The sequence below is a fragment of the Macrosteles quadrilineatus genome, unplaced genomic scaffold (genome assembly GCF_028750875.1).
Source record: "Macrosteles quadrilineatus isolate MER2022 unplaced genomic scaffold, UCM_ALF_1.0 Scaffold_57__1_contigs__length_777910, whole genome shotgun sequence".
Classification (NCBI taxonomy): Eukaryota; Metazoa; Arthropoda; class Insecta; order Hemiptera; family Cicadellidae; genus Macrosteles; species Macrosteles quadrilineatus.
In genome coordinates, this window is record NW_026542650.1 from 570831 (window position 1) to 715009 (window position 144179).

Consider the following 144179-nt stretch of genomic DNA (forward strand, 5'->3'; position numbering starts at 1 on the left):
TCGTTTACGTATAATCCGCGTGGGATTATAGATACATCTATGCCGATGCTTGATGGCAAATCTGTGCGTGCATAACTTCAATTTGAGACCTCAATCATGAAAATCGGTCGGGTAGAAGAGCCAATCGAACTCGGCAAAGATAAACCAAATTTAACTCCCATAAGAATAACATGGGGAGGAAATTTCTTTTACTTATAAGCCGAGTAGGATTATAGATAAATATATCCCGACGCTTGATGGCAAATCTGTGCGTGCATACCTTCAATTTGAGACCTCAATCATGAAAATCGGTCAGGTAGAAGAGCCAATCGAACTCGGCAAAGATAAACCAAATTTAACACCCATAAGAATAACATGGGGAGGAAATTTCTTTTACGTATAAGCCGAGTAGTATTATAGATAACTATATTCCGATGCTTGATGGCAAATCTGTGCGTGCATAACTTCAATTTGAGACCTCAATCATGAAAATCGGTCGGGTAGAAGAGCCAATCGAACTCGGCAAAGATAAACCAAATTTAACTCCCATAAGAATAACATGGGGAGCAAATTTCTTTTACTTATAAGCCGAGTAGGATTATAGATAAATATATCCCGATGCTTGATGGCAAATCTGTGCGTTCATACCTTCAATTTGAGACCTCAATCATGAAAATCGGTCGGGTAGAAGAGCCGATCGAACTCGGCAAAGATAAACCAAATTTAACTCCCATAAGAATAACATGGGGAGCAAATTTCTTTTACGTATAAGCCGAGTAGGATTATAGATAAATATATGCCGATGCTTGATGGCAAATCTGAGCGTGCATACCTTCAATTTGAGACCTCAATCATGAAAATCGGTCGGGTAGAAGAGCCAAACGAACTCGGAAAAGAAAAACCAATTTTTTTTAATATATAAGATTTACAAAGCGATCTTTGGCAATTATGGATGTCGGGCATTATTACAATAGCGTAAAGATTACAGAGGTAACATCCAAGCGTAAACGGATGGGTGTCTACAATCGTAGTTATCAGCTTGGCCGCTAGGTTGCAGCGGTTTCTTCTCGCAAATATCCTACCCTTTTTGTTTTTAAAACAAGTTCAATTATAAGCTTCTACATAACGTCTCTGCACTTATTACATTTTATTGCAGCTATATAAATATTTTCGTTGTAGGTTAAATAATCTGAATGGATAAAAATTGTGTTTTACAGTAAATATTTGAGTAAATCATACTTCAAACAACGTTGTAAATTATTAGTTTCAAAGTATAAGGAAGTCATTTTTAATCTGGGAGGTTCGAATCTAATCAGTTGTTCTTTAAGAAAAGGACCCAGTATTAGACATACATTTATAATGGTAACCGGTAATCAGTTGGTATCATATTCAGAAATTCTGTTGTCCCTTGTGAGACGAAATATATTCAACAGTCTTGCGAAAACGAAACGTAAACAGAATGAATATCTTCTGGGATGTTGTGTTGAAATAAGGTCTATGCGTCCAGGACATGGTTGAGGTAGGCGATGTAGCAAATAGCGAGGCGCAGGATTTCGATTTTGGACAGTTTCTTGTCCGGTGGCAGGGTCGGGAGCAGCTTCCTCAGTTCACAAAAAGCCACGTTGAACGCTTCAACTCGCACTCGCTCTCTGTAACATAATAGGGCCTTCAGTAAAAATATTTCCACTATGGCTAGTAATAATTATCAAAGAAACTATTTCATTGGGTTACATGTTCCATTCTTAAGTCTAATTTGTGAAAGTGGCATGAAAGATCCCTAGGAAATACGTTAGTGGTTGAATTGATATTAAACATGTATTTAAGTGTAGGAGTATTCTGGGAGATGTTAAAATATCTCTGATTCTTATGTTCTACGTTCGACCTTAGGAGCTATCCCAGTGACTGTACTGAGCGGCTCCCAGGCATCGTCCTTCTTGTAGGGGATGTTTCCAATGTTACACCCCCTCGAAACCTACTCTGCAAGTTCTCGTCATTATCAGGCGCAAGAAGATACATATATGATACAAGACATCATCCTGAAAAGTTATGACAATGTCCTGATGGACGGTGAGCAAAATGTAGTAGCCGAGTCTGCGGGTTAAAATACCTCAAACCAGCGATGGATTTAGCTGTGTGATCATGCTTAACTATGTAATAACCAATGGTGAGCTGTTAGGTGTAGCCTGAAGTAATGTGTAAAACTGTTCCAGACTAGAGCACAGTCCTAGGAAGTATAGTGAGGATAAAATAGTACTGTATCTACCTGGTAGCATGGGCAGTCCTGTACTTCTGAGTAGCTCTTCGTCTTCTTCTCCGTTCTTCTCTACTGAGAACAGACTGTACCTCACACCGATCTCTGTCCCTGTGGCAGTAACATTTGTGTAAATTGAATAAGAAACACCGAGACTAGTAACAAAATGGTGGGCAAATACTATTACTGCCGTAAATTACTTCAAAGTAAAACAGGAACTTGATGTAGAGGATGTATCTTTGTATTGTAAAATGCTCTAGATCCAGTTCTAAGTAAAACTTGTCTAAGTAAGGATTTTTATATTTGGAATACGATCGTAAAATAGTTTGAAATAATTAATCTTTTGACACGTAAGTGTTTAAAGTCAGGGTTGTGATTATTTTAAAGATCGACAACGATTGAAACGTTCGAATTGAAGCCAAGTTTAAGGTTAAGGTATTGAATTTAAATGTTCTTAATACAAACATGTCAGGAATGGATATGACATTGAAGACTTGTTTAGATTTTTTTACAAATACAGTATGCTTAATTGAAATCATCCCGGATTGGCTCACGAATAAACTAGGAATATAATATTTGTTGACGAAATTCTTCTCGATTATACAGAAACTTAATGGTACAACATTAAAATGATGAACCGAATATTTAATAAAACAAAAATTAATATAGAAATTATAAATTTAAATCAGAGCAACGTCGAACCAACGAACAAATGTGACACATCTTCAAAACCTTTTACGACTTTTAAAATCATTGTCAAACTTTTACAACCCACAATTCCAAAATGCCTGATCAGTATTTAAACTCAATGTAAACACAGAATAGTTGTTAACTCAGTGTATTAGTTAAGTGAAATCGATACTATCCGAGACTCGTGCCGCTTAAGAAAGGACTTTATGGTTGTTAGGCCGTGGGCCGGAGACCTACATTTTGAGCACGCACGGTGGCTTCAAGTTATTGCCCCTTGAATAATATAACATCGGGGCGATGGGATTTTGAAATACGGCTACGACATACGCCAATCTCAATATTGACTGTTGCGGAGAGGAGGAACGATGTCGGAATCGGAACTTTTCAACAAGATTGGTCCATCAACCGTAATCTTGCGTGTGGCATGGACAAATATTTTTTGTTATTTTAAAATATATATTTTTATTTATATCCTAAATATAAAGTACTTGTCTTATACTGATTAACTGAAGAATTTCTATTCTGTATCAGTTTGATACGTGTTATCGCTATTACAGATTTATTCATTAATTTATAAGTGTATTGCTTGTTTGTGTAATTGTTGGTTTCGTATGTTCGTTTGTTTGTTTATTTATTTATTAGTCAACGGTAAGCACTATAATGTACATAAAATAAAACTGCATTACAAAAATTCAAAACTAACTTTAAGATATGCTTATGACATACCAATATAAATCAGCTAAACTAAGATGTATCTTGACAGATGGCAAACATGCTCGTTTAACTCTCTAATAAATACGTAACAATAAACAATAGTTTTTATAATCTAAAAATCGTTCCATGCAAAAAACCCAATTAGGTATAAATCATTTGAGATGAATTCAAAACTTCATAAAATTATATAGAACTGCAAAACAATATTAAAACTTGGGTTAAAGACTTCAATAAAATACACAGGGTGATCGTAATTTATTTTTACAACAATTATTTCTTCCTTATTATTTTAATTAATAGTCAAAGTTATAATATATTTAATTTATTTTAATTATTATTTTGAAAATATATAACAAACCTTTTCCTTTGGAGCAGCATATGACTGAGATCTTGTCTTGAGGAATCAATATTTGTAAACATTTCCTCCATACAGTCCATTTCCTCCTCCCTCCTGAAAAACGAGCATATGTTTAGGTGCAGTGGTAGAACATATGGCTATGGTAGATGTGTCATACTATATCATACCGTAAATTTAAAGAACCAGACCTTAAAACCATTTTAAGCTTCTGTCAATTCCACTTTTTTATATTCGAGAGCTTGTAAGACCATCCAGTTACAAATGATCACAGAGCATATCCCTGAATCACATCGAATCTCACCAGAACATACAACATAACATCCGTACATAACATAACATACATATTAATCCGTCGATTTGCCGTCCAGCGTGATGGAGTGTTTATGTTATCATTAGCCCCCGGCTGGGGGGGGTCGCCGCCCCCTGGGGGGGGGTTGTAGTCCCCCGGAGACCAGTCGCGCGCCGCCCCCCCTCGGTCGTCGTTCACACTAGCTGTAATTCAATCAGTATTATACGCCACCTGCGTCGACGAGCCACTTAGTCAGTGGCAAGCCTAGGAGTTTTGAATTATTAAAATATTCTAAACAGGATTTGTTTGTTATCGGCAATTGTTAGATTTTTTTGCTGTAAGTATGTTTGAAATTCTAGTGCAGTATGCAGTTTACACATTTTAGTTTTTTTAAGTTTTAGAATTGCTTTAGCAGTACAGTATGCACATTTTGAGTTTTTACAGAGTATCTTGGAAATTTGATCCATAGTTATTTTAATTACCGATTGCGTTATGCGAAGAAACAGACGGCCTTCATCAGGGCTTTATCTATACTACGTGAAATTGCACCTTGGCTGCTTCCCAATCCTTCAACACTCAACAGTAATACCTACATAAAATAAATTGCGCTTGGTTACGCATACAGTGAATCAACAAAAAGCAAATTTATTCAGTTGTCACACGAATCCAAAACAACATCCTAAAAGATTTATGCGCGAAAATGATTAGTTTGTACACTAGTTTTACTTAATAATGATCAGCGATATACCTTACAATATTGATTAACTTTCTTTTTAATAAATAATTTTTAAATTTTCTGATTAAAAAATTCACAAAACAAAGCACTAAAATCTAGGAAATATATTTTTTTTTATATCAGTCTTAGAAAGGAGTAAGTTCGAGAGTGGTAATAAAATATTCACGTTCATAATAACATAACAGCACCAATCACATCTATTTATAGTTATAATAAAATTGAAATAGGTTATTATGCGTTTAATCTTTTAGCGAAACAAGTAAATATAAAATAATCCTACGATGAAAACTTAAAAAATAAATAACTTAAAAAAGCTAAAAAAAATAAATCCCGATCATGCCACCATAACAATAATACTGTACCCAACAATCATAATCTGTAAGGGCATATTTGATGGCTATGACATTATTTACTTGTATAACTAGCTACGTAATTCAAAACAACTTCTGATGAGCAGAAAACTAATAATTTGTCCATGTAAATTAACTCCTCCCTCCCCCCCACCCCCCAAAAAAGTGTAGGTACAATCCTTAGTTTATCTCCAATCACTTTTATCGATATGATAATGCCTTGACCAATTGGTTTAGGCACACTTAATATAACTTAACTTAATAAGAAGGCCCACTAATACAAAAAAAAACGAAGAAATATAGGCCACTAATACTAGCCGATCTCCCTCTCATCATCGGAGAATTATCTCCGCAACTCTTTCATGTGATAAAAATATTCAACGTAGTTTTTAATATAAAGTATAATCTAAGTTAATAATTTCCATTATGCCTAGTATTTCCGTAGAGGTTAAATATGAAACAATCAGCAAACTAGTTTGTAAAATTAACCTAACTACTGTGAATAAAATGAAAAGATCTGAACTATTTCCTAAAAATTTGTGGATCGCGAGTTGTAAAAATACATTTACTAAACCAACCAAACCATTGGCATATTTCACCAAAACAAAGACAGTATAAAGTAATTCAGTTAGACCCGTTTATTGGCCAACAAGTCTCTAGTATGCATGGAAATAATTCAGCAGAAGCGTCCAATATTTCCCGGCACGCGATGCTAGGCTGGCTTGCACGGCGAAATGCGCAATGCCATTACTATAATGTATACTTTGGCGACTCGAATAACTTCGGCCGTAAATCAAAACGAGTTTATGACGACGTCTAGATCATGTAGCGAGTTAAAAACATTTCAACTTTACGTTTCGTGACCTGTTATCACTGAGCTGTTATATCAGGAAGTGGTTACAACTAGTTATAATACAAAGGTGGATTTGTGTGATTTTCAGCTAACTTGTGAGAATAAGTTGAATTGGGTTTATTTTATTGCAATTTCAAACTGATAGGATCTCTAAACACCAGATATATATCCCATTATATAAAAGTCTAAGCGTCTTCTAAAGTTACTAACTAGGAACAACTTTAACATGAGAACAGAGTGTGCAATTCTTAAGCTTATGTATAATGAGTGAATAACTCTGTAAACCACCCTCATCTACTGTGAAGAAACGGTTTCCAAATGTTGATATCAAAACTCTGATTTTGTTACCAACTGACATTGTTTCTGTTAGATTGCATCATAAATTGATAGCCCAATACAAAATGACATCTAGGTACAGAATATACTTGACACCTTTCTATATTAAACCAGCAACCCTGAAGGTATTTTTTATTGTCTACGCCAAAGAGTCGGTGCTTATAACCAATTAATTGGCTCTCCAGACAATCATACAGTAAACCAGTAAATCGTAGAAAATATTAACTAAAACCATTAATTTGACAATGAGGTAGGCCTAACTTATTGAAAGATCGTTTACAGTTTCTAAACTACATATTTGACAATTATCGAGCAAATCCAACTGTATACTTAATTACGTAGGCCACGAACACATCAGTAATTTGAAGCCAATTGTTTCTCACGGATCATCGGCGAGATGAATATCTAATCGCCTGGAAGCCACGACAGGGGGTGTGGGAAGGGGAGGGGAGGGGGATGAACTGTATGAGAGATTTGTCACCACACGGTGATTATGTAGTCATACGTCAGCCACGTGCCTCGGTGGTTGTTGCTTGGAACGGCCTCAGACCACGGGGTGTAAGGGAATAGACACCTGAGTCAAAACTGGTGATTTGGTGACTGTATCGGTAGCACGGCGGACAGTGATATCGTTGATAAAATCGTTTAATTTATAGCCTACTGTTGTCAATGATTTAGTGGAGAAACCAAGGCGATGTTTTGCTTGCTCGTATCGGCGCTACAACTCAAAATTGTCAACGTTGGTCCATTCTTGGTCTGCGCCGGCTCACCCTTTGTAATATATCTCCAAACATAATAAATAAAGTTTTTGTCGTATAGGTGAATTGACTATTAGGTGATTTGTCGTATTAGGTGTCGAACTGATCTATTTATAAATCATAATTTACAATATATAGTCTTTTTAAGCTAAATTGTACTAACTAATTTATAGGATTAAACGTTATGCTAATATATTCAACTAGTGGCTTGTAGGGGCAATAGCCCCTATATTCTAGTAATTATTTTGTACAAATTATTAGTCTCATGGGTTACCCTACCTTGAATTATCATTTAACATTTTTGTATATTATGATATGTATAATAGTTATTACATAGTACCTGCATAATGCATTTTGATTTCTGCTCTGTTTAAAATAAAAATTCCAAAGGACATGCGGTGTGTTTTATAATATAAACTTTCTAATCATAATACAGCTAAGAAACATTTTCCATTAACAATCTTTATGACTATTAATTAAATATATATAGATTTCTTTAAATATAGACAAATTCTCTTGGAAAAACGCTTAGAGATAATGTCATCATCCAAATTGTAAAAGCTAATTATATAACAAAATTCTCTCTGAAACAACACTTGTTGTATGGTATCCATTTTGGTCGATTCCTTGGTCTTTATTTGGTTCTAGTACTATTTTAAGATCATCTGGCCTCTTTACATATCTAAAAGCAACATAAAGTTGACCATGGTTAAAACTGGGTTTTTCAAATGAATGCCAACTTTTGTGAAGGTTCGGTTGTGTTCCTTGCGCCATAATTTCACCAAATTAAATTGCGCAATATACCACAATGAATGCGCCCATCGTTCATTGGTCCTACGCTGTGTAATGCAATCTCATTTAAAAGTGGTAATCTATAAACAGGAATAAATTAATGTTCATCCGATTCTCATTTAATCTTCTTCCATTAATATCGTGCCAAATCAGGTGCCTGTTGTTCTCATTTCGAGGAACAATACCTATGCGTGGTAGCATTGAGTATACCCTGGTGGTAGTCTTCCGACATTATACAAAAACATTACCGTGCAAAAGAACAATCCATTGTAAAGTATTTAGTTTAAAAGTATCAAATTGTATGTTCAAAAGATTTTATCTAAGTTCCACTTTGTCTTGTTTACTACTTCACTAACAATTTTACAATAACAAAATAATGCACATTCAGGTGTGGTTATAATTGCTTAAATTTATATAATCACAGCTGTGTTTCCACTAAATAAAAATACATAAAATTAGATTCCCATGCTATTTAAATGTGAATTATTTTATTCTGTAACAACCTTTTGGTGAATAATTAAGAAAAATGAATAATTTTCCCCAAAATTTCATGCCCAGACCTTTAAAATGAGACCTCTCCCAGCTTTCTACGGCCTCCCGTTCGCTCACAATTTCATTGTAAAATTTTGGGCTTACGGAATTAGATATTTAGATACTGCGTGAAAATATGTCACGTGTTTACATCACATTAGGCAGGGTAGACCTCGCATATATTTGCATATAGTTAACTCATTCTGCAAGATCTATATATTAATAGGTAAGCATGTTTCTTTAAAGCCTAATTTCTTAACTCGTGTGCATCGCAGGGAAAATCTACGCATACTGAGAAAGTTATTTGCGCCTGTAGATGTGCAGAATTTCTTTATAAATTAAAATAGGCTCACAAATAAACCTTAAAAAATAATTTAAAATATAAAAAAGTTACATATGGAATTTATGGGATGCCATGCTGATGAAAAAATAACAACAAATTACTAATAGAAAAAAAAGAAATTCCAATCGCATGGTTATTTAGAGTCTAGGATGAAAATAGAGAAGTTTGGACAATACTTATTTTTTGTCGAGTTTTTTTTACCACGGGACGACTTATAGTTTTTATTAAATCCTCAATATGGTGTATGCTTGTTGGAATAATTTACAACAATACAGTGGCTATTTACACAGAACTTGATAAGTTAAAGTCCATAATATCGTCAATACTTCGAGTACGGTAGTTTTATTACGAATATTATGAAAATAACTCGGGGATTTCAGACACGATGTATTTTCTGAGATTATTCTAAGTGTGTCTCTCCTCCGCAGACGCCACCCCAGGGACCAATGTACCAGAAGTGGCTCGCTCCGGCCTCGCTGTATCAAATATTGACAACAGTATTGATCAAATATTTACCTAAACTGTCGGCATTTCCATGTTTTCGATTGACGATGCAGGGACAGAGTTTGAATTTATGGTTGATAAGTTGCAGCTGCGGGGTTTTAAACTAAAACCCCATTTTAAACTCAGAACTTGAAAGGTTTAACGCAAAAAACAACTTAAATGTTTGAAATCGTTTTCTTATGATGGCGGTCCCATAGTATGCATAATAAAGGCTAATAATTGTAACTGCTTAGTGAGAATTGTTTTATTTTATTGTATAGCTTCTTCAGCCTAGAGGATGATTCGAGTTGCAAGACCATTCAGCACAATATACTTTTATTTATAAAAACTAAATATTGGGGTAAACGATGTTTACAATGATTAGGTCAGATGTTTAATCTAGTTTCATGTATTGTATTATGACACATATTTAAACAAATAATACGAACTAGTGGTTGTCCTGTGGTCGAAACTCGACCAAAAATAATTAATGTACTGACTTCTCTATTTTCTCCCCACACTGTAAATAAAACATGCGATTGGAATTTCTTCCATTTGTTTTGATTTTCTGTTTACTTTTTGTTGTTATTTCGCCACCATCATAGCAACCCATATGGTCCATGTTAATTTTTTGAAGTTTTCAAATTAATTTTTTGTGCTTATTTGTTAGCCTATTTTAATTTTTAGAGGCATTCTGCACATCTACAGGTAAATATCTTTCCAACAGTATGCGTAGATTTTCCCTGCGATGCACACAACCTGAGAAAAAAGGTTTTAAAGAAACATGCTTGCCTATTAATATATAGATAGATAGATGCTAATATAAATTTATAAGTCATTATAAATATAAAATAGGAAAATGGCGAGATATACAGATCAATAAACAGAAAGCCAATTAATAATTTATTCAAATATCAATATTATTTAGTATTTTAAACTCAATGTTTAACGCAAAACATACTAGTTTTCTAATTGTTTGACTTTAAAATTTTTGGATAACTGTTCTTTAATAATACTGGAACATGATTTTAGTTCTATCGGACGCTGACTGTACTTGCTTTTTTAACCTTCTAATAATACACTTGCGTCCGAGAAATAATTCGTAGAAATGATTAATATTTGAATATTCAACTTTGAACAATTCTATTCTATTTTCTCAGCTTCTGTGCATCGCAAGAAATCTACGCATAATTTAGAAAGATATATTCATGTAGATGTGCAGAACCCCTTTTAAAATCAAAATAGGCTCGAAAATAAGCACAAAAAATGAATTATAAATTTCAAAAAATTAACATGGGCCTAATGGTTGCCATGCTGGTGATGAAATAACAACGAATCTATAAGTATAAAAGAGGATGTTTGTATATCTATTTGTTTGTTTGTTTGTTTGGCAGTGATAAACTTAGACACCGCTGAACCGATGGCCACGAAACTTGGTACAGTACATACGTGGAGAATGTCATGGAATAGTTTTATACACCATCAATTTCGTGATCCGTCCAATCGGCTCCGCCCCAGTGCCTCTGGAGTTTCCCATGTTAACCTTATGAGAAATGGAATTAATGAATCTTAACAGCTGTTTCAATTAAACTAGTTGGTTCTGTTCTATGATGTTCAATAGCATTAAAGTTACAAGGATTACCAACAGGGCGCAGCACTATTATTTCTTTTACATTTATGACAACAGCTAATTTGCAACCAACAGGTGAGTGAGCGTAGCGAACGAACTTTAACCTGGAGGCAAGTTAGCGTAGCGAACGAGCTAACCTGAAGGCAAGTGAGCGTAGCGAACGAGCTAACCTGAAGGCAAGTGAGCGCAGCGAACGAGCTCCAACCTAAAGGTGAGTGAGCGTAGCGAACGAGCTCCAACCTAAAGGTGAGTGAGCGTAGCGAACGAGCTCCAACCTAAAGGTGAGTGAGCGTAGCGAACGAACTTCAACCAGGACGTGATTGAGCCATACGAACGAGATCATCTTGAAAATTAAGAAGTTAAACGGGGCAAAGCCCGCGGGATTGTAAATAGTCAAAGGCAAGACAACGTCTGCCGGGTTCAGCTAGTATAAACTAAAAATAAAAACAATTAAATGGAAGAAATTCCAATCACATGTTTTATTTACAGCGTGGGGTGAAAATAGAGAAATCTGCACATTATTTTCATTTGATTGTTCGACCACTAAGCGACCACTATAGGTCGGCCGTTTAGAAAACGACCTGCGCGAAATTTTTAGCGCATGTAGGGGAGGTAACAGGGAGGGAGGGTACGTTCCCCCTCTCCGCCAATGGCCGTTTTCACATAATGTGTGCATAGTGACGTCACGTGCTAGCTGAACGTGTTTTATTTTACCAAATCATATGTTTTCTTGTAATTTTCCAAAGACTTTCGAATGACAATCATTACGAATTAGCATTGAATATGTAACACTATTTAGCGTTTTATATCCAATATAGTGTTGTATTCAATATTGAATATAGTCATAGTGTTATAAAGTACAGGGTGCGGCAAAAAACCGATCCATTTTCTGCAGAGCACTGTTCAGCGACAGGTTGTCTGAAAGTGGTGGGAGTAAGCTCGTTGGAAAGTCTACACAATGCCATTTTTTCTAGACACAGAGCAGTGGTCGGCCTGAGCTACGTGAGGTTGTTATGGAGTTGTTTTTAAAAAGTATTGAATTCATTCATTGCAACTCAGCAGCATAAGCAGTTTCGTGCGTTCTTTCAATTAACACTTTAGCTACCAACTATACTCATCCCTCAGTAACAGAGTAGTGAGACGGTCGGTAGGGAACGTGTTAAGGCGACATGGAGAAATTCCGTTGCGTATAACAATAATGCGGTGGGTTACTAACTTTAGAACAACGGCTTCTGCCTTGAAAAGGAAGCTGAAAGGCCGAACAAAGTCAGATCGGATGCCAGACAACGAACATTCGACCGAGTTCGTACTGCTGTGGAAAACAGTCCCTCGCAGGCCCACCCGAAAACAAGAGGCTTGCCGAAAATGTCTGACTGCTCAGTTACACGAATGTTAAGGTTAATTTTCATCCCTACATATTAGTTAGAAAAATAATCTGTTTAATGGTGTTATCCATACAGATAATCACGACGGAACCTTTTTTGTAGCTCCTACTTATGTTTTATATAATTGAAAATCTCTAATTTAAGTAGCCTTAGTGGAAAATAAATAGTTACAAATAAATTGACAAGATTCTTTTTACATATATTTAACATAAACAGCACAAAACGACATATAGCGTAAGTTGTCGAGATTTTATTACACTCAAATGACATACACTAAACCCAAGCACTAAACCAGTAGGATCCCCTCGGACTATGGTTTTTCTTAATAACTTCAAAAATTTACTAGACGCTTACCGAATGGCCTCTCTCGTTTTAAGAAGTGGAAAATCATGACCACAGCAAACAATCCCGAATACAGGACCCACCGCAATGGCTGTTGCCGCGATAGGGACACTCATCACGAATCTCGCCGCGATTAAGATATGGCCGCAATCACAACGAGTCATGAAAGCTGAGATAATCGCAGGAAATTATCGCGGATGTTGCCACGATTGTGTAAGACGCATATAACGTGATTGCAATTATAATGGCGTTGCCACCATCGCAAGTAACGATCACACATCTTAGTGACGGCCTTTTAGTGAATTTCCTATAGGGTACTCATGGTAATACCTCTGGACCCGGGATGGCAAGGCGTATAAAAGAAGGTGTGTGCACGCACATCCCCCACTCCTCCAATCAGCCAATCAAGTATTTACTGCTTTACTGTTTTTTGGTTAAATAGTACCATATAACTGTACAATATAACTAGCTGTAGTAGTTTTATATATAACACTACTACAGTATATTCATTCAATGTTGAATACAACGCTATATTGGATATATAAAACTAAATAGTGTTATATATTCAATGCTGATTCCTAATGATTGTCATTCGAAAGTCTTTGGAAAATTACAAGAAAACATATGATTTGGTAAAATAAAAGGTAAAATAAAATAATGGGTGGGGGTGGGGTGGCAGCGGAGTGGGAGAAGAGCAATATTCTGTCTCACTCCCACAGCTCGGTATCTCTCTCTCGCACCAATGCTACGAGGAGGACGCTTTCTAAGCGGCCGACCTATAGCATTCATTCAAGAACAGCTTTTACAAAAGCTCATTACATAGAACATTAGATTAAATTAATGACGTGTAAACCACTTATGTCAACGAATGTTTTTCACGGGTACGAATTTTCCAACACAGTAATCTGCTAAATAAGTGTTTGTCTTTTTTCAATCGAAATTTAGTCGTAATGAAAAGTTTAAAAAGCAAACATTTAATTCAATGCCATAGGCATAAAAATGTATAACACTTTTTCAAACCTTATCTTTAAAAAATCAGTACCGGTAATTGAAGACATGATTAATGTAAGAAATGGCGACTACTACAGGCAAATCCCTCCGATCGTGGATTATACGTTTATACATCCAACATGGCTGCCTTGGACGCCATTTTGGTTACCCATATACAAGGTTTTCTCCTTTACTTTTATTCAAAATCCACACAAAACATGGGGTGAGAAAATAACGCGGTTGGATTTTTACTGTTTTATTACGATTAAAAATATATAAACAAGTGTAAATAAAGCTAATCTTCCAATGAAAAAATCATAGGTACCCGACAATTTCTCTCTTACAATTTCCTACAATTAATCTTTCAGAACATTTGAAAATATACAGTTATTTCGGTATGCACAATAAGTTACCTCTGAATATTATATATTTCTGTCTGATTAATTGTCATTTAATATTGTATCAAATTTAAAATCCCCAATACAGCATAGGCTACTCATAAAAGCGCAAATGGGTATTTTAATATATATTGTAAAGGCACTGATCCTTGCCAAATTGGGTTCTTTGTGAAACTATATCAAACCATTCGAGTTACATTTTGCCAACAATCAAGATCAGTGTTGAACTTCGAAACTAAATGCATATTAGAAACAGTGTCAAAACCTCAGCTATGATATTTTATAGTAATTAGTGATAAAAATATAAGGTAATATCTACATTTTCCCTTCAAAGCAAACATGATGCTTATTATTAGAAAATTGCTAACATAAACTATTGAAAATAAACCTACTTGATCCAACAGCAATAGGTTCCAGACGTGTCCAGGGTCTGGGGTTGTGTAGATGTAGCCTGGCAGAGAGTCCTGAGGGATGTAAGGGAAGATGGGGATGGTCCAGAATCACATAGGGATGCTGGGTCCAGCCCATCCCTGCGCGGCCCAATAGCAGCATCCCTAGATCGATACTTACATCTTGGGCGGGGCCAGTTGCTAGGGAACCACCATAGGTTCAATATGAGATATAAAATGGAATGGAATAAATTCTGAAACTGCATTGCTATAAATTAATTGAATTGTGCTTAATCGTAAACTGTGTTTTTAAAAACTCGTTGTTGTAGAATAAATTTCACTCATAAAAGTCTGATGATGTAATTTTGTTTAAGAAAAAAATGTTTGTTAAGTATTTATAGATCCTGGTTACTAGTATAAATAAATGTTGTTAAACAATATGTACCAAAATACCTTGCACACAAACACTAACTCAACCCAACTTCATTACAAAACAATCATATGTTTTACAAAGAATAAACCATAAGTTATGCATAAAAATCAAAGCCTTTATATTGCAAAATGTCAATACAAATTCTGAGTTTTTTTTTCACAAAGGCTATTTTTTATATACACTTGTTGGATTGTAATAAACTGACTAAATGCGTATTACAGTACCACTACTACACCACCACCACAACTCTAGCTAGGGATATTACAATTTGAGGCCCTTTTAAATATCGTGAAATATCTAAAACAGTTTCACTTCTTTCATTCATTTACTTCCTTTATTTATATTTGTTTCTTACAGTTCATAAAAAAATGCTATTTCTAAAATCAAAAAGTAATTTAAATACAAAAAGTAGCATACATTCTTTATATAGCATAATAGTTACCTATATAATTGCAACAATATACCAGATTTTAAAGGGGATTAAGAAAAAAGAAGGAAAAGTTACTTTTATAGTCTATATAATACAAAACCAAAAGAAGGCGATTTATGTATGCTACCTCAATTTGTTAGTATTTAATTGCTAAATTAATAACATAAAATACTCATCGACATTTTAAACTATTCTAATAAGCATTAAATTCCAAAGTATATTAAGACGAGTCATAAACCTAGTTTATTGGAGTGGTTTTTTTGCCCTTGAAGCCATTTAAACGCGAGGATAATTTATTATGTTTACTATAAAGTTTGTTATTGTACTTGTTTACCTGTATATTTTGCCATTTCTGCTACGACCAACCTCATGAGATGCTGTTTGTGATACAAACTCTACTAACTGGACCAATAACATTAGGTATAATTCGACCCATGTTTACACTCAATATTTCTACAACAAACTTCATGGGTCATTCCCTCAACCCTTGTGGATAGGATTGTATAGGATGGTAAATTACATAAAAACATAGTTATAGCTTGTATGAAATATTTTAATAGGTAGTGTTAACGAACATTTCAAACACACTGTATATTATTAGGTAACCAAACACGAAACACACACTTTAACAATTGATAGATCTTAAGGTAAGATGCAAAGGCTTTTTAGTACTGATTTAATGATTGTATGTTAAAAGCTATGGGATTCATAGAAGTTATTGGATTTTGACAGTATATTATTTTTCTTCGTCTTTTAATTTAGTTACATTGGCAGTGGTCTTGTCATTTTCAACTCTATGTCATTGATAAAATATTGTTTTCATAAAAAATCATAAGTTGTTTCTATTTATTATTTTAATTCAACGATTGTTTTTAATAATTGTTTTTTTACTTCAACGACAGTCAAGAGGTTATAAAAGTAGGTTTAATATTTCATTAACGATTCATATTTACAAAACTAATCGAATCCCACGTTGATTTTATTTTGATAACTCTTCCCTCTTAGTAAAATAGTACCGTGCAAAACGCACATCTAAAACAGACAGAATATTTTCAAACAAACGTAAAAATGATTTCCAAACGAGAACGTTGACCCGGAATCGGAAGAGAATTAGAATTCTGTTTCATAAACAAATCGATTCGCTTTTTATTAAATTTATTCAAATCGAGAATAAAAGCACTCGGCATGCGAGGAGGCTAACATTGACAAAACACAGAGCAATGGTTGCCGTGGAGACCTCATTGTTAGATGCCTCAGATCGCTTCTGTATACTCTATGGATCGATTTGAACAGCCGAGATGACTTTATGACCGAAGTGATGACATGATTGTTGGTAAACATCGGCAGATAGGTGATTACGTTGTGTGGTTGAATTTCGCGACTTTTCTGAAGTTTTCCAAGAATGTCTCGCAACTTTTACGCCAACCAGGTAACTTAGAGAGGTTAAGTGTAGAGAGTTTCGAATATTGCTGTTTATGTATGATTATGCGTGAAGTTACGGTTGTGTGTGAGTAATAAGTGCTTGTAGCCTAACTGATTTACTATGATTGAATCAATGATAGCACAGCGAAGAACATTTGGGTGCACGTTTTAAGCTGAATTTGCCGGGTGAGGGTAAAATAGAAAAATAGTAAGATGACTTTAAGTTTCATATAGTTATTGACGTTATTGTTGTTAGTGTGAGAGTATTATGGGTGAATGTGAACAATGAGTAAAATGTAACCTAACAAAATAACACCTGTCAAGCCTTCATTCAATACTTATTGACAACGACGCGTTTTGAGCAAAATGCAGGATAGGTGTAAAATGTAGTGAGATTACATTAAGTCTTATTTTCTGTTAGCAATTAGCTAGCTTATTGTGTCACAAATAGTTTAATCGATGGCCCATTTTTTTAAGCTGAATATTAATGGATTGAGATGATCTGTGTGGATTTGTTACTGAATAAGAATATCGGATTTCCTATTAAACTTTAGAAAATTTATTAAAAGAGCCCTATTTTTATAATTTATAATTATTTTTTAATGAATTACTAGCACCTGCGGATATTGAAGTTGGATTTGAAGAAGTAAGTTTAAACGAAAATTAATCATTCTTTCTCCTGTCAGTAGGCTACCCTAAGTCAACAATGATTAGGCCTATCACCAAAGTATTTTAACAACTACATAACCCCGATTGATTGTATATAAACGTTAATTAATTGCATGGTAATTTTTACGCATAATGTATGTACAACATAAGATGGACAAAATATGGTTAAAATACTGATTCAGACTATACATATTCTTTGTTATATGAATTGTAATACGCATTTGTCATGACCAACTAGTATAATGATTTAGGGATAATAATTCAAAATCAACCTCCAAATTTTTATTTTTTGTTGGTTTTTATGCCCGATATAACACAAAAATCACAAACAAGCTCAAATTAAAATTATTGCGACAAAAGTAAGTGAGTGCGGCAATTAGCTACTTTGCGTGCTATAATCAGTGCAAAAAAGTCCGCTTTGTTAGGTAGGTAACTGTAGGAAAAGTAGCCTACTTTAGCTGTCTGGGAAATTCATTTCTGTAGGTGTTGTAACATTGTGTTTCGGTCCTTCTACATTCGTTTACCAGCAAAATACAATATATACACAATATACAATTGTACATTACAATACTTTAATACTTTTCAATGAAATGGCGACCATACAAAGTAGGTATTTTAAGCCAAGTATGAATGGTAATGAGTGTATGATGAGTGGCGTGATCTTGAAGTCTGTTAAGTGACTAAGGCCGACTTATTCCTTAGACACAGCTGTTAATTAATAGCCCATACAGCTAATGGCACCTAAGGGACCTACAGTTTACAGTGGAATCCGAACCATATTTTGCCTTTATATACGAATTGGTCTAATTTTCAGGATAGTACTGCGGATAGTCGTAGTACTCACTCGTGCGGACGTTAATCCACACCAGGGAGTATCGCATCCACAGAGCATGCCTATAAATATCCACAATTCGTACCTCCTATAGTAGCTGGATTACAGGACGACGCCACCCGTCCCAGTTTTGTATACACAATACAATATACACACTCAATATACAATGATAAAACTGTTAAGTCTTTTGGTAGGAATTCAAAATCTAAACTACTCATCGGTTTTAGTTAATGAACGAAAACATATATTTATGGAAAATATATCAAACCTCAACACATTATTATACGGGTATAGAAAATGTCGCTTACAATCGTCCTAAAACGAAACGAATGCGAATGATTAATAAATATTACCATTTTTACCATTATCTCCGTGTATTGCACCATACAAACTAAGCCATTGTGTTTCGCACTTTTTAAAATGACTAACCAAGTCAACATCTTGGAAGCCCAACTCTTTAATGAGGCAAATCGTTCAGTGCACGCAACTTTGCAGTTCGCGTCAACAGGTCAATGTTAGCTTTGCAACATCACATCACTTTTAATCCCTCGATATATCGATTGTTTATAGGACAGGAAGGCTGCATGACAGTGCGTGCCTGCCTATAGATGGGCTGTTGGGTTTGCCCTCCTCCTATCCATATAACATGCACGCAGGGTAGACATAGTCAATGGTTCCACACTCATACTCTGTGTGTTGTTAGTTTATAATTCATGTTAAAATTAACTTGTGGATTACTGGGTAGCCAAGTGGATATAGAGTTCGCCTTCAAGGCTAAAGGTTGCTGGTTCGATCCTCTACTCTGGAACCAACAATGATTTACAATAAATAACGTTATGTAAGCCTACTGTGCTCGCACAACTTTACATAACACCCTTGTCAAAAACAAATGAAACGAAAGTTCCTAATAAATCGAAAAGTTATTGTATATTACACTTAGCTAAAAATACAAAAAACATTACACAGTCACAGTACATATATAATATTCACATATAATATTCTACAGTAAGAGGTGGAGCATGATTATTTTGATTGAAAATGCATTTTTCAATATTCAAGACCCTATCTAGATCGCTTCAATTGTAATTTGTAAGGGTCTCTGACGTAGGTAGTTGAGGCATTGTTGAAATGGCCCCGGTGCATTGTGGGACTAGACAGATTAATATTGGAAAACAAACAAGCATGGCGAGAGGCGTGCAGTGGCAAGAAAGGGGATAATATTAAACATTAAAGTACCTGCCTGCACTATCGAACTGACTGTGAGTTTACACGTGAATATTAGGGCTACAAGCCACACAATGTGTGTAAATTGTGCATTTTGTAGCTTTGTTCATGAAACATGATAATTTTTTTGTATTTTTACTACTACAGCATTCTTATTATTTTGATTATTTTACAATTTGGGAAATATATGTCGTACTCAGGGTTAGTTCCTCATTGACGGTTTCTCGTGAGGACCATCAACTATCAAATACATTTTAGTTTTAAAACCATAGTCATTGATGCCATGATGTGCTCAATCATGCAGGATGTTCTGTTACTATTTGTTGTAAGTTTTTGTTGTTGATTCAATTACATGATTTATCTTTGTTATTTCTGTTCAGTTTGCCTCTCATTTATTGTTAGTCGTCGTTGATTATTTTCATTGTTCTGTTTATAAGTCACTTTAATTGCAATAGTTTGTTTTTATTTAATTTTTGCAATCAACATTGTAGTTCTTGAATTTTCAACACGTGTGTTTCTTATGGATTAAGTATATCGTTTTCTAGACTATCACAGAAATTGAATTCATACTCGTAAATTGAAATTGAACTGATAGTTGAATTGGATATTTTTGTATTTTTTGTAATTATTGTGAAATCTATACATGACCATTAAACCATCAAAACAATTTTGTTTCCACTTAAAGTCATGAATGTATTGACTAAATACAGTAGATATAAACAAAGCATTGGTCCGGAAAAGAAAACGGCAAAGGTCATCTAATTTAATAGGGAGAAGGAAAACGTTTTTGCAAACACAGTAAACGGTGGCCGACCTAAATTATCAGACCCATTCTAAGCAGAATTCTAAAAAGAAATCCACTTCTATGTTCAACACAATGTTGAACTGTTACACCTCCGAAGTTTATACACATATATTAATATTGACAATAATAAAAAACACCTAGAAAAATCAATGGCAATATAACAAACGTTTTTCAGTGTTCACAACATGAATTTGGTTTTCCACACGAAGTCGACAACTGATCATAGAGTATTATTACATTTGAGATCAACACTTGTTGACAATAGATAGTCAAAACCACGTTTACACCGGTGGTTAGAAAAAACCTAATCTCCTGTGTAAAAGGGGCAAATATCGTCTTCTGCTGGTCCATATGGTTGCCAAATCGACAAGGAAGTATGTTTAATCAATGCTACCAACATTGACTTGTATCTCGCCACAGCTGGCAGATTATTTTCACCACAATCAGCTGGGACGTCATACATCACTTATGATGGAATGATGAACCCTTCCAGGACACGTCACGTGACACGCCGCTATAGCACGTGATCGTCGCACGGCGTTGACAGCTGCACGTGGCACTGTTGATTTGGTTATTCAGCTACTGTTTGTTTGAATAATGGTGGCATTTATTCGATTTTAGAAAAAAGGTAATCATTCCGACATTACAAATAAGTGAATGTCAGTAAGTGGGACTCCAATAATTCGGAATAAACACAATTTTAAGATAGCAGATTAAGTAGAGAAGAATACATCAATTATCAACTATCAACTAAGTGGTACTTGGGCCATATAACTGCAAAACAAGAACACAAAAAACTTAAAAAATTCAACTAGATGACGTGTGCATTATCAAAAATACATTTTAAACATCTGATGCTGCGCAATGTGCCGAAACACAATAATTATAAAGGAGGAGGCATGAATATTAGAACAGAAACGGTATATGAATCTTAAACACAAACAAACGACTAACTGGCCCGAATCCTGTACTAATAACATTCAAAATATAGTTTGAACAGTTCCAATATAGTATATTTCGTACCTAGGGCCGAAAATGAGGTTTTGCCGGCTCGAGATAGTTTTAAGTTCGAGACGAAGTCGAGAACTTAAATCGATCGAGAGCTGCAAAACCATTTCGGTCCGTGGTACGAACGCTATTTTTCACCACACTATACCCTATTACCACTATTCACCACTATAATAATGCACACTGATAGTCAACACAACTACAACTTTAAGGTTATGTGAAGAAATAATTTGAGGAATCAGCAAAAATAAAATAAATAGTTGCTAGGCAACGGTGACAATAACACAATTCTATTGCAATGCTATGGATTTTGATTGTGTATTTAAAATGCATTCATAAGCGGACAGCTGATTTTGCGGCCCCGGCCTGTAAAAACCTGCTCGGTCCCCAAATTACGATGACAGCTGGCATGGCCAGCAAAACGTAACTTTCAGCCACCAATTAATGTATGTAATACAGCCAAAAACATCATAGTGTGGTGAAATAGTATATTTCGTACCTAGGGCCGAAAATGAGGTTTTGCCGGCTCGAGATAGTTTTTAAGTTCGAGACGAAGTCGAGAACTTAAATCGATCGAGAGCCGCAAAACCATTTCGGTCCGTGGTACGAACGCTATTTTTCACCACACTATACCCTATTACCACTATTCACCACAATAATAATGCACACTGATAGTCAACACAACTACAACTTTAAGGTTATGTGAAGAAATAATTTGAGGAATCAGCAAAAATATAAATATATAGTTGCTAGGCAACGGTGACAATAACACAATTCTATTGAAATGCTATGGATTTTGATTATGTATTTAAAATGCATTCATGTTTTAAGTAAGTAAGCGGACAGCTGATTTTGCGGCCCCGGCCTGTAAAAACCTGCTCGGTCCCCAAATTATGGACAGCTGGCATCGCCAGCAAAACGTAACTTTCGGCCACCAATTAACGTATGTAATACAGCCAAAAACATGATAGTGTGGTGAAAAAGTAATTTACTGTCAGTCCAATGACATAGCTTGTTTATATTATGATCCATACCGTTTCTGTTCTAATATTCGGGGGAAGTGGTGTTAACATATTATCTTATGCTTTCATGTGTTATCATTTTATTAAGTTTAATTGGGTAATTTGTGTTGTCTACGTAGGGAATTATGAACTCACAATCCTCCTTTCTGTTTCTCTTTATTAAATGTGTACTTTTATTAGTGAAATCAACATTTCTCATCCTCCTGTAAAATATATAGAGTCTGATGTGTTTTATGTTTGGCAACGATTGAGTGTTCTAATGTTTGTTATATTATTTTAGGATTGATTTTTAAGTTGTGATCTGCTCTTTGGCATCTCGTAACAATAAGGACGAGTAAAATTAAACGATAAAACACTTATTACTGATATAATATTGACTTTGGACGGTGCGATTCGAATTATCGTCATATTGTAAAATTCTATGTGTTGTTTTGTTTGTATTTCTTGTTATAGCGTTTAGCAACATCATTAAGCATTAATATTTTTCAATTTATGACTTAATAACTGTTGTACGCTATTACCCGGTATTAAAAAAAAATGTTAATCTTGAATCGACTAAACTGTTAAGACCAGTTCTACTGTCAACAACATACTATTTTTTAGTCGAATAGTTGATTATTTTGCCTCTCTTTGGTGGGTGGGTGACAACAGAGTAAGTTGAAATTCGCTGACGTCACAACTGCATGCAATCGCATGTGTATAATCTGCAAAAATAGCTGAGAAAGTATAAAAATATACCGCCGAACAGAAATAGCCATGACGTAATCTTATCATTGCTCAGTTCAGCAAACAACTAAGATAAATAATAGTAAATCTGTTTATATTGATATCTCTTTATGTTTTGATTACCGAGTATATATCTTTGATTCAGTGCAATTATTGTGCTTTGGGACAATGTTTTCGTGTAATCAAATGGAAAGCACTAATTGTTTAAAAATTATAATTGCCGATAATTACTTGTAAAACCAAAAGGTGATCTGTCATCTCTAGAGAGTAGGCTATATGTGGCTAGTTGAGCTAATGACATTAATTTAGCTTAGTAGATTTTCTTGTTTAACAGTAAAAACAGGATATATTTCAACTTTGCTTTCATGTTCGAGCAATATTGTTTTATTGGAAAATAATGTTCGCTAGTTTCCACAAGAAGTAACTGAAGTCACCAAAACCAAATTCAGTAGATTTTAACCATGTGTTCTGTACTATTATGAATGTCTGATATAAATTTAAAATTAAAACCAGTAAATAGGTATTTGAGAAAACACACACACCCCTTTGTAGAGAATGTATTAAAACTGTCCAATTTATTAGATTTTTATGTTAAATCACGTTTAATTTTACCCTAACGGTACTTTCCTGTTAAAGGGAACATTCATTATTATCGATGATTTTTTTCTCGATATATCACACTCGTTTTAATCACTGGAATATTGTTTTATCATTGTTCAGATTTTTGTTTTCCGATCCATTACAAATTGACAACTGATCTTGTTTAGACTAAAATAGACTATTATATGGATTAAGAAATGAAACTGTTCTAAGCTAACCTAACATAACCAACCAAACTTGTTGTACTATTTAAGAATTCCTTTTGATATAAAAAAAGACAAGGTAAACACGGAATTTTTAAATGTTACACAGCAAGTTTGGTTGTTATGTTAGGTTATTTTTTTTAGAAAGCTTCATTTTATCATTGTTTGTTGATACTGAACAATATTTACCATAGTTGTCAGCTGATATGTTTCAATTTGTTAATATCGATATATCGAGAAAAAAACATCTGAATGTTCCCTTTAACAGGAAAGTACCAACCTAACTTATACCAATTTAAAATTTCTTCCACCTTGAGTTTATACAGAACGTGCAAAGAATCTTGCACGATATGAGTATCGTACGAGAATGCGCATGGTTTTGGTATATTTACGTACATTTTACTGTAGCAAATTTAATTCTCTTCTACTACAAAACAGAATGCATACTGCACACATGGCTCCGGACGCATCTCAAATTTATTTCACGAGAGGTTACTGTTGTCATTGATCCCTTACAAAACACACCCCCGTCGAGCCCTTGTTTACTCAACAAATCCGCCCATCCAACCCCGTCTATGATATATCACCGTGTCAGGTGCCGCGCCAATTTTTCAACCAGGATCATCTTGGATGTTTGGTAACAATTAAGCTTCGCATTTCCATGAGCGGCTCGTTAAAACCCCCTAACGCCTCTGAGACCATCTGCCCAATGGCTCTCGCCCCTCCAAAACAACTTTACCCGTGTAATTGGCGCGGAATCGATTCCCGCCAATTCGGATCGCTTTTTACGCGGATGTGTTTGATTGAATTAGCAGTTGTAAGTGGAGCTGCAAGTGGCTAGGGGGATGAGCGCTGCGCCCCGCGGACGTGTTATGGGATTTGTGTAAGGAGATTATGAACCTGTTAACCTCGAAGAAGTGGTGCCAGTAATTATTATTTTAGCTTATGTGTTCTCTCTTTAAGATGCAATACTTTATCGTTATCGTTTTATATGAAAAAAGTTTCAAAATATACTTTGCATTACTATTGTAGCATTGAAAGCCAATGTTAACATGTTTATATCCAAACCCCCATTATGGGTTCAAATTATTGGTTGGAATTGGACTTAGCACCTAAAGGTGGGTTTATTGCTAGTTATTGCTCACAGGCAACAGTCAATTAAATTGTACTGTAGTTTTTTGCTGCAACATCTGACACGTTGGTCAGTATTTTCACCAGTATGATAACCTCCCGAATACCAGATTCAACAAATAAAATCTTATCTGTGAGAGCGCAGAGCCTACCTTCTAAGCTAGACGAATAGCAATAGTTTCAGTGGAGTTCTTCACTTGAATTATTTCAAAATTTATAGTAACAGAACTACCCAGGTCACGGGCACTCGGACACTCAACCCTTCAGCGTTCTATAAGAAACAAGTGGCAATGTTTGGAAGGGGCTGTTTTGTGTTTAGGGGGATTTCAGGGGCTGGTGGGCGGGTTAATTAGGCCAAGTTTAGTGGCAAAGGCTTAACAATTAGGGGCGGCGCGCATTAATCAACAAGGGATTACATTTTACACGCTGTCGCCTCCCCTTGATAGATGCACCCTTCCACTATCATAGACTCTGTATGGTCTATTGAATCAGGGGCTCGCTGGTAAAAAAATCAATTTATTCAGAATCTGTGCATTACATTAACGCTTCACGGCTATTAGTTTTGAGGGGTTTTATTTACTTCGTATACATACTTAATGCATGCTGTTATCAATTTTTAAATGATAAAAATTGAATAAAATTGGCATAAACTGTTTATTTAGAAATATATTAAAGTTATTTTTAGTAAAATTATTTATAATAGGAACGAGCTGGTGGCCCGTCCTACGTACGGGAATCGAGTTGTCATCTAAAACGGAATACTGTAATTCAGAACATCTAGTTTACACGCATAGACACAAATTCTGGCACTTTTAATGGGGAAGATCACCTTATAAACAAATGTTACGTGACCACCTATTTATTCCATTCGAATATAGACCTAAAATATATGGCGATATGCATTTTAAATCCGATAATTTTACCATAAAAGAGCATTTGTGTCGATTTGAAAAATCTTGAAGTGAGATTGGCGACCGATTCACACTGGTTTTGAGTAGAGTAGCTACATGCCACCTCTAATTGCATACTGTACTACTTATGTACTTACCGTACCTTATCTTACCTCCGTGACCACTGAAACTTTTATGAGGATTCTCTTCTATCACCTGCCTCTTCAAAATTTAGATCCCAGCCTGAATATGCATTTCATAACTTGACATTTCCCGTCTATCGTGTGGTACTCCTTGGAATATACTTTTTAAAAGTTTATGCAAAGCCTTTCCATCCAAGCTTTACCTACTCCTGGAAAGCATCCCTATATTTGGGTGTTAACACATTTCTCTTAGCTCTCTGTTCTTTTTTATTTCGACCTCCGGGCCGTTATCTTGAACTGGTCTGTATATTTTCTCTGCACTTTATTATCTAACCCAGCATTAAGGTTTTTCGGTTCTTTGATCAGTGCCCAAGTTTCTGAATCATCAGTACTACGGGGATAGTTGGTATGGTATGAGTCGACTTTGGTTTCTGCTGCAGTTTATTTGACAGCTTTTTAGAGACCTACTACACCGATTGACGCTTTCATTACTAACCAAAATTTTAGTATGCCGACATACTCACATTCAAACATATAGAAAAAGAAGTATCAACACGTAAACCACTTATATATTAAACAATTAAGCGATAAACTGCTGAAAAAATATTTCCCAAATATGAGTTGAAATTTGCAATGCATAAACTAAATACTTACACAGATTGCATTTACGACAAAACTTGAGTAAACACAAGTGTATGAGATGTTTAGTTCAAAATAACACATTTCCTGATAACGGAGATCCTTCACGGTAGGGGAAAACTACCTACATTTTAAAGTGAAATAGAATGTAGGCAAACACTAACGAACAATATTTTTGTAAACAAACAACTCGTAACATAAACATTTCAATGACAGTTATAAACCAGCTGTTAGTGAAGCCAGCATTGAAAATACTTTAAATTGCTAGCGTCGGCTGCTAGACTTTTTAAAAATTTAAAACTTAATTTCTAAAAAACTGAAACCCTAAACTAAAATTATGGCTTCGACATTCCCTAGTTCTCAAAATGATCTTTCTTTCAACACAAAAATCATGAATATCCGCCAAGTGGTTGATTCAGGATCGTGAAATAAAAAACCCTGTTTCGTTTGAATAGATGGTAATCATATGATATTACAACATTCTAAATCGACCTCTTGACGGAACGGATTCTTAGCTATATAGGCCTAATATAACAAAAGTTTTGTTAAAGTCGGCTGCTTCACTTAGGATAATTTAAATAAGAACCTTATTTTATCATGTAAGAAATATATGATAAGGTTATTAAATTATTCTTTTATCAAAATGCTGAATATAGGCCTATGTGTGTCACATGCTGAATAGTTTCAGCTATTCGACCACACTGCATCATAGTAAAAACTTGAAAAAAATGTTAGGGGCAGCTGCGGAGCTAAAATCCAATATTAAAATAATGACATCAACATAAAATTTCCCAAACTTCATTTTCCGGCCAAAAGAATAATCAAAAAATCCGTCAAGTATGTCATTCAGAATCTCAGGGCAGAAATACTCATCCACGTGTATTATAGGAATGTTTAGACATAGGAATCCTGGTGGTCTCAATCAACAACTTGACGGATTTTCTTGATTATTCTTTCGACTGAAAGATAATTTTGATAGGATCAAGGTAATGTCAAATTCAAAAATTTTAGGTTTCAGTTCAGCAGCCGCCACTAACGTTAAGAGTGTACCTTTCATAGTATCAACAACTAGTAGAGGATAGAGGATTTTTGACAATAGCTCAAATAAATATGACTCAGCTAGCAAACTATGTTTTATTTTTTATTTTGAACAAACTTAAACAACTGATCCAATATGTATGATGTACATGTCAGTATGTCCACCATGATTTCTTGAAGTGAATTGTAGAACCAAACATTAAAAAAACAATAATTCGCAGTGATAGTGATAGTCTTGATGTTTTATCGACCAAACTAAATTAATTGTATCAACTCTGAGCATGAAACTTCCGTTGGTAGACCGAGGGAATGATCGGCAGTCGGCATTGTGGGTCAATGTTTACGCAACTGGTTATACAAATCACAACAGACTGACGGCACAAATCGCAACGGCAGTTCCAAACCGGGGATATCGGTTGTAATTGAATAATAGGTTGTATCTGAAACTGTTCCTGGTCATGAAACGTTCCGTGATCGTCGAGCCATCGTGGCTGTCATCCCTGCCTCGTCATAGGCCTGGCCTACTGAGTACTCACTGTTCTAGCTTATTGTTATGTTCAAATATGCAATTAAATTACTACTAATATTGCCTGATTGCCTCTTTTATCTTTTAGGCATATACTAGGACGGTTATAAATTGATTCTGTTACAAAATACTTTTAGACGCACATAATAAAACTACACGATATTGAAAGCATGTAAAAAATGAAACTTATTTGGTATTGTATTTTTATTCTGGCGATGATGAAACTATCTCTACCGCACCAACGGTATGCAGATTAAATCATTTTGTTATCTGATCAAAATGGTGGTTTCAGTTTAGTCCATTTGTTAAACGAATCCAAAAAGCTTTACACGAAGTAAAGAAAGATAGGGTGGGGACAGAAATATGTGTCCAAGTTGACTAGGTGGAATGCTTTGCCTTTGTATATAGCTTTGTTAAGATCAGCCGTTTCTTAGGTCAGCACCATGTATTACAATTTCAACGATAAACCTAACATCACGAAGGATGCATCCTTTTGATGGAGACCTGTTTAACAACTAACACGAAGGATGGATTTTGTTTTATCAACTTCAGTTTACCATCTGTCCACAGCTAGAGCGAGAGTTCCGACCGACTCGCCTCGGCAACTGGGAGGTACCGTCGTGGTTGCCTCAGAGACCTCGCGCACGCAAGACCACCACAAAGATCATCGTCAACGACCGCGGACATCTACTGCCTGGTGTACAAAGACCTCCTCAGAACCCTTGGGGATCCTTCCGCGGCACCTGGCAGCTGCCGAACAAGATATCTAGGAAATTCGGTAAGTAGTGTTTTCTATTCCTTTATAAAAGTGTGCAACAATTGCTTTAATCAACATCTATGGACAGGTTTTTGGGGAAGCTGGTAACAGTAACAGTTTGCATTGGTATAAATAATTTATAAATAAAAAACTTTTTTAAACAAAACGTTTTAAAACGCCCTAAAAAGTAGAAAATAATTTATAAATATGTTGAGAGAGTATAAATACTTGTACGATTTAAAACGAAAAACGTGGGTGCATGCAATAGATAGTTTACAATTACCTTCACCTACTGAACTAATGTATTATTATCAATAATTAATTGCATGCACCCAACGTTTTTCGTTTTAAATCGTACAAGTATTTATACTCTCTCAACATATTTATAAATTATTTTCTACTTTTTAGGGCGTTTTAAAACGTTTTGTTTAAAAAAGTTTTTTATTTATAAATTATTTTATACTTTTTAGTTTTAATGTGTGTGCATACACGATCTGGTGAAATGGTATAATCTCTGGATACATTAAGGTTCTCCAGAGTTTCACTCACTAAAACAATTCCTGTATCTGTGCTCGACCGAGGAAGCATTTCAGGCAGCTTTTCACTGACTTCAAAGATATCAAGAGCAAATAAAGTTGCATGCCCTTTGAAAACCATATTGACCAAACCTGCCGGGAAATTTTATCACTTTGAGGTACGGAATGATGCGCTGAAGCAAACGTTGTTCTGGTTCAGTTAGTACCAAAATTTCAGTCGGGATATCACCTGGAAGTAAGTTATTCCAATACGCCTTGGATGGAGCATCTCTTTGAGCTCCTCAAGTGCGTATTGCATCTATGGCAGACAAGCAACTAATTTTTAGAGGAAAGTTCCGGTGGCAGGTATGGCTTCGGTGAAATGGAACAAAATTTTACGACCTGATTAGGGTAGCACTTTTTCTGGCAGATATCACAGCACTTGTCGCAAAAAGTGTTTATGGTTAGATGGAAATCAACTTCCCGTTGAGCGTAGGCCTGACGCTGACGTAGTAGTCTTGCTTCACGTTCCTGACTTGTCTCTCTAGCTCTTGATTCAGAATGTCTCAAACGATCCGATTCTAGTCGAGTAATATGCGCTTCGGTATTCTCAACCGATCTCGCTTGGACCAATAGTTCATTGGCATTCTCGCGTCCGACATTAGCATGTTTGGGTAGGTACTTGTGCAGTTCGCTTACGCCATTTTGCTAATCTTGCAGATTTACAAGTCTTCGATTCATGTTGAAGCTTAACTTCTCTTTTTTTCTTCTCCTTCTCTAGCCGTCGCTTGCGTTGGGTGGCTTTCTCCTTCCAATAAGCCGTGGATGGCATTGAGCTCCTCAAGTGCGTATTGCATCGATGGCAGGCAAGCAACACTTTTTTAGCAGAAAGTTCCGGTGGCAAGTATGTCTCCGGTGAAATAGGACATTGTTTCATAACCTGATTAGGGTAGCACTTTTTCTTCCAGATACCACAACACTTGTCACAAAAAGTGTTTTTGGTTAGACGGAAATCAATTTCCCGTTGAGCATAGGCCTGACGCTGACGTAGTAGTCTTGCCGATTTACAAACCTGCGTAGTTGGCGTACGCCATTTGGCTAATCTTGCCGATTTACAAGTCTTCGATTCATGTTGAAGCTTAACTTGTCTTTTTTTCTTCTCCTTCTCTAGCCGTAGCTTGCGTTGGGAGGCTGTCTCCTTCCAATAAGCCGTGGATTGAGCATAGGCCTGACGCTGACATAGTAGTCTTGCCGATTTACAAACCTCCGATTCCTGTTGAAGCTTAACTAGTCTTTTTTTCTTTTCCTTCTCTAGGCGTCGCTTGCGTTGGGTGACTGTCTCCTTGACCATAATATGAGTTATCATGCAATATTCACAAATAATTGATATTATTACATGTTTATAGTTTGTTAATCCGAAAACTCACAATATATAATAATTTAACTATAGTTTGTAATGGAATTTCTCTGCAATGCATTCACTCGAAATATTTATTGTTTACTTTATAGAATAAAACAAAAATTGACATTATTTACCAACACCTTGATACCTGCAATCAGATTGTTTATCTTTATTTTGAAATGTTTGTTTGTATAAAGAATCTCTTGGGAGCATAACCTGTACCTCTTAACCTCTGCTCTTCGAACTGTCAAATTTAAGTATTTACAGCTGACTTAAATTAGTTGATATATTTACATCCTTTCAAAATATAAACATGAACAATTTGGAAGCCCAGCCCATGGGGCGTAGCCCAAGGGAAACATTAAAATTAAATGATATAATACTAGATGACCCGTGCTGCTCCGCAGCATTGAAATTAATAATACAAAATAAAATACTAAACTTAATAAGGGCGGTACAACTTTAATTAAACTCTTATAGGGCTGCTGGATTAATTTCGCCTTATGACCAAATTAAAGTATAACACATTCCATATAACACAGAGAAAATCGTCCCGATGTATTTTTTCCGTTTTGAAAATCAATTAATCCAGAACAATATCCACACACTTACTAAAAGCACATACAGAGAAAGCACGTACATTTGTTAACTCATATGTAACACAGCGTGAATGAGGCTTTATTAAGAATGTTTTATTAACAACAATATTTCTTGTAAAATAGACATCTCTGTCGGTAGAATTGCATGTACGCATATTCTCAGGAGTAGTTCCCTCCATCTGGTAATCTTTATTAATATTACGACTTTTATAATACTTCCTTCCAAACAATGTTTGCTGTTCGTCCACCTTTTGATTTAGTTTCTACTTTTACAGTATCGAAAGATTTCCCTCTCGATAAGGCGACGTACAACTGACCGTGACTAAATACTGGTTCAGGCAAGTACACACCAACTCGATCAATCGTTTGGCCCTGCGCCTTGTTGATGGTCATGCAGAACGCAACCTTTATGGGGAATTGTCTTCGTTTGAAAGAAAATGGTACTGTAGAATCTGATGGAGAGAGATCAATGCGGGGTAATAGTGCACGTTGTCCAATATTTGTGCCAGTTATGATTTCTAAGTCTAAACTGTTTTCATACATTTTCTTGACAATAAGTCTTGTTCCGTTTAGAAGACCTGCTGTATAGTTTAAATTTTTTAATAACATCACAATGGCACCTTCCTTTAAGACTAATTTGTGAGAAGGCAAACCAGTCATCTCAAGGCTGTTGAGGAATTCAATAGGAAATTGCAATAGTTCACTGTCATCATCTGTAATTAGTTTATTCACACTTATATACGTTTTGCTTGAGCCTGGGATGAGGTCTAAAACTCTTTTATTGATTTCCTCACAATGCTCATTCTTTGGTGCTAATGTAGGTTTTTTCCATAAATTTCTGAAACTATGTCTGAATCAGAGATAAGTGGTGGGGGTAAGTCCACAGATTTGTCATCAATTGTTGGGTATTCCCCATTGCCAATTTCGAGCAAAAAGTTAGCAAAATCTAACTCATTAGTTTTAGCCCTCATATTTTTTGTTAATTTAAAAATTTTGAATAGTGGCCATAGGTATGAAAACTTAATTGAATTCTGAACAGTAGAGGCTCTAGATGAATGAGGCACAACCGGCAACACTTGCCGGAAATCTCCACCTAAGATAATGATTTTCCCACCAAATGGCACATCGTTATCCATTATATCTTTCAGTAGCCGGTTGACACACATTAGAGCATTTTTTGTATTTTGTATATTGTATCTTAAACCGATGCTTGTTGTGAAATCTGGACATGCATAACTTCAATTTGAAAATTCAACCATGAAAATTGGTCGAGTAGAAGAGCCAAACGAACTGGGAAATGAAAAACTAAATTTAACTACCAATAGAGCAAATTTATTTTACGTATGATTCGGGTTTGGACTGTAGCTACATATATTCCAATGCTTGATGGGACATCTGTGCGTACATACCCTCAATTTGAGACCTCAATCTTGAAAATCGGTCGGTTAGAAGAAAAAAACGAACTCGGAAAAGAGAAACAAAATTTAACTTCTATAAGAAATACATGGAGAGGAAATTTTTTTTACGTATAAACCAAGTGGGGTTATAGATAAATATTTGCCGATGCTTGATGGAAAATCTGTGCGTGCATACCTTCAATTCGAGACCTCAATCATGAAAATCGGTCGGGTAAATGAGCCAAACGAACTCGGCAAAGAGAAACAAAATTTAACTCCCATAAGAAATACATGGGGAGCAAATTTCGTTTACGTAGAAATCGCGTGGAATTATAGATACATTTATGCCGATGCTTGATGGCAAATCTGTACGTGCATACCTTCAATTCGAGACCTCAATCATGAAAATCGGTCGGGTAGAAGAGCCAAACGAACTCGGCAAAGAAACCCCAAATTTAACTCCCATAAGAAATACATGGGGAACAAATTTCGTTTACGTATAATCCGCGTGGGATTATAGATACATTTATGCCGATGCTTGATGGCAAATCTGTGCGTGCATACCTTCAATTTGAGACCTCAATCATGAAAATCGGTCGGGTAGAAGAGCCAATCGAACTCGGCAAAGATAAACCAAATTTAACACCCATAAGAATAACATGGGGAGCAAATTTCTTTTACGTATAAGCCGAGTAGGATTATAGATAACTATATTCCGATGCTTGATGGCAAATCTGTGCGTGCATACCTTCAATTTGAGACCTCAATCATGAAAATCGGTCGGGTAGAAGAGCCAATCGAACTCGGAAAAGTAAAACCAAATTTTTTTAATATATAAGATTGCATTGTCATGCATTTGTGAGCTATGTTTCAAATTTCAAGTCTCTAGCTTATCGGGAACATCGTTTAAAATTGATATCAAAATTTGTAGGAAAGCGAGCTAATAAAAACAAGCCCATGGGGCGTAGCCCGAAAGGAAATATGAAAATTAAATGATATAATATTGCAATGTCATCCATTTGTGAGCTACCTATGTTTCAAGTTTCTAGCTCATCGGGAAGTATCAAAATTTGCAAGAAATCGATTTAATAAAAACAAGCCCATGGGGCGTAGCCCAAGGGAAATATGAAAATTAAATTGTATAATCTTGCATTGTCTTCCATTTGTGAGATATGTTTCAAGTTTCAAGTCCCTAGCTCATCGGGAAGTTAGTATAAAATCGGTTGCAAAATTTGTAGCGGACAAGAAAGCGACCTAATAAAAACGTTTTAATTAATAATAAAAACATTAGGATAAAAAACAATAATATAATGGAACAAAAACCATTGATAATTTTCTTTCGTTGTTTACGATGGCTCTCTGATTTGCTTTACTAAATTTTGGAAGAATAGTGAGGAAAAACAAGCTGTACCAATATTAGTGTGTCCTTTATCCCTTTTGTATAATTATTTTACTGAACCTTATTGACCCTTTGAGGCATTAGTCAGAGAAATATAGGATAAGACCTTAAACAAATTGCAAGAAAACTTTTTATGGTTTTATTTTGTAGTGTTGGGTTTGAAGAATGACATACTAAAAATTGCCAAAAATCGGTGCATGAGAAAACCACTAAAAACACAATTTAAAATGGCGGCTTTTCCCAACATTGGACAAATAAAAAAAACACATTTCACATGCATTTGTTATGCACATTTTTCGGGATATTGACTTGGGACCGCCACCTGTATTTATTGGGTGGTTAGTACTTCATTTTAATAGGGATCTCGATTTTGGTCGCCATCTTGGATACGCCATATTGGACATAGATAATTTTGTCAATGTAATGATAGTGTTGTGACACATCATTACAAACCAAATTTTAACACTGATTTCAATGCCGAAATCCATTTTCAAAATCTTTTTTCATTTAGAAGACGAAAAATCTCCCCAATACATTTCTTATGGACGTTTTGTAGTTTGATAATTTAAAAAAAATATATATCTTATATCTCCAGTTCTTATTAACGCTTGTAGTTCGTTCTAGGCTTAAAATATTCAGCAATGTAAGGGCTTTCATTTGAGCTCTTGAAGATTAAAATCAGACTAGTTAAAGACCAGCTACGAACTTCAGAACAATATTAAATTTAACTTTTTAGAAATACATTTTTATTAAAAGATTTATAACTCAGGTTGTTAATACGTCACCAAGTTCTTTCTGGTCTCAAATTACTCAATAAATGTTTGGCTTTGATTTTATTAAGCATTAACCAAAATCTGACAATTTTAAAATGAGTCATGGACCTTAATTTAACATTAAAATGTATTTATTTCGAAATTTGTCTTTAGTTAAAGACGTATATCCCCAATTCTAAATAACTCCCAAAACTCTTATAGTCTTAAAATAATTCGCCAACATATCGACTTTAATTTTAGCTAAAGATTACTTATTGGTAGTTATGTATACTTAGGGATATATGTCTTAAACCAAAGACAAATTTTGAAATAAATACATTTTAGTGTTAAATTAAGGCCCATGACTCATTCAAAGAAAATTAATCTTAAAAAAATTATCAAACTACAAAACGTCCTTGAAATGTATGGTGGAGAGATTTCGTTTGAATATATCTTCTAAATGAAAAAAATATTGAAAAACGAATTTCGGCATTGAAATTAGTGTTAAAATGTAGTTTGTAATGATGTGTCACAACACTATCATTACATTGAAAAAAATTATCTATGTCCAATATGGTGGATCCAAGATGGCGGCCAAAACCGTGATCCCTATTAAAATGAAGTACTAACCACCAAATAAATACAGTTGGTGGTCCCAAGTCAATATCTCGAAAAATGTGCATAACAAATGTATGTGAAACATATTTTTTTATTTGTCCAATGTTGGAGAAAGTTGCCATTTTAAATTGTGATTTTAGTGGTTTTCTCGTGCACCGATTTTTGGCAAAATTAGTATGTCATTCTGCAAACCCAACACTACAAAATAACACAATAAAACGTTTTCTTGCAATTATTTTAACGATCCTTGTGTAAGTTTTTTTAGTTTGATTTGACTACTTACATAAATCCTTTGAAACTAGGTCAAATCTTGAATCCACTCGAGGGGAGTGGCTTGTTCTGATCTGTTTCATAAAACCAACCTTTACTCATGTAGCCAGTCTTATTGTTTAACAATAGGAGCGTAAGGAGTTAGGCTTGCACAATTGAAATGGTATCAAATTAAAATGTCAAGACAGACTTAGTGGAACTGCTTATGCCTCTGATTCCTTATATCTGCCACATGGTATGAATTTTCACCTTAAAAATAGCAAACAAAATGTTATAAAAGGTGAGGGGCAATGTTAAACTAAAATCACAATGTCATTGCAACAATAACATTTTAGTATTTGAATTATTTACTTGTTTTTCAGCCTCGGAACTTACAAGACCAAGTGGAGCACTTTCATCCTGGGAGAAACGCTCGGCTCATGTACCTATTATAGAGTCTTCCAAACTACCACCAAGCAGACCAAAGGTGGGTTACACATCATTGACACTAACAGGGTCTAAAATCATGGGTCACAACCCTACCTTCATGTTCATTTTTTTCATATCCAAAATGGCGGATCCAACATGGCTGTTGAAAATTTTAACCCTTTTAAAATGAAGTACCGGTACTATTAATTAAACTATGTTACTTGGTAGTAGGCTGTTGATATCTAGACCAGCTCGCTCCCAATATCACCTGTGTGACACCTGGTCCTGGTAGTGAATGTGTTAATGATAGTCTTCTCTAGGAATCAGCTGATCTCGGGAGCCAGCTTTATCCATCCATTCTAGCCTCCATAATTAAGTCATCTATACTTTTAACTGCACTACACAGTGTGTTATTCCTAGTGCAATAATTTAGTGAAATTAAACAGAAATATTTTGGAAACTTTTTTAATTTTCCATATCTTAAAATTATTTTAATTTTGTACTACTGTCAGTAGTTTACATTTATTTTAACTGTGGCTTTTTATTTCAGAGCGCTCCGTCATCAACAGAAATGAAAGTGACAAAAGACTTGTATCCTCCTTGTTATTTGGGAGTATAAATCGGGAAAAATGTGAATCTATTTTTGATACAATTTTATCTATGAAATTTTTTGTAAACCGAAAACAAAAACAGCTTTAAAAGAGCAGAAAATGTGACAATACAGTATTGTAATAATTAAATAAAATCATTACAACATAAATAACAATAATAGATTTGTAAAGTTTTTTTATAGTTTTTTTATCATTTACCAGTACATTGTGATCTTAGATTTTTACCTCAGGAAAAACCTTGACTTTCTATCTTAGAAAATTATGACAACTAGATGATAAGTAAAACTACATCTCATTTAACAATTGTTTAATGCTGCTCAGAAGTCGTCAAATAAGGATCAATCGGAGCATCAGTTAAGGCCACAAGACAGTTTACGACGCCTGAGTCCTCTACCTGTCAATGATCGACAACCTTACGACAAGCATCATGAACTTGACTACTCGCGCTCTCTGGCTCGCGAAAGGTCTCCAGAGGTGAATTATTTCAGAATCTGCATGATTATTGTTACAATGTGCATGATTGACAGCACAGAGGAGTGCAAAATGTACCACTTTTGGTCAAGATGGCCTGTCTTCGATGATGAACTTCTTTGATTGCAATCTCATCATATTTTTTTGTTTTCATGAGATGTCTTTGTCTATCATCCAAATCAATAAACAAAATGGTCAATCGTTTAAATTAGCTTGTCCAGAACTATTAGGTGTTGGGTTTATTGTTGGAGCAGTAAACCATTAGGTGTTCAATGGTTAAGCGATCTCCTTGGGAGGAGACAACCCTGCAGAGCAAGTGTTAGAATCCTGTCTCAGGTCAGGTCTGATGTGCCATTTCTGAGGAGTTCACCTATGGAAAAGGTAACTAAACTATATCAGAGCAGGACTCAGGAAGTGTTGAGGATGGGAGAAATTTGTATAACACTTTGGGTTGAGCATTTAATAGTTATTTGTGCAACTAGTGAGAAAAGTGAGCAATTGACTCACTCGAGAGAAATCCTTACCCTTCCTTATCCTTGAGGAATGGTTTCTCGAGTGAGGCAATTGTACTTTGAACTCGAGTTGCACATTATACTTTTCCTACAGTTACCATAAAACAAATAAATTGGTGAAGAAACATAACCTATTTTTACACAGAAGTGAACTTTTAATATAACATTTAATGTGAAGTGACAAATACAACAGTACAACAGCTGACCAGCTGATTTACAGCCAGTGCTGCCAACGTATTTCGCGCGCATACGACGTTGCCTGCATGTTACGCGCTCACTATTTCGTGCCTTCACGTTGCAAATCTGGAGTGAGACAAAGTAATTAGAGTGAGACAATGTTAACATTGTCTCACTGATGAGTGAATTGGCCACTTTGCTTTCTCAAATCAGTGAGAGAACATGTACATTGTTAGGTAACTGTAGGAAAAAATATTTATTGCCTATCGTTACTTTGTGTGGTCCATTAGAACTTATTTTATAAGAATTTACATTTTAATGTTAATAATAGTTAAACTAGAAAAAGTTAGTAACTTTTGATAGTACAATAGAGTATGTAGGAGTGCTGATTTCTTCTCGATTGAACACATGTACATTTTAATTTATTTTTAAGGTCATCAACACGTCTAAGAATGTACAGGATGATATTAATGAGTACACAAAGAATGTTCACTCGCCGGTAAACAAGGACCAACATCATGATCATAACGGCTCGAGGAGGTGAGTCATATCAATGATGTGTTCTAAATCGCAAACTGCACTTGCTTGAAATAGAAAGACACTGGACCAATTGCCACTAACATGTGAGTTAAGACGTAGTCCATAGGTAAATTAAACATCGCCATTCTGTGTACACAAGTATTGCTATTGGATTAATTTTAATACCACTACCGTCTAGTGGTGTTGGTGTGTCTCCTAGTTAGTCTTGGGCTAGGGAGCCATTGTCTCATCTTTCTCATTCCCTCGCATAATTTACACAACAGCTAATTCACCTAAAAATTTGAAGTAAATATTTTTTTTTAAGTGTTTTCCTGTTTTAAACCTGTTCAGAACTAGAAGCTACAAAAGTGGCAAACACAGGGTAAAACTAAATTTTAGTGTTTGGCTTATACAACCAACACAGGTAGCACATTATAAGTAACAATTTGGCTAATGAATGAAACTGTACTAATGTTTTATGGACACATGTATTTTATAGTGATGATTCTACTGGGTATAATGATTGCAGGGATTCGTCCCCTCATGACTCTGGAGTGGAAGTAGACGAGCTGGATTGTAGAGGTCCTCCTCTAGCCAGTGTCTACTGCAGCGCTGAGCACGCCAAGAACTTGAAACTAGAGAACCAAAAACATCAGCCACTGCCTGATACTATTGAGGACAGCTTGTACAGGTGAACCCTCAGGCACCACTCCAGAACCGTTTTACACATTACGTTAAGCTATGCCAAGAGGGTCGTGGCATTATGGCATAGATAAAATCCATTGGTGGGGATTGAACCTCAGACCTTGGACATTGAAGTATAGCACTCTATCCCTAGTCCAACTCGCTCCCCCATATTTAATACGTTACCTCTAACAGATTGGGAAGGTAAATTAAGTAAAATATGGTAAAAGCAGAGCATTGTTTTTGTTTTGAGGATTTTTGTTGGAATAGCAGACTCTTCTGAGTGAAAGAGATTTTCCTGGCACAATAAATATGAATTTTAGTTTATGTTTATACACAATAATTTTAATTTTTAAGAGTCATAAACTTTATTTACATTTAAGCGAGACACAAAAAAATTGGCTCTAGGTAAAATGGTCTTGCTTCCAAAGGACCTGAGGACATGGCCTCAAGTAGAAATTCCTTTAGTTTAAATTCTAGAGAAACATGAAAATTGCACTATATTAGTGTTGAAACATTATTATCGAGCATAAACTGTGTTTCCTGGAGCAGGATGAACTCTTTCCCATTCCAGTAAGCCTTGTCAACAATCCATAGATTGGGAAGGTAAATTTGCTCTGTGACAAAAAACTTATTTTAGCGGGCAATTAATACATAAACATTAAAAGTAGGCTAAAAGATAAGAAGTAAGAACAAATAATTGTCTATATAACTAACAATTATTTGTTGGGATGAAGATCGCAACAGAGTTAACAAAACAAAATGTTGATGTTATTCACACTAAGAACGAATCTAAGTTTTTCAATCAATAACTTTCTTCCTAAGAACGAAATGACTGTAGTAAACAAATTATGATTTCAGTTTGTACTCACAGTTTTGTTAAATACTACTACTTTTGTTTTCATGGTTATTAGGTCACTGCAGCTGAAGCAAACAAAGCACCCTGGCATGGGCCTAAATGTCCAGCCTCGAGCCGCAGCTGTGGGGGTCAAAGGTTACGGGGCACCAGCTCCAACACAGTGTAGCAAACTTAAAGTGTACAGACCAAAAACTGCTGGCAACATACACCGGAGGGAGTCTCGCGATGAGCAGGTCCGTCCAAAAACATCTCAGCCGAAGCGGAAAGAGCACATGTCAGAAATAGAGCTAGCTTTGTGTTGGGACTTTAAACCTGTCCACCCTTCTGATGAACCGAAGCGCTCGCCACACATTGATGGAAGCAACGGAAGTGCTGCACCAGCTGTGTTTGCTCTGGTTCATCAACCTCCGACACCTCACGAAGATATGAGAACCCCAAGACCTTCGACAGGAGACGGTAAAATGGAGAAGAGACATTCAGTCGACAGTTTAAAGTCGATATCTAGAGAAAGCGCAGACAGGGCGAGATCTCGACCAAAGACAGCTTGGGGTGATGAGGTAAAAGCGAAGCAACTACAAGACAAACTAAAGAGACTACAAGAGCGGTCAAATCCGTCAGCAGTAATGGATATAATCAACAACAACACAAAAGAAAACAATAATCCGAATATCGTACTCGGCACAAGGAAAACATCATCCGGGTCCGATCACATGAGAAGAAAAAGTTTGAGCGGTCAACAATCTTTGAAATCATCAGATATCGATTCGCACAAGATGTCTAAGCAGAAACACTATCAAAGTTCACCCAACCTAGCCAACATCGGAATACAAACCAACGGTGACGGTAAAAGTAAAAATAGACTGCTGAACAACCGACCCTGTATGGCATGTGATGCTAAAACTTCTCCCTCCGAATCAGTCAAAGACGAGAAAAGGTCAAAATCTGAGTACAAAATGGCTTTCAAAGCAGGCAAACCGAACAACGGTAGTGGGAACAGTAGCATGAATAACAGTCAAGATTTAAGCAGCACTTCTTCCAGAGCGCAATCCTCCAAACCTGTTCATGTTCCGAAGATGAAACTTCCCTATGCCAAGAAGAGTTACTCCATAGGGACTCTGGCACCTCCGTTTTCTCTGTGGCCCGGGACGACGGGCCAAGATTACCCCGAACACTGGAGACTGGCCTCGGTTTATCAACATTCCTTCAAACCTGTCGAACTGCGGAGAAAACCGTTACTTCAGAGTGTGTATCAGTAGTCATTGGATAACTAAGTCCAACATAGAGGTGTGCAAGCAGCTTGACTTTCAAGCCTAGCCTAGCCTACAATCTCGAGAGATTGGGCACCAAGTCAAAAAATCGAGCTAGAACCAAGCTTTTATCATCGTAATTACGTGTCTGCAAAGATCGAAGTCAAACATTTCTCACGTTCACCTCAATTATGACGACGAGACTGACTGTGATCCAGAGAGACGATGATGATCTCTACACAACTGTCTGTCCAGAGTTTTTTTTTTTTTTTGCAATTGCAGAAGATGATATTGAGAAATCAAATCTATATAATTAATACGCTACATGAAACTTTGTCGGTTGAACTCCTCCGCCATTTCTTAACCGATTTTATCCATTGACGTCTCATTGGATACAGCGTGTCGCGTAGATTTGCAAACTGACCTTATATTTTTGAAAAAGTCCCTTGGGCTCTGCCCCAGTGGCTGTTAAAGTTCCCATGTTATCCTTATGAAGAACATGATTGTTTACATTTTGATCAGCTGTATATTTTAATTGCTGTTATTTTTCATTTCAAAGTCTTTTAAATTCATCAGAAATTATGATGACTTTTATTTGTTTTTAAATAACTACTTTACTTCTTTGCAATTGCTCGATTTCGAGCAACGTGTTTACTAGTGTACATTATACCAAGTTTATGAATACAAAATACAGTTTGTCTAATAGATTTTAACATAGCATTTTAAAAGATTTGTGACAAACTAACTTATTATTTTGCAATATGATAAATCTATTTTTTTTTTAAGATTGGCTTGGTAAAAGCTCAGTTTTCACACCTCTAGTGCCGCTTGATGTGGACTTAATAAATCGTAATTGTTATACAGTAATAGATTTGTGTAGGGATAAAAGGTATGAATAATATATTTCCAAAATGAATAGCAGAACAAAAAAGTTTTATTTGAACTAACGAACGCGTATGAAATCAGTATCATAATGATATTGTAGATGGTGATACACACTATACAATGGTTCAATTTCAGCCATTATCTTAACTTATTGTTAACCATATTTTCCAAGGCTTGTTTGTTTGACCAATATACTAATTGAATCTGTTATTTTAAGAAGTTGACTACTTTAAAAATTAAAATTTTACTGTTCTGTTAACACAATTGTTATATGTTTTGTTTCTTTGAATTTTATTAAGTATTTAGTTATTGACAGTGTTAAATAAGTTTGATGTCATTGTATTTTAGATTTATGTTAATTGTTATGTTGTTACTCACAAGTTTACTAATATCTCAAAAAGTATGTTACAGCTCACTTAAACATAAATTATTAAAAGAATATGAAAATTTTGAACACATTGTATGATAAAATACTTTGCTGGAACAAAACCTTTCGGGCTGTGAAATAAGACAAATGTTTCAGTCAAGAGATTGTTGACACAATTAAATTAAATTCATGGCTACTGAAATTTGTATTTCGAAACTATGTGTAATGCACAATAATACGATTACGTTAATAAGATTTGATGAATAACAAAAGTTGGTAGTAGCCTATTATAGTCTCAAAAAGTTAAAGTTATATAAATAATTTTTTAAAGTCAAATGTAAAACTAAAATATTTTTATTGCTTAGCTTGAATAGCTGATAGAAATTAAATGTAGTAATCAAAAGTTAAAATTTCTTCAACTATTTTTATTGAACTTATTATCTTATTATATAGATAACATAGATTAACTAACTTGCTCACGTGATTTTGTAATAGGTCAATAATAGCTTGTACTCTCCAGATTTTTGACAGTTGTAAGAGAAATAAAACATTTGTAACTAAGCTGTTTCTTTTTTTACACAATGTTTTAGAATGGCACTGAAAGAAATGTAGGCAGGAGAATGGAGTTTAACAGGAATAATAAATATCAATTATCATATTTAAACCCAAATATGAGTAAAGGATGAGTATAGGATGAGTGGCGAGATTTTGTAGTCTTGTTAGCGACTAAGGCCAACATGTTCCTTAGACAAAGCTGTTTATAAATGCCCATACAGCCAATGGCATTTAAGGGACCTACAGTTTATAGTAGAATCTAGAATCCGAACCAAATTTTTGCCTTGTATTTAACAAATTGGTCTAATTATGAGGATAGTACTGCGGATAGTCGTAGTACTCACTAGTGCGGACGTTAATTCACACCAGGGAGACTAATCAGTGCATGCCTATAAATATCCACAATTTGTAACCTCCTAGTAGGATTACAGGACGACGCCATCGTCCCAGTCTGGGGATATATACATAATTGATTTTTGTAAAAAAATACAACCGACTTCAAACGCTCTAAAAAGAATGAAATAATTTGGTACTTTCCTGTTAAAGGGAACATTCATTTTTATCGATGATATTTTTCTATATATCGATATTTTTGTTTTCCTTTACGATATAAATTGACAGCTGATCTTTAGGCTAAAATATAGTCTATTATATGGATTAAGAAATGAAACTGTTCTAAGCTAACCTAACATAACCAAACAAACTTGCTGTATAATTTAAAAATTCCGTTTGATAACAGAAAAGACAAGTGGATAATATTAAACGGAGTTTTTAAATGTTTGGTTAGTTTTGTTAGGTTAGTTTAGAACAGTTTCATTTTAATATTTTTTTTGAATTATTGTTTGTTGATTCTGAACAATATTTATTTATCGTAATTGTCATCTGATATGTTTCAATTTGTTACAAAAATGTTACATAGCCTGTAATAGTCTTAAAGTTCATCAAGGGAATACAATACCTTGTTGATGAGAAATGTTTTAAGACCCCTCTTAAATTCAACCATGCTTTTTGCCGATTTTAATAAACTAAACTAGCTTCTTTTCCCTATCATAATATAAAAATCCCTATACTAAATTCCCTATACTAAATTATTTTCCTATTCATATAGAACATTTGTGTGTGTTATTTTCCTAATGCATTTATTCTGAAGTAAACATAAAATACAAGAGAATATTTCCTTTAATATATAAACAAAACAGTTCAGTATGTTTTTTTTATATATTTATGTTATCCAGCTACAATTGATTTTCAAAATACACACACAATATTTAATTTCAATCATATTTGCAGTTTGAGCCGCGCCGACTTGAAATACGTGAGCTTGCCTAATACAAAAGTTTACTTTATTGAAATTATTTTATTCTTTTTAGAGCGTTTGAAGTCGGTTGTATTTTTTTACAAAAATAAATTATTTCATGATTTTTAGTGACTGTATAATTTTTTATATATTAATTACTTGAGGTTTTTTGATAAGCAAAACTGTTTGAAACAATCAAAAGTTCCACAGAACAATCATTATTTTAAAACTGCTTGAGTCACCTGTTCACGTTACATAATCAATGGGTATGAAAATAAACATTTTTAGATATTCCTTAAGAAATAAAGAGTTGTCCATTACATTAGGCCTAATGAAAAAAACTAATTGTCTTTTCTTGATACATTGAAATGTCAGACATCATCGTTTCCTGCAATCGGTGTACTTCTACATTATAAAAAGAAATACAGTAACGTCTCAAGCCTTTTGGAACAATATGAAAGTTATTCCTCAGCTACCAGCACTAACAAATCTCTCAAAAGTGGAAAATTGGTCGTTAACACGTATAGTACCTTTGGAAAATATTATATGAAAGATTGGTTCAGCTAAAAGTGGTGTAAGTCATGTAGGGGGTTTTGTTTGCTGAAGATATAGCCTAGTCGAAATTGCAAATCATCTTCCTCTAGAACTTTCCGAAGCAGGCATAATAGTATTGATATGATATAGTAATTGGGTAGAGAATATCAATAAACATTCCACATCTGCAAATGCATGTTTAGTAATTAAAATATTTAACACTTTTAAGACAATTGACGATTATGCACTGTCACACTTCTTAGGTCGTGTTAGGAATAATTGCATTTAATTTATATTTAGACCTGTTTTACGAATGCTTTGGTTTTCACAATACACCTTTATTTGTCAATATCAAACACTAATAGGCTAACTAAATTTACAAACTAAATTTCAGTGAAGTTTTCAGCTATTCACTGAAACATATATGTTTTTTTAAGTCAGAATATTCAATACTAAAAACAGAATTACTATATACACAAATCAGATCAAACGTTAAAATACATTTTTTATAGTAACCAAAACAAAATGCATTTTTCTCAATGTAATTCATTTAGGCTCCATGGAAAGAAATAGTTTATTGACCAATATGAAGCAACTGTTTCATGAAGAATTGTCTGTAGCTTCATTTAATGGTTTCAACTAACAGCTGTAGGAATGCTATCATTATTTATTGCCTTCTCTGCACAAATGTAAACAATCTCCACAAATGTAAACAAAATAAATGTTGAATATTTAAGGTACAGTAGACTCCCTCTCGTTCGGCCATCTCGGGACAGAACCACCGGCCGAACTAAAAAATGGCCGAACTAACCGATGATATATAAAGAAGACTACTTTTTCTGCCGTAAATGGACTTACTGTACAGTATAAGGGATCTATACACTAAACTAAACCTAATTAATAAGACTAGGCTTAGGCTAAGTGTAGATTTTTAACTTACCCTCAGAAATGTTGGTATTGTTTAATGAAAACACGTACTGAACACTTGACACTCTACTGACATTATTCATTTATTTCACACACAATAAACATAAATAATGTAGGCCTAAATACAATAAAAAAGAATCCACACAACACTGAAATTTTACAGGAATGATGTTTAAACTACAGTACTGCACTGTAATGACAAAGTTTAAAAGAAATCAGTAATTTTTCGCTGTACCTTTTCTTCAGTTGATTTCTTTCTAGCATAGTCACGCCATTTTCTAAAAAGCATTAAGTCAACTGCTGTAGAACTCGTCTGCTGTTCGATGTAGGTTGTAGCCAGTTGCAGGGCTGCCATTCCCTCTGCGTGACTCATTTTACACTCGTCGTCCTCATCACGGTCGCCACCTTCTTCTTCTTCTCCTTCTTGGGTTTCTTGACGCTGTAAAACTGATTGAGCGATTTCTTCGTCGTTCAAAATTTCACTGTCCACCTCCTTTTCGACAGTTACCCGCTCCAAAACATCTTCAAGCTCAACATTTTCACTGTGTGAGGCAATTGCTGTAAATTATTTAGGATGTAAGTTTGGTCGTCTGCTTCACTTTCAAGGCTGTGCACATCAACAACATTGCCTTCACTTGCAACAACTTCTTCAACATTCGGCCATACCTTTCTCCACGACTTAACTAATGTTGAAGGTTGTACTTCGTCATAGGCCTTCGCTACCATGAAAATCACGTCCTTCATGTTGATTGTCTTTAAAACTTGGATAAGATCGGTGTTTTCATCGCTATCCAGTTTGTACAAAACTTCTGAAAGAAGCTTTCGACGATACTTTCTCTTGAAGCACTCTATTACCCCTTGGTCCATTGGCTGTTGGAGGCTTGTTACGTTGGGGGGCAGATAGTACAGTTTTATTCCAGACTCACAATCACATTCTAACTCATCCGGATGGGTAGGCGCATTGTCAAGAACAAGAAGTGCGTTTACAGGGAGTTTTGAACTCATCAAACGACTTTTTACTTTAGGCACGAACTCACTAATAAACCACTCTTTAAACAAATACGAGTCCATCCAAGCAGACTTCTGAGCCCGGTAGTACACTGGTAGTTTTGATACGTCCAAGTTTTTGAATGCTCTCGGTTTTGCTGATTTTCCGATTACAAAAAGGGGCAATTTATGCGTACCCGAAGCATTGGAGCAAAGTGCCACTGTGATCCTATCTTTACTGACCTTAAACCCAGGGGCAGACATTTCTGTTGCTGCAGCAAATGTTTTCCGTGGCAAGAGTTTATAGTACAGCCCTGTTTCATCGATATTATAAACCTGTTCCGGGCTTAGGTTATTCTCAGCAATAATTTGCTCAAATTTCTTTGTAAACTCAGCTGCACCAGCAGGGTCTGCCGACAGCTTTTCGCCACACACCCCAAGAAAATGTACCCCGTGTCTTTTTTTCCAACGGGAAAGCCATCCCTCACTTGCGACAAATTCCCCCTCCTCACCAAGTTTCCCATGTAAGATAACCGCCTTCTCCTTTAAGATAGGGCCACTGATCGGCGTTCCCCTTCTTCGTTCCTGCATAAACCACACCCAAAGAGCATCGTTCACCAATTCATTTTTAGGTTTTTTTAAAGTGCAACGTGATGAAAGAGCTTTTTCCGATTCAATCTGCGTACAAAAATCCTCGATCGATTTTCGGTTTTGACGCCAGTCATTCACGGTGCTTTTACCAACCCCCAAATCTGTACAAATACTTTGGACCGATTCATCTTTGTCTATTCTCTCTAGAGCTTGCAACCGCTGTTGCATTGTCACAAATGTACGTTTTCGTTTAGCACTCATAATAATGTAAAGTACGTACAGTCACTTATAAGTTAAAGTTCAGTTAACAAAACACAATTAAATCAGTTCACTAAGCAATGTCACAACAACTAATGTACACACACGAACGTCCGGTACTGTACTGAACAGTGAACACGTGTGCAGTGAACTAGAGCTAAAACGGAAGTCAGATTCTTATCTGCTTCCTTTTTATAGATACACAATTTAAAAAAACTCTATCCAGGCGGCCGGCCGAACCATTCGGAGGCCGAACCAACCGAGGCCGAACGAGAGGGAGTCTACTGTATTCAGAATTTTTCACCGAAACAAATATTATACTTAAACATAATATATAAGGTACCAAATAGAAACTCTCCTGGTTATTTTGGTGGTGGAACCACATTGATCGGTAAAAGAATCACAGAGAAATTGGTGAACATACATAGAAAAAAAAAAAAAACATCGCCACAAACAAATTGAGAACCTCCTCCTTTTGTTGGTAGTGGGGAAGTCGGTTGAAAATACAAGGACTGTTCAGGAAAAACATTTTGGAACAAAATAAAAAGTTTGTACAAGAAACAAAGAAAGTTGTATACATTTTAAAGAGCAACTAAAATACAAATTATCTACATAACCAGGAGCCAACAAAAAAATTTAGGCATCTATCAAAACAGTGGACAAACTTTGAAATTCCTATGATGTAGAATTCAGCCAAAGTAAGCTTGGTCACCTGGTGACATGGAATTGATGGTCCTCATTGTAATCAAAGTGATACGCTGCTAACCAACTCTTCATTTTGGTGCACAAAACAAATGAAAGTCACACGGAGCCGGGTATGGACTGTAGGGTGGGTGGTTGCGGGAAAATCTACTTGAATGATTGAAGGAGATTGTGCACGTTTAATTTGACATGTAAGATAAGGCATCGTTTTTAAAAAACAAAACTTTTGGACGTCAACTTTACCTCGGTCATTTTGAAACTGAATGCACCATTTGATCTATAATTTATTTTAATACTTTGCTTCTGCACACTTCACACCCTTGACGATAATATAGATGTATAGCTTTTAAGTGTTTGACCAACAGAAACAGAATGCCAGACTGGGCCTCACAACTGGCGGGACTGGGGAGCACAAGTTAGAAGCTATTTTAACTTCAACTAGCAGCAAAACCCGACGTTGCCCAGGTCAAAATAAAATTCACAATAATTGTAATAAAACATGTTTATTTTTTACTAATATAGTATCTTGAACTTAACTGATTCATCAACATCTCAAATGAAAACCTTTATTTCAAGGAGAATTTTAAGACCAAGACATGTAAAATAACTTAAATAAATATGAAGTTACGTATCTTTGATTGCAGATACGTTCTAAAATAATTATAATTATTCTTGATTCCTGATTCATCAGCGTGCTTCAGATACTTATAATGAATGGCTCAAATAAAAGTTGGTATTTTACTGAAGGTTCTTAGATCAAAACTTATAGCGTAATGTAATTAGAACTGGTGAAGTAGCCTACATATTTTTTTGAAGTGAGAATAAAAAAAATCTATTTTATGTTTTTTGGTTGAGTAGTGCAGTACATAAATGAATCATGCTAAATGGCAAATATATATGTGAATGCCTTTATTTTAAGACCAAAATTATGAAAATTGGTCGGGTAGAAGAGCCAAACTGTCTCGGAAAAGAAAACTCTATAATTTTAATGTAAAAATTGCTACAATGGGCACAAAATGACACTTCTGCTAGGACGGTTGGACAGACATTGAGTGGAGCGAACACATATGTACTGGGAAGTGTAAGATCATCAAAGTCAGATGGAAACGTTCCATACTTTTTGCCTTTGTAATATATTAATTACTAAACTTAAATAAAATGGGATTCTTTTCTTCCTTTATCATTACAGTTTACTTTTGTTTAGGTGAATAAATTATAACCTATTCTAAAGCATGGCCTGTTTAATCCATTTTGAGAAAGTAAAATATAATGTAATTTTTTTAACTAAATTTAATTATTATAAAAATGAAATATTAACATCTTATTTATTTATTCTGTGAAATGAGAATCTTATCAGAACACAATTATACACGTTACAGACCTAGCTTGAGTCGTAAAATGAAAATAAAAATAATATACACAATACAAATATTAATTAAGTATTGTTAAGTAAATCAGAGGTTACTAATCAAATTCGCTTAAACAATTCTTAACACAAAGTTCTGACATTGCTTCCTCATTCAATAAACCAGAAATAAGTTCTAGGCTAAAAACAACTTGTACTTGAGCATTTTAGAATATGCTCTGCAATGCCAACAGATGGAATATCCATACATCTTTGTCTTGGTTGTGTTTTTGGAGCTACTCTTTACCTCCGAAATCAGCTGTTAAGAACATCAAAATCTGCAAACAACTGGTGCCAATCAGCTGTTCAAGGTAGAATGCGGCTGTACTCTTGGAAAAATGAACTCTTCCTGGTGTTTTCAAACACTTTCATTGCGTAATGAAACCTACATCAAAATTGAACCATATTAGTGTAAAATGTACCAAATTTGGTATTAAGTACCGGTAATCTAAAGATAGCCTATAGGTATTATAAAAGTCAAAGCCTTCATTGACTGACTCACTCAATCATAGCTAATGTTCCAACTTCCATTAGCTAGAATGCTGAAGTTTTGTATATTAATTATTCAGGTTGCATAGGAAATAAATTTTGGCCTTTGAAATGTTCTTTTACGCCACACTACATTATTTTGACGAACTTTCCACGCAAGGATTTAGTCCAGAAAACAGCTGTTTGCCGCCAGCTTATTCAAATGGGGTTTCATTGCGTGCTACTATTCTGCAATGAGTTTTACCGGACACCAATCAGCTGATTATACTGTATTTGCGTGGCAATGAGTGGTTATAAACAAACACATAACCTCTCTTAGATGTTATGACTAGTGGTTTTTAGTCCTTTAGTTGGTGGAAATATATAAGGATTAGTACGGGTTAAGTAGTATGGCGTAAACTATCGTACGTAACTCGTCCAAAATGTGTGTACCGGACTCGTATGGTAATCCCGTACTCGACTTCGTCTCGCACGGGAACGACCACACTCATCCGGTAAACACTTATTTTCAGGACTAGTAACGTAATATACTATTTCATTAAAAAGTAGTACCCATTGTATTGAGAAAGAGGTGAAGTCTAGGGAGGTTGTCGAAGGACTTTTTACTAACATTCACAGTAAAATCACAATTCACCTTTATAAAACACAAAAACATTATCCTAGAAAAAAAATAGTTTGCATAGTAACTAAGTCATATTTACTAACACACTACACTGTTTTAACGAACTTCCCACACAAGGATTTAGTGCAGAAAACAGCTGTTTGCCGCCAGCTTAATCAAATAGGGCTTCATTACGTGCTACTGTTTTAGTTTTAGTTATCCTGTATATGACTCTATGTCCTGTCAAATGACATAATGACATGAAATAAATAAAACTGTACCGTAATGAGTTTTTACCGGACACCAACCAGCTGATTATATTTGGCAAAGAGTGGTTATTAACAAAAACATAACCTCACTTAGAGGTTATGAGTAGTGATTGTTGGTCCTTTAGTCGGTGGGAAAAGGTATTTGTACCGATTTTTTATTGTTAAGTTAAAGTTATCTTGGAGTAGTATGGCGTAGAATATTATATGTCACTCGTCCAAAATGTGTTCATCGGACTTGACTACGTCTCGTGTGGGAATGACCACACTCTTCCTATTTTCAGGACTAGTAAGATAATATACTATTAAGGCATTCAAAATGTTTGAAAAATACAAATTTTTCACCTTTGTAACTTTTGTAACACTACTGTAATCTGCACAGTTTTTGAAATATTCCATAAAGACCAAAAGCAACTAATTTTTAAACTTTTACCCCCCTCCCCCCTAAACCTGAGGCTCAAAAGGGTGTATTTTTTTACCATACATTACGAGGGCTGTATCGAATTATAGGTTGGAGTTGAAAGTTAGCTTTCTCTTTAGATGTTGAGGTTAGGCGTTTTTTTTTTTTTTTTTTTTTTTTTTTGCATAATTGTATCGTATTGTACCCTACTAATAGTCAATAGATATAATAACAATAAGCTAAGAAAAATTACCAATTTTTCTCCGAGAGTTGAGTGGTAGACAGCTGATATGTTGTGATGCCAGTGAGTTGTTGTTTCATCTTGATAATCAGATCCTCATATCCCGGATGACCTTGGAAATGGCCATTAGGTTCTGAAGAAAAAAAATACTTTTAATATTAAAAGGCAATGCAAACAAAAGGTTCTTAACAGTCAAAAAATTTCCAGGACAGTAATAGTACCTATATTTTTTAATTAATAGAGCTTAAACATGATTTACTCATTTCACTACCCTGGCTTTGCCTTGGTTATTAATCTACAGCTTGTGTCAAACAAACATTCTGGTCTATGTGATGAACATATTATTTTCAAGTATTCATATCATTTTCACATATTATTATTATTGTCATACTGCAACTGCACCATTCTTTAAGCTTATTAGCTCACAGTACTAAAATAAGTACTCTGTTTGTTTATTAGCTCTCAAAATGGTATCAATCTAATTTTGCCAATACAAACAGCTGTTAGGCCTCAGGTATGTAAGCTGCGGTGGTTGCTACGATACAAGTGGCACTTTTCTTAATGCTCATTTTACCCTGTTATAGGTGTAAGTTTAGTTCAAGATGACAAACTGTGCAGACAAAAAGGACGTAGCGCAACTAGTACGGGTATTTAGTAGTGGTCAGAGGCGTCGGAGACAATGGAGGTACATCTTGATCTTATCAACAAGAGGAGAGGAGTGTATGGGGAATACCACCATCTAATTCGGCAGCTTAGGGAAGACGGCAATAAGATCTTTGAAGACACAAGGATGTCCATCCCTACCTTAAAATACATTTTGAAAAGATTGAGAAAAAATTTTGCCTATAGGTTTACAACAATTCAAGCCCGAAGAAAGACTTGTCGTTAACTGAAGGTGTCATTTGAGTAGCAAGAGGAGTTTGTAAAAATTGGCAGGGCCGGACTTAGGACTTCAGGGGCCCCGGGCAAATTTTCTAATGGGGCCCTAGGATTTCAGTGTGGGGGGGCTTCCGGGGGGATTGGGGGGTATGGAATACCCCCCAAGACAAAGGGGGGTCCAGGGGTACTCCCCCGGGAAAAATTTCTAAATTTAGGCTTAAAATAGAGCAATTTAAGGCCAAATAAGCAATAAGTTATATCAAAAATCGTTCTTAAAATATAACTATTTTAACATATTTTTATATACAGCATCTTTTAATTTTATACACAAAAAATAAAAATGTTTGAAACCTAATCTCTTGCATTCACTATTTAAACAAACTCTGACCAAATGTTTCAATTGCTTTGTAGTACCAGTGACGGCATATTTGGTATGGTAGCATGGTAGGCTACCATAATATATTTGGATTAGAAGCATTGATATATTTTTGTTTATTACGTATTTAAATTATCGATTATTGCCGTCGATTTGTATTTTTCAATATTACTACAATGTAGGTGTGATTATTTGATTATTTTATTTTCATAATGGTTTTGGTACCTATGGCATTCTCGTTTTTATAATATATTTAAGTCCTAGCATGAAAAGTACCATTGAGGACTTTCAAGTTTGAGTTTTTTATTGACGAGCAAAATCTTGCAATGTCTAATAAACACTCACAAGCTAACTATTTATATGAGTAACTAAAAGATGTTTAAATGGTTCCAATATCGATTAATACAACACAAACATAGCATTGAATGCAACATTACTCACTTCAGCTTTGTTTTCGTACTGTTAGTTTGCAGAATTACAATAAAATAACTCAAAAAGCAAGACAATTTCAACCAACTTGACGTGACCACTAGTCTCAAAGGGAAAGGACAAACTATGGGAGTAAAGTGATTTAAATTGTTTTGGATAGGCGATAAGGCATTTTATGTGTGTGTATGCGAGTGCGTGAGACTGACAGGACTAGACCAACGATTACATCGTTGGACTAGACAGGATCCCTTATCAGCTCATTATCATTGATTGTTGCAGCTGCTTCTGCTTATCGCTTGTTTACGATTTCAGTCGACAACGCCCGCCCACTCCCAATAAATGTAATTTTTTGTTAACATCAGACGACTCTAGTTGTTTTAAAGTGTCTATATAGATGTAAAGAATCTTACTGGCGCTGCATGATTTTGACTCCAAATACTAAATTGGAGATCAGCATTTCGACGCATAACTTAATTAATTACTATTTTACAAAACCTTTAAATTGAACGCATAATATACTTCTACCCCTTAAAATCCTGATTGGTATATACTTAGAGGTAAAAGAAAAGAATGACATTTAATAAAACATAAACGGAGCAATGTTTTTATTTTTAAAAGTATTTGAGCTCCAGTGAATCTCCATTTAACACAACACAATATTACAAGTTACGTTCTACGTTGGGGCAAGAGTTTTCATTTTTATTGTATTTTTGCCCCAAGCGTGGGGCCCCCTTCAACTCATTCGCCGCGGCCGTACGTTCGGGCGAGCGGCTTCATTGAAACTGAAACTTCGAAACTTATCCATCACAGCCTAGCACATATGCTCGTGTAAACCAGGCCTAAGCGTGGGGCCCAGTGCAACTGAGGAAAAGTCCCTTAGGGCCAAGAATTTCGTTCCTAGTAATGCCTTAAAATGTACCTAACAATAACCTTAAATATACGATAACGAAAATAAAAATAAAGCTGTTACAAAAGAAGGCCATTTGGTAAGTGTCTGATAAACTTTTGAAGTTATTAATAAAGACTACTGTGCAAGGGGGCCCCGGGCGATCGCCCCCTCCGCCCATAGGTAAGTCCGGCCCTGAAAATTGGTCTGGACTTCGAACCACGAGCGACGCTGAGCAACAAATTATAGTTTGGAAATAGTTCAAATTATAATTTTAAGTCAATGCCGTGATTGTAACTTTCTTGGAACTGAAACAGGAGAATTTATTAGTCGATCATAGAGGTTGGATTCTCTCCCTCCTGGCTTACATCCTGAGCACAACTGAACTCAAAAACAGCTGATAGTGAGACAAAGCTGTTCTGAGCTTACCCTCATCAACCAGAGATGGCAACAGGAACAGATTCAACGGCTCCTGGTCCAGGGAGGTGGGAGTGAGGGCATCAATCACTCCTCCATTAGCAATCCCAATACCACTATGAATCTGCAGCATAGACTTGCTGAAGGCTTTGCTGTACCAGTCCTACAAAACATTGAAAGATTAGACATCTTTACAGCATATATTTGTGAAAGAAATTATAATGCTTCAAGTTTTAGATGTAGCAAGATGTGAATTAAGATAACATAAGACAACAATGGGTCATGGGTTTGATTTTTTTAATAATTTATAACTTCCATCTCCAGTTCTCAGTTATCAGATTTTTAACCAAGGCAAACTAAAATGGCACCCCTTATTGTAAACTATAACATCTTTAATACCATATAAACTTACCATAACAAATACTAAGGGCTCATTCAACAGTGTTCATTTTTAGTAAAAAAATTGGGTACAGCTGGTCCATGGATGTAATGTCAAATTATTCAAGTCACTCATACAACTCCAGATTTTTTAAGCTGTCTACATTTTTCATCATCGCATTTTCATATTAGTATTCCATGATTATGAATGTATGATTTCACCGTTTATTTTGGATTATGTTGACGGTTTACAACCTGTATAAGTTTGACCCTGGGTACAGAGAAGTCCTCCGAGCTGCAGTGAGTGTGGACAAACATGATCTGAGGGAAGTATTCCACCAGACAGTCCTCTGCAGATGTGTTGGTGGGGGGCTTCAACATGGCGGCCGTGTGGAGAAATCTGGACACAGCAGAACAGTAATGGGACTATGTTTTATAACTTCACTATTGCGAAGGATAATTTTTCAGACAATGCATATCAAAAACATCCTTAACTTCGTCGACTGCCGACTTTAGTCGGCGTCAGACGGTGTCACTAACGCTTCCAGGTGGCGCGCACCGACAATTGTCGGCGGCCAACCACCTGAAATACATTAAGTCAGTGTGAGCTCAGCCATTGCCGGGGAACATTATAATCACAGCCTCTAGCTTAGAGTGTGAGCTTTATTTTGGTGTAGGTTGGTACTAAAATTTTCTGCAAAATCCCGTGTGGCAATGCTTTTGTCCCGGTTTTCGGGATTTTCTCTCTTCGACCCACATTACAAAGGCACTGGCTACAGATCCAGGCAGTGCCTTTGGGTATTTCAGTGAGCTGCTCTTTTGTGATTCGTCAGTTTAAAATATTTGAATTACAATTGCGTTTGCTGATTCGGTTGCGCACGCACCGCCTTTTTAAAGGTTGTCAGCACTCAACGTGTTAAAATATTAAAATTGAAAAGAATAAAGTTTTAAAAAGTCTTTAAAAAATCTCACATTATAATCAATTATATTCATAAATCTTAGCAAGGTTTTAAATTTTCATTAAGAAAGGAAGTTTTTAAAAGGAATACTTTCAATGTGTATATTGTATTGATTGGTTATAATCAGGTAGCGTTTTTATTCACAAATGCTCAATAAATATAGTAACTCATATAATAATAACTAAGTTTGTATTTTAAAAAATAATCTGAACAAAAGCTAGGCTATTAACTGTTTAAATGCTTTGTTCAACGTACCATGCAAAATTTGCAGAAGTATTACCCCTTTAAACGCTAATATTATAAAATCCCATAACAAAAAAAAAACTCTACCACTATTTAAAACTACTAAAATTTAAATCCCAAAGCAAAACCAGAATGAAATTTACCCGAATCGCTTAATGTGTATTTTAATTTAATCTGGTACAAAAATTGTATCTGTAATCGAGAATTAAGTCAGCATCTCCACATCATAATCAAACAATTTTGGATCCGACCTCCGACAATCACTAACTGTAATTTACGACGCTAACACTCACCCGATGTGGTTGGGGTTGTTGAAAGTATCTTGTACAAATAACACAACATGACAGACGGACATTAGAAAGGCAGTCAGCTGTAGAGACAACACACTCGACAGATTCTCGAAAAACATAGAGTCCATGTAACTCTGTGACGATGACGGTATTTTCTGAAACATTAAACTGAATGTTTACACAATGTCGACTGGTCTGACTAAGCAAATTTTAATCCAACCATGTTCATAGATAAGAGGCATCTGAAAAGATTTTCAGAATACACAAACCCTTATTCTAAGATTGAAAGGGGCACGGTACTTTGGTATTATCCGGAGGCCACTCATTTTAAAAGGGGTTTTTTTACCGGAGGCCAAAAATAACTACATAATTGGAAAAAACATTTTAATTGACTTACTGTCCAACTTTTAAATGATTACGATTAGCGGCCTTTGAGTTCTGCCTCCCAGAAGGCAGCGATGTCGGCGAGGATTGAGTTTTAATTGCATCGCTGCCGCTATACTCCCCAAGTAGGTATACAGCGCGCTGCGGCGCTTATGTTAGGTTGGGTTATTATAAATATGTTTGTAGAACTTTCCTCGTTTCATAAGATTCTAACGATACCAGATGAGTCATACTTTCGCCCGCCAAATACAGGCGGTGACAGGTGATGCGTGCGCTCTGGTCAATGACCTGACCTTGGCCTACTTAGAGGGGATTTGGCATGTGAAAGTAAGACTCATCTAGTAACGTTCGATTCATAACAAAACTAGGAAAGTTCTACTATTTATGATAGATAACCCAACCTAACATAACGAGCGCGCTGTATAAGGGTGGCCTCCGGATAACACCAAAGTACCTAGGGCTGTTTTATCCACTCAGATGTTGGTCTTTGTAATTTTTGTTAAATGTAATTAAAATTACTTAATGTGTAGGAATTGTTAAGCATGATGACAAAAGACCAATTATTTGAAAACAACTTTAAGAAACACCAAATTTGTTATTAATAAACAAAAAACATACTTCCGTCTGGTGGTTATTTATCACTTTTACAATTGAAGATGGAACATTAATTTTACTTTTGGAAGAAATTTAGGGCCTAACCATAGGATGAGGTACTATACTTAGAGACACTTCGATGTTCAGCATGTAGCCTACATTTAAAAAAATACAAACTCTATGAGTTTTTTTCTAGTCTAAGCTTACCAATAAGTTGATGTCCAAAGACGTAGAATGTGACAGGATTGGTTGACAATCCAAGTAAATGACTCTGTCCGGGGAAATGTAGAAATCAACCCCATCTGTGCAGTGGTTCCCCTTAATTTGGTCACTCAGAGACTGTGTGTTGAAAATTGTGCTGGAAACAAACTTAAAAATTTGATTTTGCAATTAACAAATTTATAGGGATGGACGGGTCTCGAAATTTTGGGAAATTTCAGGGAAATTTTAAATCTTGTTCTACGAGACGAGATTCTATTTTGGTCAAGATTTTTCCAAGACAAGATTTTTAAAAAATTGTAAAAAATTTAAATTTTAAAAAATACTTTGCAAAGGTGTATCAATTAAATTTTTAAATAATATTTTAGCCTAAACAAACACACAAAGATATAAGAAAAAACTAGCAAAAAGCCTGATTTGAGTGTGACACACAAAGAATCCCTGGCAATTTACAACTGTTCATTTCAAGAAGTGTCCTTTTTTCACCAAAGCTCTGTCTCAGTCAGTTTCACTCCTTCAGGTACACACAATACTTTACTGAGACGGGACTCAAACACTCAACCTGTTAAACTAAACTGTGTCTTAGGCAAAGACCACTGGGTCGATTCCGGGCGAGATCATAACTGGAACCAAATGCCATTTGTCATTGTGCTATTGATTAATGCTGGTATCTAACAAAAAGACGACAATAGATCAACGTAAGGTTTGAACCAACACTAACCTTTCACCTACCCAGATATGATCAGTTGTTTGTAAATTTAAAAAAAAAAATCTAAAACTCACTTGGCAAGTTGGCCAGGTGACGAACCAGCGAGATGGGACATTAGGGTAGATTTCCCTGCACCCTGGGGGCCGACGCAGCCAATCACAATGAAGTCTGTCTGGTCAGTGAGGAACTCCAAGCAGGAGTCGAGCATTTGGAACTGATCATTGATGAGTTTCACAGAAGACGTCATCTCGGGAGGCAGGGCAAGAGCGTTTGTATCTTGACAAACATAAAACATAAGTTGATACAGAAAATTCCATTATGTAAGATAGTTAGGTTGAATTGAATTGAAATATCTTCAAATTGTTTTTATGAATCAGAATCTCCAATTCTTTAGCTAGTTTATTTAAGTTCCGATTTGATAACATGGGTTAGTTTCACTTGAAACGTACTTCAGACAGGAAAAATGTTGTCGACATACCTTATATAAATGTTTCAATTTTCCAGCATTCTTACCTTTCCGTGTTTCAAGATCCGTGTTTTATTTCACTGTTGCAAGATTTGTTTGTAATTTTTTAACAAAATTTGCTAAGAGAAATAGGTGTTATAAAAACCAAATAGCTGTTAGTTCTTTGTTTGAAGTTCATTGTTGGTGATGGTGAGTTAATATTGTTCAAAGGTTTATTGCGGACATTTTCCATCACGAATGTAAAAAAACAATACACAACCTATTTTTACCTATTTACCTATTTTTTTTTTTTATTATTTATTTTTTTTTTTTTTTTATTTACCTATTTTTTTGACTGCTACCTTCTGTAGTGTACTTAGGTTGGGCGTTTGTGTGTTGTTAGTTGTAATGTGTTAGTTAAGTTTTTTTTCACCTGAGGACGGGATCAGATTTCAGATCCCGAAACGTTGTGTATTGTTTTTTTACATTCGTGATGGAAAATGTCCGCAATAAACCTTTGAACAATATTAGCTGTTAGTTGTCAGATAAAAGTCTGGGACACAGCATCACACACCATAGCACAGAAAACGTACTACTATAACCCAGAATGCCAACCGCATGGTAAAAAGCACTAAGCGGTTTGAGAGAGCTTTGCCTGTCAATCGGTAGGCAGCGCCACCAGCGTTGCTATGCTATTGCATGGCAACGCTGGTGGCGCTGCCTACGGATTGACAGGCAAAGCTCTCTCAAACCGCTTAGTGCTTTTTACCATGCGGTTGGCATTCTGGGTTATAGTAGTACGTTTTCTGTGACCATAGTCACTAAAATCTTAACCAAGGTATATCAGATTTGGAAAAAAATAATTAATAAATTCAATTGATGAACATGTTGATACTTACTTTCTGAGCTGGAAGTTTTTGGAGCCAGGTGATATAGAGGTGCTGGAGTTTCATTCTTCTTTTCACCTCTGACAACAAAAGGTGTTGTTAGGGCTAGTTAGAATAGGAAAAAATAGTGGAATGATACCCCAAATTCAGTTTTTAAGTGAATATCGCACTTAGAAGTCTGAAAGTAATATGGGATTTTAAGTACACATAGAAAGCTGAATTTGAGATTTTAAATATTTTCAAAATTTACATATTGACCTAGATTAGCCCAATTTATTTTTGGCTGTCCTAATGAAATTAACAGTAAAATTTAAATATAGGCCTAGCTTTTAAATGTCTACTTACTTGGCCTACAGTTTTTTTTTTTTTAAGACTGAATCCAAAAAAGTGACTTCTAAGTGTACAAAAACAAAATCAAAAATAGCAAATTCAAGCTTTATTAATCAATAGGGAGGGGATGGACCTGCGGTTGGACAAAAGGTTGTTTTGAGGAATCGTTAGGCCCCAAGAGATTAAAAATGATTATTGGGTCAAGCTCAACCATTGGTTGAGTCGAGCCAACATGAGCATCTACTTTCACAATTGAAAGAATTGTTTGTGAAGATCCACAACTAAAATGGACGATATTATCGCAATAACTGCGGATGAGGTTCACAATTTTATCATGATAATGGGAGACCGCAGAAGATGATCTCGATTTTACAATGGAAGATATTCAGCGTTTTGCTGAGACCAAGGTAAGTTAGATGTTGTCAATTGTTCCATCACCGCAGATGATGTTCTCGATCTTGCCATCACAGATTCAAATATGTTAACGATTTTGTTGTTACCACTGAAAATGAAAATGATTAGGCCTACTATTTCACCATGACCGTGGAACAGTGCGGTACCTACTCAATATTAGTATGACCGTAGAAAATGTTCTCAATTTTGCTGGAACTGCGGAAGAAGTTCACAATTTCACTGTGACCGCACACATTGTGTCCAATTTTGCCGAGACCGTGACAGTTGTTTAATGGATTTTGCCGAGACCTCAGAAGATGATCAGAATTTTACCGGATCGCAGACGATCTTCACAATGTTGTAACAGTAAGTTTTAACATGTGATGACGGTATTTCGTACGCGTTTAGTCAAGCAAGTACTGTATATCACTGGGCGCTAAAATACTTCTAAATCCATAAATTCATTCAACTTATTCCAACAAAATATTGTAACACTAAAATCAGGTTATCTTGGTGAATTCACAATAGGCCTAACTTAATTAGCGAATTTCCCATACAGGGAATAAGCTATTACCGTAGTGCTCATGGTAAGACCTGGACGCGGGACCGATTTTTTTTTCGTTTTGAGGTCCCTAGAAGCCAAAAACACCATCCGTTCAAATTCATATATATATATATATATTTATATATTTATATATTTATATATATATATATATATATGTGTCCGTCAGCACGATAACTCAAGCAAAAATGATCCGATTTTGATGAAATTTGGCACAAACGTGTAAACCTACGTTTATTCGAACGAGTTCGCGATCCAGCATGATCGGACCATGGTAACGGGTGTTTACGGGGGGTTTTATGGGGTAAAAATAGGTTTTGCCCATTTTTGACCCAAAAAACTTAAAATTTTGCAATTTATTTCCAAACCATTTTGTAGAGCTTAAAAAAACAAATAATTTAGTATATTGAAGGGTTATTATGCGCCTAACGGTTACGGAGAAAATTCCAAAAAATTGTAAATTTAAAATTCCCATGTTATTCTTATGGAGAATAAGTAAACTGTTGTAGTTTGCTTGTTTATGAACATATTTTGATCAAATTTGGAAAATGTTTTTATTTCTTACTAACTATTAACATTTTACAAAAAAAAAACAATTTTACCCTCCTTGATGCAGCAAACCTAAGTAGGCTACTTGTTAAACTAATTCTATTTAAATCGGGAATAAATGTTATATTTTTAAGTAGACATTTCAGTGTAAATCCAATCAGTCAAATGGAAATTCGCTTAGTCTGCAGGTTTGCTGCGGCGGGGGTATTTACATTTTTTCCTGGTAGGCCTAATCCTACAACAAATTATGCATTATTAGGCCTACCAGACTCTGCATAAAGTAGCCTCTACATATGACACTAGTTATACAACATTTTACCTGGCAGATCGCTGACTAGGAGAAACAGCTCGATTGTCCCCATCTCTGGTACGTAGGATTATTGTTGGTTGTGAAAGAGGTTTTTCAGCATTTTCTTGGGGTTTATTTTTTCCACCTTTACCTTCTTTATCTCCATCTGGTTTGGTCAAGATTATAGGCAACCTTCTAGATCCGTAGTTTTTCTCTTCTCTTTCCTTAAAAAAAAAACCAGGACATAATATTCAAAATTACCCGAAAATCTAGAGACGGAAAAAAAAATAGTGATCTTTCCTCTGAAATAAAAGACATAGACCGAAGAAAACCCATTAAATGGACTTGCAATCCCCTCAGTAATTCAACCCTAATCGTGATAACTTATATTATTGGCCTATAGTGTTTTCTGCATCCTGGCAAGCCAGATTGGCCTATGCCACGATGCAGAAAACACAATAGGTCTACAATATAGGTTATCACTATTAGGGATGAACTTATATAGGCCCAAAGTGATGAAATATGGAATTTGTTAAAAGATTCATTCCAGACTAGGGCCATTAAGTTTGTTCACTATACAATAAAACTGAAACTAATATGTCCATTCCATAAAAAACCAATAAAACACTGGCAGTCCACATACGAAACACGATGCCAAGATTGTTATTTGTTTGGGTCTTTTAACCAAATTATTAACTTAGTCATTAATTACCTTAACGTATAGCCTACTATAAATAAACCTAGGCTAATTAATCTTTTTTGAGAATGTTGATGAGTAAGCCTTTCTTTTAAATTATTATTATTAAGTTAGGAATAAGCTTACCTACAAAATTCTTAAAATACTCTAGGCCTAGTGAAATTATTGCAGAAACTGTTATACACTGTTGTACTTTCTGTTCTGTAGGCCTATTTACTGGATTATGAATACGGTAACAATAACTATTATCTAAGTGACACGAATGGCCTAGACCCCTTAGACGACCTAAAAGGAAGAGAAAGAATGATTTTCATAACTAACAATAACCTTTTACTGTATAAAAAGTCATCCCTCACCCTGTTAGGATAAAATTTCTTTCTCCGAGAGTCCCGGCCTCTTTCTCCGTCTGCCATAGTAAACAAAGATTCTAAAAATGTACCAATTTCCCCGTAATTATCAATGTATTTGTTATCAAGTAACGAGATACATGAATTTTATTTAAAAAGGCTTCATTGTTGATTCTTGTTTTTGTGTTTGTTTCTTTCCCTCAGTTTCTAACTTTTCTAGGTTAAGTTTACAACTTTCGTCGTCTGTCGGTTGTCCGTCTGTCTAGCTCGCAATCGCACGCACGCACATTCACTCACTCGGACTCCACTGCGCTCCACTCGGCCACTCCAGTCGCACTCCAGCCCACTGAGCTAATCCAGCCCAGTCCTCCCTGGTCCTCCCACGTCACATGGTTCCCAACGACAATAGAAAAAAACTCATAGAGGAGCAAATCGTATACATTGGCTATGAACACTGAGCTATAATCTATAGTCCGGCCCCTTAGAAAACGACCTGCGCGCTAATGCTAAACCAATGCTGGAGGAGGTCGTTTTCTAAGCGGCCGACCTATAACTGGAGGTAGCACTGAATGTCAAAGATGCGTGTCACCAGCCGCCATGTTTGCGTGAGGTGTGAGTTATAAGAAGCCATGTTATTGGATAAGAAAACTCACTGCTATACCAACCTAGTTATAGAAGCCATGTTATTGGATAAAAAAAACTCACTGCTATACCAACCTCACAAAATCAGCGACACGCTTTTGACAGACTTCTGCCATGGCAGTGCTACCTCCAGTTATAATTTTAGCTCAGTGGCTATGAAGCGTAGAACGTTTCTCATACTATTATTTTGTATATAATATATATCTCGTTCTTGAATTTCACAGCTTATTTGGAATACAAAGTTAGTAACAAGATATGTTAAGGATAAAATGTTTGGTTTAAGTTTTTTTACCATAGGTTATACGATACGTTATATCAATTAATAAAAATTAAAGCACAAAACAATAAAACCTAATTAAAAATGTCTCTCGTCTTAAGTGGACTTAAAAATGTATTAAGTTTTGTACAACGTGTTACCTTTACCTTCGATGTCTTCTCCACAATCTGGTGATTGGGGAATCGTCAATATTTGATTGAAGTAGCTTTAATGGGCCCTATTTGAAGTGTTGGTATGTATGTTCTTCAGTGTATTCTGATAGTGAGTAGTAGGGTCTGACTGTTAATTACTCTTTTAGTGACTTTATGAAGATGTTTGGCTTGTTAATTTTTTTTATGTGTTGTGGCAGAAGATTGTAAAGGGATGATCCTGAGTGAGATGGTGATTTACTGGTTTTGTTTAGTCTGTGGCGTGGAAGGTGAATGTTGTTTTTGTTGCGGGTATTGTGGTTGTGTTGACTGGATCAAAGGATTGGATTTGAATTTACTATGAGGATTATGGTCTCCAGGATATATGTGGATGTGATGGTCAGGATCTTGTGGTTCTTGAAGAGTGGCTTGCAGTGTTCTTGGTAATTTTTCCGGAATATTGTTCTAATGACTTTCTTCTGGATCACGAGTAGTTGGTCTAATTTGTTCTGTGCTGAAGATCCCCAAGCCACAATGCCGTATCTAATGTGACTGGCAAACAGTGCATGATATGCCATAAGGGCTGTTTCTTCATCCGTTATGCTTCTTATTCTTCTTATTCTTCTTATTGCAAATAATGACTTCGAGAGCTTCTTGCAGAGGTAGTCTATGTGTTGATGCCAGCTGAGGTGTTGGTCAACTATAATGCCAAGGAATTTCGTTGAGTCTGCTTCTACGAGTTTTGAGTTGTTGGTTTCAGGTTTTTTTGTGCATGTGGGGGTGAAGTTGATATGCAAAGTTTTTTTGTTATTTATTGTTAGTTGTAGGTTGTTACAGATGGTTGTTACTTGATCTATTGTTGAGTTGATGATGCGGTTTCTATTTCCATTTCTCACAGTTGGGGTTATTATTGTAGTGTCATCTGCAAAGAGCACACATTTTTGGGTGCTGTCTAATTTGTCTGGAAAGTCGTTTATGTATATGAGGAATAGTAAAGGTCCCAGTATTGAGCCCTGTGGTACACCTCTTGTCACTTGTTTGATTGATGATTTTACTATATTGATTGATTTGGGGCTGTAATGATTTATTTCTGTTTCCAAATTACGGTATCTGGACATATTTTGTGGACTTGTTATGGGCTAAGACAAACATACTATTTGTATTTCAGTATCTGTATTTCTTATATGTATTTCTGTATATTTTAGTATTTGTATTTCTGTATTTGTATTTTCTGTATATTTTTGTATATTCTTTGTATGTAGCCATGTTGCATCATGCTTCTATAAGTATTGGTTATTTGCCGTTGGATATAAATAAATAAACATAAAATGCCATATATGAATGGGCCTATTACAGTATGCCTGGATTTCTGTTTGTCAGGCTGTTTGTGATTTTAAATAATTATTTTATATCTTGGGAATTTATCAAGATTTAAATTTCCAAATTTGTATAAATTTGTAGTGTAAAAGGTAAAAAGACTTAAAACTTTTAATCTCAAACTTTTAATTCCAATATGGCGGCCATTTATAATATATAATGTCAAATTTAATGAAAACCTTTAATTGTTTTCAAATGATATAGAATTAAAATAGAAATTAAATGAGGCCTTTGTTGAAATTGGATGACAAACAACCGAGTTATCAGTTTTTGCCTACATTCGGTTGCGCTATTAGATTAAGTACAACGTTAAAGATTTCCTTCGCCAAATGTTTTTCTGAACTATTACAATCCATAGTAGATATTGTCATCCTTTAATAGCATAAGTCCGAGATTTTTTTTTCTTGTTACATAAAGACTGTTTTGGTATTTATTATTTTTCCAAGCAACTGAAAACGGGTTTGGTTAAACTAAAACTTTTTAAACCATCACTTGACCTCTGGTATTGGTATTACGACCGAAAAGCGTAAAGCAAAAAATTTTAAAATCTATCCTTAAACATGATATAAAACATTTCATCACCATGAGCGCGCTCTCAAGTAATCTTTCTACAACAACTATTACACTTACAACTACTATTTGACTACAACTGTTTGACTTTACAAATCAAATCAGTTTATTTCCACAATAGTATAAAAACAAATTTAAAAAAATAAAAAAATAAAATACAACGTTAGTCTAGAAGCATTGCATACATTTTTTACGTAAAATTAATGTAAAATTGATTTTAAATAGTTATTAATAGTATAAACTTAAATACTAATTGACATGTGCTTGCTTAGGCTAGTTAAAAATTAATGTAATGGAAAGGAGTTGTGCGTGGGCTCGAGTTGTTACAAATTTGAGTTTTAAAAATTCGGACCTAATTTGTTATTTGATACGAGAAAAAAGTTTTAAAATTAAAAAAGCTTTATCTGCAATATGGTGATAACTTGAACTATATTCAATTCAATTTTTTTAGTACTAAATCTGCAAAAAAGGTAAACAAACACGAAGAAACGTTACACTTTATAGCTTCACATACAAACAACAAGTGACTCAGGTAACTTAATTTGTCCAATTACTAGAATTGTTAGTAATTACTATGTAGCTGTAATGGTGCTAGAGCCGCCTACTGCGCATTATAGCTCTCTCTTAACACTGAATTACCTGACGAAGGATCAGAATTACTAAATGGTAATTGCAGCATTTACCTCTTGAAACTAGAGCATAGACCGAGACATTTTTAGACATTATCCTAAAATGTGTTATTTTCAAGTCATTAAACGCATCTAGAGGGCACACAGTTAGTTGAATTATATTATAAGGCTTTATTTATCCTTTATTTGAGCCAAGGTTTTTGAAAATCCATCGGTGCATTCACATGTTTTGTCAATTGTTCAGAAAACTGTGTTGGGTTTTAATTCTAATAACGGGTTGCTGCCTATAAGAACTCGTGCCAAAAACAGTCACATCTTTTGCATACTCATACTTACACAATGTTCAATAAGCCGATAAAAAGACAAATTAATAAATAATGGTTTTAAATTTTCATGTGAAGATATGGGTGTTTATTAGTTTATTAACAAGTCAACAAGTCGTATGTTTTCCAAGCACATACATTCTTGTCACTGCTTCCGATTTTACAACTGGATGAGTGTCTATAACTATTTAAAGCCATTGATAACATCCATCATAGAAATAAAATTTATCACTTAATGAACCAAATATCGTTCCTTGATTTAAATTAGCTGTCTGACAGAATGGATTAATTTTTATGTAAACAGAGTATTCTGGCGAGTGGCAATCCAGCTCAGGGACCAATTAGAAGAGATGTTATCAAACACGGGAGACTTTAGGATGAAATAATTACTGAGACGGTTCCAATGTGTTTGGCCGGACAAATGATTTTAATAAGCTGCCTAATGGTTGTGTTGCGCCCATTAGGGATCTGCATAATGTGATGGGTAAAAAACCTTTCAGACGGTGACAACCAGAAGGATAGTTCTGATAACGCTGCATTTGGTGGTTTAGGTTCACTTCTTTGGAAACCCACGCGTATTTGATCACTGCTACTGGCAAGGGCGTCCGCAGGAAACATTTTCAGGTGAACCAAAACTTGTTCCGAAATTGGGAAAAGGCCCTCCCACAATGTTAATTTCAATATTACTCGTAAAAACTATAAAGTATGTGTAAGGACTTCACTTTTGAAACGATTCCAATATTTGCTCATTCGTCTCTACTACCTTTATGAAACTTTCAAAGTACAAAACTAATGGTCTATATCAATTGATGTAGCTTGATTGCATGTATCTCTCTGATTACCTTGTTTACTATTTATTGACATGATCTATTGCATTTTATGTATAATGTTTAATGCTCAAATAAATCTGTCTATCTATCTATCTATCTATCTATCAGTAATGTAAAAATTAAAAGCTAAGAATGCATAGGGTACGACTCAAGAACATAATTCTGGAAGTTTCTAAAGTTTCAAGTTTTTGCTCCGGAGGCCCTAAAACAGGCTTTTTTAGCTCTATTGGCATTGAAAATAATCAACCCCAAAGTCAATACAGTATGATTATATAATTTTATATTTAATCTAACAAAAAAATGTTATATTTAAAACCGGAAGGGAGGGGTCTGGAACCCTCCCCTGGCTACGTCACTGTCTTTGAACACCTCTCTTCTAAAAACCTAAACATGTGTTGGCCACTAAAATGTAACAAAGTTGAATGTATAATTAGAATTTCATTACCATAATTATTTGAGATGGGGACGCCATCTATGTGTTTATTAACCCGAATATGAGTGTGGAATGGAGTGTGATGAATCGTATAGCATTTTGCTGACTACGACCCACCATTTCGTTGGTCAGGATCATTTACTAAAAGCCCAATGATCAAGGACAGCTGGGTCCAGTTTGGAACCATCAAAAAGCCACACGATGTCCAATGGTGGGTCCACTAAAATCTTCAGCCCTACCCGATTTGAAATAACCATGAAAGAAATATATAGAAATGCTCTAATGCATTTAGAAGCCCGATAAAGCTTTACCCGGCCTTATCCTACTAACTGTTTGATCTTTGTATTACCTGTTTGCATCAACCAAGAACAACTTTCTGTTCGCGTTTCACACAAAAACGACACCAGATTGGGTTGGTTATGATTCATATAGCCAATTTATAAATCTGATGCTTGGATATGCCATCAAATCGAAAAACTACTAGTTTATGCTGGAGAAGGATGAGTTATAGACTCATTTTCTTTTTGTAATTCGCTAGTAATTAATTATCCTTCCTAACAATAGTTTGAATAGTTTGAAGAAAAGGGATATATAATGTTTAACCATACATTCGTTGATAGAAAAAATGTCAAATTTACGACTTCCCACAACAATACCCGACAAATCACGGCGTGGCGGCGCCTGGATAGCTGTAACAGCTGATCTAATCTGAGGGACACTGGTAGCGCAGACTACTTGTGTCTTTTGCCGCAGAATCCTACAGATTCCCCGTAAACCAACGTAGTAACTGTCCAGTGTAGGGAGACCAGCAGTAAACCAGTATCGGAAGTGCTGGAGTCGCCCGTACACTGCGATCTTTACGAGGTTACAACGCGCACCTGTCGACGTTGGCCGCAACCCGACAAAACGTCGAGCCATTCAACTCAGCAATGAGTCGGTGAGTGGGAGTGAAACGATTATCTGGGAGTCTTCTGTCAGAAGAAGAAACATCTGGACATGAGAATTGGTTTGGTTTATTTTGAATAATAGGAAGACTTCTCATCTTGATGTAAAAACTGAAGCACGATATTATTCCCAATAATTTCTTTAACCGACTCAAAGTTTTTTAGATAATTTCAACCATCCCATATAATATGGATTAGGAAGAACAAATTCTTCACATTTCTGAGTCGCGAGAAAGTCCTATAATTTTTCGCCCGGCTACTTGTTCATGTAAATTATTCGTAAAACAAAGTGAACCCCTGAAATTACCGCCTCAGGTTTCCAAAAATGACAGGAAATCGTCCGAACCGTTTGACGGCTTCGAGAATAAATGAGGGAATCACCGGACATGAAGGTTCGAAAAATGGAAAGTAAATTGGCCACTTAGAGTTGAATAAATTATCCGTAGTCATTAGCCCCTAGCCTGAGGATTTGAAATGTAGGGGTGGTTCGTTAGATCAGCTGGACTAGAACTAGGTACCGTTCGTAGAGGGGGGGGGGGCAGAAACTAGGCTTGAGTCTAGGAGGATTAAACATTAACATTACATTATTATTACATGTTTAATCCTCCTAGGCTTGAGTTGATTAACAGCATCAATGCACGTGTCTTATACTTCTTGTACCCTATGTATTCTTTATCGAGAATTTTTTTCCATTTGATTTACTAATTTTGTGCCGAATTTATCCCCTTAAAACAAATAGAAATACAACAATCCTGTTATTTTGAGGAATCGTCTCAATCATAGACATAAACTATCGATAAATCCTTCAAGGAAGTACTGTAGGAATAAGTTTTGATAAACCTAATTTCCTCGAGCGATATAAATCGTAATTTATTTCACTTGGTGTTTCATTGGGCAATGGCTGCCAAAATGTAATATATACATTTTACAGTACGTGACGATTAAATATTTTAAATACATTCCTCTGAAATATTTCAATAACTTAGTGGTTAATATATTCTTTATGGCGTTGAAAATCCCCTACCAAACATAAAACGACCACGTTCTATATGGTAATATTAATATTATTTATATAATGCAACTTTTGAGTTGGTTGTCACCATATTTACAGGTAGTGTTTGATTACCGTGGTTAGATGTCTACTTCACTGTAGGATAATGGAATACCATAGTAGAATAAACGGATACGAATGCGAATCTATAGGTTAAAGCTTTGTAAAGTAAGCAAAGCTCTTTTACATTAACATTATGTGGAAAATAAAACTAGTAAAACTTACATATTTGCATCTATAACTAATGCACTTACAGTGGTAAAAATTAAATGAATAAACAAAGTTAGATTATTTTAAGATAGCTGTCTGCCTTTAAAAAATAACAATTCAATTATTTTCGATTTTTGTATAGATATTCAAAACGAACGGATTAATTTGTTACAACCCAGATTTCTCAGATATAAACTCTCAAATTTAATTCATTTTATATTCAATTTTAATTTGATCAAATATTTTCAGGTTAAGGGTTTAAAATTTAACACTGTGCATGCAAATTGGAAAATATAAAAAAATAAATGTTTTTATTTTTAGAAAACTTTTTAATTTGCATTGAATGCTCATTTGCACTGATCACTAGTGATATTTAGGGCCCATTAACAATACGATGGGCTGATTCAGTGATACCAACAACCGCGTGTGAGGTAATAGGGTTGGCACCCCTGATGAATGGAGTCACTGATAAGATAAGGGCAACACCGATAACGTCGCCAAGTTAATCAAGGGGGTGGTTGCAAGGGTGAGATCTCTTTTGATTACGCCGCTGAGTAAAGGGATTGAGATTCTCGCGAATATATTTACTTGATTAAATAATCTTTATCTCCAAAAGCGGTCTGTAAGTTATGAAAAGTCTTAGAAGATGCAGAGCAGTCTACTGAAACCCCTGGAACTAACTTCTGAGACAGATGAGCAAGAATAATAATATATTAGAGTTTAAGATCAAATATTAAATTCTCTTATTAGGCTACAAACTCCTTAAGAAAATAATGAATACTGAAAGTAAAACGTGGTGAATACAAGGGAAACCCGAAACAAAGCTCTAGACCAACATCATAAAATGGTTTGGTTTGCAAAATAAAATATAAATAAAACAAGTCAGAAAACCAAATTATGTTAAGTAGTGCTTTAGAGAGTATCACTTTTATAATTACTTATTAATTATAATTATTTATTTTTTGTAAAATTTTGCCGTCCAAATATTTTAGAGTCAGAAACAAACAGATCCAAGGATAATCGGTGTTCTTTACTAGAACTCGACCTGTATTACATCTGTGATTCAACCACCATTCCGTCACCTTTCCACATTTGTTCACAAGTTTCAACACTGACGTCTCACTCAGAAGCTACTTGGTGCCATTAGCCACAGATAAAATATGTCATAGAGTGGAAATCGCTCCAAAAGCAACACATTTTGTCTCTGTTCTGGACAAGTTCGACCAATCTAGCGTGAATAATCCGACCCATCTGTCCGGTCCCTCCAAACATTGCGCTTGTCGACATCCTTGTCACGTGTCGCGGACTAATTGGCCTCGGAGGATGAGCGATCGACGAGATGAGCTCAGCTCGATGTTTCTCCCGTGTGTCACACTGGAAACATTTTTGTATGTCGTCTTCACATCCTAGGTCACTAGGCTTTAACTCTAAACTGTTTTCACGTTACTTCGGGCTAGTAAAATCCATTGGTGATTGATGGGATTTGTACACGAGACCTCTGGGACCGAAGTACCACGGTTTACCACTTGACCAGCTCGCTCAACGTCGAGGGCATAGTATGTATTATAGGTTTTGCATCAGAGTCCCAACACATTAACCGAATTAAATTTTGCATGTTTGTTAGGTTGGTATCGGGATGTACACATCTGCACATATCCATTTTCTAGCACAGTCTCCGGGTTTGCTGCTAAAGTTTCTGTGTCCTAAAAAGGACTCTCGAGAAAGTAAATTGTTCCGGAAAAATTGAAATACCTTTTCCCTTAAACATGCAATAATGTTGAATTATAATTTTGATGTTCCACGAAATAAAATTATGTAACATGTAACTTACACGCTTTAAACATATAGTTAGTGTTCTGTACACGAAAATGTTCTATTTGTTCCTGAGTATGTAGATGACAACACTTTTATCGAGGTAGAAAATAATGTAGCATGTAAAAAAGTTTAACAACTCGGGCGACAAGCAAATTGGTTTCATATCCTGACATATTCTAAAGCAACAACAGGCACGAGGTTGTTAAATAAACCAAAAGGTAATCCATTACGAGCTCAGCACTTTTCAGCCGCTTCGAAAATGTTTTCCATTACGTGAGAATTAGCCAGGGATGGCAAAGTTGTCAACATTCTGCCCACCACTAACCCCAACTTATTTCGATCTTCCTTTCCACTAATTGTTTCACCAAGCCCCTTACACGACTACAAATTCTGTCAAAACCTCCTTCAATGTCTTCATCTAGTAAAAAACAGCTAGACCAAAATACTACAGCTATTTCTAATTTGTGTAGCTTCAAGCCTTCAATTGTCAATCATTTTATAAAAAACTGGAAAAAACCAAAAGGTCGACCAATTATGGAGGCTGTATACTTGCGTCACCCGTTAGATCGCGGTGGACGAGGCGTGCAAGACAAATCGACTGGGTAAATATTTAGAGGACCGACCACCTGGCCAAGTGACATTTCTAGGACACATTATAATACTGTAAACCACTCTGGCAGGTCCCGGAACAGTGTTAACCAGTGTGGAAACGCAGGACATTATAATTGCTTAATGTAGAACTTATAGAAGTTATACTCGATATTGTTTGGAAATTTACTAAAACGAAGATTGAGAAAATTACTAGCATTTCTGCTTCTAGAGTGGTATTATTATTCTATGACTTCATTGATAGTTCATTTTGCAAAATATTGACTTAGGTGCTGTGTGATGTTACGAAATTTAATACAATATGAATTTTATTAAAGGAAACACAAAGGCGAGATGTAAAACTACTAGGTGAAACCCGTCGAAATCGACGGTTACTTTCAAGATTTATCTAACTGCGATAAATATAGAGTTAAATTATCAAAACTTTAACATTGCTTTGTTATACGAGTAATTACGCAAGTTACAAAATATGGTTTGATTATTCAATATTTCCAGTACGTCATCGAAGTTATTACTACTATGTTAACTGGTTTCATCTCCTTTTTGAAGAACATTTAGAATCGTGTGGTTGGATCTTTTGTGGTAAACACTTTCGCGATTTCATCAGTGCAAAGCAGATTAAATCTATGATTTTTTTTTTAAATCTGGTGAGAAGGTTTATTCTAACTTTTAAAGGTTTTTTCTTGCTGTGTAAGTTTGATTTTTCCCTTAATCACGTCGGTCATCATACCGTATTTCTGTGCCAATTAATCAACCTCTAGCATAATTTTAAGAGATTTGGCCGCGAGGTTGCTATTAAAGCTGGAATTCCTTGACAGCTAGATATCAGTTGTCTAAGCCTTATCAATTACATAAAGTTGTCAATATAAAGTGTAATCAGTATAGTTTACATAAACTAAGCGTCAGCGCTCTCAACCGTGAACAGACATGAAACACACATTAAACAGGCTCGTGATTTTGCAATAGGATGAGACTTGCTGTAGGATGTACTTTAGTAATCAATGACAAGGGTGAAACACAATTTTCAAAATGCGTCACTTTGCTCTTACTAACTATTGCATTTGATCTAGAAGTCTTTAGTTACAAATGATCAAAAAGTAAATGTTCAGAGTTTCGAATAGTTAAAAAAAATAAAAAAGAACGCAGCTGCAAGTAACCTAAAGAGCAAAAGATCTAAAGTTGCAGTCTTATCAAAAGCTTTTTGAGATCAGAGGGAACTATTCTTATGATCCACAACTTTATTTCATATGGTTGGTATCATAATTTGGTCGTTGCATATGAACATGACTATGGTTGGAAGTATTCATTTCATGCCTATGTGGTGAACATATTTGAACTGAGCTACCGAAGAGCCAAATTTCCAACCATGACAACTGAAATAACTGATTACTGCAAACCATCGTACCTTTTAAGTCACATTAGCTATCTTAGTATCCGTAACTATAAGGGAGAACATTTTTTTGAACAATGGATCACTTTATGCGAGGCTCATTTAAATACGTTATACAGTAACTAATAGAAAATTCGCTGAGTATGTTCCAAAGATATGATACGTCTACTTCATCCAAAAGTCAGTTACGACAACGTACCGTAACTATACACCCTCGTTTCAATAAAACCCCTAAAAATTAATGCAAACCAAAAGTAAATAAATCGGGAATATCATATGTCAACCTTTACATCCTGTTCAGTGCTGAGTCATCAGCAAATAGTGCTCATTGTCTCATATCGCCGATATCTGTCTGCTGAGTCCTGTCGACTCAGCACTAGTGGCGTAATGACTGATTCAGCCACTTGCAGCTCACCTATATTTGTACTTAGAAAACGATCTAACGTTAACTTTGTCGTTGAAATTGAGTAAACTATAAAGTGAAGAGGGTAAGATTAGATTTAATTGTATACTAGAATATCTTGACAGTTCGGCAAAGATAAAAGTTAAAGTGAGTCGGTTCAGTCGGTATAAAAGAACAAAAGTATTGATTATTACATCATTAGGTTAAAGCTCCTTAAAATCGTTACTTCATTACTGGTTTATTTTGCACTCATTTTTTCAACTCCAGTAAAGCAAGGGTCTTGTTCCATAAATAGATAATTACACTCGAGGAAATTATTAGTTTTTTACTCAGAGAAAAGAGAAAATGTCAAGAAGCACTAATGACCCCGTTTTAATTATTTCAACAATCCTCATCAACAAAGAAATTACGGTCGTGAGCCATAAAGAAATATTGAGAAGCTAATTATAATATTTTTATTATTTATGAAGCTCTTCAGATTTTGTTAACGTTAACTTATACAGTTACCCTAAATTTGGCTAACAATGATAAACCTAAGCTATGGATAGTATAAGTAATTTGGCTCCATTCATTTTCGTGTGATTTGAACAAGTGATTTGTTTTGTAACCTTTCAGTCGTATATATATTTTTTAATATTTAAGTGTAATGTGACTTAGAACGAGCCTAAAGATATTCAATTTACCACGGTGGGTTAACAATTGACAAATTAATCCAAAACACAGCCGTTAAAAATCAAAATAAAATTAAGGTCTGTAAGATTGTTTTTAACAGCCTACCTTGCAACAACAATGTTACCTTTATTGATGAATTTTCCCAAAGTACCCATGAACTTTTGAGAAAACTACAAGTCACAGCCCCATGAACCATAATATATTTAAAATGTTCGTCATGACTAGAAACGTTGCGCAAAACTATTCATTGTTTCATAAATTGTTCTTTAAGGTCGTAATTCCTTTCTAAAGGTAACTTTCCATATACCTAAAATGTTAAAAATACCTCAGCTGTACTGTACTTATTTATTTGTTTTTCTTTCTATTTATTACCTTATTAAAATCAGGTGTGATTATTTGTTTGTATTACCGTATTCTGTTTTGTTTATTTCAGCTTAACTTAACCAATCAATAGTTTGAATACTTATGAAATCAAACGGGGTGAAGCCCGTGGGTAACAGATACTTACCATAATTAAATATTAGTTTATATATTTCCATCGTAAAAGATGAATTTTACTCGTAGATCAATAATTTATACTGAATATCTTGCTTTCTCACCTTAAAATCTTTAAGTTTCTCTAAGTCAAAACATATTAAAAATGGTTACGTTTTTTAAGATAACTGTTCAAACTCTGCTCTTGTTAAAACATAGCGTCACACATAGTGCCCACATAGTGTCAACATAGCGTTTATCTTGTTGAATTTCGTCGTCAATTGATAGCCCTATTACAAGTGGCATCCAAGTTCAGAATCGATCTAGCAAGAAAAACATGTTTTAAAGGACATTTGAAAGGTTTTATGTTTTCAGGGTAAATAATGGAAAACCTATTTGAACCCCATAAACCCCTTCTCCCCAGTCTGATCATTATGGTTCAAAAACTCTCTAATAAATAAAGGTTTACACGTTGGATGATTTTTACTCGATTTATCGTGTTTACAGACGAACGAATGATTTCGTGCCACTGTTTATGAATTTGAACAAAGTGCTTTGGTGTAATAGTAAACTAGCCCTTGGTCTAGGTTGTCGTGCTACCTACGGAAATAGCTCAGTAGCCTAAAATCGTAGGCATGTATTCCGTACCACACTCAAAAAGGAACTCTCTAAGAAGATTCGAATCAGTGAGTCGACTCGCCCACAGCGCGCTTCGCTCACAGCCACAGCTACAGCTTCAGTCTTCTCAGTCGCGCTTCCCACCTCCTACTGAACGCTCGTACCTAGTTGGCTCTCATCACCGCGATGTTTGCGATGTTTCCGTCTCCTCCTAGCCTCAGATAGACGGAGGTGATGTAACGGTGATATGTATCGGACGTTGATATGTGCTTGTTGGTGATTATGTGTGCCCTGGCGCTGATATGGGATGCAACGGGAGCGGCAGTCACCGCTGATAACAGGACTCCTGTGATAAGGGACGACTGCCTCCACGAGGTATGCTGGTTTTGATTACGGATGGTCATAACAGTTTATTTGTGCTAATATTTGGATTTGGGTAATTTCTTGTTCAGCTTTAATCCCTAAAGAGATAAAATGTTAAAATTGCAAGCTTTCAGGTAATATATAATTCAGTAGTAACATTTTTGTGGTATTCGACCTCCTTGGTTGTTTAATATCCAGGACTCGTCATTAAAAAATACATACTATTTATTACACACTATACTTAATATTAGGTGCTATAGACAAAATTGTCGATATGAAGTTGACATTTCGACGTGAACGCTCTGCATAAGGGTTGGAAACTATTTTCAACTACAAATAAGATTTCCTACCTATGCACTTGACTGTGATTAATGATCCCTTTATATTATACAGCCAATTAAATGTAAGTGGGTTATATTAAATTTACTAAAGAGATTTTCAGTTGATGAAACAATGCCTATTGCCTGGACAACATTATTACTCAGTTTTGGCAATCAGGACATTTATTTAATATATTTAGAGTATTACATCAAAGAGTATACATCAAAAAGTATACATAAAAAAGTGTTGAAACATAATTTTTTATTAGACATTCAAAATAGCACCAAAACATAAAAGTTGTATAAAGAAGTTACTATTTTATAACTTTTTTAATTACTAAAAATGCAACATGTTTTGACCTGGAATGGAGCATGAGTGGTGAATGAAGTCAAGTGGCTTAACTTTGTTGTTTTGTTAATGAAATCAAATTATGCTCAAGTCAGGAATAAAACGCGATGATAGCGATAATAGACAGTAGTCAGGTCTGGTTTCAAACTGTCAAAAAACTATTTAATTTTCCCAAGATCAAGATCAAACCGTCTACCTAGATTTTAGGAGGGTTGTATAACCACTTCAACAATTAATTCCTGTATGGCCATTCAATAATTTCGTATTGAATAAAGCTAATATTAAAATATAATTTCGTCATCATTTTTCAAGGATGTTTTTTCATTCTCGGTAAGTGATGAATGTGAGTTCAACATTGACCTTGAAAATTTCTGGAATAAAGTCTACAGGAAACAACCTGATGTAACTTCAATTAGGATAATTGCTTTGTTAGCCATCCAGGATAGTTAGTTGGCTGTTTATGGGGAGACGTAGGAGTTGTTTGAGTAACAAGATATGGAAATTAGTCAAGGGAAAAGCTTATTCAATGGGTATAATCACCAATTTCCTGATTCATCACTACAGCATTTTTAATTGCCATACAACACAAGCGTTTAAAATGATCAGTATGTGCTGTATCGTTAAAAAGTTATATTTTAAACTTATTTATTAATATTGGAAGGATGTAGTTTTATTGCAGGGACAATTGTCAATAGTATTTTCTAATTAAGTATATTTTAGTTAAGAGCACTGTATGCTTAAGTATAAAATGACTTGTTTCAGTTTGTTTAAGGGTAACTCTTTGTATCCTTAACACTTATCTAACTAGGGCGACGAATTTCAAGCTAAGCCTCTACTTTTATTTGACAAGACTTCCTGCTCTAAATTCGTCTTAAATAATTTGCCTAATATGTACATTTTTGTAATATAATGAGAAGTGATCATTAATATTCATCTTGATGTTTACTTAGTTAAAATGCTTGTCAACTAAATTAACCTTTTGATCAAGTTGATTTATTAGAAAGATTTTTTATTTGCTGTTACATTCAAATATGAAGAGAAAATGGAGCTCTTAGGTAGAATCTTGTCTTACCTCGATAAAGGCGGATCTTATAAGTAAAAGATTACACTTAGCACCAAAAATGTGAAGGCGATTGCAATTAAAAGGATTACAAAGTCATCCACTAAAAATGTCAAATAAAGTTATTAAATTCCATCCTTTAAATTACTTAATGAGCAATACATTAATAAACAATACATAACATCTATAGGCAAGCATGTTTCTTTAAAACCTTTTTTCTCAGCTCGTGTGCATCGCAGGGAAAATGCATACTGTTAGAAAGATATTTTCCTATAGATGTGTAGAATCTCTTTAAAAATTAAAATAGGCTCAAATATAAGCACAAAAATTAATTTGAAATTTAAAAAAATAACATGGGCTTTATGGGTTGCCATGCTGGTGACGAAATAACAACGAAGCATAAACAGAAAATCAAAACAACTGGAATAAATTACAATCACATGTTTTATTTACATCGTGCGGTGAAATTAGAGAAGCCTGTACCTTTGACTTACAACTAGACATTCCATACCTATGTTAAAGCTGTCACCAGTTTTAATTAAATTTGTCGTAGTTCATGTGTGCCACCAACAGATTGTGCTGATCTAAATGACTAATTTCTCTCGAATACACGATGATTTTTACCAAATCAAACTTATTAATGACTTATTAAGAGCTATAGCAAACTGTTATGACCCATCAACTTTGTCAGCAACAAAAAATAAGTTAGAAAATATAATTTTACACACGCATACCGTGACTGGTTTACATAACTACATGTTTTTAATAAAAAAAATGGCGACAACTGGTCCATATAAATGGAATGTCTACTTCAGTATCCAATATTCAATGCGGGTACATTACATATTTTTGGTTGAGTTTTCGACCACTGGACGACCGCTAGTTTAAATTTAATAAGCAATGTATCAAGCAGAAAACACCCTTTACAAATCAAACAAATTGTTGAGATATAAGGCTTGTCACTTCAGCACTTGGAAGATCTTTAAATTGTTTATCATACACATCTTACATTTCGTAGCTATACAAATGTTATTGTATTAAAAATAGGAAGAAATAACTAACATGGTCATAAGTAATAAGGCAGGCGCAAACAATGCAAGCCCATTAAAAATTCCCTTTAATCAAACCTTTACAAAAACAAACACTCATAGAATCGCACCATTGACCCACCAAAACAAAAAAGGCTACTGGTAAACAATGAACTGGGTGGTTCTGAATATTTAAAGGCGTTTCAAATAGTCCGTACATATTTAACCTTTGTCATTCAACTTCATCACTTTAGTTATGACTTTTTTATAACTTTTGTTCGTTAACTATTGTACAACAAATAAAACAAATGCTCTTCATCGTACTGCAAATAAAGTCTTTTGAAAACTTTGAAAGGCGTAGTGAAAGGGAATGGACAAGAAATGTTTTCTTTGCATTTAGATATTTGTATCTTAAAAGGATTTTAGGAAAAGCACTTTCGCAACACCTCGAGCGGGTCTTTCTATAGCGGGACCATTACACTCGAATGGTGGGTGGGGTGACTTAAATAACAGCGGTCATGTAGTGTGTGGGGTTTAAAATGTCAATTAAAAGGGAAGGGATTGTAGCAAAAATTTTAATTTTAAGGGGTTATATTGTAAATATTTATTAGAGCATTTCTTAAATGTAGCGTTTCTTATATGTAAAATATTTGTACATATATTTTAAATAAAAAGCTTTCACAAAACAGAGAGATCTTTATAAATTTCTTTCGTAGTAACGAATTTTACATATAGAAACTACTTAATAATAATATAATAACATTAATAACTACCTACCATGTACTACTACCAATACCAATGTACCAATGTGTTACTACTATGTAAATGTAATATATACTTACTTTTGTATATATAATAATTTAATACTTAATCTCAAAGTTAGGGTGTTATAACATAACAAATTAAAACTTATTAGTGTATTAATTTAACATCTTTACATTGAAGTTTGAGGTTATTATACAGTACAATGTATTAACCAAGCCAGTTTTAATTGTGACACTTTAGGTCCTTTAGGACTTACAGGCAACAAATAGTGGGGATATAAATCATTGACTATATAACACACTAGTAGTGTTATATAGTCAATGTATAAATTCACCACTTGACTTTTTGTCTCTGTATTGTTTTGGTTTAATTACTCCTAATATTTTTTTCTCAATACAGTGTTAATTAATTTTTTACCAAAGTAGACATCCCTTAAATACAGTATGTAACGTGAACAATTTAAAATGGAAAATTAGTTCATAAATCTACAATTTATTTACATAGTACCTATTATTATTAAATATTTTCACAGTTAAACTTGCAATAAGACACCTAGTAGTAAATGACACCTTTACTGGTTACTACATTTAAAATGTGTATGATATTTTTTTTATAATTCGTTGCACATCTTTCCTTTGTGTACTTTAATACTTTTACTTTAATACTTTTCAATTGTATAAAGGGCGACCCGTAAGAAAGTAAACACACAAATTTAATAGTTTAAATGAGTAAATAAAACAAAAATAAGGACAATATTCCTCCCGAAAATCGCATCATTAATGAGATATCCGCCATATATATTTTTCTTTCATTTTTCTTGCTTTTCACTTTTATCTCAACCAAAATTTAAGATATGTTTATCAAATTTAGTTCTAAGTCAGAATTTAAGAAAGCCATAAGATTAAAAAAAAAGCTTTGAGTAATATATTATTGGTTTGAAAATGGTGGGGTGGTGGAATGTCATTTTTCATCAGTAAGCCTAATCAATGGTACAAATGCAGTAAAATTGTTATGACTAGTATGTAATAGGCTACATACCTTAGTCCGTCTTCGGTCTTAAATTCTAGGGATGACTAGAAGACTAGTTTCGGGTCAAAGACCCATTATCAAATCAATAATCATTGTCAACATCAAATCCATATATAAATCCCAAAGTACCCATGAACTTTTGAGTAAACTAAAAGTCACACACCATATACCATAAACCATATACTTAAAATGTTCGTCATGACGAGAAACATTGCGCAAAACTATCCATAAATTGCCCTTTAAGGTCGTAATTCCTTTCTAAATGTAACTTCCATATATCAGATACCTAATGTTAAATATACCTCAGCCGTACTTATTTGTTTGTTATTCCCAAGAGTTTCTCTATAGCTTCTCATATTTTGGTCCCTCGTTGTACAATGGTCTACCCGACGGCCTGAAGGTTGTTGCATCTAGCAAAACATTTAAAGAAAAACTTATATAAGAGATATCTTTTTTAAGAAATTTGTAATTATTGTCTAAGTGTATAACGGCCAAATTGATATCTTGAATTGTTATGTAAAAATTTTCAAATTGCTATGTATAATCATAGACTTGAGTATGTTTTATCTATGGTATAATTGATTGTTGAATAAGATATTTAGAATATTAACGAAAGTTGTTCTGAAAAGCTGGTGTACCAGAGAAACGCTTAATAAAGACATTTTTATTTATTTATTTATTTATTTATTCTTTCCATTTACTACCTTATTAAAATCAGGTGTAATTTTGTTTGTATTACTGTATTCTGTTTTGTTTATTTCAGCTTAACTTAACCAATCTATAGTTTTATTAATACCAAAGATTACATATTTATGTAATCTTTGTTAATACCAATACTTATGAAGTCAAACGCGGTGAAGCCCGTGGCTAACAGCTAGTTAGAGTCATCGATGGTTAGAGTAAGACTGAAGACGGACTCAGGTATATAACCTATTATATATTCGAAAATTAGGCTCGGCAAAAATTTTCAGGTTGTAACTAGGGTCAGTTTATTTAGCTCGGTCATTTTATTGAAAACTTAGTCAAGTTATTTTGCTAAGTTTGTCCTACTGGTTGTATACGCACATTAAGACACAGAAGAGTGTCACATCTCTTGACAGTTTATTATTTCTAGCATCTGAAATGCTTGTGCTGTGTTTATGTGTAATATATTTAATACATTAACCACCATGACCAGTTACTCATTTCCTAAATTCCTGTATCTGAAGTTACCATGAATAGGATGAAAATTAACTAACCTAAATGGCTACTTACCCCAGGTGTGACGACTACGGCAAGCAACCCACTCAAATGTTTTTTTTTTCTAAATTCCCAATTTTTGCGATGTCAAACTTCTTTATCATCCCCCTTCTGAACCTTTACACATGATTTCCTGCCTTTCCTCTGCCCTTATCACTTGTGACCTCCGCCCTCGTTTTCTGGACCTCCACACTCCACACACGCCGCGGAATACGATCTCTGATTTCACGTCTGTTTCCCCGAACACTTGACACAGGTGTGCTTTTGTCACTCTGGTTCATATTTATACGTCTGTCGCTCACAGTGTCGTCACGCCAGAATCGCCAAGTTCGAGTTCGGTCTCGTTTCAGAACGTTAAACAAGAACATTTTCTTTGTTTCTTTGTTTCCACGGGTTCGGGGAAAACAAGTGACCGCACGTGAGAAATTCACTGTACTTCTTTTGTAGTCTGATCCTTCGGTTGGATTAAAGAAACAGCTAAGACGTAAAACGCTACGAATATTAGCCAATGTCTTTGATATACATTGCATTCGCCCTGCTTATTCGCACATGCTGCACATGTGTGCGTTGCTGTCTCAATTTGAGGTTAAGTCGGCTGCACATCATCAAAAATCTAATCCACTCGAAGTTCCTGGTAATATTTTATCATATTCCCATGCCAACTTAACCTTCTTACCCCACTTAACCCTAATTTTACAAAAATGCAGTTACGCGTTAAATATGAAACTATTTATAAAAAATAAGATAATCTATAATATTAAAACGAAACAGGGTTTTTTTATTTCACGATTCTGAATCAACCACTTGACAGATTTTAATGATTTTTGTGTTAAAAGAAAGATAATTTTGAGAACTAGGGAATGTCGGAGCCATAATTTTAGTTTCGGGTTTCAGTTTTTTAGAAATTAAGTTTTAATTTTTAAAAAGTCTAGCAGCCGACGCTAGCAATTTAAAGTATTTTCAATGCTGGTTTAACTAACAGCTGGTTTATAACTGTCATTGAAATGTTTATGTTACGAGTTGTTTGTTTACAAAAATATTGTTCGTTGGTGTTTGCCTATATACTATTTCACTTTAAAATGTAGGTAGTTTGCCCCTACCGTGAAGGATCTGCGTTATCAGGAAATGTGTTATTTTGAACTAAACATCTCAAACACTTGCGTTTAATCAAGTTTTGTCGTAAATGCAATCTGTGTAAGTATTTAGTTTATGCATTGCAAATTTCAACTCATTTGGGAAATATTTTTTCAGCAGTTTATCGCTTAATTGTTTAAGATACAAGTGGTTTACGTGTTGATACTTCTTTTTCTGTATGTTTGAATGTGAGTATGTCGGCATACTAAAAGTTTGGTTAGTAATGAAAGCGACAATCGGTGTAGTAGGTCTCTATAAAACTGTCAAATAAACTGCAGGGTGCAGCAGAAACCAAAGTCGACTCATACCATACCAACTATCCCCGTAGTACTGATGATTCAGAAACTTGGGCACTGACCAAAGAACCGAATAACCTTAATGCTGGGTTAGATAATAAAGTGCAGAGAAAATATACAGACCAGTTCAAGATAACGGCCCAGAGGTCGAAATAAAAAAGAACAGAGAGCTAAGAGAAATATAGGGATGCTTTCCAGAAGTAGGTAAAGCTTGGATGGGCAGGCTCTGCATAAACTTTTAAAAAGTATATTCCAAGGAGTACCACACGATAGACGGGAAATATCAAGTTATGAAATGCATCCTCAGACTGGAATCTAAATTTTGGAGAGGCAGGTGTAGAAGAGAATCCTCATAAAAGTTTCAGTGGTCACGGAGGTAAGATAAGGTACGGTAAGTACATAAGTAGTACAGTATGCAATTAGTGGTGGCATGTAACTACTCTACTCAAAACCAGTGTGAATCGGTCGCCAATCTCACTTCAAGGTTTTTTCAAATCGACACAAATGCTGTTTTATGGTAAAATTATCGGATTTGAAATGCATATCGCCATATTTTAGGTCTATTTTCTAATGGAATAAATAGGTGGTCACGTTACATTTGTTTATAAGGTGATCTTCCCCATTAAAACTGCCAGAATTTGTGTTAAAGCGTGTAAACTAAATGTTCTGAATTATTCCGTTTTAGTTGACAACTCGATTCCCGTACGTAGGACGGGCTAGCAGCTCGTTTTGTATTTATTATTAAATAAATCAAGAAGCAAAATAACTCGTTGTTTAGAAATACTAGCGGTTACCCACCGGCTTCACCCCGTTTGAAATGAACATAACAGAATACATAGTAATACAAACAAATAATCACACCTGATTTTAATAAGGTAATAAATTGAAAGTATAGCAAACAAATAAGTACAGCTGAGGTATTTTTGACATTAGGTATATAGAAAATTCCCTTTAGAAAGGAATTACGGCCTTAAAGGGCAATTTATGAAATAATGTATAGTTTTGCGCAAGGTTTCTCGTAATGACGAACATTTTAAGTACCTATATGGTTTATGGGGGTGTAACCTTTCTCAAAAGTTCATGGGTACTTTGGGATTAATGTGGATTATTTGCATTAAAAGTAGGACCCACCATAGATTCCTCTTATTTTGAAACATTTTTCAAAACAAACTCCATAACAACTCTAAATTCACTTAGGGTTATTTCTCTTTGATAAATCCTTTGAAAATAATCTAACATCAGCTTGAAAGCTTTGTATAACCTTTCACCTCTGCATTCACCATACAAAAGGTAATACACCTCGCCAAGTGAAAGGATAATTTAATATCAGCAGAATACGCAGGTGAATGACAGGGACACTATCATTACCATGTAACCCCTCATTACTGTACTCCACGGCGCTCAAACCATCAGCAGTGATTGCTTTTGTCATTTGGGCACGTCATGATCCTATGAACGAGCAATTTCGAGTATAAAATGGACCAAAGCACTCAGTAGTTGCCCCCTGCAGTAACGCCCAAATTGCCTTTTTTAGCTCCCTAACCGCCCTTTATCCTTTTAGCTTAACTGCGCATTTAATACACGATTGTTTTTACACTCTACTTTTCCCCTGAGTCCCCGCCCAGCTGTTTTGCTACTTTGTGGAACAGCGGTTTTTGTTGGGTTCGTGTTGAGAAGATGGTGCTTTGTTGGTTTGGAAAATTTGAAAGTTGGATAGTTACAACTTAGAAATGTTTTTATTAATTTACGTTTGAAAAACTTAGTAATCTATTCCAAGAACGTTTTATAAACGTAACTGGGAGGTGTTTATATAATATAATTTTGTTCTTAGCGTAAACCTTACGTTCGTCCTCATACCAGCCTAGCCTCAATCTATAAAAATCACATTAAAACTAGTTTTATTGTTTAAATGTTCTTATTTCAGAAAAATTACCTATTTATAAACGTTTTGTAAAAACGTATTTACCCATTTTTATGATTTTTTTATAAACAAATCAAATGAACCAGAATTTGGTTATTTCAATCAACAACTGGTTTTGGTTCTGGTTTTTATTTACGAACTCGATGTAAAACTTAGAAACTTGTCCCTCAACTACTTCAGATCAAATGCTCCAGTTGAAGTTCCTGGAAGATGTCCATAATTAAGATAACTCCCCAACTTTACAGATAAAGTCCTTAATAAAGGGTGAAATTATTTCCACAGTGGTTGTCGTCGCGGCCAAAGACTTCACAAAGACAGACGATAATGAGATGTTTTCTGACATCTCGGACTTGTCTAAGACGCTTTCTTCTTGTTTGCGTTGAAGATTCAAAGCTCATTGTTAAATAATAATGAGTTCCTTGTTTATTTCTCCTTCTCCTTGGTTTCTCCATTGACAGCTGCTCTTGTCAATACGCTTCAGATCAATGAGGCAATGAGAATATAATCTAGTGAAGACCTCATTGTCACCTACTTGGTTGGTGGTACCATGGCATTAGGATTGATGTTTTAGTAAAGTTGTCACAATCATTTGATTATTGGATTAGGCCATGTATCTGGTTTCAATATCTTATCAATCATCAATGTTATCAGTCTTACATTATATTAACAATATTCTTGTGGTCTTAGGTAGTACAATAAGAACATAATGTGGGGATAAGGATCCATTATTTACTTGGTTGATCTTTACCCTACCAGTATAGTTTAATTAAGTAGGATAAGGTTATATGAATCATTTAGTTATTAGATCATATCATTAGGACAGTAATATTAGTGACAGACGTATAAAGTTTTTTTGTAATACCTAGTAATAAACAGTATTATGGTTATTATTATTTGTTTTCAATACGAGTAACTGCCGAAAGGTCCGTTTTCTCTTTACCTAAGTTGTTTACATTTGCAGTTTTTGCAAACTGCATAGTAAATTTAAAATCATAGAATGTTATTCGGGCTTATTATTTTATATTTTTAATACGTGTTTATTCTTTTATTTGTAGAATATTTATTCAAATAAATATCCCCAACTTACATCAGAGAAAAATCTGTTGACAAAAATGTACTTTTTGGGAAAACATTCTTCCATTCAAACCTATGTTCCCAAAGCTTTAAATTTAAAATATTTTAGTTGTCATAAAATATTGCAGGTGTCTCTGTATTTTGCGATTCTTGGTGATTTCGGTATTATCACACAAATTACAAAAGAGAAAATGTCGTATAGAACTGGTGAATTCATTTTCTTTCCAGTTAAAATGTTTACGTAAAGATGGAAGCTGGAAAGCCCTTCAACAGACGACGCTCCAAGGTATGTCTCTCAGATTAAAAACATCCACCGCTCGTTGTCCCCCTTCTACTGCACCCCTAAACCACCCCAGGGCACTACAATCTCCCTCAAGAGCCCCCTTCTTCCATCTCCCGCTCTCCACCCCTTGGGAAATCGAATTGACTTGGTAAAGAAGAAAAATTTGTCCGCAAAAGGTTTTGAAATTCGGAATACCTAAAAATAGTTATTCCACTAAGTTCGATTATGCTATAAAATGTTTCAGATTAATTTTCGTTTGCGTTTTTTTATTTACAGAAGGAGATGATTTTTACTCACAAAATTTGACTGTTATGACTACTCTAGAAGTAAATTAATTTTTGTTTGGGTTTGAAAACCAATTAGAGTTTAACATTCATACAGGTAAAATGTTTTGATTTGGGACATTTTTGTAATATACTAATAGCCAATTGGATTACTATTGGATAATTTACTATTTATGCTTAGTTTGCGATTCCTGCACCCGGTAAGTTGAAGGTTACCGCTTAAATCATTTGCAATACTAATTATTAGAATGATTTAAAATGTAAATTAAATGGAACCCAAATAGCAAAGGAAAACAATATTCGTCCTAGCAATTGGCCATATATTTTAGTATAAAAATTCTACAGTAATTTGTACATTAATATATAAATTATATAAAATTGGAAAATATATTCTTTTGTACATTGAGTAAACACATAGGTAATGAAGATAAAGTTGAATACTTTTAAACATTCACTCTGCCTCTACACGTCAGTAGGCCTAATCTCACAGGCACACAATCCTTAGAGGAATCTATTATTGATTGTAAGGTAAAAATTGAAGAAGATTCATTAACCTTGGTTAGCTTCACTGATGCATTGCTTGGATCGATAAGTTGACACAATTTAAACCATTTTATCATGATTACCTGTATACCGGCAAGACAAACACCCCTAATTACCGCAATAAACTGAAAATAAACGCACATTTCCTTCATTAAGTCCTCACAATTTCAGCGCCAGTAATGTATGCAGTCATTGTCTTCTGACATTGACACTAAGGGCCGGATGTGTGATTGTGTGTGTGTATGTACGTGTGCGTGTGTGTGTTTGCCCCACCCTTAGTCATTACCTCGTCCTGATTGGCCGGACCACCTAGGCACTAGCTACAAGAGCACCTGCCTTCCGCAGCTTACTTAATTGCGGTGATATCTTAATAGCTCATCTCTCTCCGACACTCTGAGAGCTTTTGTTTATTCCTAAAGGGTTGATTGCTCTGGTTGGTCGCTGTAAATGTCACTGTAAAATATAATTAGGGGTTTTTACACATTTATGGAGTTTGTGCTTTGTGTGGATACGAAAATGTATCTGGATTAAAATCTAGCACATTATAACTAAGGGAATTCTTAAGATACGTCTAAAATTACTCGGTAAAAATTAATAATGACTTCGTTGAGAATGTCTGTCTATTTTTTACTGTGGTAAAGTGTTTGTACGGTACACGATCTAAAAATTACTGTTCAAATAATAACCACATGGGGATATTTATTCTTCAAAGGTGAATTGGGTCCATCATTTCTACATGTTAGTGGAAACAAAACTCCTTTATAACTTTATAAGAACGACACCAAAACCTTTAACATTTACACATTAATAAGGGGTTTCAATTTACTATTGACTTTGTCGATGCAACAAGATCGCTCGTCCAATTTAAAATTTAGGAGCACTGTTTTATATTAAAGTGAGTTTCAAGTCCTTGAGGAATTTGATCGCAATTAAATGTATTTTTATCTGTGGATAAGATTTCCAACGTTTGCTTTACTCCATGGTTATATTGTCAACGGGAAATCTATAGCTTGCAACTAAATTACCTTATATGGATTCAGGCAATATAAAGAAATAAGTAGTACGTAACCAAATGCACTTTACGTATTAAAAGACAGGAAAGTGCTTGAAAGTTGTCTATAGTTATTCCATAAGGTTGACAAATTTACAAAGTAGTATGATTCATCTGTATCGTATTTTAATAGTAAGCATAAACTATTCTATGAATGGTTATTCACGGTCTTTTGTGTTTCTGTTGCAGTGTGTTCCAAGATGTAAACAGCTGACTATAATGAAGGATATCACCTGTTGTGACTGCATCACTATGTGTGTAAGTACATTGATTAATGTTAATCGCATAACAAGGTTATGTTACTAAAATCAGGTTGTCCAGCTTATGATTATGGCCTCATTTGCCATCTCAACGTTAATGTGACAAGGTTAAATCCTATAATTGACCATGCCTCCCTCTACGTTAATTTCTAAATAATTCTTCAGCAAATCTTTTTAATTTGATTATTGTACAGAGTCGAGCATTAAATTAATTAATTCTTAGCTGCAAACGCGTCTTAGAGTTTTTTACATTTGGTAATGCACAGTACGTTTATATCTAATTAAAATATTTTTAAAAAAGTTTCAATGTTTTAAGCATAAAAATAAGACAAGCGTTTACATCACAAAACAGCCTCGAAACGAGTTTTTTTTTAACATAATATGTACTACTATTTTATGAGAAAATGTTCAAGCAAAATTGTTCTGACTTAGCTCTATGAATGTTCCTCAAGCAAATTTATCAATGCAACATTTTATTAATTTATTTTCTTTCGAAAATACAGTTCGCTACACAAACGAATTTTGAGTCCAATGGAATGTTACTTTTTTCTACCGACAAAATGATACCTACCTGGAAAATGTACTACAAAGAATAATTATAATATTGTCTCTTCATAAATTCTACACCAGACTTCTTACCATTTGTACATAACTATTATATTTGCCAATCAAGCAAGTATAAGTTTTAGAATTGCAGCTTTTGTTCTCCTAAAGAGACGGTATGTAATATCACTTATTAATTTATACCAATAATAAATTGTTTATTATAACCTTCACAGAATCGACATACCTCTCTACTTAACTATTCCTGTAATGTTTTATAACATTTTAATTTGTATCATATTTTTTTCTTAAATAAAAAAAGATTGTATCATATTTTATATACACGCCTTTTTAAGGTCTTAGCCGGATTCTTTTGCAACAACAAATAAGTATTTGCATCGGAAATTCTTTAAAACTTGCTTTAATTAATTTATATACCGTAACGAAGTAAATGTAAGCACTTTGACTTTTTATGTAAAAATACATAAACAGCATTTATTACCTGCTAAATTGCCTCATGGTTTACTGGTTTACTGTACAGAATTTCAATGATAACCTTCAAAATGTAATTTTCTATAGCTCCTCTACACTAGTATTCATTGAAATCCGACTACGCAACATGACAAGTAAATATATAGATTTTTTTCTCTAGATTTTAAAATAATTTAAACTTAAAGCTTATAACCTTTTTATTAAACCCAAATAAAAACGTTGAATGTTTCGGTCAACTGACCTGTCAAACAACAGGATTATCGGTCAAGTGGTAGGTCACACAATATCTTAAAGCTACACGGTTAAAACCCATACCTACCTCTTTCCTTACAGAGTTGAGTAAGGTCGAAAAAACATTCCTAAAAACTAAATGGCCACTTTGTTGCACAATGGTTTTACCAAAATTAGAGCCTCGGCCAAGTCGGAGGTCCTAATTATTGGCCACTGCCAGAAACATTAGCAGGTCCGAGGTATAATTTCAGGGATTCACTTTGTCTTCAATGACTAAGCAGACGTAGGGATAATTACAACTGTGTAGAGCGGCGCTAGTTGTCAGGTGGACGAGCAAATTTTGAAAGCGCCTCTCTGTTGAGATATTACGTAATGTAAATTTGTAAGATGCAAAATGCCTTAAAACATTAATAGAGTTCAGTATTCCCTCACATATCTATGTTAAATGGTAAGATTGTAACGTTTTTGACCATAAAAAGAGAGGTTCATATCTGCATTTGGATACAGCAAGTAGACATCTAATATTGTTCTCATTAATGACTTGACTACGTCAGTATAAGCACAACCGATGAAAATATCTCGTATTTTATAATTAGGCTAGGAGGACATAGTTTCCTTGCTAATGCTATTTTATTAGGCAGCTTTTTAAAGGGGTTTTCAGCTTTTAACCTTACGTTTACCTATCCAGATCGGGCTTTGAGAACTAATAGCGTATCAAGAAAAGTTATGGAGTGACCGAGTGAGCCGGTGCAATAAATAAATAAACTGTACTGAAAACTTTGCGTCAGTACCTGGGCTTGAACCCACGATGTAGCTTGGTGTCGTGCTACAGGGTGAGTCGTCGACTCAAAATCTCGTCTAACCAAAGTTTTCATAATACAACATTTTATAATTGAGTGACTTGACCCACTGATCTCCCAAGTTAATCATTTGTCGTCCTGATACAGGAAACAGCTTGTGGATCCTCGAAGATAGACTCTAACCTTCTGGAGGACAGAATCACCCATCCTCAGACTCCTCTGTGCTCCTGTGATCCCGCGGACGTCGTAGGGCGAAGACCCAGCGTCCCCCGTAGGACGAGAAGACGTCCCTCGAGGTCGCCCATGTTGAAGGAGGCTGCTATTATCGCCCGGAGCGTCGGCTTGGAACTGGCACCTCGGGATATAGGATCGGACAGCAGTGATGTAACTACTTCTAATGAAAAGGTGAATATAGATCCAGGAAATATAGGCTATATCAGATATTAATAAAGGGTCAATTAAATCATTTAAAAACAAGCAAAATCTACTAAGTATGCTATTTGACTGCATCGATTGAAAATGATTGACTAGAAATGAAGCTTATTAAACAGTTACACCTTATCCTTAACAACATGCCTAACACACCACAACACCTTATAAGTTAATATAATAAATATCTGAATCTCTAAAACCCTATTGGGCTCAAAAACCCAACGTGATGAGCCGGTCTGATAATAAATAAATTTTAAAGTTGTGTTTCTCAAGAAATAAAAAAGTTTCAAACATATGCAGTAACAAATTTCGGATTTTTAACTAAATGTCGTCAAAAAAAAATTACGCTATTAATTCGTCTAATAAAGTTTCAACTAGCCATTATATACCGTTATATTTCCGTAATGCCTAAAGTTTTGCTTATTGACTTGATTTTTTACCATACAAGGGCAACTATTTTTAAATTTTCAGTGTCATTATAAATTATTAAAATAATGAAATACTTTTATTAACAACTCGTACGTTTACTCTACTAGGTCGAATTAAAGCTGTTATTCGTTAGGTAAAAAAAATCATATTATACTCTTACTTATTCTTGAGCACTTTTGTTTGAGACTTGATTATATTACACTGTTTTCTATACAGTAACTAATTCCTCCATCCCCATTCCAGGTGGTACTCCGGCTGGTGTCCTTAGTTCCAGAGGAGGACTCCCTGACCGCCGTAGTATCCTGGGACTCGTCGTCCCCTAGTCTGTCCCCTGGCACCCCCTGGTACCTGGTGACCTGGGAACCCCAAGGGGGCGGAGTCCGGGGAAACCTCCTGACAAACTCTACCTCAACTTCGCTTACTCTGTGGCCCGATAATGTATATCAAGTCCAGGTAAGATAGCAACTTCTTTAACCTCTAACTTTTGTCATTCTCAAGAAACGTCTTAAAAGTACAGTTATCTAACCAGAGATGTGTGGTTTGAGACTTTCAATTAAATCTTTCTTTTGAGTTTCTTACATATAAAATAGTATTTGTTTCGACAAAAACAAACAGCTGAAAAGGGAAATTGTATACACCTTGTCATTCTGTAATCACAATCAATTAACTAGAAGAATACGGCTTTGCTCCATACCACACAACAGTCAGCCACTCGAATACAAACACAGCTGCATATGTTTGCATATACGAATGGCAAAAAGCGCTGAGTTTTGTTTAGAGCATAGTCCATACACATTCCTTAACTACTCCTGTACATCATGATTCCAAGCATATTCTAAAGTATCTGAAAAATAAAATTTATAAAAACACCACAAGATCAAATACAAATGGTTTTCTTTGATTTGGCCTCATACAAACTAAAAGAGGGGTTTTATTTATTTTGTAATTGAACATTATTTTTTCGCAATCTGACAGACTTTCACCCTTCCTTTCAGGTATCCTCCGCCAGTTCTAGGACGGCCAGCTCCTGCCTGGAGGTCGACACGCACTACGTCGCTACCCTCGCCCAGGACGTCACCCCGAGGGTCGTCCCCTGGAGGGTGGAAGTCCTCGGAGTCACGGCAGCTGTGGTGTTGTTCCTTGTAGTTCTCGTATCTGTCACTAGATGTCGCTCATCCTCGAAACATTGTGATCAAAGCCACCAAGATTGTGACCGATACAAACGTAAGTAGTTTTAACTCATCATCTTTGTAAAAGTAATATGTTGAATTCATTCTTGTTTATTTCATGCAAGGCATCTTTTAATTCTTTGACAAAGGAAATCGTTGTCGAACAAGTAACTGCATACATTGAAACCTTTTCTAAATTTGTGTTTTAACTCCAATGGTATTTACCTTTTTCAGTTTGGAGACTAACTAATAAAATAACGGTAAATGTTCTAAAGATGATTGTCCTTTAACAGGAACGAAAAGGCGAAAAGGATCATAACCAACACCAAACGAATAAAACCTGATCAGTATCGATGCTTCAACATTAGGATTAACACTGAATAAAATATGTACCCAGACATTGAGATAAACAGTTACTGTAGTAGAAACTGTATAGAAACATTTTCGAAAAGTATTAACAAAATCTGCCTAAAGAATATGATAAAAATGTCAAAACAACTTTATCTATGCGTTGAGATCGACGTAAAACAAAATATACTCCTTAACATTAAGGATTAACATAAAAACTCATACATAAACTATTTCAAATACGTACCTAAACATAAGATAGATATTTAAACAGTCTAAAGCTATACTTTTGGATGGACATTTATTTAAAAAAATGTGTACCTAAAGTTTAATTCAAAAATTAAATTAAAACCTTATTAAAACCAATAAAATCACTACCTAATTTACGATACTAACAAATTAAAATATATACCTAAATTAGCATGAATAATTTAAACTGTACCATACCTGTTGGTAAAATCGTATCAGATTTCTTCAACCAACGTTACAATTTGACTTACTCGAGCAGACGACCACACAACACAATGAGCCGTATTAATAAAGATGAGGTAAACCTTTTACTTGCGAAAATTCGAGCAAATCCTTCAATCTGTATTAATAAAAACTAAAGCAAAACCTTTTGCTTTAGAAGTAAAAGGTAATCTATAGAAATTTGAGGTTTTGCTCATGACTTGAGTAAATGGTTATTAATAAAACTCACCATTTACTTTTTCTTTTAAGTAAATCCTTCAAAAATGATGCATCTGATCAGTAGCAGATTATACGTTTAAGTAAAAGGTGTGTGGTGGTTTTAGTGTGGTGCTAAATTTTAGCGAATTTCCTAAATAGGGCAAAAGCTATTCCGTAGGTCTCATGGTAAGACCTAGACCCATGACCCATTTACTTTTCCGTTTTCAGGTCCCCAGAGGCCAAAAACCTTCTCCGTTCAAATTCATATACATGTTTGCCCGTTAGCACGATAACTCGAGCAAAGGTGATCCGATTTTGATCAAATTTGGTGCAAACGTGTAAACCTACGTTTATTCTAAGGGATTCGCGAATCAGCATAATAGGATATGGAAACGATGGTTTATGAGCGGTTTTATAGGGTAATTGGATTTTAACATTTTTTACCCTAAAAACATAGATTTTAGCAACTTCTTTCCACGCCATTTTGTAGAGTTTAAAAAAACTATTAATTTAGTATATCAAAGCGATATTATGCGCCAAATGGCTACGGAGAAAAAAAATGTAAATTTAAAATTTCCATGTTATTTTTATGGAGACATTTTTAAACTGTTGTGGTTTTCTTGTTTATGAGCATTTTTTCATCAAATTTGCATTCTATCATACTAAACTATTACATTTTATAAAAAAAAACTTTTTACCCTCCCTGTAGCAGTAAACCTAAGTACTCAGTTAAACTAAAGCTATTTAAATAGGGAATGGATGTGTGATATTGGAGACATTTTAAAGTACATCCAATCAGGCAAATGGAAATTTACTTAGTCTGCAGGTTTGCTGTGGCGGGAGTATTTTGTTTACCTCCTACAAAGCTATCAACATTTCAATAAAAACACACCTCAACACCTTCTTTGAATCAGCAAACCTAGGTACTCATTAAAATTAATATTATTTAAATAGGAAATAAATCTGACAATTTTCAGGGAATATTTGAGAAGAAATCCAGCCAGAAAAGGAAATTTATTTAGTCTGCAGCTGCGGCGAGGGTTTCTGTGGTTATACAGTACTGCATGCTATATACAAAGTGACAAATAACATATGTTTAGTATTCATTTGTTTATGTTGTGTTTGTAAATATTTACAAAACTAATCACAAAGCATATATGATTATTTCTATAAACAAATGTATTATGTACCCGACTAACTATTATCATCAACCAAATTCTATGTCTAGAAAGGGGTTAAGATTCTAGGGTAAAATCCGGGGTAAAATTCCGGCCCACACACTCTAGATTTTATAATTTAGTTTGTTATGATTAAATTTAAAGCCAGATGCAAAACCATTACATGGAGTTGGCACAGTTAAGCCTTCGAGGGATATCAGTAGACAAAAATAGACAGGATCAGACGTGTAACATGTGATGTTCCTAAAGAATCATTTACTTCCGAGCAGAAGGATTTGCTCGGAAGTAAAAGGTAATCATTATTAATACGGTTTGAAGGATATGCTTTTACTTTTACCTTTTACTAGAAGCAAATGCTTTTGCTTCATACCTTTTCCTTTTGAGCATATCCTTCTTTTTATTAATACGGCTCAATAAGATAGTCTGGTGAATGAGACATTGAGCCGTATTAATAAAAAGAAGGATATGCTCAAAAGCAAAAGGTATGAAGCAAAAGCATTTGCTTCTAGTAAAAGGTAAAAGTAAAAGCATATCCTTCAAACCGTATTAATAATGATTACCTTTTACTTCCGAGCAAATCCTTCTGCTCGGAAGTAAATGGTTCTTTAGGAACATCACATGTTACACGTCTGATCCTGTCTATTTTTGTCTACTGATATCCCTCGAAGGCTTAACTGTGCCAACTCCGTGTAATGGTTTTGCATCTAGCTTTAAATTTAATCATAACAAACTAAATTATAAAATCTAGAGTGTGTGGGCCGGAATTTTACCCCGAATTTTACCCTAGAATCTTAACCCCTTTCTAGACATAGAATTTGGTTGATGATAATAGTTAGTCGGGTACATAATACATTTGTTTATAGAAATAATCATATATGCTTTGTGATTAGTTTTGTAAATATTTACAAACACAACATAAACAAATGAATACTAAACATATGTTATTTGTCACTTTGTATATAGCATGCAGTACTGTATAACCACAGAAACCCTCGCCGCAGCTGCAGACTAATAATAAATTTCCTTTTCTGGCTGGATTTCTTCTCAAATATTCCCTGAAAATTGTCAGATTTATTTCCTATTTAAATAATATTAATTTTAATGAGTACCTAGGTTTGCTGATTCAAAGAAGGTGTTGAGGTGTGTTTTTATTGAAATGTTGATAGCTTTGTAGGAGGTAAACAAAATACTCCCGCCACAGCAAACCTGCAGACTAAGTAAATTTCCATTTTCCTGATTGGATGTACTCTAAAATGTCTCCAATATCACATCCATTCCCTATTTAAATAGCTTTAGTTTAACTGAGTACTTAGGTTTACTGCTACAGGGAGGGTAAAAAGGTTGTTTTTATAAAATGTAATAGTTTAGTATAATAGAATGCAAATTTGATCAAAAAATGCTCATAAACAAGAAAACTACAACAGTTTAAAAATGTCTCCATAAAAATAACATGAACATTTTAAATTTACATTTTTTTTTATTTTCTCCATAGCCATTAGGCGCATAATATCGCTTTGATATACTAAATTAATAGTTTTTTTTAAACTCTACAAAATGGCGTGGAAAGAAGTTGCTAAAATCTATGTTTTTAGGGTAAAAAATGTTAAAATCCAATTACCCTATAAAACCGCTCATAAACCATCGTTTCCATATCCTATTATGCTGATTCGCGGTTCCCTTAGAATAAACGTAGGTTTACACGTTTGCACCAAATTTAATCAAAATCGGATCACCTTTGCTCGAGTTATCGTGCTAACGGGCAAACATGTATATGAATTTGAACGGAGAAGGTTTTTGGCCTCTGGGGACCTGAAAACGGAAAAGTAAATGGGTCATGGGTCTAGGTCTTACCATGAGACCTACGGAATAGCTTTTGCCCTATTTAGGAAATTCGCTAAAATTTAGCACCACACTAAAACCACCATACACCTTTTACTTAAACGTATAATCTGCTACTGATCAGAAGCATCATTTTTGAAGGATTTACTTCAAAGAAAAAGTAAATGGTGAGTTTTATTAATAACCATTTACTCAAGTCATGAGCAAAACCTCAAATTTCTATAGATTACCTTTTACTTCTAAAGCAAAAGGTTTTGCTTCAGTTTTTATTAATACAGATTGAAGGATTTGCTCGAATTTTCGCAAGTAAAAGGTTTACCTCATCTTTATTAATACGGCTCAATGATGAGACTGAGAATGGGGCCACCATGCAACAATCGCACGGGCTGATGAGAACAGCGCATATACTGCAACCTCCCTGTTCCGTTACATTGCTCATATTATTACAGTCTAGTACTGTGACTATATTATACGTCAACGTTGGCAATGTGAAGCATTGTGATGTCAGCAAGAGTAATTTATAATGCTCAGTTTTGTTTATGTAGTTTTGTTTGTTAAACTATTTCAAAGTTAAATTGTGCACAGTTATATTGAACGATTTCTTTTGTGAGTTGAAACGAAATGTTTCATAATTTGAAATTGCATTCAGGTAAATGTGATTATTGCATTTTTGTGATATATTGCATTTATTGAAATATAATACGCCGTTTAACATTGTTTTTCAAAAACCACCTTTATATTGTTAACATTTACTATGGGGGTTATTACTGGGACTATAATATAATGATGACCAAATACATCTAGTCGAAATCAATCGCTATTCTAACATCGTGTCAATTAATTTACAGTCTTATAAATGGTCATAGTTTGAATGAAGATCAATCAAAGCGTTATAGAAGCCGTATTTTTTATATTCGTATCCAATGAATAAGTTCTATTGCAAGAACTACCTACATTTTCTTGATATTAAACATGTCTAATCATTGCATAAGCCTTCATAATAAGCCAGTTTCAACTTTAATTCTTGGTAAAAATCAGTTAGCTGCCTCAAATATATTTAAATACAGGCTGGGCTAGGTTAGGATAGGTTATTTAATTTTCAAAACTTATATTTTTTTTAATAGTGGTATGTATGATATGTGGAAAATTTAGGCTTATATTAGGTACGTATATGAAATACCACAGTCTTTTTTATATTTCTATTCGCTAAAACGTGTTTGGTCATGATCTTAAAGATACTATATTTTACCGTACCTTGGGTGTGGAATTAGTATTATTAATCTATAAATTAATAGGCAATCATGTTTCTTTAAAACCTATTTTCTCAGATCATGTGCATCATAGGGAAGATCTACGCATACTGTCGAAACTATATTTCCTGTAGATGTACAGAATCTCTTAATAAATTAAAATATGCTAAAAAAATAAGCACAAAAAATTAAAAAAAATTAACATTGACATTAGTAGGCAATCTCGCTTGTGAATCGCCTCCATACCCAACCCATTAAACTAACATCAGTGTTGCAAATGTCCGCTATCAGTGCAGTATTTACTTAACGTTACTCAACACTAACGTCACATATAACGTAACGTTTGATGTTGCAGTGTACCCGCCTCCCGTCACGTTACATCACGCTAACGTCACGCTATCTACAGAACAACTAGCGTAGCCGGACCAGCAGCAAGCAGTATACCAAATAATAGCATAAGCCACTTTGTACTTATTTGTAAATAAATATGTGTACACTTATAAGTTTGTTTTAGTTGGTTACCCAAAACTGTAGTCGTTTTAGGTTATGTAAAAGAAAATATGATTAATCACGGGGTTGTTAATCTATCTATATATTAATAGACAAGCATGTTTCTTTAAAACCTTTTTTCTCAGCTCGTGTGCATCGCAAGGAAAATATACGCATACTGTTGGAAAGATATTTTCCTGTAGATGTGGAGAATCCCTTTAAAAATTAAAATAGGCTCAAAATTAAGCACAAAAAATGAATTTGAAATAAAAAAAATTAACATGGGCTTTACGGGTTGTCATGCTGGTGAAGAAATAACAACGAAATATAAACAGAAAATCAAAATAAATGTGAGAAATTCCAATCATATGTTTTATTTACAGTGTGTGATGAAAATCAGAGAAATCTGTACCAAGGCCACACTAATGTCTGTACACTAGATATTTTTGGTCGAGTTTTCGACCACTGGACGACCTCTAGTTATAATTAATATGTTCGAAGCAGGAATTATAATATCCTAATAATTAGACCAATTCGTATATACCAAGACAAAAACATGTGGTTCGGATTCCACTATAAACTGTAGGTCCCTTAGTTGCCTTTAGCTGTATGGCTATTAATTAACAGCTGTGTCTAAGGAATGTCGGCCTTAGTCACTAACAAGACTACAAGATCGCGCCACTCCATACTTGGCTTAAAATTCCTACTTTGTATGGTCGCCTAATAATACAAAATGGGACATTTTTTATTTTGAAAGAATACCGTAGGCAATAGATCTCATTATGTTATATATCTTGTGGGGATAATATGCATCGTGTTGCGTAAAATAAAAGTAAGTTTACTTTGATACAAGTTAACATATTGCAACAGACATCCTAGTGTCTAAAGTACTTTGGATTGTGTCAATATAGGCATAAGTCCAAGAACTTCATACAAGCAAGGATTGTTTTTTGTACATTTTTTGACGATTTCGTCATATAAAATTGTAACAGTCTTTTCATTCACGTGTAGTGCACTCATTTGTATTGAAGGTTTAAGCATACACTGCCAAAAAGTTATCTTAAACAAAAGTATGAAAAAAGATGACGTGACAAAGAATGCTATAATACTATAGTAGTTATATGATAATGATTGGTTTTCAGCAGAGTCCAAGCTACAGGCTAAATTGCATTTAAAGTGTCCAACTATGACACTACAAGGCAAAGAAGAGTGAATAATCTTTGTTGAATCAATGAGACTATTATAACATATTGCAACACATTATCCAGAGTTTTATATGTCGATGAGCTAGACGGAAGGTTTGCTATAGTCTCGACTAGACACCTCCTCCATTTCTATATAGGTTAACCCCCAGCTTTATATTTACATCTTTATGGAATCATCGCTTAGCTAAATTAATTTATCATTGGCAAAATTTAAAAATAGACTCCACCTTCCACCACAGCCCCATGACTACGGCCATGGACGTTCTGTCTATGGTAATCAGAACGCTCTCAGATTTTTGTCGACACATGCAACGGATGCGCTTCAGATTCAAGTTGATATAAGCATCCTGCGTTATCAGCTGATCTCATATCGGATGCGAGTCAGCTGTGCACCGGATGTTGAGATGTTCGCAGTCATACCAACAGTACGACACGTGTGGTGACGTCATCTCTCCATGTGGTCCCGGTGTGTACGTGAATATCACATGTATTGCAGATTTGGATTGTCTTTGTAGTCTGTACAGTTATACAATAAAAGAACAGAGAAAGACTAAATGATTTACTGATAATCTCGATGGTTCATATTCGAAGAGCTATCAATGTATGTAATATTAAATAGATTTCTGTTTGAATATGTCAGAATAAATCGTGTGAATTTGGCAATAGGTACACCTCAACTTAATTCTGTATGAGAAATAATCAATAAGAAATGAAATAATTTGTTAACATTCATTGTTCATTGTTAACATTCATTGTTAACGTACATACAAGTGGGGTCGATGTAGGACCTGGATGTCATTTATTGGACCTGAAATGATGCGATCTTAAGAAAAGGTCAACGTTATATAGTAACATGACCAACGTTTAGAACGCGTCTTAACAAAAACATTACAATTACTATGGTGTAGAAAATGACAAAAATAAGAAAAAGGTAAGACTTAAGATAATAAAACATCTTTGCCTGTCTTTTCAGTGTGTAGAGAGTTAGAGACTAAAAGATTAATAGACCTTGTTTTGATAATCTCTGTATTTGAAATTTGCTCTTAGATATTTGTTCCATAATAATTATACAATCATCATTATGAAAGAAGACTGAAGAAAATGTGTGTAAATTGGTATTTCATAGACCAACTGTATACTACCATAGTCAATGATGCTACAGTTGTGCAAGATACTAGAAAAAGAATAAACAGATAAACACAAATTATTGCAAACAGATAACGAATTAAAACATATATAGGTAAACATATAAAACATATAGGCCTACTGAGTCTAGTCGTCGATAAAACCAAGGTGTACACAAAACATAACATAATACACCACTCTCCGTTGATTTAAAATAAAATGCAATCAATTTTTAATTCATTGCTCAAACCATTTTTTTACCATAACGTACCAGAATTAACTAATTCTAAAAACGTCCATAATTACAAAGTATTCCAAAAATTAAAATGTTAGTGTGGGGTTACATTAGTTTCAAGGTTCTTTATTTAACGATGCACTAGCCACTTCTAGCAAGCTGTTTTAAAAGGACATTACTTTTGTACAAGTCTAAACGCACCTTGCTTCATTTTTATGTCGTCCTTAATGAACGGGCAGTAAAGATTGTTCTAAGATATATAAGATGTTCTAAATGCTAATTAAATCATTAGAACCTCATTTGACATTTATTAACTTCAATTACGACCGATATTAATTAATCTATGCATGACGGTTAAACTAAAATATGCTGCACTTCATGATACGGATCGTTTCTTATACGGTTTGTCAGTCTGTTTCATAACTGCTTAGTTAAACTAAATAAATATGGAGAAGGGAACAATTTGATTTATAAGTTCTTGTTTTGATTGTGAGGTTCACATTTTGTGCTTTACAATAATACCATCATTTTTAGGACCATCATTTTGGTCTGGTATTTTTGGAGTAAATATTTATGTTAACAACGAGTATTTTACCCATGAACTTCTCAAAAGGGCCCATAACAGTTGATTTGAATCCAATTTTGTTATGACAAAAAAGTTAAATTATTATTCTTTCCTCTAAAGAAATCAAAATGTTTAAATTTGCACTTTTACATTTACTTTATTTATATTTTGATAAATTAAGTCTTTTTTTACTGTAACACAGTTGATTGGATTAGTCAACAAATTATTTTTAAAAGTAAGTTTTTATAATATGAGTATTGTTTCTACAATTAAAGATGGTTATAAAACTATGTTCCGATATATTTAAAGAACCACATTAACCATTCCCTTGTTGTGAAGTTTGGGTAAACCACCTATATACTTTTTCACTTATTCAGTGAGCATATAAACACAACTCCAAGGCACATGAATGAATTGTAAAAGCAGGAAAGGGAAAATGAATAACCTCGGCTCGGAGTGAATATAGAAAGAGAAACAAATGCAACAGACCGAGAGTAGAGTCCCGACTTCGGTTTTATTAAAAGTTTCAAAAACGGGGCCACCCATTGTCAGCCCCCATTGACTGAGTTTTGACACTCCTGTAATGTCAAAAATGAAAAGATCCGTCGCGACGAGCTCTCTGCGACGCTACAGTTAAATGAAAAACTTTGATTAATAGAAGTGTTGTTAAAAACCTAAATAAGACTTTGTCAAGCGATCGTCTTTTGTGAAATGTTCTGTTTATTCATGATGCAACGTGGAGATGTAATTTCTCAATTCAACACCCTTCAACGCCCTTTCGCTGTTTTGAACATTTGTATGTTTGTTGAAAATCTAAGGGAGTATGTTTTATCTATGATACAACATAGTCAGAGAATATGCACATAGCTGTACTACATACGATAGAGCCTGTTATACTTTCACAGAGACATTCTACTTGTATTAATTAAACACGGAATGTTCATTAATTTTCGTCTTGACAGAGAAATAAATAGAGTTAGATAGAGAAACTGATATACTCGTTATCACCACTTTCAATTCATCACCTTTGCCCGAGACCGTTTATCACCTTTAGGCCCCTCGCCCACTATACGATTTCGGTCGTACGACACTGTGTCGGAACGACAACATTTCCACAGTGAACCATTGGATCTTATGAGAGCTCGCCCACTGTACGATAATCTCACGACTACGACAAACTGTCGTGAAGCAGTCGTCCACTGCCACTGTGATCCACGACTGTCGTACGACTGTTTCACTCGCAGTGGCGTACACAATCAAATGGGCGCTCGCCCACTATACGATTTTTATCGTATGTCGTGCGTTCTCCCCAGTAGTCTTATATACACTTTTTGCAATTAACTCATACTTAGTCATTATTATAGTTGTTATATCACTTTGCGTATTTCTTATCGTGAATAAATATTTTTTACAATTCATTCATACTTTTTTATTATAATGTTTGATATATCACTTGGTCTTATTTTCCAACCATTGTTTTGCGTAATTTTGATCTTCCTATTTATTTTTTACAATTTGTTTATATTTTTCCTTATATTATGTTTAAATACTGCATCACTTATGAGTAAATATACCAAAATAATTATTGAAAAATGCGAGTTTGGCTATTATTATTGTATAATCTTAATTATTAATTATATTGTGTAAAAAAGTTTCACTAAAACATATAAATATATATTTTTGTAGATTATATTGATAAAATTAAATCTATTTAAAAACTAATCCAAAAACAATTAACATACATACTTTTTACCAGACTATCCCAAAACCCTATGATAGTTATGGTAAATTTAAAAACTTGTAAAATGCATGGACTAATATTATTTGAAAATTTCTTTCAATACATTAACTAAAAAATAATTTACACATAAAAATAAATGTTTCTTTAATGCTGTAGGCCTACATTGGCCACTATCGCTTAATCTACGCCACAGCAGCCACATTGCAACAACACGTAACGGAATCATTGTTTTACTATTTGATACAGAACCACTGTTTTAAGATATTGCGCAACACACCCACACCTCACTCTTCCAGGGCTAACGAGCAACTGGCCATTTATCCGACAAAGTGTCGTAAAGTGGGCGAGGACCACACATATGATAAGAATATCGTACGACACAGTGTCGTACGACCGAAATCGTATAGTGGGCGAGAGGCCTTACACTGCACACCTGGGACTGATATAATAACCTGGCTTGAGAAGGTTAATACTTCCTGCTTTCAGTGAAATGTTACTTTATAGATAAACTAGTAGTTTTGTAACGGGGTATGATCCTAATAATGAACAAATACTTAGAAAGCAGCAGGTATAATGCCACTATTTCTTAACACTACCTTTGACTAGGGCTAGAACGAAACAAAGGTAAATGGTATTCACATGTTAACATGTAAACACATGTTAAAGTTGCAGAAAGTTTTAAAATAAAAATTAATTTCGAGTCATCAACAGAGTTGTGCTATTGTCGATTGCTGGTTTCTGTTATATTTTCATGAGATAGGGTTTTTTATCCGAACTATAGCATGTTAAATGACAGATTAACAACTAACACAACTGTGTACGCATTCACACAATGAATCATTTGTAGAAAATAAATTAAATAAAGCATTGTTAAAATGTCAATGAATAAGACTTGATTACGAAAAATCTTAATCCGTACTGTAGTAAAGCAGTAGTAATATTATTGACAAAGCATTTAAAATAGAGAGGTGTAATATATTTCCAAAAAACTTCTAAAATTCAACCTAACCCCTCATTAATACACAAGTTCTAATTTAATATTTCTCTAACTAATAGTTATAATGTGAAAACCCTTTGTACCTTTAAATTTTATAAGTAAGAAAGATGAATTAAAAAACTGGGTTTTCATACCTTAAACCCCCCTATTTATATAAGTGAACACATTTGGTCAAGATGCTACAAAAAATTTAAAAGTGTTATTCAAATTTTCCGCTTTAAACGAGTAATGATTTACACACCCATAAATCTACAGAAATAGATTCTACAAATCCTAGTTTTATTAGCATTAACATAAACATTTACCCAATCAAATTAACATCTCACTCCTATTCCCAGTTTCCTGCGTGTTGACTGTCAACCGTCTGGAAATACTACAGCAATAAACAAACGTCCAGATCAGATGATCAAGAAATACAGTAGTGGTGAACAAACCTGTAAATCAGCTGTTTGGACGCTAGAAATGTCAGCTGAGACTGTAATGGCGGGAGAGGAGCCCACCGCCTTCTCTAGAGTTGGCTCGCAACGCTAGGAATAGTTTTAGCCCAGAGAGATTTTTTTAATAAAAATAAGGCCAACAAAAATGTTTTTTTGGGGGGTGGGATTCTTAACGCCATTTGTGTCTTCTCGCATTTTAAATGGATCTTTTAGCCTGGGTTTGGTTATTTATGGGCAAACTGTTTTTGGATATCACTAAATTGCATTATAATTAAATTGCAAACAAGTTCTTTAAATGAAAAATATTTACCTTTTCTATGATAAATAGTTTTTTTTTTACGCTGCATATGACGAGAAATATAGTTCATCACATGGGCAAAAAATCCTTTCCACCCTCACTCATTTTCCGACCTCGGCTTTGCCTCGATCGCTTGGGTCGAAAAGATTCACTTTAAGCGCCTAAGTCCCCCGATATCCTACTAATTCTTGTATTATTTTATGTGACAACACAGTTAGTTTTGAGTACAAGTCTAAAACACTATTTTAAAAGTTAAGAATTAAAAGAACTCCCTTTTTCTTTAAGACTTTAACTATGAAACAAAAACATTTAAATCATGAAAATCTACTGGTGCAGAAAAATTGCATTTCTCTTCAGCCATCTGTAAAAGCTCTCTTTATCTATACAAGTGCTATTGGATATGCAACATAAATTCTGTGTTGAGGTTTCGAACCAGATAGCGTCAAAGATTAATGACCGTTTCTCCCTGCCTATAAAATTATTCGCATTACCAAGCAAGCAAGGGGTGTGCGATAAGCCTGCACTATTGTACACTCCCCTGTCATTAAAATTATCAATAGAGCTCCATCGCGATGAGAGAAAACTTTAAACATTGATTTGCTTACCTCACATATAATCTTAAGTAAAGCGTATGTAACAGTAGTTGAATCATGGGCCTAGGTATTAATCAGTATTGAGGCTTATGGTTTCTTCGATTCTAATATATATTTTTTTTTCAGGAATCTATTTATTTCATTATGCTACACTTTTCCACTAACTGCTTGGGAAGAGGGTTTAGTGGTAGAGCGCAGTGCTTTGGTCCCTCAGGTCCCGCGTTCAAATCCCACAGATCTCTAGTCCAAGTCTGAAGTAATGTGTATGTTCCGGGCTTGAGCCTAAGGTCTTAAACTGTGAAGGCAAGAAATAATTGCATAAACAAATGAAATAATTGCTAAAATAAACGCAATACTTACCAGTGGTTGTTATTTAATCACTCAACATAACTAAAAGTTGAAAAATTAAACTTTGAGTGGAAGTTGCACTCATAATCCAAATCGAAACTAACTGATGCCTAGTAGAAATATATCACAAGCAAATGAATGAAACAGAACAGAGAACAGAACTCTTTAGCCAATAAATAAAGCAAGTGGGTGGCTTCGCCAAACGATGATTGCCAGGAAGATATTGTAACGTTCCCTAGAGTTATTGGACAGTAAAGTAGAAACTTCATACATCAGTGGGTCAGAAATACACCGACGATAAGGCCGACTTTGGACGACGTTGGATGCTGTGCAGGGCTCATATAATTGGATATCGAAAGGTTACATTTTTTTTATTTGTAGAGCATATATATGCAAAACGTGCGTATTTTATGGTCGTCTGTAGGCTGAGTTTTTAACTTGTGTTCTTACATTGAGTAAACATACTAAATGACAGATTTTCACCGATAAAACGTAACACTAAATTTTGCTCAATGGTACTTATCCCAGTGTCACTTCTTAGCTTATGTTGTTACTCTTAAAATTACATTTTCGGTTATGTTTTCTAACTTAGAATACTGAAAGGACAATTAAGGGAAAATCAAATAAAAATTTAAACGTTTGAAAGACAAGAAGTGAGTGGTTTTCTAAGACCGTTGAGAAACCTTTTTTAAAGAAAATAAAAATATCTATTTCCAAGAAAAAGGGTACAAAAAAAAAATAGAATTTTATCCTATCGGTGTGTTAAATATTCTATCTTCCTTTGTTCGTCCTGGCAAAGGAACAAAAACCGATTCTCACGAATTGAAAAGTTCTAAGTTTAAACGGCTAAATTAAAAGCTTTAGATATGATTCGAAATCTCATCACATACGCAGAGCTTGAGAAAGTCTCAAATCTAAATCTCGTTTCAAATCCACAGGCTACAGATATAGACCCCCTAGAGCTCCAAACTTATAATGGAGCAGTCAGAATCGTATGACAACTTTGCTAATTTTCAGTTTTCCAAACTTTGCTTCGTCTGAAGTATATCTTGCTGGAGTTTTTATCAGGTGGCAAATTTAAAAAGTTGCCTCATAGTGTATATGAAAAAGAAATGTTAAGTTTGTTAAATCTGACTTTAATACTCTGAAGTAAATTTGTTATCCAGTAGAAATTAAGTCAAATTCTTCTTAATATGTAGCCTCTTTGCGCATTGTTCACTAACCCCTGGCATGAATTGTTTCTTATAATATTTAAATGCTAAATACCTGGATCATAATATAGAAAACTGCATAGTGTAAACACAATTTTAACAATTACATTCAGTTTGGAAGACAGCTGATTTTCTTATTTAATCTTCCATAAAGAATTATTTTCTTATTGTTTTCTGTATAATTACCTTAACAATTTTGTAGTTCCCTTTGTGTCACGAACGTCGCTGCTAATCACAAAACGCAACGTTAGTGTTTATAGTTAAGATAATCTGTTCAACAGCTGAGTCAGATAATTATGACAATCGGATTCGGTAATTGCAGCCCAACAAAAACCGACGGCTTGCTGCCTTGTTGTTAAACCCGAACCATTTCGAATCCAATTTTGTCTCCAGAAGCCACAAAACGAAGCGTCGATTTTCAAACCGCAGTGGAGACACAGCCCCGCCTCACAGCCGTTACCAGCTGATTTAGAGTGTAAATTATACAATCAGCTGATTTACACTAGGATCTGAACAACTGTGATTTATGTGTTTCTGAAGACATAAGATATGATTTAATTAATTCTAAATTAATTTAAGATTTGATCATTGTCATTTTTCACCCAATATTTCATATTCTTTTGGTTTTGATCACCTGTGCTGGCTATTAGCAAAGAATAATAAAAAACATTAATCAACAGAAAAAATGAAATACATAAATGTGTATTATAATCAACATTGTTTCCCAGACGTAGGATTAAACACAATTCCGTTTAGATATCTCGTCCTCATAAATCATCTTGAGAAAATGTTGTAATTTATTTCTTTCCAGTTTATATATATATATATGACTTTTTTCGTATTATTTCAACAAATAAAACAGTCTATTGATTACCCTCTGGTATTATAACCAACGATTGAAGAGAACTCGTAAAACCTATCCTAAAACACTTTTGTAGATACCACTACAAACACAAAATAAACGCAAACTACTATAAGAAGAATACTATACTATAAGAATCTTCTAGAACTATGTTAAACCTATGCTATTGGTATTTTCGAACACTTAATATTCCTAATGACCTTTACAATAGATGTAATATATTGAAATCCATTCAAGGGCTAAAATAATATAACAAAGTTGGTGTATTAGGTTTACTTATCGAAGAATGAAAACATAAAACACATCAAACATGAAGACATTGAACTTGACTGAAACATTTAACTTCAATTTAGAGAAGATAGGTTTTAGCTTTTACAAAAACAATCAAATTAAGGTGTAACGTGTTGAAACAATAACCTGATCAGCTGGGACTCGCAGGTGACTGTGATGAATGGTCTTGGAGAAACATGATGACGTAGAAAAATGGAGAAAGAACATGTGGAAGATGAAAACGCTCAGGTGTTGTGTGATAAGAGGGATAACACGAGGATTGATAACAACAATGAAGAAGTTGTTGAGGGATTGAGTTAGACAGCGACGGATATGAGGTATGGTTTGTTGCATGATATTTGTTAAGGAACAACACCTCATGTGTAATTCACTTTGAATGTAGTGATAAATTAAAATAACAAGTCCAATTGAAGGGAGGGAAGACACCTAAGTGCTTATTTTAACCCAAACATGATTTAAGGATGAGTGTAGAATGGTGTGTGATAACCTGTGTAGCTTTGTTACTGACTAAGATCAGCTGTTTCATCAGTCAGGATCATTTGTTTAAAGCCCAATGATCATGAACAGCTGGGTCCAGTTTCGAACCACCCAAAAGCTACAGGCTTCTCTCAGTATTTATTCGGCAACGTGTTTATTGTTAAGCGTACTTACTCAGCTACTCAGCCAGTAATTTTTCCATGTTTTCTGAAAACCGATTTTTAACCGTACATTTTTTAAAGCGTTATTTTTTACGCCACATAAAACTATCCCATTAAAAAATGATCAGGGAAATATCATAAAAAATACTTCAACTCTAGCACACACACTACGTAAATTATGTTCTTTGTTGAATAAAGAATTAGTTATTGCTGGCCCATAGATGGGATGTCTACTTCAGTGTCTAATATTAAGTGGTACCTTTGTAAATTTTACATTTTACATTTAGATGTGTTTTAAACCTGAACTTCTTGTAAATGTAGACTCTAGATCTGTGTATCTACAGACAACGAGGTATCGCTACGGTAGTCCACGGTAGTCACACAGGCAAGGCAAGTGGCAGAAGTGGATAAGATAGAGCAGGCTGAACCTACATCGCCTAACCACTGTGCTACCTTGTTCACGCGCATTCAGCCAATGTATATAAAATCTACATTGGTAACACCGTAGTTTAAATCCACACATACAGTTGGGACGAGTTTTGCAGGGTTTTCCACACACATTGTGTAAAGGCAATAAATTTAAACTAGACCTACACGAAAACGCAATTAATACACGCACAAAATTAATTTTGGACAACTAGTTTGGTTGTTGGATAAAAGAATAAAAGTTAAGTTAACAATGTAGTAAGAAATGCATCCGAAAGATGAAACTCTAATGATACTCAAGGACATCACATGCTTCAGTACAGAAAGCGGAAAATTAGCAAAGTTAAGTTCGTGATTTCTCTTGAGACCAGTATTTAACCGTTTCACCGCTTTTGATTTAAAACTAGATTTAAGTTTGCAAATATATTCGGGTTTAATTATTTTTAATTAAGAACTGCGAGTCTTTTTTCACAAGGATAAATTAACGATTTTTTGCCGAGCAAAGAAAACTACAATTTGAGAATATAATATTATCATTATTATATAAAGTGAGGAATGTTTTCTAGAGCTTAGGATTTAAAAGATTGCTAGGTTAACATTCTTGTGCATATAGTAAAATACTTTAACTTTGAATATTTTAACTCATTGAAGAATGAATAACCCACAGTCATTGGACTATTTTGTAAGGTTGTGCACCATTCCTCATCGAAACATAAAACCCACCTATGGAGTACATACAAAATAATATAAAACGTATTATTAACATATAAAAGAATGGGTTTTAAGGGGTGTAAATATTTTTAGAATCCCGTATTTGGTAAAGTTTATGAGAATTAACATCGAGTACTAAATTTAGTTATAGAAGCAGATATTCACGTAGGATGGTTTTCCGTATAAAATCCTCTATGCAGATTAAAACCGTTAAAAAAATCAAACATTTTAATATCCACAGCGAAAATCGAATGCAACTTTACGTTTAGCTGTGCTCTTAATCGGTTGAAAAATTATAATTGGTATAAAAATTAGAGAAATATTTTAACCTCACTAATGATGAGTTATATCGAGTTGTAAAAGGCATTAATACCGGTGGAATCAGCCAAAATGAGACAAAAATAATTGCATGAATAAATCAACTGAATGAAGTCCGTCGAGCGTTAATGGGTAAAGCTTCAAGTTGTGATTTGAATAAAACTGAGGTCTTTTCAGCGATTGTTGGTAGTGGCTTCGGCAGGTTCGAACTGGACTTGTTTTTAAATATTTTAATTAATGGCTCGAATTTTATTCTAATCATCTATTGAATACAATTTGAATTGGTCGTTGTCAATTTTTGAAATAGAAATTAAAGGTTTTAGTTTGGATTAACTAAACTGTTGTGTTGACGTTATGGAGCAATTTTGATTATAAGTGCTTAAACGTGAATTAATTATAATAATCTATAATATTAAAACTAAACAGGGTTTTTTTTTATTTCACGATTCTGGATCAACCACTTGACAGATTTTAATGATTTTTGTGTTAAAAGAAAGATAATTTTGAGAACTAGGGAATGTCGGAGCCATAATTTTAGTTTCGGGTTTCAGTTTTTTAGAAATTAAGTTTTAATTTTTAAAAAGTCTAGCAGCCGACGCTAGCAATTTAAAGTATTTTCAATGCTGGTTTAACTAACAGCTGGTTTATAACTGTCATTGAAATGTTTATGTTACGAGTTGTTTGTTTACAAAAATATTGTTCGTTGGTGTTTGCCTATATACTATTTCACTTTAAAATGTAGGTAGTTTGCCCCTACCGTGAAGGATCTGCGTTATCAGGAAATGTGTTATTTTGAACTAAACATCTCAAACACTTGCGTTTAATCAAGTTTTGTCGTAAATGCAATCTGTGTAAGTATTTAGTTTATGCATTGCAAATTTCAACTCATTTGGGAAATATTTTTTCAGCAGTTTATCGCTTAATTGTTTAAGATACAAGTGGTTTACGTGTTGATACTTCTTTTTCTGTATGTTTGAATGTGAGTATGTCGGCATACTAAAATTTTGGTTAGTAATGAAAGCGACAATCGGTGTAGTAGGTCTCTATAAAACTGTCAAATAAACTGCAGGGTGCAGCAGAAACCAAAGTCGACTCATACCATACCAACTATCCCCGTAGTACTGATGATTCAGAAACTTGGGCACTGACCAAAGAACCGAATAACCTTAATGCTGAGTAGATATAATAGGAGAATATGACCCCACTTTCGGCGTTTTAGAGGCACTTTTAGGGCACTTTTTATAGGGGAAAAATGAGAAAAAAATGGAAGAGCTTTTTTTGGCCACTTTTTTTAAAGACCCAGCTCTCGACCTATACACCCCCAAAAATTTTCTACTTTTTTAATACTAAAAATCACGTCTGGAAATGGTGAGCTTTTTTTTGGCCACTTTTTTAAAGACCCGGATCTCGTCCAATACAAGCCCATACAAATGTTCAAACTCCATTAAAATTTCAAATCCACATCCATTCCCATGTATATTTTCAAAACCATGTGAGGTTTGCGCGTGAACTCGGGCACGCTTATGGCTATGTGTAAACTATGCCTGACTCAAATGAATGACTGAGAGTGTAACCTAATGACCCCAATCAAAACCAATTGTCAACATTCTCTGCCTGTCTGGCGCCAGTCTGTCTGGGGCAGGTTTAGACAATTACCAAATATGTTTGATTTGATTGACCTCAATTATTCAATTGTTCAATTTCAGTTTGTTCAATTTCCATTGTTAAGTTCTAAATTAATTTAGACAATTTTGTGGTATATAAGGGGGGCATTCTACGGAATCATCACTCACTCTTCCACCTGGATCTTCTTGATATGGTAAGTCTTTGACATCTAAGCTAGACTATTAATTGTAATATGTTGTCGCGTGTCGGGTCATGGGATCAATTGGTGACGTAATTGATGCTTGTACTCATACCCTGTATTTCTTTTAACTTAGGAGTGTAGCTAATTTCCCGAGTCCATTTTTCAAAACTTAGCCGAATTGAGTCACTAAGGAACTTGTAAAAAATGTATATAAGTCTATTTTTAAACACTTAGAGTATTTTTAACAGTCACCAAGGAACTTAAAATGTATATAAATCTATTTTTAAACACTTAGAGTATTTTGAATAGTCACTAAGGAACTTAAAATGTATATAAGTCTATTTTAAAAAACTTAGCCAAATTCACTCATGGGGGACTTTGAGTCAAAAGTGTACAAGTTATTTTTTTAAAACTTAGCCGAATCTCAATCACTGGGGACTTTGAGTCAAAAGTGTACAAGTTATTTTTTTAAAACTTAGCCGAATCTCAATCACTGGGGACTTTGAGTCAAAAGTTTGCACAAGTTATTATTTAAAAACTTAGCCAAACTTCACGCACTAGGGGACTTTGAGTCAAAAGTTTGCACAAGTTATTATTTAAAAACTTAGCCGAATTATACTCACTATATAATTTTGTCGAGTCCCTTTTAACATAGGTAACATAGTCTTCTCTATAACTAACACTCACTCTGTATATATGTAGACTCAGCAATCTGAGTTGCTAAAAAGTATTTTTATTTAAGATTTTGGATTTAGTTTTGATTTAGAAAATTACAATTGCCAAATCTTATTGTACGAAATTGTTTTGAATATTAAAATTTAAAATTCTGATTTAAATTATTATTTCCCATTAATTGAAATTGTCTAAAATGTAATTTCCACCATATAGAAGATGCTAACTTTGTTTTTTAGTTACATGTCAACTGTGTGCTGCTTCTCTATCCAAAAAAGTAACTTATTTTGTTATTACTATTTTTAAGTGAGTCAAAAATATATACAAGTTATTTTTTTAAAACTTAGCCAAATTCACTCACGGGGGGGACTTTGAGTCAAAAGTGTGTACAAGTTATTATTTAAAAACTTAGCCAAACTTTACGCACCGGGGGACTTTGAGTCAAAAGTGTACAAGTTATTTTTTTTAAACTTAGCCGAATCTCAATCACTGGGGACTTTGAGTCAAAAGTGTACAAGTTATTTTTTTAAAACTTAGCCGAATCTCAATCACTGGGGACTTTGAGTCAAAAGTGTACAAGTTATTTTTTTAAAACTTAGCCGAATCTCAATCACTGGGGACTTTGAGTCAAAAGTGTGCACAAGTTATTATTTAAAAACTTAGCCGAATTATATTCACTATATAATTTTGTCAAGTCCCCTTTAAAATAACTAACACTAACTCTGTATAAATGTAGACTCAGCATTCTGCTAAAAAGAGTTTTTATTTAAGATTTAGGATTTAGTTTTGATTTAGAAAATTACAATTGCCAAATCTTATTGTATGAAATTGTTTTGAATATTAAAATATAAAATTATGATTTGAATTATTACTTCTCATTAATTTAAATTGTAAAAATGTAATTTCTACTATATAGAAGATGCCAACCTATTTTTTAATTTCATATATAAAAATGAAGACCACATGTCAACATTGTTTTGCATCGCTCTCCAAAAAAAGCAACCTTATTCGCCACTACAAGGTAATACATAAAATGAAGGTGAAACTGTGCAAAGTTTGTGATTTAATCTGTGATAGTAACATAGCTCTAAAATCTCATATATTACAAACTCATAAGACTTGTAATTTCTGTAAAAGAAATGTTGTTGGTCATTTTAAAAGACACGTAAATTCTTGTAACAAATGTCCATATACAATGATTAAATTTGTTGGTGAATCGATTAAAACTGAACTTAAAAGTACTCTTCAATCTTGTCCTCTACCAATAAAATGGACTTTAGTAAGGAGAATCAAATTTATAAAATATACAATAGATCAAAATGGAAAATTAGTTAATGAGAAAGAATGTATTGCAGATTTCAGAAGCCTTACTATACTAACCATTGAGAAGAGAGATTTAAAGCCTCAAATTGAAAATGCTCTTTTAAAGATTGACGCTTCCATACACAAATATCAAGCCGAAGGTAGTGGATGGATATATGACCACACTAAATATTGGCAGTTGCACGTTTACAAGTATAAGCCCCTAACTCCAAAGTCATACATTCCTACACCAGAAAGCATTAAATTGACAAAAGCAGTTTTAAATATAAAAAATTCGGATAATAAATGCTTCCTTTGGTCAATTTTAGCAGCTTTATATCCAAGGAATGCTAAACATGCTAATAGAGTCTCTAACTATGCACCCTATGTAGGTAAGTTGAACATGACAAATATAAAATATCCCGTAAAAATATCTGACATAGATCAATTTGAAAGAAAAAATAATATAAGTGTTAATGTATTTGGAGTTGAAGACCAAAAATTTATATATCCATTAAGAAGAACCAAACTAAATAGTAATACTCATATAGATCTATTATTATTACAACAAGGTCGTAAATCACATTACTGTTTAATTCGTAATTTTAATATGTTAATGCTGCGGTCTACAAAACATAACAATAAGAAGTATTTTTGCAAGTTTTGTTTACAACATTTTTACACCAAAGATAAATTAGAACATCATATAACATATTGTAAGAACTTTGATGCTCAAAGAGTGGAAATGTCTAAACAAGATACATTACAATTTAAAAATTATAAATATCAACTTAAAGCCCCATTTGTGATTTATGCTGATTTTGAGTGCTTTATAAACTCCAATATACATATTCCATCGGGATTTGCATTTGTCGTAGTAAAAGATTCTAAGATTATTTCTGAAGAGTTATATAGTGGTGCAAATGTTATGGATGTGTTTTTCGAAAGATTATTTGAGACTTATGATTTTATTAAAAGTCAAATGGTGATATATATTCCCCTTGTAATGACTCCTGAGCAAGAGGCATCTTTCCAAAACTCAACACATTGTCACATTTGCGAAAAGCCTCTATATTTTGATAGGGTACGAGAACATTGTCATTCAAATGGCCAATACCGTGGAGCTGCCCACAATGATTGTAATTTAAACTATAAAGTAACAAAGAAAATACCAGTATTCTTCCATAACTTGAAAAATTACGATGGACATTTAATTATGCAACACTTGGGAAAATATAATCGTAAATTAAATTGCATAGCCAAAGATATGGAAAAGTACATTTCATTCTCTGTTGATGATTTAGTATTTTTAGATTCCTATAACTTTCTGTCCCTTCCATTATACAAATTAGCTTCCAATTTAAATACATTTAGATTCATAGACAATCCACTACTACAACGCAAAGGCGTATTTCCCTATGAATATATGACAGGACCAGATAAGTTTGCAGAGTCTCTACCTCCAATTGAAAAATTTTACAGTACTTTAACTAAAGAACATATCTCTCCCATCGAATATGAACATGCTAAAAATGTCTGGACCCATTTCAATATAAATAATTTACAAGAATATCATGATTTATATCTTAAAACAGATGTATTGCTACTGGCTGATGTGTTTGAGACATTTAGAGACCTGTGTTTAAAAGATTACAAACTTGACCCCGTACATATGTATTCACTTCCTGGACTAACATGGGAGGCTTGTCTTAGAATGACTGGTATAAAATTACAATTATTTCAAGATATTGACATGCATTTGTTCATAGAAAGTGCAATCAGAGGAGGAGTCAGTATGATTTCCACACGTTACGCTAAAGCCAATAATAGATATATGGGAGAACATTATGATCCCAATCAAGAAAGTGTGTATTTAATATATTTAGATTGTAACTCGCTATACTCCACAGCTATGTGTGAGATACTACCCGTGGATGGATTTCGTTGGACGAATGAGATAGACTACAAATACAATCAAAATGATGAGTTTGGATACATTTTAGAAGTTGATTTAAAATATGATAAAAACTTACATGATTTACATAATGACTATCCATTAGCACCTGAGAAAATGAATGGAAAATTAATACCTAATTTAAATGACAAAACTAAATATATTTTACATTATAAAGCATTACAAAAATATGAGGAATTGGGTTTGATTGTAACAAAATACCATAGAATTTTAAAATTTAGACAGTCTAAATGGCCTGCGCCCTATATTAATTTTAATATTGAAAAACGCAAATGTGCTAAAACTGATTTCGAAAAAGACTTTTACAAATTGTTAAATAATAGTCTCTTTGGTCGAACAATTATGAATCAACGAAGGTTTCGCGACATATATCTCAAGGATGAGTCACTATTAACAAAATATGTCAATAATCCAAGGTTTGACTGTAGCAAAAAGTTTGATAACAATTTACATGCTATACATTTAAATAAATTAGTTGTAAAGTTTAATAAGCCGATATATTTGGGAATGACCATTTTGGATATTAGTAAAGTAATAATGTATGATTTCCACTATAATTATATGTCAAAATTTAAGAACAAAAGATTTCTAATGACAGATACAGATTCTTTAATGTATTCTATAGTTACAGAGGACTTTTACAAGGAAATAGAATGTGACTTGCACTATTTTGATACCTCTGGATATAGTAAAGACCATTTCTTATACTCTGATAAAAATAAAAAAGTCACTGGAAAGTTTAAAGACGAATTAGATGGTCATATTATGTATGAATATTGTGGTTTAAGACCAAAGTTATATTCTTACATTCCTCTAAAATGGTTATATGAAGAAGACAAGCAAGCTTTAGAGGTAAAGAAAGCTAAAGGAGCTGATGGTGCTACAGTTAAACATCTTCTCAGACATCAACATTATTTGAACTGTCTTGCAACTGGGCAAGATTACTATGAGAATGTGACAAGAATTAAATCTACAAATCATCATCTTCAAACCTTGACCATGAACAAGAAAGTACTATCCTTTGACGATGACAAGAGGTTTATTCTAGAAGATGGCATCAACACCCTTGCTCTTGGTCATTATAAAATTGATCAAACATAAATCTATATTTGCCATTATTCTTCGACCTTTCTTTGTCTATTACAAAAAAGCCATATTTAGTTTTATCCCAGCATTGGTGGCAGAGATTTCTAAATTGGATAAATGAAAAGTCATTACCAACATGATTGTTATATACATGTTTTAAATTTAAATCATCTTGTTTAAATAATATTAGGAAATTTACATTATCACGTAAATGTTTGTGTACTTTGCTGTAAGATTGACACAAGTAAAAACAGTTAATATTTTTATGTCGACCCATTGAGAAAAATTGTGTAATATTTGGACCATTTATGTCATCAAATATGACAACTGACTGTGATTTTACATCATTTGGTGTGATTTCACAGTCAGTAAACGTGTGTAATTTCACTTCGTCACACAAACGAAATATTTCAATTATTTTTTTATATTTTTCTTGTTCTAAAGATTTTGATATTAAATATAGGTTTGTAAATTTTAATCCTTCCTTTTTTACAATTAAATTATAAATTACAACCGTCTTCCCACTTCCACTTGGACCACAAATAACACATCGAATATTGGTAGGAAATAGACCCAACTTCTTTGGTATATTTTCCTTAGTATGAACTATTTTAAATTTGTGTTTTTGTTGAATAAAAGACATTTTTTATATAATAAAAATGGTAAAAAATAATAAGAAAACATGTAAAAAGGGCAAAGGTTTATTCCTAAAGCCTTACAGGGGTCGAGGGTTATTGAATACTCTTATAAATAACCTTCCATTTAATTTGAAAATACCAACATATCAATACTGTGGACCTGGAACGAATATTCGTGAGAATTTAGCTAAAAATGTACCTCCAAAAAATAATTTAGACTCTTATTGTAAAGAGCATGACATATTCTACATGAATAATCCCGATACCGCTGCTCGGAACAAAGCAGACATGAGATTAGCAGACTTAGCTTGGACTAGAGTAACGGCGAATGACGCAAATCTTGCTGAAAGAGCTGCAGCTTATGCGGTGACAAATTTGATGAAGGCAAAAGCAAAGATGGGAATGGGATTAAAATTTAATAAAAAATATGGACAACTACCAGCTGTTAGAGGCCGCAAAAGACGTGCCTCACTTCCGGGGGGTGTACCTAAAAAACGAGCTAAAAAATCTAACACCAAAAGTAAAAGAGTGCGGAATAGTTAATTTAGACAGTTCATCTGGCACACATTGGACAGCATATCGTAAAAATAAAGATATTGTAATTTATTTTGACCCATTTGGAATCCAACCTCCGAAAGAAATAATTAAATATTTTGAGGGACATAAAATATTCTATACAACCGATCAAATACAAGATTTAAATAGTTCTATTTGTGGAATTTTATGTTTATCATTCATAAAAAACTTTTGTTTATAAAAATGGATTCATTTACTATAACATTTTCGGGTACAGAGCCAGAGCTAAAGTCAGTGTTCTTTCCTCCCATAGAATTAAATGATGATTATGTTATTGGATTAGTAGATTTTCAAAGTTATAATTCTATATTTAATGTAAAAAAACCACTTAATACTTTAACATATTACAAAGTAGAGAAAAAAACATTACCAAAGGGAGAGATCTTAGTTGATGATTTAAACCAGTTATTAGATGGTAAACTTAAAGTTATAATACATAAGAATGGAGAAGCATTAATTAATACTAAAGTCAAACTTTTATTCAAAGGGCTTATTCCAAAATTAAATAAACTTAAAGGCAACAAATTAACCATTGGAGAAGGTGATGATGTTTTCTATTATGACCACAAAGCTCCAGTTACAATAGAAATTTCTGAAGGAACATATGAGGTGGTTGAGCTTGCAAAGGAAATTCAAAAGCAAATCCCAGACTTTTTCCTTACAGCTAATAATAAAACTATGAAAGCGACATTACTTTCTAGCCACGTGTTTGATTTTACAAAACCATGTTTAGGGTCTGTTTTATTGGGATTTAAAGGTGTTTCTACTCCTGGTGTTCAGTTTGAATCTACAAATAAAATAAACATTAATAATGTAAATGTGATTAGAGTAAAATGTAATATTGCAAACGGGTCCTATTTAAATGGAAACAAATCACACACCATACATAGCTTTTATCCAGAAGCTCCTCCTGGCTACAAAATTATTGAAGTTCCAAGAAATATTATATATTTTCCTGTAAATAAGAGAAGTTTAGATGTTGTCAGTATTACATTTGCCGATCAGCATGACAAGGCAATTGACTTTAATGGAGAAGAAACTACAATTACTTGTCATATAAAAAAGATATGAGAATTTATAAGAATTTATCTATAAGTGTACAAAATGCTAGGTTCCTAAAGTCAATAGGACTAAAGTTAAAATTTTCTATTAATAAAAATGGAAGATTTTCTAGACGTTACAGGGAAATCCCAATTCGACGATAGTGTGGTTAAAATTACAAATCACTCCTATGTTCCCCATAACACTTTAGCAATAAATAATTCTGATGAAATTCGAATATGTATTAATAATCAAGATTTGCTAACTCTCCCATGTAGGAGTTATCTATATATTAAGGGAGAAATTGAAAATCATGATAAAGGTCATTTTATAAATAATGCATTTGCATTCTTATTTGATGAAATTAGATATGAAGTCGCAGGTAAAGAAATAGACATTGTAAGAAACCCAGGAATTTCTAGTCTTATGAAAATATTGAGCTCTTACAATAAAACAACTAAATTGTCAAATGTGGCATTTGATTCTGACACGAATTTAAAAGAGTTCCATAAAGGTGGCAAGTTTAGTACTTGTTTGCCATTAGAGCTGTTAATGGGTGTGTTCGAGGATTTTAATAAGGTATTAGTAAATGTCAAACAAGAATTGGTGTTGAAAAGATCCAAAAATGATTTGAATTGTATATTAACAACCACTAGTGCTCCAGCCAGTGGTGCTGTTGATACAATTCCCAAAATTACACTTAACTCAATTCAATGGGTGATGCCACATGTGATACCATCAGATGGGGAGAAGTTACAATTACAAAAGATGTTACTGCAAAATAAAAATTTGCAAATTGCATTTAGAAGCTTAGAGTTGCATGAACTTCCATCATATCCCAATACTACAAGACATACATGGTCAGTAAAGACATCTTCAAGTTTGGAGAAGCCTAGGTATATTATATTTGGTTTCCAAACAGCTAGGGATAATAGTGCACGAAAAAGAACTGATGAATTTGATCACTGTAAGTTAAAAAATCTCAAAGTATTTCTAAACTCTGAATATTATCCTTATAGTGATTTAAATCTCGACTTTGAAAATGGAGATGTCTCTAAAGCTTATGAGATGTTTATGAGGTTTAGAGAGACTTACTATAATACTATCCCAGATCCTATGATTAGTAGGGCTGAGTTTATGAAGAAATATCCACTAATTGTAATAGACTGTTCTAGACAGAACGAAACAGTGAAGGAAGGAATTGTTGATATTAAATTAGAGATTGAAACTGCAGAAAATGTGCCAGCAAATACATCTGCATATTGTTTGATAATACATGATAAAGTGTTTGAGTACAATCCTTTGTCAAATGAGATAAATAAAATGTAAATAAAAGATGAAAAACATTCAACAAGAATTGGTTGACTCTGCAAATCAAATACGAGAGAAATATAGAGCTTTAAAACGTGGCAAGTTTCTAGAGGCTGAAGAGAGGTTTCAAACATTCCAACCTTTAATAGAGCCATTACAAGAATTAAAAAAAATCGCCAAAACAGAGAGGCCTCGAATGGAGATTCTCCCAATGACTCCATCTAGAATACCAATAATACCAAGATTGCAACCATTACAGCAATCCACCCCACAGAAATTAGATTTTGGTCTTTTAGCATCAGACTATTTAGGAAATTACCTCAGTAAAAGTAGTATGACAGACACTACATATGGTATTAGACGAGAAGCAAATAAATTTTTTATTGGAAATAAGGAAGTTGATATTGCCAATGATGATGTTACAATTGCAAATAAAACCTACAAGGGGACAAAAGGTTTGTGGCAATTGTTAACTTTAAAAGAACCTGAGGATTATACTCCGGCCGATTTGCAAAATTATAAAGAGATTTTGGAAGCTACAAATGGACATTTAAAGAGTTACAAAGATGGTGCACCAATTTCAAGTAATAGACATACTAAATATCTTAATATAATTAAACCTCTTTTTAAATCTGTTGGTGAAGGTTTGAGACAAGTGACTGGTAATAAAATAGACTATATTTATTGGGATGATCCTAATGAGCTTGTAGATAGGTTAAGACTTCTTTGGCTAAGTCGCCAAGCCGGTAACTCAGGAGTGGATAATGAAATAGATTCCATTATTGAGGAATTGAGAGAAAGTGGTATTATTTATTAAATAAAAATATGTTTATAGATAAATTTTATCGTTTATATAATCCATATGATAAGCCTGCAGAACCCAGGGCTAGTAGTGAACCTACTTTAAATTTACAAGACGATAGTTGGAATGGTTTAAACCGTAAAATTGGTAATGTTAAAGATGGGGAGTTTGTAGATGATGTATCAACTTTGGGACAGACATTAACTAGAAAAGGTGATATCTTTTTACAAGGTAAAACTAAATTTGAGTTTTTAGAATCTAAGAATAAAAATTGGAATGCTAAAAAACAGAAAATTACTAATGTGGAAAGGGCTGAAGGTTTAGATGATGTGCCCACTTTACAACAGACTTTAATACGAACAGATGGTGGTACATTTGTACAAGACAATAATAATTATGAATTTTTAGAATCAGAGAATGGTATTTGGAATGCTAAGAAACGGAAAATTACTAATGTAGAAAAGGGTGAAAGTTTAGATGATGTGCCCACTTTACAACAGACTTTAATACGAAAAGAAGATGGTAAATTTGTACAAGACGATAATAATTATGAATTTTTAGAATCAGAGAATGGTGTTTGGAATGCAAAGAAACAGAAAATTAGTAATTTGATGGAAGGTACAGATAGTAAAGATGCTGTGAATGTTTCACAAGTTCCAAAAATGGAAGCAGGCTATTGGAGTTTTAATAGTAAAAGGTTAGTACGTGTTAAACCTGCCATTGATGACACTGACTGTGTTATAAAAGAACAGACTATAACTTTTGATAAAAAAGAAAAATGTTGGGATGCCAAAAAACAATTTATAAGAAATCTACCAGAGGGGGAACATTTGGATGATATTTGTCTAATGTCACAATCTATGCATTACGATGGATCAAAATTTGTATATGGAGAAAAAAATTTTAATTTGATGGAATATAATCCTGATTTATTAGTTGCTGACCCCACATCTTTGAGTGGATTTAAGTATATAGATAATAGACCATATATACCAGAAAACTATGTATTTAAAAGAATGGAAGATAATCTATTGATTGGGGCTAATGGTGATGTATTTAGAGTTACAGGAAAGGATGATGTTATAAAAAATGAATGAAATTGCATACGAGCTTCATAAGCCTGCAAGAAAGAATTTCATTAGAAGGTCTTTTAAAGTATTGGGTATAAACGAAACCATACAAATAGATTTAGTTGATATGCAAAACTATGCTAGAGAAAATTCTGGCAATAAATATATTTTAACTTTAATAGATACATTTTCTAAAAAAGCTTATGCTGCTCCACTAAAGAATAAGACAGGGTTAGTGGTTACAGAAGCCATTAAAACCATTCTACCAAAGGGGGTTAAAAACATTCAATCTGACAATGGAAAAGAATTTTTTAATCAATATTTTAGCAAACTAATGAAAAAATTAAATATTAATCACTATCACACATTTTCTACAACTAAGGCTGCAATTGTGGAGAGGTTTCAGAGAACTTTAAAGAATTGGTTATATAGAGAATTTAGTGCTCAGGGGAGTTATAAATGGTTGGATTTACTTCCAAAGTTAATTCGAAAATATAATAATAAAGTGCATAGATCTATAGGAATGAAGCCTAACCAAGTGAATGTTAAGAATAGTAAATATGTGCATGAGAGGTTGACTTCTAAAGTAGTGCAAGTTAAAAAGCCAAGATATAAGGTAGGTGATAGCGTAAGGATTTCCAAGTATAAACATGTTTTTAGTAAAGGTTATACTCCAAATTGGACAGGGGAACTATTTACAATAGCAGAAGTTAAGAATACAAAGCCTGTGACTTATATCTTGAAAGATGAAAATGGCAATATAATCAGGGGAGGCTTCTATACAGAGGAGTTGTTAAAGACCAAGTATAAGGACATGTATTTGGTAGAGAAGGTAATTAGGAGAAAGGGTGATTCGTTGTATGTCAAATGGCTTGGGTTCCCAAGTAGCCAGAACTCATGGATTTCCACTAAGGATGTCCAAGGGAGCACATCATGAGCCGGGAGCATGCCCGAGTTCACGCACAAACCTCACATGATTTTGAAAATATACATGGGAATGGATGTGGATTTGAAATTTTAATGGAGTTTGAACATTTATATAGGCTTGTATTGGACGAGATCCAGGTCTTTAAAAAAGTGGCCAAAAAAAGCTCACCATTTCCAGACGTGATTTTTAGTATTAACAAAAGTATAAAATTTATATAGGGGTGTATAGGTCGAGAGCTGGGTCTTTAAAAAAAGTGGCCAAAAAAAGCTCTTCCATTTTTTTCTCATTTTTCCCCTATAAAAAGTGCCCTAAAAGTGCCTCTAAAACGCCGAAAGTGGGGTCATATTCTCCTATTATATCTACTATGCTGGGTTAGATAATAAAGTGCAGAGAAAATATACAGACCAGTTCAAGATAACGGCCCAGAGGTTGAAATAAAAAAGAACAGAGAGCTAAGAGAAATATAGGGATGCTTTCCAGAAGTAGGTAAAGCTTGGATGGGCAGGCTCTGCATAAACTTTTAAAAAGTATATTCCAAGGAGTACCACACGATAGACGGGAAATATCAAGTTATGAAATGCATCCTCAGATTGGAATCTAAATTTTGGAGAGGCAGGTGTAGAAGAGAATCCTCATAAAAGTTTCAGTGGTCACGGAGGTAAGATAAGGTACGGTAAGTACATAAGTAGTACAGTATGCAATTAGTGGTGGCATGTAACTACTCTACTCAAAACCAGTGTGAATCGGTCGCCAATCTCACTTCAAGGTTTTTCAAATCGACACAAATGCTGTTTTATGGTAAAATTATCGGATTTGAAATGCATATCGCCATATTTTAGGTCTATTTTCGAATGGAATAAATAGGTGGTCACGTTACATTTGTTTATAAGGTGATCTTCCCCATTAAAACTGCCAGAATTCGTGTTAATGCGTGTAAACTAAATGTTCTGAATTATTCCGTTTTAGTTGACAACTCGATTCCCGTACGTAGGACGGGCTACCAGCTCGTTCATGGCTAAAATCATTGTTAGTGTCTATTAACCACGGTTGAATTATCGAAACGACAAAGGTTTTAACAAATGACCTAGGTGGACCAATATAGTTAATATAAATGCTTCATTTTGAGTTATTCGAAGTGTTAGATTTCATTTATTAGCAGAGGCAAGAGATGGTTTTAACCTAACTACATCACAAAACACAATAATAGTAGGCAAGAGTATTGAAAAAGACAGATTTATTGTTGTGGTTGCATTTATCTATTAAAAGAACACACCTACTAGGGGTTTTTTGAACCAAGCAGGATTACAGAATTATAGGACCAAGTCCTGTCAACCATTCTGCCTGGCGAGGTACGGCCCTTGAGGGAACTATTCCAGCACAGCATTTGCCTAAGTGAGGAAATAAACTGTACAAACATTCCTCGGAATGGTCGGTCTGCTAGACCTCCTGAATGTTTAGCAGCATTATTATTATGATGCTACTTCACTCGGTCAAATTAGTATTAGTACGTGAAATACTTTTAGATAAATAAGATACTAAACATAAAAGATAATTACAGTACTACTAGATACATTACATACTAACATTAGACACATACTTATACAAACAAGTCTGTTCTAGCTTATGCTCTGTTACATTTTCTTCAGGTCTTGTTCTTTTTTCCTTGTGTTGCTGCAGTACTCCTCCGTTTCTTGCTCTTGAAGTTTCCCAGATATTTTATCTCCTCATCCATTAGTTTTCGGCTCCTAAACTTCATCATGTTCTTCAATTTTTTTTTTTCATAGCAGATCCTTTGGCACTTTATCGGAGCGATCCTTTAACTATGTGGATCCTTCTTACTTAAGCAACAGTAACAACAACAAGTCTCCGTGTTTTAACCTCTCATTTTCATTTTCCCCCGGAGTCCCTATGTGGTTGCTTTCTGTGGTGATCCTATGCAAGTTTTCATGTAGCAGTAGTGACCATTCTGTCAACTTTTCACGGATAATCCATCTTCCAGAACACTGATCTATTATGAACACTGCTCAATGGAACCAAGACACTAAACTCTATAGTCTTTACTCTTCCACAAAATAATTTTAACAGGAGACAAAAAATAATTTGTTGAGTCGGTGATTGAATTAAATAAATTGTTTTTATGGAAACATATATTTACTGTAACATGTCATTGTCCAAGAAGCTTAGATGTTTAATCATCGGTTAAACATACTCACTGTTTTACTATGGATGGTTTGAGATAAGCAATTTCTATGTAAAGTTGAAGCCAAATTTAGGATGAAAACATCGCTGGAGAACATCAAACCGTATACAGCAAATTGTTTTTAGTGGAAAGGAAAAAGGTATGTTACTGATTCATTATCACAAATGTTTCGTGTGCGTGAGTATCCCCTTTTTTAATGTTTAAGTTTGTGTTATTGAGCGAAGCTCTTATACGTCGACTCTTATGCATTTCGTAATACGCAAACTCCTCCTAGACGGCTGAATCAATCGTTTTCAAATTTTGCATGGTGATAAAGACCATATCGGTGAGTGCCAACATCTATATGGCGTTAAAAAAATCTCTCAGGAATCCGCCCCACTGGGTCTCAAAGTTTCAATGTAATCCTTATGGAAGCCACTGAGCTAAAATTATAACTGGAGGTAGCACTGCCATGGCAGAAGTCTGTCAAAAGCGAGTCGCTGATTTTGTTAGGTTGGTATAGCAGTAAGTTTTCTTACCATAGCAATAACATGGCTTCTTATACCTAGGTTGGTATAGCAGTGAGTATTTTTGTCATACTTGAATACTTTTAATACTTTAATAATTTTCTTTGAAATGGCGACCATACAAAGTAGGTATTTTAAGCCAAGTATAATAATAGCCATAGCAATAATATGGTTTCTTATAACTCACACCTCACGCAAACATGGCGGCTGGCGACACGCATCTTTGACATTCAGTGCTACCTCCAGTTAGAATTATAGCTCAGTGATGGAAGCAGTATTTGACACATAAACAAAAACATATGTTCAGCTGTTGACTTTTGAATGCAGTAGATAAAGAAATAGCTGATAGCATTAATCCACAGATATTAGAACAGAAACGGTATGGATCATAAATATAATCAAATGACGTCACTAGCTTGAGGTCCGTGACGTAGGAAGTAATTAAGGAAGTAGTAAAGGTGAGCAGTCTGGAGTGTGGAAACTGTTTATGACAATTAGATTTAGGTATCTGCAATCCTAAAATGCTATTGGAAGGGAAGGAAACAGGTCCGCGACGTAGGAAGTGGTGAAGGAAGTAGTAAAGTCGGGCTGTTCAGTATATGGGATCTGTTTATGACCATTAGATTAAGGTATTTGCAATGCTATGGGAAGGGAGGCAAACAGGTCTGCGACGTAGGAAGTGGTGAAGGAAGTAGTCAAGGCGAGCTGTCCGGAATGTGGAAACTGTTTATGACGATTGAATAAGGTCTCTACAAATCTAAAATGCTTTGGGAATGGAGGAAAACAGGTCCGTGACGTAGGAATTGGTGATGGAAGTAGTAAAGGCTGTTCGGGGTATGGGGTCTGTTTTTGACCATTATATTAAGTTATTTGCAATCCTAAAATTCTATGGGAAGGGAGAAAAACAGGTCCGTGACGTAGGAAGTGGTGAAGGAAGTAGTAAAGGTGAGTCGTCCGGAGTGTGGGATCTGTTTATGACCAATAGATTAAGGTATTTTCAATCCAATAATGCTAAGGGAAGGGAGGTAAACAGGTCCGTGACGTAGGAAGTGGTGAAGGAAGTAGTAAAGGCAAGCTGTCCGGAGATTGGGAACTGTTTATGATAAAAAAATTAAGGTATTTTCAATTCAATAATGCTAAGGGAAGGGAGGTAAACTGGTCCGTGACGTAGGAAGTGGTGAAGGAAGTAGTGTCCGGGGTATGGGATCTGTTTATGACCATTAGATTAAGGTATTTTCAATCCAATAATGCTAAGGAAAGGGAGGTAAACTGGTACGTGACGTAGGAAGTGGTGAAGGAAGTAGTAAAGGAAAGCACTCCGGACTGTGGAAACTGTTTATGACGATTAGATTAAGGTATCTTCAATCCTACAATGCTATGGAAAGGGAGAGAAACAGTTAAAGGCGAGCTGTCCGGAGTGTGGGAACTGTTTATGATGATAAGATTAAGGTATCTGCAATCCTAAAATGCTATGGAAAGGGAGAGAAACAGGTCGGTGACGTAGGAAGTGGTGAAGGAAGTAGTAGAGGAGAGTTGTCCGGAGTGTGGGATCTGTTTATGACGATTAGATTAAGGTATTTGCAATCCTAAAATGCTACGGAAAGGGAGGAAAACATGTCCGTGACGTAGGAAGTGGTGAAGGAAGTAGTAAAGGCGAGCTGTCCGGAGTGTGGGAACTGTTTATGACGATTAGATTAAGGTATCTGCAATCCTAAAATGCTATGGAAAGGGAGGGAAACAGGTCGGTGACGTAGGAAGTGGTGAAGGAAGTTGTAGAGGCGAGTTGTCCGGAGTGTGGGATCTGTTTATGACGATTAGATTAAGGTATTTGCAATCCAACAATGCTAAGGAAAGGGAGGGAAACAGGTCCGTGACGTAGGAAGTGGTGAAGGAAGTAGTAAAGGCAAGCTGTCCGGAGTTTGGGAACTGTTTATGACGATTAGATTAAGTTATCTGCAATCCTAAAATGCTACGGAAAGGATGGGAAACAGGTCTGTGACGTAGGAAGTGGTGAAGGAAATAGTAAAGTCGAGTTGTCCGGAGTGTGGGAACTGATTATGACGATTAGATTAAGGTATCTGCAATCCTAAAATGCTATGGAAAGGGAGGGAAACAGGTCCGTGATGTAGGAAGTGGTGAAGGAAGTAGTAAAGGCGAGCTGTCCGGAGTGTGGGAACTGTTTATGACGATTAGATTAAGTTATCTACAATCCTAAAATGCTACGGAAAGGGAGGGAAACAGGTTCGCGACGTAGGAAGTGGTGAAGGAAGTAGTAAAGGCAAGTTGTCCGGAGTGTGGGAACTGTTTATGACGATTAGATTAAGGTATCTACAATCTCAAAATTCTGTGGAAAGAGAGGGAAACAGGTCCACGACGTAAGAAGAGGTGAAGGAAGTAGTAAGGTGAGCAGTGTTGAGTGTGGGAACTGAAAACTGTTTGTAGCAGTTAGATTAATGTACCTGCAATGCTAAAATGCTATGAGAAGGGATGGAAACATGCCCACGACATAGAAAATGGTGAAAGAAGTAGTAAAGGCTAGCAGTGCGGAGTGTGGTCAATGTTTGTGGCAATTAGATTAACGTATCTAAAATACTAAAATGCTATGGAAAGTGATGAAAACAGGTACACGATGTAGGAAGTGGCTTAGGAAATAGTAAAGTATGAGCATATGGCCGGAACCGTCTGTGGCAGTTAGATTAATGTATCTTCAATCCTAAAATGTTATGAGAAGGCAAGGAAAGAGGCCCCTCGACGTGGGAAGTGGTGAAGGAAGTAGTAAAGGCTGGCAGTGCAGAGTGGGGGAACTGTTTGGGCAGTTAGATGAATGTATCTAATACTTAAATGTTATGAGAACGGAAGGAAACAGGTCTATGGCGTTGGAAATGGCGAATGAAGTAGTAAGGCTTGCAGTGCAGAGTGTGGGAACTGTCTTTGACAATTATATTATATGTATCTGCAATACTTAAAGGGAAGAGGGGAAACAGGTCCACGACGTAGGGGGTGGTGAAGGAAGTAGTAAAGGTGAGGAGTGTTGAGTGTGGGAATGGATTAATTTATCCGCAATTCTAAAATGCTATGGGAAGAGACTGTAGACTGTAGGTTAAATTTATTACGAAGCACGAATCGATACATTTCGATTCATGCAATCGTTTAAAATAGAAATTTACAAATGAGCTGACAACAGCTGATTTTTACTCCGTAGAGGCTAAAAACGATTTTTACTCCCTAAAGAGTAAATACCCCCGCCGCAGCAAACCTGCCGACTAAGCGAATTTCCATTTGTCTGAATTGATTTTCAGTTAAATATATTTTAATAACATTAGGTTTAACGAGTACCTAGGTTTGCTGCTACAAGGAAACTAATAAAGTGTGTTTTTGAGTAAAATATTGATAGCTTAGTACAAAATAAATAAATTTGCCAAGTTTGATCAAAATATATTCATAAACAAGCAAACTACAACATTTGACAATATTCTCCATAAGAATAACATAGGAATTTTAAATTTACAATTTTTTTAATTTTCTCCGTTACTAATAATCGAACAAAAATACTTTTATATACTAAATTATTTGTTTTTTAAGCTCTTTAAAAAGGTCTAAAGAAAAATTGGGAAATTTTGTGTTTTGAGGGTAAAAAGTGAGAAAAACCAATTTTTACCCCATAAAACCCCCCATAAAGCCCCGTTCCCATGGTCCGATCGTGCTGGTTCGCGAACTCATTCAAGTTTATCCCGCTTTACACCTTTAAACCAAATTTCATCAAAATCGGACAAAAATTACTCAAGTTATCGCGTTCACGGACGTATATATATATAAGTCTATATATATATATATATATATATATATATATATATATATATATATATATATAAAAAAATTTGAACGAATAGTGTTTTTGGCCTCTGGGGACATCAAAATGAAAAAGTAAATCGGTCCCGGGTCTAGGTCTTACCGTGCCACCTACGGTAATAGCTACTTCCCTATAGGGAAATTCGCTAAAATGCTACTTTTACTGCTACATACGATTGTTTTTACTGCAGTATCACAAAAACAATATAATATAAACCCTTGATGACTCCGCTCAATTTTGTGGATGCCTCTGCGAACGCCACCTAGTTTAATTTTTACGCTTCAGGGGAAGATGAAGGCAAATGGTGCCGCCTGATGAAGTTAGTTTCGTTTGCAATTTAATGGATTGTCTAATAGGGGGTATTTAGAGTTTTTGATGGAAAGGTAAACAAACATTGAAATAAAAAGATCATGTACACTTAACACAACCGCACATTTTAAATAGTAATTGTTTTCACTGATGAAAGCAGCTCTGATTTTATTTGATTTTATGTATTTTATTTTTTATTTTACAAGCACCCAAAGGATGTTGACTAAAAGTCAACCGATTGGTAGTCTTTTGACATTAACCAATAACGATTTAGTATTATAAGTACTCGAGCTGAGCTGTCTTATCACAAAACCAAAGTGTAAACCTGTCACCTGATTCAGTTCGAATTCTCTCTCGGTGCTGTTAAGTCCACAGACTAAATTTACCTTGAAAGTTATCACTACAAAGCCCAGACGGAGGATTTCCCACGTACCTCGGTGTCAAAGTTCAACGGCTCAGTCACCAATTAAGCGTAAATTCACGATCGACAGCATTCTGCATTGGAGCATAGAACCGCACCGGTCCACTGCAGACGCACACCTTTGGGGAAGGGAAAAAGGGGGGAAAAACACTTCACTCTACAGCCTACAATGTCAACCAGTGATTAAAAAAGGAAATTAGGGAACAAATAGTGTGACAATTATGTAATGCATTAAGTACGTAAATATGTCCAATTTAAAAACTGTTCTTCTCACTTGAATGTCTAAAATACAGTGGGACCTCGATAAGAAAACCCTCGATAACAAGTCACTCTTGATAACAAGTGTATTTTTCAAATCCCCTTGAATTTATTTTACCTATGAACACATGTTACTGCAAACCTCAATAAGAAGCCAACCTTCATAACCAGACTAATTTTATAATCCCCATGAGAGTCTTGTTATCAAGGTTCTACTTATATCATATTCTTGACATACAGTCAAGACAGGCTCCGGCCCACCTGATACACCCTGTCACATGGATAAAGTCTATACAGTATTGGTGGAATTCAAACACAGTTCTCCAGAAAATAAGTCAAACGCTTTAACCATTAGACCTTAAATATTGTCATCTACCGAGTTAGGTAGGAGGTATCTACAAAATTCGAGATTAATTAAATTGTTTTACACAGATGCATTTTCTGCAATATAATAAATATACACATATTAAGAAATGAATCTTTTTATTTTGATGTTTTTAGTTGGATAAGTGTTCAGTAAATTACAAAAAATAAAAACGAACAAATTGACTGCTCCAGAAAGTTGTATAAGCTGAAGCTTAATGGCTTTAGAAGCTACAGATATCATCTTAAGCCGACAGGTCGCCATATCACGGATATGGTCTGGACATAAGTCGGCAAACTCGCTCGTAAATCGGTCGATTGCATGTAAGAGTTTCTTTTTCTCCCCAAAGTAAGCTATATTTTGAAAATGGTGGATATAGCTAATATTACTACTTTTATTTGGTTGCATTATGTTTTCTGTGTATAGTCAATGGTTTTACCTAATAAAATTATAATCCAAAGCTGTGCACAATTGTTCACCCCATAAATCACAAAGAAATCATCAAAAACAATTTTGATAACCCAGCTTTTAATGGTTTCATTATTTTGCTTGATCATCAGAAATTGTAGTACAGTACGGTACTGCATATTCAGTACTGCCAGGTTCTAACAACTAAACCTATTTTCGTTTATTGGTTAAAAATAATTTAAAACTTACTAAATAAATATATCGGGCACACTCTAAAACTCGAAAAGATGGGGATATATTTTGTTACTAACCATGGAAAAACTTGTTATCTGCCTTTCTAAAACTCTAGGCTCTATCTCAAAACCACCTTTCATATTACTTTACGATTAACACATTGCTATAAGTCACTGGTGATTTGACTGATGTGAACCGGAGACCTCGGGGGCCGAAGCCACGCGTGCTGTACTAGACCAACTCACTCACCTCAAAAATGTTGTCATAAAACTGGTTGTAATGTGAAAATGGCAATTAAATTTTCGAATATTACAAGTTACTGTATTTGAATTTGTGTAGCCCTACACTCTATTCCCCGTCTGCATCTCTTCAGATATCTTTGCAGCCCCACCCTCGAGATATCAATTAGTGTAGGGTTGAAGAATGACGTCATTTTCAGATGAAGGCGTGACTGGACTGATAATCTCCTGATAATGGTTCGATAGCGTTCCTTCCTGTATTCAGTGTGAGTCACTCTGATATAGTCTACATATTAAATGTTGTCTTATGATTTATTATAACAGATTAAAGAGACGACAATAATAAAGAGATTGTCTACTCCTTAATATGTGGTTTAATTAAAAAGATTTTTGAAACCTGAGAGCCTGTGAGTTGAGTTGGTATTAATATTCTTTAAAAACATGTGTTGTTTATTATTAAAGAATGACAATTGATTCTCATTCTACTCATAACATGGGCTTTGTTAAATAAAATAATACTAATTTCTTTATCCAACTTTTATTGTTTTTATTTGGTTATGGGCTACAGAAAATATTAAAAGAATGGATTTAAGAGTGAATGTTGAAAAACTAAGTAATTCTCAATCATGGAGAAGGTGGAAGCGCCAGATAGAATTAGTTTTGAGACATCATGGAATTAGTGATCTGATTACTGGTGAAAGGACAAGGCCTGAAGAAACAGAGGAGCAGAAGCTTAAGGATTTTAAAAAAGGTGACACCTTAGCTCAGGTACTTATTGTAAATGCTCTAGACGATTCACATGTAGAATTAACAGCTACTTGTGATAGTGCACATGAAATGTGGCAGAAGCTGTTGAGTATATATGAACAATCATCAAGTCAGAGACTAGATAGAACAATGGAACAGTTCTTTACATCTAGTATAACTGATGGAGAAGATTTGATCAAATATATCTCAAGATTGCAGTTAAACTTCAGAGAAGTGAATGATGAACTTAAAAAGCATAAAGCTTCAGAACTGCCAGAACTTGTGTTGATGTCAAGGATTATGAGTACACTACCTAAAGAATTTTTTGAGTTCAAGAGTGTATGGGAAAGCATACCAGTGAAAGACAGAAGTGTTGATTTGCTAATAGAGAGAATTCGTCTGATTGAGTCCAGGCTACCTAGGTCTATGAATTCTGATAATGGACAAGCCTTACAGGTTAGTAGAAATAGCACAAGTTCATTCTCAGAAGGCAAAAAGCATTCTATAAAGAAGAAAATAAAGTGTTTTATTTGTAAGGGACCACACTATGCTAGTAGGTGTCCAAAGAAATCAGAAAAAGAAGACAAGAACAACACTGAGCCTAGAAAAGGTAACAGTGGTCCATTCTTGTGTTTTGTAGCAAAGGAGCACAAGAAAGACAACTTTATTGCAGACTCTGGAGCATCGCAGCATATGTGTTTCCGGAGGGACTTCTTTCACACATATCAGAGGTTTACTTCACCAATTAAAGTCACTGTGGGAAATGGTGATGATATTGAGGCAGTTGGAGAGGGAAGTATTCGAGTAAGTGTGAATATTGGTAAGAACCGATACATCACAACTTTAGAGAATGTATGGTACGTTCCCAAGCTAGGAAGGAACCTGATGTCAGTCAGCACAACAGTGAAGAAAGGATTTAGTTTCAAAGTAACTAAAGAAAAATGTGTCTTCATGAAGAATAACGTTGCACAGCTGTATGGACATTGTGTAAATGGACTCTATGAAGTTGAAATGGATGTTCTGTTGCCGCATGCAGAAGCTAAAACAGCGTGTAGTAGTAAACTGAAAACTGTCCAAGAGTGGCATGAATCTCTGGCTCATCAAAACAAGACACATGTGTTAAAAACTCTTAAAAGCAGGGGAATACGTGTCAAGGTAGATGATGAATTTTGTGAAGGTTGCGTACTAGGCAAGCAACACAGAGCTACATACCATTCTCGAACTGTAAAGCCAACAATTGCAGGAGAAATAGTAAGTGGAGATCTCTGTGGTCCTATGGAAAACATTTCTCTAGGAGGAAGTCGCTACTGCCTGGTTTTCAAAGACTACTTTACTAAATTCAGAAGAGTATTTTTCATCAAAAATAAGACGGAGGTTACAGACTGTATTGAGACATACTTGAATGAATGTCAAACTGCTGGACATGTGGTAAAAACGTTTATGAGTGATGGTGGGACTGAGTTTAATAATTTTGCAGTGAAGAAATTGCTCGCTAAACGAGGCATCACTATGAGAACTGTTATGCCTTATACACCAGAAGAAAATGGTTCTATTGAACGTGAAATGCGCACGTTAGTTGAATCAGCAAGAAGCATGTTGTATTCAAAGAGATTGCCAAAGAGCTTATGGGCAGAGGCAATGAACACGGCGTGTCATGTGATCAATCGGACAGGACCAACAAGTACAGAAGGTACACCTTATGAACTTTGGTATGGAAAAGGACCAGCCCCAATTGAACATTTTCGACCGTTTGGTACAGAATGCTATGTGCATATCCCAAAACAGAAACGGAAGAAATGGTCAGCAAAATCAGTTCCAGGAAAATTGGTTGGGTATTGCGATGAACGAGATGGATTTCGAGTCTACAACGGTCACACAATAGTGGTCAGTAGAGATGTTGTCTTTAAACCTTATCAGAAAGGAGAGGTTGTCAGAGCAGAGGGCATCACAGAAGATTGGGCTAAGACTGTTCCTGATGAAGACAAAGAACTTGACAAAACCTTATCCATTCCTATCCTATGCGAAGACAAGAGTCAGCCAATCAATTTTCAAGAGGAAAATGAAGAAGCTGAACCTGATGAAATTGAATATTGTGAACAACCAGAAGAGGAAGATCGACCTGATGAAATTGAATATTGTGAACAACCGGAAGAGGAAGATCGACCAGGAAGGAAAAGGCAACCACCTAGTTATCTTCAAGATTATGTTCTTGTAGCTGAAGCTGGACCAACATATAATGAGGCCGTTAGTAGTGAAGAGTGGTTTCATTGGCAGGCAGCTATGAATGATGAGATGGCATCTCTTCAGAAACACCAAGTTTACAAGCTCGTACCGTTACCCAAGAACAAGAAAGCAATTGGAGTAAGATGGGTTCTTACAAAGAAGAAAAATCCAGATCGATACAAAGCTAGGCTTGTTGCAAAGGGCTACGCTCAGAAAGAAGGAGTAGATTATTTTAGCACCTACAGTCCTGTAGCAAGATTTGATACTCTAAGGACAGTATTAAATATAGCAGCACAGGAAAGCATGTTTTTGAAACAATTTGATGTAAAAACAGCATTTTTACATTCAAAGCTAGATGAAGAGGTTTATGTCGAGCAACCTGAAGGTTATAACGACAACTCCGGAAGAGTGTGGAAACTACAGCGTAGTTTATACGGCCTTAAGCAAAGTCCTAAGTGTTGGAATAAAAGACTTTCTGAGTTCATGAAATCTCAAAATTTCAAACCGAGTACAGCAGATCCTTGTTTGTTCCTTCGTGAAGGAAATGGCGAAAAGATGTTCGTCATAATTTATGTGGACGATGGACTCATATGTGGTACTTGTGAAAAACAAGTGAATGTATTTGTGCAGAACTTGAAACAAAACTTTGAAATCAAAGTATCAAAACCTGAAACTTACCTTGGAATCGAGATTGTTCAAACAAGTGATGGAATAGTTCTCAGCCAGAGGGCATACTTAGATCAAGTTCTAGAAAGGTATCGGATGTCGAACTGTAACGCAGTGTCAACACCATTTGACAAATCCGATGTCAACACAAATGCAAAGCCTCTATCAACAGAAGTGCCGTATCGTGAAGCTGTGGGCAGTTTGCTATATTTGACAAACACTCGCCCAGACATCTGCTATGCAGTTAGTATGGTGGCACAGCATGTGACTAGTCCAACCATCAAAGACTGGAACCAAGTCAAGAGAATCCTTCGTTACCTGCAAGGTTCTAAGGACTACGTTATACGCTACACGAAGCAGAGCGATGAACCGAAGATTCTGAAATGTTACACCGATGCAGACTTCGCAGGTGATGAAAACAGCAGAAAGTCACGTTCAGGATGTCTATGTTTGTTTGCTGGCGGAGCCATTAGTTGGTTTTCAAAGAAACAAAATTGTATTTCACTATCAACTACTGAAGCGGAATATGTTGCTGCTAGTGAAGCTGCTAAGCAAGTAATATGGCTTAAAGGCTTGTTAGAAGAAATCAGCAGTTCATCGATCGAAGCAACTATGTACATTGACAATGCTGGTGCAGTACAATTAGCACACAATCCTTCAACGCATGGAAGAACGAAGCACATCAGTGTTCGGTTCCACTTTGTTAGAGAGCACTTCAACAACGGATGTTACAAAATGGAACATGTTCCTGGAAGACTTCAGTTGGCAGACTTCTTGACAAAGAGTTTACCTTCTAGTCGACTGAAGGAACTTTTGAACCTCTCAGGTTTGAGGGCAAATTAAAAAGATTTTTGAAACCTGAGAGCCTGTGAGTTGAGTTGGTATTAATATTCTTTAAAAACATGTGTTGTTTATTATTAAAGAATGACAATTGATTCTCATTCTACTCATAACATGGGCTTTGTTAAATAAAATAATACTAATTTCTTTATCCAACTTTTGAAACCTGAGAGCCTGTGAGTTGAGTTGGTATTAATATTCTTTAAAAACATGTGTTGTTTATTATTAAAGAATGACAATTGATTCTCATTCTACTCATAACATGGGCTTTGTTAAATAAAATAATACTAATTTCTTTATCCAACTTTTATTGTTTTTATTTGGTTTTGCCGGTTTTTGTAAAATAAGGAGCATGCTGTATTGGTTAAGCACGGTGTCTCGGTACCCGGGGTCCCGGGTTCAAATTTCGCTATCAGCAATGTGATCTCCTTAGGTATGTGATGATGCCGCGACCTAGAATAAAATACCTGTAAAGTGTAAAACTGTTTTGGGCTGGAGTCTAGCGTCCGAGAATGTAAAGGAAGCTCATTAAAAAAGCTAAAGAATCTTTGATTTTTTAGAGGGTTGCGTACTTTCACAATTAACTGGTTAAAAAACGAATGTTATATAATAAATCAAACTTATTTATAGGAAAGAGTTTCGTTGTTAAAAACTGATTTTTAGGACGACTCAGATTAAAAACCAAAACCAGAATATGAAATTGTTTTTTAAACCCAAAGATTTGCAGAAATGTATGGCATCTAACATTTTGAGGAAAATCAACGTCTTCAAGATTATCGATATTAAGTCTTCACTAGTATTACTAAAGAGCAACTTGAACCCCCTCGTAAATTACAATATGCTAACTATAACTTAAATTGCCAATAAACAAAATAAACATTCCCAGTCGACCAATAAATGAATGACGCCGTTCTGGTTTTTATCGTAAGGTTTTAATTAACTGGAGTCCAGTTTAATTACTTCTCATAAAATCAGAGTAATTACTTTTAAGAGGCAAGATCTCCCAGTGCGTATCGCAGTTAATAAAATCATTATTGTTTTCATCTCTTTAGAAGTCTTGATTAAGTGTTTCTGTCCCCCAAACTGTAGTCAACAACTGTATAATTGTTTACTGCCCACTCGTAATACTGGTGAATGTCGAAATAAAGTAGTGTTTAAGTGTAAGAAATACAGTTAGTTCCTTGTGTACAACATCCTTATTTCGAGGTTATTTCAACTTGAATACTCGTTTTGTTTTATAAGGGTCACAGTTAGCTAAAGTGTAGGGTTTATGTACTGAAGACATGGGTTAAAATCACGCAAATTGCCAATTATATTTGGTTATTTGTTAATAACTTTCCTCAAAAAGTGGGATTAGAGGTCCAAAAAGGTAGATTTACATGTCTAAAAAAGGGTACCTATTTTAGGAAAGTGATTTTTTCAAATTAAAGGAGTGCCCTTAAAAAGCTACAGGATGGTTAATCTGTTTAGTCATTTATCTTACCCAGTTTTACATCAAGTACTTGGAAAGCACGGATGTTGCAGGTTCAAGTACCGCCAATCGTCAATGTATTTTAGCTATGTTTAAGGGGTAGTAATGTAACCGGGTGGTTTGAAATTTACATCAAACATTAGATCCAACTTGCTAGAAAACAAAACTATAGGTCGCGGAGGTGAGGAGAACCATCTATGAATCGGAAAACTTTGCCTACACCAAATCCATAATAGCATAATATGGTTTCTATTATTTCTCCAACCCAACATCACATTTTTTTCACATCACCTCTGCTTTCATAATCTCAAACATCTATAATCTTCATAAGATAATCTTCATAATCTTTCATAATCTACAAACATCTTATATTTGCATTACAAGTCTTTCGAAAATAATCAAGCTGGAAGTTGTAAGTGACTGTACGTGGTGTACAGTCCGGTAAATAATAAATGTCACATTAGTTGTCTAATGGACATGGGATTACTAAATGATTCCTGCAGGCTAGGCTATTCGTCTTTATGCAGCTGTCGCCAGTCTGTAGCGCTCCAGGGTTTGTGTGTAAAATGAAGAATCGTGTATCAGCATGGAATACGTTAAAACATTGGCTATAAACTATACTATACCTCAAAAGTTTACTAAAATGGGTGCAATGTTTCCTGGAATACTGCAATTATTAACCTATATTTTGGACTAATATACTAGTACTTATTAGTCACTGATAAGACTAGTAAGTATACAGGGTGTCCCATAAGTAAAGTGCCAAACTCTGGGAATAGGTTCTATGGGTCAAAATAAAGAGAAAATCAAGAATAAAGTTTTTTTCAAAAACGCTTCGTTTACCAGATATCCGCCATTTTGTATTTTTTACTAAATAATTTATATCTTCTGATTTTTTCAACCGATCCTTATAAAACTCGGTAAGTATGTTTAGATAAAAGAGACATACTGTAGAAAAAAAATTCAACTTGGTCCAATTTAAAATTTCAAAATGGCGGCCATTTTGAACATTTAATCTAAAATTACGGGAAAACGGTAAAAAATACAAAAATGTACTAAGAACACTTTTTTTTATAAAATTTTATTTCCAATCTATCAACACCAAAAACATGAAAATCGAACAAAAAATAACCGAGATACATTAAAATGTGTGTTAAGAGGCAGCAAAAAATCCATTTGTTGTAAATAGCCCCAATCAGCTGAACAGCTGATTGAAAAACATGTGTTTGTTGAGTTGCATTGTTGCATTGTTGTTATTATTGTTCTGTTTACTTTAAACATCATCATTGTGATCAGGTTAGGTTGATATTTTCTAAGTTTATTTAAATGCCGAACCATAGCTATTCTAATGTCGAGCTAGCTGATATTCATTTTTTTTACGGCTTAGGTAATGGGAATTCGCGTGAGGCATGCCGCCTTTACGCAGAAACGTTCCCCAACCGACGAATTCCGTGTAGGAAAGTGTTTGTAAATGTTCACAGGAATTTGAGGGAACGAGGAACACTAAAATTCACTGAGAAGACCGGACGGGCTGTTTCTGTAGATACATTAAATAATCAAGAAAGAGTTTTGACGGCCGTGGAAGAAGACCCAAGTACTAGTGTTAGAAGAATATCGCTTGAACATGGTATTTCAAAAAGTTCTGTGTGGCGGATTCTACATAATCAGCAGTTGTATCCTTACCATATCCAAAGGGTGCAATGCCTAACCGATAGGGACTTTCCACCCCGTATTAACTTATGTCAATGGTTCTTGCAACAGATCGCATTACTTCCTCTGTTTCTCTCCAACATTTTATTTACCGATGAGGCTGGGTTCTCGAGAGAAGGAATTTTTAATTTTCATAATAATCACTTCTGGGCCGATGAAAATCCCCATGAGATATCACAAAGAAGGCATCAAGTGCGCTTTTCTCTCAATGTTTGGATAGGCATTGTTGGGGACTATCTTATAGGGCCATGGTTTTTACCCAACCGACTTAATGGTGTGTCTTACTTAAACTTTTTAACACAAGATCTTCCCGGATTGCTAGAAAACTTACCCCTTCATTTGAGAAACAATATGTGGTTTATGCAAGACGGTGCGCCACCACACTTTTCATTGGATGTAAGGCGACATTTAAATCAAGTGTTTGGAAATAAATGGATAGGGCGTGGGGGGCCCATCCCATGGCCTGCCAGGTCTCCTGACCTTAATCCCCTGGACTTTTTTGTATGGGGCTATTTAAAATCTTTGGTTTACCATACCCCTGTTGACAGTATTGAGGACTTAAGGGAACGAATTGTAGCAGGTTGTGAAGTGATAAGACAAAAGCCTGGGGTATTTGAAAGAGTGAGGGAGTCGATGAGAAAGAGGATGGTTTGTGTCGTAGAAATGAATGGAGGACACATGGAACATTTGTTGTAGTTGATAACTTTCAAAAAAGCTATCATTTGTTAAGATTTGATTTTGTATTTAATTAGTTTCCTCATTTTTTATGTTGTCACTCAATAAATGGTTTCAATGTATCTCGGTTATTGTTTTGTTAATTTTAGATTACAAGTTTAAAATGGCCACCATTTTCAGATTTTAAATTGGACCAAGTTTAATTTTTTTCTACAGTAGGTCTCTTTTATCGAGTTTTTACAGGTCGGTTGAAAAAATATGAATTATACCAATTACAATTATTTTCTAAAAACAGCTGATCTGGTGATTGGGGCTATTTACAACAAATGGATTTTTTGCTGCCTCTTAACACACATTTTAATGTATCTCGGTTATTTTTTGTTCGATTTTCATGTTTTTGGTGTTGATAGATTGGAAATAAAATTTTATAAAAAAAAGTGTTCTTAGTACAATTTTGTATTTTTTACCGTTTTCCCGTAATTTTAGATTAAATGTTCAAAATGGCCGCCATTTTGAAATTTTAAATTGGACCAAGTTGAATTTTTTTTCTACAGTAGGTCTCTTTTATCTAAACATACTTACCGAGTTTTATAAGGATCGGTTGAAAAAATCAGAAGATATAAATTATTTAGTAAAAAATACAAAATGGCGGATATCTGGTAAACGAAGCGTTTTTGAAAAAAACTTTATTCTTGATTTTCTCTTTATTTTGACCCATAGAACCTATTCCCAGAGTTTGGCACTTTACTTATGGGACACCCTGTATTTTTTATAGCAAAGCTACAACATAGCAACATAAAACAAGAAAGAAGTTTAAAGTAGGAACCTACAATTTTGCTCAACTCTAGTTCCAATTTGTATCCTAAAATTATAACTTTATCACTGGGAAATATACTTCTATCAGTATAAATGGTGTGTTTTAATCGTTATTTACCTACAGTTACCAGACAAAGCGGGCTTTATTGCACCGACTATAGCACGCAGCGTAGCTGATTCCTGTATTTACTTACTTTCCCACACTCATTTCATTTTGTCGCTGTCATTTTACTTTTCCGCACTCCAGTATTTCAACCAAAAGACACAAAATAATGTGATTTTATTTGACACGTAATACGGGTATGCTCGAAAACAAGTTTGCAACACTGCTAAATCGATCAGCTGGTGCAGTGTTTATTTATAATTCAATTTAAACATTGATAGAACGACTTAATTTAACCTATAAACCTGTTGTTGCATGTACATAAACATAAACATAAACATAAACATTACAAACCAACAATATATAAGTTTTGTAAACTACTGGAGTGCGGTAAAGTAAAATTAGTGCGACAAAGTAAAATGAGTTCTGCAAAGTATGAAATGCAGGAATTAACTACTTTCAGCCTATAATCAGTGCAAGGAAGCCTGCTTTGTCAGGTAACTGTAGGAAAAACGTATTTATCTTTGTTTATATTTTTCAAAGTTATCTGAAACCCCCTAAACTTATATACATAACCATAAACAATGTCGGTATCTCTTCACATAGAATGTCTCTCAAGGAAGGCGTTTCCTACTGCATACAAGCTAGGCCTGTGCTACACAATAGTTATTTGTGTAACAAGTGGTGAAAGTGGCACTTTGCTGCACACGAGAGCAATGTTTACGCACGAGCCGCAGGCGAGTGCGGAATGATCTCGAGTGCAGCAAAGGCCTTTTTCACTCGTGTTACACATTATATTTTTCCTACAGTCACTATAAAGCATATAAATAATTAGTCTTTCAAACACTATACAAAGCTTTTTTAGGTTCAGCTGGCAACAAAAATGATGCCCTAGAGAAAGTAGTACCCGCGGTCCGTATCACTCCGCTATTTTTCCTCGGCAAGAAATTTGCTACGCGTTTTGAGAATATAGTTCCGTATGTTTTAGTAATTTGAAGTGGTTTCCGCGCCTTAAAAAATGCTTAAAAGGTTTTTTTTTTGTTTATTAAGATCGTAGGAATATTTTAAAAACGTTTAAAAGAAAAGTCCAGAAAGTTCAGGAATACCGAAACTATAAACACGAAATGACAGGTTAAATCGTAGTTATAATTAGTCAATCAGCTGCTCATAGAATTATTATCTTTAAGTGTTGCCAACCTATTTCCAAGCGTACACGGATTACGTGCATAATAAAACCACGCTGTTTTGTGTTGTTTGGTTGGAATCCTGATGTGCGGCAAAGTATAAACCGTACGGCAAAGTATAAACCGTACGGCAAAGTATAAATATGCAGCAATTAGCAGCTTTCTGTACTATAAACAGTAC

At 34.7% G+C, this 144179-nt stretch overlaps 5 protein-coding genes across 7 annotated transcripts; 2 read left to right on the top strand and 3 right to left on the bottom strand.

The window, feature by feature from the left end:
- Positions 1-869: 869 nt before the first annotated feature.
- LOC128981924 (fer3-like protein) lies at positions 870-14975 on the bottom strand. Its single transcript, XM_054400918.1, has 4 exons — positions 14601-14975; positions 3993-4085; positions 2243-2341; positions 870-1628 (listed from the first exon to the last, which is right to left on the bottom strand). The coding sequence occupies exons 1-4, from the start codon at positions 14861-14863 to the stop codon at positions 1475-1477; spliced, it is 609 nt and encodes a 202-aa protein (XP_054256893.1). The 5' UTR covers positions 14864-14975; the 3' UTR covers positions 870-1474.
- Positions 14976-16794: 1819 nt separating this feature from the next.
- Positions 16795-41879, top strand: LOC128981904 (uncharacterized). Its single transcript, XM_054400895.1, has 8 exons — positions 16795-16889; positions 28909-29116; positions 36410-36513; positions 37006-37068; positions 37388-37540; positions 38660-38766; positions 39275-39436; positions 40344-41879. Exons 1-8 carry the CDS (start codon positions 16863-16865, stop codon positions 41542-41544), a joined length of 2025 nt encoding a protein of 674 aa, XP_054256870.1. The 5' UTR covers positions 16795-16862; the 3' UTR covers positions 41545-41879.
- LOC128981917 (nonsense-mediated mRNA decay factor SMG9-like) lies at positions 39335-63494 on the bottom strand. Of its 3 annotated transcripts, none has more exons than XR_008489522.1 (11): positions 63312-63494; positions 62289-62482; positions 60148-60215; positions 58878-59079; positions 58083-58233; positions 56901-57052; positions 55661-55805; positions 55040-55190; positions 52053-52173; positions 50291-50428; positions 39335-39380 (listed from the first exon to the last, which is right to left on the bottom strand). XR_008489522.1 is itself a non-coding variant. In XM_054400908.1 (10 exons), exons 1-10 carry the CDS (start codon positions 63366-63368, stop codon positions 50350-50352), a joined length of 1320 nt encoding a protein of 439 aa, XP_054256883.1. In that variant the 5' UTR covers positions 63369-63494; the 3' UTR covers positions 50108-50349. The 3 variants fall into 3 exon arrangements, 1 of the variants encoding a protein (XP_054256883.1); XR_008489521.1 differs by lacking the exon at positions 39335-39380 and adding an exon at positions 39971-40046; XM_054400908.1 differs by lacking the exon at positions 39335-39380 and having other exon boundaries at positions 50108-50428.
- Positions 46306-47906, bottom strand: LOC128981905 (jerky protein homolog-like). The gene is made up of 2 exons (XM_054400896.1): positions 46933-47906; positions 46306-46642 (listed from the first exon to the last, which is right to left on the bottom strand). Exons 1-2 carry the CDS (start codon positions 47904-47906, stop codon positions 46306-46308), a joined length of 1311 nt encoding a protein of 436 aa, XP_054256871.1.
- Positions 63495-76837: 13343 nt separating the features above from the next.
- Positions 76838-99551, top strand: LOC128981926 (uncharacterized). Its single transcript, XM_054400920.1, has 6 exons — positions 76838-77072; positions 89626-89694; positions 91910-92167; positions 92867-93076; positions 93619-93847; positions 99432-99551. The coding sequence occupies exons 1-6, from the start codon at positions 76962-76964 to the stop codon at positions 99494-99496; spliced, it is 942 nt and encodes a 313-aa protein (XP_054256895.1). The 5' UTR covers positions 76838-76961; the 3' UTR covers positions 99497-99551.
- Positions 99552-144179: the final 44628 nt, after the last annotated feature.

Coding starts and splice junctions, on each gene's coding strand:
- LOC128981924 (XM_054400918.1), bottom strand. CDS start 14,863: ATGCAGTTTCAGAATTTATTCCATTCCATTTTATATCTCATATTGAAC. Junction 4,086..14,600: donor ACCTATTGCTGTTGGATCAA/GTAGGTTTATTT, acceptor CTCGTTTTTCAG/GAGGGAGGAGGAAATGGACT. Junction 2,342..3,992: donor ATGCTGCTCCAAAGGAAAAG/GTTTGTTATATA, acceptor TTACTGCCACAG/GGACAGAGATCGGTGTGAGG.
- LOC128981904 (XM_054400895.1), top strand. CDS start 16,863: ATGTCTCGCAACTTTTACGCCAACCAG. Junction 29,117..36,409: donor CAAGATATCTAGGAAATTCG/GTAAGTAGTGTT, acceptor CTTGTTTTTCAG/CCTCGGAACTTACAAGACCA. Junction 38,767..39,274: donor GATCATAACGGCTCGAGGAG/GTGAGTCATATC, acceptor TAATGATTGCAG/GGATTCGTCCCCTCATGACT.
- LOC128981905 (XM_054400896.1), bottom strand. CDS start 47,906: ATGCAACAGCGGTTGCAAGCTCTAGAGAGAATAGACAAAGATGAATCG. Junction 46,643..46,932: donor ATAGAGTGCTTCAAGAGAAA/GTATCGTCGAAA, acceptor TGCCTCACACAG/TGAAAATGTTGAGCTTGAAG.
- LOC128981917 (XM_054400908.1), bottom strand. CDS start 63,368: ATGGCAGACGGAGAAAGAGGCCGGGACTCTCGGAGAAAGAAATTTTAT. Junction 58,234..58,877: donor TCACCTGGCCAACTTGCCAA/GTGAGTTTTAGA, acceptor GTTTGTTTCCAG/CACAATTTTCAACACACAGT. Junction 50,429..52,052: donor CAACTCTCGGAGAAAAATTG/GTAATTTTTCTT, acceptor ATTTTGATGTAG/GTTTCATTACGCAATGAAAG.
- LOC128981926 (XM_054400920.1), top strand. CDS start 76,962: ATGTGCTTGTTGGTGATTATGTGTGCCCTGGCGCTGATATGGGATGCA. Junction 77,073..89,625: donor GGGACGACTGCCTCCACGAG/GTATGCTGGTTT, acceptor TTTCTGTTGCAG/TGTGTTCCAAGATGTAAACA. Junction 93,848..99,431: donor AGATTGTGACCGATACAAAC/GTAAGTAGTTTT, acceptor TTGATGTTGCAG/TGTACCCGCCTCCCGTCACG.